At 40.3% G+C, this 144179-nt stretch overlaps 3 protein-coding genes across 11 annotated transcripts; 2 read left to right on the top strand and 1 right to left on the bottom strand.

Moving 5' to 3' along the window:
* Positions 1-38088: 38088 nt before the first annotated feature.
* On the bottom strand, positions 38089-45690 carry CMPK2 (cytidine/uridine monophosphate kinase 2). The gene is made up of 5 exons (XM_066314850.1): positions 45159-45690; positions 44722-44836; positions 43712-43913; positions 42362-42595; positions 38089-39415 (listed from the first exon to the last, which is right to left on the bottom strand). Exons 1-5 carry the CDS (start codon positions 45252-45254, stop codon positions 39295-39297), a joined length of 768 nt encoding a protein of 255 aa, XP_066170947.1. The 5' UTR covers positions 45255-45690; the 3' UTR covers positions 38089-39294.
* A 6536-nt stretch (positions 45691-52226) lies between these two features.
* RSAD2 (radical S-adenosyl methionine domain containing 2) lies at positions 52227-60325 on the top strand. The gene is made up of 7 exons (XM_066314849.1): positions 52227-52297; positions 52344-52754; positions 52943-53104; positions 53541-53770; positions 54590-54739; positions 56404-56436; positions 57013-60325. The coding sequence occupies exons 2-7, from the start codon at positions 52424-52426 to the stop codon at positions 57175-57177; spliced, it is 1071 nt and encodes a 356-aa protein (XP_066170946.1). The 5' UTR covers positions 52227-52297; positions 52344-52423; the 3' UTR covers positions 57178-60325.
* A 1695-nt stretch (positions 60326-62020) lies between these two features.
* On the top strand, positions 62021-124788 carry RNF144A (ring finger protein 144A). Of its 9 annotated transcripts, none has more exons than XM_066314840.1 (10): positions 62021-62173; positions 76855-76937; positions 88564-88667; positions 96798-96943; positions 111644-111748; positions 111950-112010; positions 113017-113224; positions 115005-115152; positions 116402-116491; positions 119983-124788. In XM_066314840.1, the coding sequence occupies exons 4-10, from the start codon at positions 96809-96811 to the stop codon at positions 120112-120114; spliced, it is 879 nt and encodes a 292-aa protein (XP_066170937.1). In that variant the 5' UTR covers positions 62021-62173; positions 76855-76937; positions 88564-88667; positions 96798-96808; the 3' UTR covers positions 120115-124788. The 9 variants fall into 9 exon arrangements, with proteins under 9 accessions (XP_066170937.1, XP_066170938.1, XP_066170936.1 ...); XM_066314841.1 differs by lacking the exon at positions 88564-88667 and adding an exon at positions 72207-72400; XM_066314839.1 differs by lacking the exon at positions 88564-88667.
* Positions 124789-144179: the final 19391 nt, after the last annotated feature.

The raw sequence follows: 144179 nt of genomic DNA, 5'->3' as shown, positions 1-144179 counted from the left end.
ATCATGAATTGTTCCTTCTAGTGAGTTTTTTTTTAAAGAAGATGAAAACTCAGTATTGGTTTTCTTTTCTACTGTATAGAGTGGAGTTCTTTTATGGGGAGCTCACAAGTATACACAAAACATTAAATGCTGGTCCTGAACAGGGACGTCTATTGTCAGGAGCTGTCTCTTATATCAATGGCATTAATTTATAGAAATATAAAGAATAAATTCGGCATGAAGAATCTATGACCATATAATTCTATCATGCATCAGTTCAAATGAAAAGCTGTTGAAAAGAACTGGACTGCCAGTATATTCATATAACTGCCTGTGACAGAGAAAGTTTACAAAAGAAAAAAGGAAATGTGAGCAATAAAAATGGAAAGGTGTCTTTCTTCCACCATATCCTTTTATCCTTGATATATGCCCTGCTTCTGCATTTTTCATATGAAAGCTTAAGAGAGTATTGAAATGCTTTTAAAAATAAAGGAAAAGGAGAAACAGTGCCTACCGCCTATCAGATATAGTCACGGAGGCAGTTGACTCAGATATACAGATTAGGGAATCTTTTATGCTTTGGCAGCATTGGCCCCTGCTTTGTTCTGTGTTGCCTGCAGCAAAATTATTTTCTTAATTTGTTATTTTATAAATATTTTGAGCACTGAAACCTTTTAAAACCCCCAGAACAACAACAACAACAACAACGAAAAAAAAAAAAAAAAAAAACCAAAACAAAAAAACCCACCAAACAGCATCACTCTTGTCAGTTTTGAAATGAAAAACTCAAATTCCTAGCAGGTTCCTTTGAAAAGGGAAATTGTGTATGAGGATCATGTACATAGGGACATGTTATCAATTCTGAAGGATTTTCAAGATGTAGTCTTGCCTGCTGCTAACACATTATACAGTGCTGCAAATCGCATGTACCCTTAAGAAAGGTCAAAAGAAAGAGATTTTAAATACCATGGGATTCTTTCCCTTTTAATACAAAAGGCCATGCTTTATTGAAGAGGTTAGGAAATCTGGTATTGTAAAATCCCCAGCGGAGATCAATTTTGTGGCACTGAAATAGGAGGTTATGTTTTTTACTACATATGTAAATTGAAAACCTGTTCTAACTTAACATTAAAACACATTTTTCAGAGATCTGGGCATGTATTTAATAATTTCACCATCTTATTCAGGACAACAAGGAGATAGAAGCAAGTATTAAACACCCATATGAAACCTGTCCAAAGAAATATTCACCAATTGTTTTCATTCCTTATTCCATTTCCACCCTAATTTCCTTTCTGCCTTCTCTTCCTTTTCTTGGCTATATAAATAGTTATTTTTCAGGGTCAGGAAGGATGTTTTGTGGCAAGAGGAGGAAAGCTTCCTTTTTAAAAAAATTTTTTTTTTGCTCCTGTTTGTTTCATTCATATATCAAGACAGAAGTAATTTAAAAATAATTTCTAAATGTGGAATTCAAAAGAATGAGAAAATTTCAATAATTTTGACCCAACTTAATCAACTGTCGTAGGAGCACCACCCAAGCATTCAACATTTCGTTCTGTCAAGCTATATGACTAAAAGATTGATGATGATATATTTGTTTTGCTACTTGACCATGTTCTAAAATCATTGTAAGATTAATAATTTCTTTGTGTTTATTTATTGGTCCTGACACAAATCCTATCTCTTATTGATACAATAGCTTTGTGACCATTACACATCTTCAAAAGGGAGAAGGGGAAAACCACAGAATTGCTTCTTCACAAATGTGCTTTCTGCCTTGACATTTCAAGAGTCAAATGCAGATGGTATCTATGTGCATGTGGCTCAACCACATCCTGTCAAATAAGACCAGGTAAATCAAAATGTACCAGGACCAGTCTTTGTAGCAGTAGTAGGAAAAAATAACTGTTATGGGAAAGTACACAGAAATGCTGCAATGTCACCATCCCCCACTCCCATCTGTCCAAGAGCACATCAGTCACCATTACCAGACATGCCTGGGTGTACTCTCTCTGTAGTCACACTAATTCGTAGAGCAAAACCTAATTATATATGAACCTCTGCTTGGAAAAGTTGCCCCTGTTGAAATATCTGATTGTCTCAGAAGTTATTAAATGACTTGCAATTATTTGTGCATAGTTGCTGCAATAGAATTTTTTTTATTTCAGATATTATTTAAATTAAAATTATCCATAAAAATGGACATTCTTCTTTCATTAGTGTTTTACACTCTCTAAATAAAGTTGAAGTCACAGCAAAGCAATAGAGTGTCCACTATAAATATTTCAGGTACAAGATTTCTGGTCCTGAGATAGCTTCCCTCCAGGATCTATGTCATCATTATTAGAGTGTGTTAGTCAGGTTGCATACATGCAGGCTGAATTCCTGGGCCAATCAAAGGAGACATTGGTAAGATAAGTTAATCCACCTTGTTCCATAGTTCCTTATCTCAAGAATGTAAAAAATTATTTTCTCTCCCAAAGGGGTCGAGAAAGTACAAATCAATAGATTTGTAATGGTTGTGTAAGCTTGGATACTACAGTGCTGAAGACCATAGCAGGAAACTTTGTAACTATGTTTTCTTCCAATATTTTAATGTTCCTTAGTCCCCATACTCTGGGGATTCCTACAAATATTCTTTCATCTTGTCTTGCCCCTTTGTTTGTATAGCATGTGTTGGTTCACCACCATGGAATCCAGCAGTGGCTAGGGTTAGGCTGTAAAGTGATGAAACTTGGAGGATAATCACATGGTTTTAATGTGAATCAACCACCTCCTGAACCCTTCCTGTAGGCTATCTTAAGATATGCATTAGTGAAAAAAATCAATTAAATTACCACCACTTAATGAACCATTGCTTGTTGGCCAGTCAGGGTACCTGACTATATTACCACAATTGAAAAAAATAGGCCATAAAGGACGTAAAGTAGATGCATTTCATATCTGAGTGAAGCACATATTCAGATAGCAATGAAAAGTATTGATTCATTTTGTTTGTATTGAGTCTTCTCCTGTGGTCAAACAACAAGTCACAAACTACAATTGATAACAAAATCCCTTCTTTGCCATCTCCCAGCAGCAGACAAGACCTAATCCTCTCCCACTGCTCTTCCCATCCCTGAACTATATGTCTTGCTTTGGACTATGCTTTAGTAAGAATTCTTGGCAGAATGTTTGATTCAAGGAACTGAATCACTGTATGAATACAGGTTCAGTCAAGTGCTAATTCATTTCAAGTCAAGCTACACAGTGTATTTCTCAGACCATTAAAGATGACCCTGTATTTGTACTGGTGCAAGGACTAGCATTTAGTTAGAAAACTTCTGGGGTTTTAACTTTACAGTTTCTAGTATATGCAAGGTTTCAAGCCCTAAGAAATTTGCAATCATGCAGTTACTTGTAGGTCACATTGCAATGTCAGCACTGAGTGTCTTTCTCAGCTTTACACAGGAAATGGCCATAAATGATCTGGACCAAATTTCCCCTTTTCCCTCAAGAGGACTTCCAGGGTCAGAGTTAAGGTCATTAACAGGATGGTGTGGGGAAACTCACACTGCAGCTATCTCTCGTGTTTGCAGCTCATGAATAAACAATGGACCTCACACTAAAATATTTCAGTCCATTAATCTTCAAAAATACAAATATTTATAATGCAGTAAGAATGTATTAGCCCAGTACACGGTATCTGCCCAATTTGCTTCCCTTTGTGCAGTTCATTAGCTGTCTTAATACAGGCTTCAGTTCTAAGGTGTGTTGTGCTCACTCTTCATCCATCTGTCCATGCACAGAGTATCTGGGAATGTAGGACTCATCTTCCTGCTCGTGGATTTTGTCATGGTGTTCAGGAGAACTTAATCTCTCCAACTCTACTCTCTCCATCTGAGGTTGACAAGGCCATGAGAAAGGAGGCATTTCCTCCAATTGCTTTGAAACTGGGAGCAACTTCACAAAACATTAAAAAAAGCAATCCCATTAAAGTGGTTTTTATACTTTGTTCCCAAATTGTGCCAAGCACTCTTCAAAAAAAGGTGCTGGTCCAGAAGAATAGTATTTTCAGAATAGGCTTTCTTTCTTTCTTTGGTTATTCTAATTTGATAAATTATTTAATTTGATAAATAAATGCTTCATTCTGCTCCATCAATGCAAATGGGTCTCAGTACAGCAATGTACTTCTTTGTAAAAAGATCTATATTTTGTGTCCCGCACTCACTTTTCGAAAACAGGTTCAGCACTTAGACCTGCAAAGGATGATTTTTCACAATACAGTGCAGTAATAACAAGACAGTTTCTCTTGTAGAGCTACTAGGACTGACATAATATCATATCTAATGGGCCACTGTCAACAATGAACGGTCCATAAAAGAGCACATTCAGTGCTGTCACTTTCTAGGTAATTAGTTTCACCATTTAAATTATTACACTTCCAGTAATATTATGGCAGTGACATATGCACATCAAGAAAAACTGTATTGTGGCCATTCTTCACCCACGCTAATTGCTTGCAGACCCATGGAAAAGGCAATAAAATGAAGGAAAAAAAAAAGGAAATAGAGGGAAGAAGAAGGCAAAACAACAACCCTGACAAGTTATGAGTCCATGATGAAAATTATCAACATTAGTTGTACACTGTATGTTGTCAATTCATAGATACATAGGCCTTTTTTGCTTTTATTTTCACAAATACTTGCTTAGTTTGATTCCTAGTTTCAAAACATGAGCTAACGGATCAAAATCACTTAGTACATGTTTTTCTTTCATATCTCAAACATGGCAAAATAGTTCTGCTTACTTGCTCAATTTACTAACAGAGAGAAGTGTCTCTTCTATACTGAGCTAAGTTTTGCATTTTGCTATGCACAGGCACCAGTGCAAATCAGCAGGACCATACACCTCACGCTTTAGTGAAGGCTTTTTCCAATAAACAGCTACTTTTTCTCTCCAGCCAGTTATATGAACTGGGTAGAGTGGGATTACGCTCTGGAACATCTAGCAAAAAAAAATGCAACTCAGTCTTCTTCTCCAAGTACAGACTAAAGTGGGAACATGAGATAACTAAACTGGAAAAGAATTCAAAATATTGGCACTACGTCTCTTTTGATACAGGTGAAAAACTGCTGTAACGATCATTTGTAAATATACACCCCTTTGTCAAATGGGGATTTGTGCTGTCATAGCAAAAGCTAATATCTTAAATTTCAAGGCAAATGGAATAGAATATATAATCTGCAGTGATGATTGATGCCTCTGCAGAAGTGGATTAAAAAACAAAGTAATTTCTTAAGTGTAGGCTTCTGCTTTAACCTTACTTGAAATCACCAACTGAGGCAAAAACCTCATGAAAACAAGGATGTTTTTAATAATGATTTATTTACTGGCCATGGAGAAGCTACCTCATCTTGGTTTTTAGTGTCTTCATATGTACAATGGGAAAAGATATTATTTTAAAGGATTGTAGAGAAAATAAATTATTGCACACTTACTGGTTGTTCTGAAAGCATGACCAAAGCTGAAGCAACTATTTTCCTTCTTATTAATAGTATAATAAGGCATCTTTCAGACAGAAGCTTAAACTTTTAAAGAGAAATGAAGAACCAAATCCTGTAGATAAGAAAAGAAAATGTTATTTTATTAATGAGAGCAGCTCTGCTGTTTTTGCTTTACCTTGGGTAAGAAGGTGAACTCCTCAGATGGTATAAATTACTACTTTCAGCTTCCTTCAAATGATGCCCTTTCACACTGGCTGTGTTTTCTAGCAGCTCTGACCTTGGAAATCTCTTTGCTTGAAGAAGTTTTATGGAAAGCTTGCTTTCAAAACATCTGTTTTTGAAAAACAGAGGCACTCAAAGAAGTTCTTCCATTAAATGACAAATAATTGCTAACTTTTCTAAGTAGCATTAGAAACACAGAATCACAGATTCAAAGAATAAACTGAGCTGGAAGGGATCCACAAGGATCAAGTCCAGCCCTGCACAGCACCATCCCCAAGAGTCACACCACATACCCAAGAGCATTGTCCAAGTGCTTCTTGCCCTCTGTCAGGCTGGTGCTGTGACCACTGCCCTGGGGAGCCTGTTCAGTGCCCAAACACCCTCTGGGGGAAGAACCTTTTACTAATATTCCACCTAAACCTCCCTGACACAACTGCAGGCCTTAACAAAATTAGCCTCACTTTATAAATCCTGTTGTCTGGGTTCACGTTTTGATTTTCGTCTCATCAAATGACTTGTTTTATAACTATTTTCATTTTTATCATCTCACCAGTGCAATCTTGCTTGCAGTTTCTGAAAGATTTTTGGGATGGTGTATAAGATTTCCTTAGTAATATGGTAATTTTTGGAGCAACTTTTAAGTGTCTGTAAACTTGGGGGTGGGGGGGGGAACAAGGAAAAAATTATAAGCAAGGAGTTTGAATCAAAAAATGTTAAAACTGTTATTTCACACATAATTCAGTAAATAAATTGCCCCAGTTGTAGTAAGCACAATGTTTATTTTTCAAGTGGACTTTTTCTTGATGTTCTCCATTTACCTGAGAGACAGAATTTCTTTAAATCTCTACTTAAGCCTCATACTATCTTCTCTTTTCCCCACAATTTTTCTTTCTTTTCATCATATCTTCTATAAAGAAGCTAAATTTTGGAATATCTACTCCGAAACCTGAATGCAATTAAATTCCCTCCAATACTTTACTAATTAATTCATATACCATTATATAATATCTGTGAAACACTGATAGAAGAGATCACATTTCTGATTTTCCCACCTCTCCAAAGACACACAGGCAGTTTCCAGGTCTGAGAGATTTTCTCCTCCTGGCTTCTCTTAGTCCCTATAATATTCAGGCTAAATGTTTCCATCTGCAGGGTGTAACCCCAAAATATAGAGCTCTCAGCTGATTCCTGGGCCAACACATAACTTGACAGAGACATATAGAACACACCAGGTTGTCGGTGAAGAATACACACCCATATGTTGCCTCCCACGGCAAACACAGGCACAGCAGTGGCACCCTGACACGGTGGCCTCAGCAGGGCTCCTTTCAGCACCAGGTTCTTCCCATGGCTGGAATGTCCCCACAGTCACTCCCTCCCCAGGGACTCTGAACCCAAGCACACCTGATGGAATTCTCATTCCAAGTCACACTAGGGAGACATGTGGACACCACAGAACATGACCACACTAACAAACCACAGCAGAGGGGGACCAGTATAACCCACAGGACAGGTCTGTGTTCCTGCCACCTTTGCATGGACTGATGGGAGGTCTTGACCTAGAACCCCATGGAGATCCACAGTTTCAGACAATTATAGGCACACTGTTTTACTCAAATGGATTTTTAAGAGCAATGTTTGGAAATCTTTTTATATCTGATTGCATGTTATTTAGCCACCTGCATTGGCTACTCCATACATAAAGACAAATTTCTCTTGGCTTCTGGACACAAGTTTAAAATATATTTGTGAACACAGCAATGTGGGAAACTATTTGAAACTGGGCCTTCTTCCATTCTGCTGGAGCAATCCCTATGGCTTCAGGGTAAACCAAATGGAAGGCATTTTATTTAGGATCTGGCAAGTGTCCACACTCCAATCTTTCAGTCGTGATGTGCTTATGCCGAAAAAGTTGACATATATGAAACCTTTGTGCAGCAACATGTCATACTAACAATGAAGCAAATGGACTATGGTTTAGGCCTAGGTTTTTTTGTATCATGCCAAATTCCCTCATAGGATGAACTGCAGAGAAATTATCTCTGGAAAAACAGACTGATTATTCCTGGTTTCATTAACAAGCTGTCAGTGTCTCTCTCTAAAAGACTCATATATGCAAATACTGGTCTTCTTACATTTAGATTTTTCTCTATCACCTTAAAACTATCCTATCTCACTGCAGCTGTGTCCTTTCCAAGCTGTCAGATTCGCATATTAACTGATATTTCATCAGTTTGGCCTGAGCTGCATTTGTAACTGAGTCCCAAGGGGGAAAGCTAATGCATTAAACAGAACATTAGCCTCATGGATGTCGTATTTCCTTCAGAAGCAAAGAAGCCTTCCTCAGCTGAGCTGTACAAACCAGAAGCACCAAGATGGCGTGGAGAAACTCATCTTGTTCCTTGTGAATTTTTCATGAGGGTTTCTGCCCATGCATCTCTAACATCCAGCTGTACATTACTGACCTTTACTTATCGTCATCCTCATAGTAAAGATGGGAAAGGTAAAAATGAGCCAGGCCTCCACATTTTTGGGAATATTTGATACAGAATTGAGGATATCAGGGAATATTTGGAGCTGGGGATGGGAATCATGTTGGATGTCATCTTGCTAGTCCATAGTCAAATGTCTACAGAATCATGCAGTGCCAGAGGTAGTTAGTTTGTAGCTGTACAGATGGTCATGGATGATAAGATTTGCCTCAGGCAGGAGAGCTGTTCTTGCTTATTCCACTGAAATGCAGCCTTAGATATTTGTAGCTAAATTGCTTTGATTTTTTTTTTATTGTAAACTCCTCAAGTTAAAAGGGTAAAGCTCAATTTATGAACAAGATATCAGGAGGCAAAGTTTAAAGTGCAAGCCTTCCTTAACCTAGCTAAATACAAATTTCAGAAACAATTTCATTTGAAATACATTAACTTGCAAGCTTACCAATCACATCATTTCCCATACAGTTCAAATCAAGACTCGGCAGAACTTTCTCATTAATGCATCAAATAATGCAGATGTCCTTTTCTTGCCCCCTTTGAAGTGACATATGCTTCAATTTATTTTTAATCTTCTTAGTGATGTTGTAAGTAAAGCTGCCCTGTGTGACATATGAAGTTACTATTTTCTTCATTGCTGTGAATCTGGAGAACTCAGGCAGTAGTGGCTAAATGCAGATTGAATCAGGCTGTTTAACCTAAACGCCAAGGAATGAAAGCCAGCATTTAATTGTGAGGACATACACAAAGGCAAATGCAATGAATTTGCCCCTTGCATTAAGACAGAGAATACACTAAACACTTAAAACCCCACATCTGCACTTCTCTTTTGCAAGGCACATTTCCACTGCCAGATGAAGTTTTTCTGCCGTAGCTGTGTGGAACAACAGTGGCATCCAGTGGTTACTTGGCTAACCACATGCTGCTCTTCCCTCCGGGCTGTCTGAAGCTTGCCACATTGCTTGAAGGACAACAGCCTGAAAATGAGCTGGCATGACCAGCCCTCTGCACCACACCTTTAAGGAATATTTATGGTAACAGAACTGCACTCTGCACCCTCCGTGCTGGGTAAGGATCGGGTGTCGTGAGGAGCCTGACTTTTGGGGACAATGCAGAACAAGCAACTGCTTTGGCCAAGGCTATTTCCATGAGTGTTTTTAGACTCTGAGATCCCTTTAAGAAGACTAGACAGCCAAAGGATGGCAAGATAAGGAGACACTTGGCTTGCCTCCCTTGGCTTCTGGCTTTCACAGTCCAGGAGTGTCCTGAACCAGAGGCAGCACCTCCATGCCCTGAGCCTGACATGTAGCTTGTCCAGTTGCTCGGTAAATGTTTGATCCTTCCATGTGTAAGGTTATGTGTACTTTGCAGAGAAAAAATATCTCTTGCCTACTTTGATTCCACCAACAGTCTTTCTTGTTCTTTCACTGGCAGAGGAAATGAATAATCTATTCTGATACACTTTTTCCAGGCCACCACAAAGCCAGATCTTCCTTCATTCCCTTTTCCAGCTGCCAGACTTGTATTTGATCACAACAGCCACTCCACATCTTTGTCTCAAAAAGGAAATTTTGGAGCTTGTAGCAACACAGAGAAGGTCAAAGAAGCTCAGAAAGACATGTCTGAAGATAATATTCAAGAGGATAGATGGCATTTTTGGCAAAGCTGAAACTTTCACCCGCAATAAAAGAAAGTCAAAATTGCTAATAGATTTTTTTTTCATTTAAATAACATAAAGATCTTTGCTGTATTAAAATAAATTGATTTGGCTTTATTGTTTTCATGTATTTTTCTCTCACCTAAGGATTAAATATTAATATTATTCTCTATATAACATATCTAGAGTATTTAATATTTTATACTATGATTTGCCATGGTCTAAATAAAATCCTCTAATATTACTGAACTGAAACTTTCTGACATTCTCAAAATAAAATGCAATAAGTACTCTGATGTTTCCAAACTGAGGGAAATAATTAAAAATAAAAGATTCAGTCTGTCAAAAATATTCTAGATTCCCATTTTAGGTTTGCATGAGATGTTTTAAAAGAAAATATAATGGGAAAACTATTCTATCTCCTCAAGTTTAGCTGCAAGAGTTTTCCAGATGGGAAATGATGCAGCTTCTCGTGGGAATATAATGCTTTCAGTATATTTTGTTAAAGAAGTGCACATGATCATTTTGGAAAAGATATATTAAACTTAGGATTTATGCTTTGTTTACAAGAAAAAGATGATGCCAGGGAATAACAAAACATAAAGTACATCTTAGAAGAGGTTAGCTTTATGACTATAGATGGTTTTTTTTTGATATTCTATTTTTTTTCAAAGCCTAATTTTTCTTTCTCTTGAACAATATATTGAAAAGAAATTGAACAGTCTGAGAGTCACAGACCCCTCTGCCTCCTTTTGTCCCTGCAGACTCATTACTTTACTGCAGGAGAGCACTGGAGATAAGGAATTTCATAAAAGAACATAAGTGATTTAGGCACAATTAGATATGTGCTCTTAAACCTGCTAGGTGCATTTAAAAGTCTCCCTAGACAGGTTATGACCATTTATATCTTCATTTATACGGCCTGCCAGGGCTACTTCTTTAAATTAGCTTGAAGCAGGCCAGATAAACCCAGAAGGAAGTCAGTTGTCTTTTTTTTAGCTTATAGATAGCCATTGCTCTGATTTCAAGGCTAACAACAAATAAGATGAGGGTAGAGATAAAGAGGACGAAGACTAAACCATCTTTTTCCTTAAGAGTTCACCATGCAAGCAGCAAAATGTCAAGATGAATTGGATGAAATAGTAAACCCCAATAGGAACAATACATCTTTTGAAAAGAAAGGCTGCCAGATAGCCTGAAACTGTTCCTTGGCTAGATTACCTCTTCTCCAGTGAAGCTCATGAAATCATCATGCTAAGCAATCACAGATAAAATGGTGGGGTAATTATGAAGGTTTAAGCAATATTACTTGAACTTGGCAGAAAAAGCAAGGCAAAAGCTCTCTGTTCATTAGTGTTATTAGGCTTCAGTTTGTGCTGAAAATCTGCGATATTTTAGGGAGCTTGGGTGCATAGCTCAGCTTCAAGAGTAGCTTCTGAAAGAGCCTACAATTAAAGAAGAAGAGAGCAAGCATGATAACATCTCTGCCAGTCTGAATGGAACGGGGTGCTGGGGACTAGGAAGAGGCCAGAGGAAGTATTATAATGCTCCTCAAAAGGTAGCATTGCTGAGAAAGTTTTGGGCTATATGTGTTGAGAATCTGAAGGGAGAAGGCAGGCTTTATATGAAAGTAACCTCCAGAAATCATAAGCAGAATATGATCACTGACCTCTGCCTACAGCCGGAAGAGAGAGCTGTATGTTCCTGAGGGGAGAATGGGGTCACATCTACAGATGCAGATGCAGCCCACATGTCTTTTTATTCTGATTTTAATAAAACTATGTAACACTGATTTTTTATTTTTTTTTAATTTAACATACTGTTTTGTTTGGGGTTTGCTGTTGTTATTACTGAGCTTGGGGTTTTTGTTTCTCTACATTTTTGGCAGGGCTTGCATAGGTGTGTATAGCTGCAGCTATCACATGCCAGAGTACATAGACACACATATGTTCAGGTTTCATCTGAAATAACCTTTTTAGCTTCCAAGGAGAAAGAAGCAGAAGAAGGACAGTAAAGTCTTTAGCTATCTGAACAGCAGTGCACAGAAAAATCCTACTATGGATGGAGAGAAAAAAATTAAGTTCATTCACAGCTAGTGAAAGGCTGAAACAAAGACCAACCTCAGCTGCAAAAAAACCTTGAAAAAATATTGCCAGTATGTACATAACAAATAGGGGTACATAGAGGGTTAAACCTAACATCTGAGGCAATGGAATGAATTTAATCTCCTGTTCCCAGTGCAAAGTTCCTGTAACCACGACTCTCTGCAATTGACTGGAAGCCAGTCCTTCACAACCAAACCACAGCTTGCCCAGGCTGCAGGCTGGTGAGTGAAAGTCCCCTAATTCTCTTGGATTTACAGAACCTGAGGAGACTTTACAGAACCTCCAGTGACTCTGAGGGGTAACAGATGCATCCCCTCCTCATCCCTTCACACTGCTCCAAACAGTCCAATAAGGCCATGCTTCAGAGAACAGCAGAGAGGCGTCTGAGTGATAACACTTCATTCCCATCTTGCAGCAAGTGAAATACTCCAGACCCCCACAATTGCAGCTGTAATTCCATTGAGGTTTTCTGGTGACATTAGCCAACTCCTCAAGTCTTTCTCTTGATGGAATTAGAGACCTTCTATGGTCTGTGGGATAGACATCAATGCTGATGTCATTAGCATCAGCACTGGTTCTGCCTGAAAAGGCTGAGGCACTGAAAAGCAGCTTCTGAGAGTAAGAGCCATTTGAAATATTGTTTTAATGGAAAGACAAAGAGCTCATGTAGCATAGCTCAATGTACCTTTCAAAACAACAATAAGTAAAAAGATACAACAATATACAGAGAAATCTAATGTGCTATTTACATTATATATTTTATCATGGTACCTCCTTGCTTTCCACCTTGCCTGCACCAATATAAACTAAAATAAGCATAACTGAAGGCACTGGAATCACATTGCATAAACCCATCTGATGTGAAGTCATGATCAAGCTCTAAATATAAATATATTACTAATTCTAGGGCGGCAACCAGACAATAGTGCAAATCCTCATTACCTAAGGGGCAGTTTTGTGCCTGGAGCTCTATTTGCACAGGGCTTCATCTTCTATAGAAGGCTGCCTAACTGGTTTCTGCACTTTGTCATCTAAGTGGCCTAAAAATATGCTGACAATAAAAGCTTTTTTTGACAGCTGTGTAGAGGCCTCTAGTGGGGAGATAAACAGAGAGTGGAGGTTATTCATCCTTGTCCCTCCCCCACCCAGCCTGACTCTCCACCCAAGTTAGCAGAGCCAAAAATGTGTCCACCGCAGAAGCTTTCTCTTATTTTTGAAAGTTAATCTCCTCCAGAACTGGATTACCACTGGCTAATCCCTTTAACCACAGGCACATAATGCTGGAAATGGATAACTTGCTTAGAAACCTGCTCAGAGTGCACACGTTTAAGACACATCCAGAGCCCTTGGCTGCTCGGCGTCACGGCTGTTGGAGCAGACACTGCCCGCTGCTCTCTGCTGGCTCCCGCCTTGCTGAAGAGCCCTTCTCTAAACATCACCTAGGGAGGGGGTTTTACTGAGCTGCTGTGCACTACCCTCCACATTATGCTGGAGCTCTGCTATTCCACCTCCTGCTTCCTCAGAATGTGTTTTATATTTTAGCCAGGGAGCTGTAGTAAAGATTTTAAATGGGTGGTTTCTGCTCATTGCACAAGCTTGCTGCCCTATTAAACAGATAGATGCTGTTCTTCTGATCCTGTTAGAGTGCATTTTGTGTACTGAGTCTCACACTACGCTGCTTTTTATTTACATTTCAAAACACCTGTCTAGAGATGTGCATGCAGCACAAAAATTAAAATTACGGCCTAGTGCTGGAAATATGCTAAATATTTCTGCCTGGTTGATACTGCACTGGATTGTGGGAGAGGGAAGATAGGAAAAAAAAAAAGCATTATTATCTCATTCTGAAAGTATATGAAGAACCAAGGCTTTTTTTGATCAGTGTTGTGAAGGTCGAAGGTGAGTTATGGTACAGAAATGATGACACACTGTACCACAGTACATGTACATGTTGACACACTGTGCCATAGTAGATGTTGATGTACAGCTGATGAGTCAGTGCTGTGATGTTTTTTACTGTGAGCACTGTGGTATCTGTCCCACAATCAGGCTGGGGTATTAAGTATAGATAGCAGTACTGGTTATAGTTTAATCATATAACTGGAAGGCAGCTTCTAAACATATAATTACTAATACAGAATTTCATCCATGCTCTGTGCTGAATTACCATACAAAAAATATTATTTTTATTATTATTCTGCACTGACACACCAGGGAAGATGATGGTACAGTCTATTCCAAGTCTCCCATTAAAGACTGATCCAATGCTATATTGTGAATGAGGGTGTGAAGTTACAGCACAAACACAGTCTTACCCACCTGATAACCTTCAGTGTTCATACCATCTTGATGTAAGATGGAAGGGACGTTTTACTCTTTCAGCATAAACAAAGCTCAGAGTTACAGATACAAAATGGTCATTGCGTTTTGCCTGTAGACTCCCTGCAGTACCAGTTTGTAATCAGATTGTGTACTTTCAGTATGTATAATTTCTAGAAATTCATTCTGAATTACCTATGACTAGAAAGTTTAAAGCTGGTCGAAGGAAAAACTGTCATAAAATTGAATTATTAGGCGCTGTCTAAATAAAACACCGATAATGAAGAGCAAAGGCATTATTTCTCATTGTCATTTTAATATTGACCAACATTGGCACGACCAAATAAGAAGAGTTGTCAGCTTCACAGATTCCTACTGCATTGGGAACAGAAATGACAGTATGTCAGGATGCTGTATGTGCATCACTTCTGTCTCCTAGGCATAACAGGGAAGAAATTTATAGTGAACCCAACATGTTCCCATGTATCAGATAGTCCCTTCATCATATGTTTGTGCCTCCATTTCAACAGCAGGTACAAAATGTCATGCTTGTATTTACTATTTCTGGGTTCTGCTGATGCAGCTCCTCAAAAGCCTTTGTACTACAAAAGCCAGACGTTCACCAAAGAATACATGAAAAAAATGCACAAAGACTGTGCCAAGGTATGTGTCTACACTGGATTGGCTGCTGTTGGCAGAAATCCAAGGTCTAGGTAAACTGTTTTGGAAGTGGTACAGATGCTCAGGCAAAGTCTAGACTACAACCAGCACACAAATTTCACCTGCTGTCAGGAGATTTCAAGGAGACAGCTGGCAAGTGAGGAAGCCTATCAGCCTGTGGAGGCTCAGACATGATGTTGCCTTTTTTTATGCTTCAGCCACAGCAGCCTGGGAATGGTCTTCATCTTTGGAAAGGCAACTACCTGTAACACTGAACTTGTTTCAGTTCTGTCAAACTGAAAAGGCTTTTCCATATGCCAAGTTTTGTTGTTTTATTCATGTTTTTGTGACAGCTGACTGTAATGAAAGTGTGCAATATTGGCAGTAATCTCACTGGAGCAAGAAACAGAAATTACCTTCCTTTGTTAAGACTTCAAATACTATTAATTTCTTAAAATAATTCACAGAATCACAGAACCACAGAATGTGTAGGTTGGAAGAGACCTTCAAGATCATCAAGTCCGATCCAGCCCTAACACTTCAACTAGATAATGGCACTGTGTGCCATATCCAGTCTTTCTTTAAACACATCCAGGGATGATGACTCCACCACCTCCCCAGGCAGACCAATATTTAGTCCAATATTTAATCACTCTTTCCATGAAAAACTTCTTCCTAATATCCAACCTGTATCCCTTGATGCAGCCTGAGACTGTGTCCTCTCGTTCTATCAGTTGCTGCCTGGAGAAAGAGACCAACCCCCAGCTGTCCACAGCCACCCTTCAGGAAGTTATAGAGAGTCATAAGGTCACCTCTGAGTCTCCTTTTCCCCAGGCTAAACAACCCCAGCTCCCTCAGTCATTCCTCATATGGCTTGTTTTCCAAGCCCCTCACCAATCTTGCTGCCTCCTCTAGACATGCTCAAGCGTCTCAACGTCCTTCCTGAACTGAGGGGCCAGAACTGGACACAGCACTCAGGGTGTGGCCTCACCAGTGCTCAGTACAGGGGAAGATTGACCTCCCTGCTCCTGCTGGCCACACCATTCCTGATCCAGGACAGGATGCCATTGGCCTTCTTGGCCACCTGGGCACACTGCTGGTTCATGTTCAGCTGTTGTCACCAGAACCCCCAGGTCCCTTTCTGCCTGGGCACTGTCCAGCCATGCCTTGCCCAGCCTATAACATTGCAGGGGGTTATTGTGGCCAAAGTGCAGAACTCAGCATTTGGACCTAATAAAGTTCATCTTATTGGACTCTGCCCATCCATCCAACCATTCCAGGTTTCTCTGCAGAGCCATCCTATCTTCCAACAGATTGACACACACTCCCAGATTAGTGTCATCCACAAATTTATTAATGAAAAACTCAATACCCTCATCCATGTCATCAATAAAGATATTGAACAGAACTGTCCCCAGCACAGGCCTCTGAGGGACACCACTGATGACTGTCCCCAGCTGGATGCAGCACTGTTCACCACCACTCTCTGGGCCCAGCCATCCAGGCAGTTCCCAACCCAGCAAAGAGTGCTCCTGTCCAAACCCCGGGCTGCCAGCTTATCCAGGAGTGTGCTGTGGGAAACAATGTCAGAAGCCTTGCTGAAGTATGAATAGACAACATCCACAGCTTTTACTGCACCCACCAGGTGGGTCATGTGGTCATAAAAGAAGATCAGGTTGGTCAAACATGACCAACCCCTCCTAAACCACTGCTGGCTGGGCCTGATACCCTGGCCATCCTGTAGATGCTGCATGATGACACTCAATATAAACCATTCCATTACCTTACCTGGTACTGAGGTCAGGCTGAATGGTCTATAATTGCCAGGATCCTCCTCCCCACCCTTTTTGTGAATGGGTGTCACACTGGCCATCTTCCAGTCATCTGGAACCTCACCAGTGAGCCAGCTGTTGGACTGTTGGTAAATGACAGAGAGTGGTTCACAAGCTCATCTGCCAGCTCCCTCATCACCCTGGGATGGATCCCATCTGGGCCCAAAGATTTATGAATGCCCAGGCATCTCAGCAGTTCTCTGACTGCCTCCTCTTGGATAATGGAGGGACCATTCTGTTCCCTGACACCATCAACCAACCCAAGAGAACAGTTGTCTTGAAGGCAATTTGTCTTTTCCCTGAAAACTGAGGCAAAGAAGGCATTAAGCACTTCTGCCTTCTCCTCATCTGCAGTTACTCAGTCCCCTCCCTTATCCAATAGGAACAAAGCTTGGCCCTACCTTTCCTTTTACCATGAATATATTTGTAGAAACATTTTTATTATCCTTTACAGAAGTTTTCATTTTAAGTTCAAACTGAGTTTTGGCCTCCCTAATTTTTTTCCTACGTGCTCTAGCAGCCCCCTTAAATACTTCCTGAGAGTATGTCTTCCAAAAATGATATGTCCTCTTTTGATTCCTAAGTTCCTCCTTGCCCATCCAGGCTGGATGTTTACCTTGTCAACTCATCTTTCAGTACACAGGGACTGTCCATTCCCATGCCCTCAAAATCTCTGCTTTGAAGCATGCCCAGATTTCCAGAACTCCTTTGTTTATAAGGGCTGCTTCCCAAGGAACTCTCTGAAGAAGTCTCCTAAACAGGCCAAAGTCTGACCTCTGGAATTCCAATGTAAGAGTCTTACTGATGTTCCTCCTGATTTTGCCAAATATCAAGAATTCTATAATTTCATGATCACTCTCCCCCAAGCAGCCACCACATCTCCCACCAGCCTGTCTCTATTTGCAAACAGCAGATCTAACATAGTGCCTCCCTTGGTGGGCTCACTCATCAGCTGCGACAAAATTTGTCCTCCACACACTCTAAAAATTTCCTGGACTGCCTCTTTTCTGCTGTATTAAGTTCCCAGCAGATATGTGGCAGTTGAAGTTGCCTACAAGAACAAGGGCTGATGATCCTGAAATATTCTCCAGCTGCTTATTAGAATAAGTTGTCCACCTCTTCCTCCTGGTTACGTAGATGATAACAGACTCCCAGTAGGATGTCAGCCTTGTTGGCGTTCCCCTTAGATCTTACTCGTAGGCATTCAACTCCATCTTCATTAATTTCAATACTTACGGCATCAAAAGCCTTCTTAATATAAAGGGCCACCCCTCCACCTCTTCTCCCTTTCCTGTCCCTCTTGAAGAGCTTGTAGCCATCGAGTGCAGTGCTCCAGCTCTGTGAGTCATCCCACCATGTTTCTGTGATGGCAACTGCATCATAGCTTTGCTGCTGTACCATGGCCTCCAGCTCTTCCTGTTTGTTACCCATGCTGCATGCACTGGTGTACATGCACCTCAGCTGGGCTACTGATTTCACCCTTAACTCAGGCTTACCACCCTTGGGCCTGCTTCCAGACAGTCCAGCTGCACCCTCTTCCCCCTTCAAACCTAATTTAAAGCCCTCTCAACAAGTTCTGCCAGTTCATGAGCTAAAACATTTCTGCCCTTAACAGAGAGATGTATCCCATCTGGTTCCAGCAGGCCAAGCGCTTTAAAAGTTGGCCCATGATCAAAGAATCCAAAATTTTGTCAGTGACACCAACCCTCAAGCCACTTGTTCATGATGCGAGTTCTCCTACTTCTTTCATCATTTTTCTCTGCCACCAAAGAGACTGAGCAGAACACTACCTGGGCCCCTGGGTTGATAAGTGTCTTATCAACCACTTGACCCACTGCCCTAAAGTCCCTTTTAATTGCCTCTTTTCAATCTCGTCACTGCCAGCCTGGAGTATCAGCAGTGGGTAATAATCAAAGGCCTGAATCAGCCCAGGAAGTCCTTCAGTGATATTTCATGCCCAGGCCCTAGGGAGGCAGCAGACTTCCCTGTGGGATGGGACTGGGCAACATATGGGGCCCTCTGTTCCCTTCAGAAGGGAGTCACCTACTACAATTACCTTTCTTTTCTTCTTGATGTTAGAGATGGTGATCCATCTTGCAGATGAATCAAAATTGGGAGGCTCACTGGGCAAACAATTTGCCTCTAAATCATCTAAATCATCTAAATCATCTGGCTAGCTCTCTAGATCCAGGGCCTCATACCTATTCTGAAGTGGCACCTGGCTAGGGGAAGGGAGGAGTTTTTGTTACCTCCTCAAGCAGAGACCCATTTCCACTCCTCTTCATCTACCAGGTGCCCTTCCATGGCCTGGGGATGGGAGGCATATGAGTCCTCTGAATCCTGATGGGGCTCATTTAAAGACAGAAGGGCTGAACTCCACCAGTCTATTTCCTTTTCACTTTCCCTGATATTATTTAATCTTTCAGCTTCCTCCCTTAAGTTCAGCCACCAGCAAAAGGAGGTCGTTCACCTGTTCACACCTCAGGCATGCCTCCTTCACAACACCCCCTGAAACAACCGATAAGCTCAAACACTAGGCAGGAACAGGTCTGTACAGACACATCCTTTTTGGAGGGCTCCACACGGTCACATAATTTGTACCAACCACAGTTTTTGACAATGTTGAAACCATTACTAACAGAAACCCCAAAACCAACCAGCCAGCAGAAACACCGCAATCAATCCACAGCACACCTCACCAGCAAGAGAACTTGCAACCGTGCCTGCTTGCCCTGCCTGCACAAACTGCCACGGTCACGCCCCAGAGATGAGCCACACTCCAGGTGGCCGTGCTCCCTGGAGACCTCTGATAATGGGCCACTCACAACTGAGGAAGCTGCACCCCTCTCTTCTGAATGACTCAATTCTTGAATGAGGAAGCTGAATGTACGCAAGACATTTGCTTCCTCTCTGTGGAATGAGGTTGGCTCTCAATGCTGCAGTGACTAAGAACTGCTCAAATATCTCTGATGACAGAAACTGACTACATAGATGTTTCAACTAACCATGTACAGAGAAATTTTGCAGCTTTTAATTGTAGTTTCCCTCCATTTCCTATAAAATCCAAAGGTCTTTTCATTGATAGAAAGACCTGATGGTGATGTAAGATTTATAAATCTGGATTTTAAATTAAGTAATTTATATTACTTGGGAAAATTCAAAGCATATTCTTAGTTTGACGAGCAGATGCTTTGTGTCCCAAAATGCTGAATTTAGATATTTTTCATGTATCTCTTGGGAAAGCAGAGACTGCTACCCCAGAATAGGGTATGGGTCTGAGCTACATCTGCATACTGAGCTGCTGTTAAATCCTTAACACAGTCCTGAGAAAGTTTAATGGACTAATACAAAATAATTCTCTTTCTAGTAGAAGAGCAGATGACTCAAGAAGCTGTAGACCCCTCAGAGACCCCTCCTCTGGCTGTTATCAGAGACCGTTTGCCACTCCAAGAGACAGTATTTGATGTTTTCAGCCTTCACCTCTGGGGCCTTGCGAGGGTTCCTAAGCTGTAACTGTTTGAATTGTACAAGCTATAGACAGATCTTTCAACCACTGGGACACCCAGATGAAGTCACTGCCTCACTTTCTCCAACAGCTATTGGAGAGTCCGTTCTCTGCAAGCTAGGCTGGATCAGCTCAGAATTCACAAATCTTTTTGTGCAGAGTTTGTCCCAGAGAAAAGTTTGTCCTGCTTATCAAAGCACAAAAAATTTCCTAGTTTGAATAAAAATCTTAGTGTTATATTACCCTGTAAGGGCTATTAAAATGTTGCTAATTTATGCATTGAACCCAAGCATTGTGGCATCTCATGCTTACCTTCAACAGACAAGACAAAATGAAGCAAAAGTTCCATTGCAAGCATGCAGTGCAAGGAGTTCATAATTTTGAATTAATGAATTGCAAATAAGCAGGCCTGTAATAGGTAATGAACCTGAACATGAGTGCCAAGCAGTTTTTTATGTCCATTATATTCTCACCTGAGCAAATCAAAATTATTTAAAATCGGTGACAAAAAAAGGACTTGTTTACTGTAGAAGAGAAGATACTACTACTTAAAAAGCATTTGTCTGACAGTAATGGGTGAAATTTGTCCAATTTACTCATTTCAGCCACCAGGGTTTTTTTGTAATGGAGCAATGGAAAATGTATAGTTGGGAAAAGAACTTTTATTTTTTAAATTTAAATCTTTTACACTGAACATTCGATATAATGCAGATGAGAATGCATTGAGAGAACATGCTCGTGAGTCACCTGGATGAAGTCAGCCTGGCCAAGATTTTATGAAACTAAGAAAAATAAAAGGATATAAAAATAAGTGCAATAGCAGAAAGATGACAAGGTGCACTTTTTCCATCTAGAATGTACACTCAGCAGAGAGTACCAGTTTCTGTATGACTAGTTGTGTGAAACACATCTGACGTGTGTTTCAATGAATTTGGAACAAAATTACAGGCTACTCCAGCAATATGTTTCTCAAAATATGTAAACTTTCTTGGGGTAAGTTGTGGTACACCTTCCAGAGCATTGTGAGCTATGTAAACCACAATATGATTGAGACACTCTATAAAAAAATTATACTGTGAGTGACTCAGCTTGTCTTGTAGCCTGCTGCTGGGGCATTGGAATATTATCCAGCCCTTTGCATGGGTTTCACAGAAAACCCACAGTCTGACCTCAAAAGAATAAATCTTCATGCTTATATGATGCCTAAATTGTCAGCATTGTCACTGCAGCATTAACATACCAATGGTTACGTTTGGAACTTGCACGGTGCTGCTGATTATTACAATGGACAAGTAAAGTGGGAATTCCGAATATTGCATCAGAATATTTATAATTTAAGTTTTTCAAGGCAACATTCAGTATTACTGTCGGTTTCAGAGCGGTGGCACAGTCTGTCTTGGGGCTGTGGGGAGGAAGTGAAAATGTGAAAGGGAGGTTTAAGGGGGCAAAAATTTCCATGAAGGGAGCTTAAGAAAATGGTAAGAAAGAGGATAAGAAATAAGAAAGAAAAAGCAGCAGAAGGCTACAGGTGGATATGCTTTCCTTTCTTGATGCTTCAGCGGTGGGAATAGAGGCAGAAGCTCCCTGCGGCTGGGCGCAGTGCATGCCGCCCAGCAGTAACTGTGCCGTACCCTGCAGTGGAGGCTGGAGCTGCGGAGTGCACCAGGTGGAGTGTTTTGTCTCCGGGCAGCTGCCCGAGGGGCTCTGACCCCTCTGACACCACCCTGAGCGATATGAGACGTATCCCACAGGCAGCCGGGGCTCCACGGCCTTCGCAGCGCCCTCGCCTTCCCGGCGGGGCAGGGGCGCACAGGGCACGGCGGCAGCGGCCCCTTGGCAGCTTTCCGACCGCTCCTTCCCTGCGGAACTCACACCCTGTGCTCCCCAGGCTCCCCGGCACGCCAGCCCGGGAGGCTGGGCAGCTCGGCAGGGCTGAGCCCGGGAGGCTGGGCAGCTCGGCAGGGCTGAGCCCGGCCGCAGCCTGCGCCCAGCCGCACGCCCAGACGGAGCCCGGCAGCCCCGGTGCCCGGCAGCGCTCATTGCCCACGGCACCCGGCACAGCCCTGCACACACACACGAGTGCCCCTCTGAGGAGGTTACAGTAACCAGCGGTTATAATTTTACTTAATCCTTTATGACGTTTTTAATTAAAAAAGGCTTTATTGCTTTTCTAGCGTGACATTTGATCGCACTCTAGATAATGCACCCTTGCCGATTCTGGCAGCGGTAAAGCTTTCAAAAAATATATGAAATATTTTTATAAGGAATTCTGTCTGATCTGTCTTTAATGGGAAATGCAATGATTTCAAACCATGTGTATTCTTTTCAATAAAATAACAATATATGCCAGAACAAGATAACTGACGAAAATCACCCTGTCCAAATTACTGTCCATTCTAAACTGTTTTCCTTCTTGCTGCTTAGATTTACTTTTTTTTTCATATAAGAATTAACTGAAATTTGTTGCACCATTTTGAAGTACTGACTGAAATGAAACCTGCTGCAAGCTGTTTCTAGCCTGCCTGAAAAAACCTGGGTCTGATTTTCTTGTCATCCATACCATTTTAATTTACTTGACTTAATCCTTATTTTCATCTAAAGCAGAATCATAGATCCTCATTCCTCAGCAACTGTCAGAATTATGCTGTATTTTTACTTCTATCACTATTATATATATACCCCTTTGATTTATTCGCATGTATTCCTTTATCCACTTTGGTCAGCAATAATCACAGTTTGCTTAAACATGGTACCTTGTTAATCTCTGACACTGAGCTGTAATGCTATGCTCTTTCCTGGATTTATGCAAATCTGAAAGCAGAAATGCTGTTACTAAGGACTTCACATACTCTGATGACAGGGATGCATTTACAAGATCAAAGAACAAAATTCTAGTCCTACTGTAGTTATCTGAAGCCATTGACAAAAAGAGCTCCTAGTTTTTTCTCAAAATAACAGATCTCTTAGAGAATTATTTGGCTGGTTGTTTTGGTGGGAGGGTTTTTCCAATTAAAAAAAGCTTTTGACCTTTCAAATTGTTTCTACTCAAATTGAAGGAAAAATATTTTTTATTAATTCTGAGGGGAAAAAAAACCTGTATAGAGCAAAGTTGCCTTTTTTAAAAAATAAAAAACTTTATTACAGTTTGTTGCAAAAAATATGTATGTTTTGTGCTGAAAATAAAAATTCAGTGGGATATTCCTGAAGAAAGCTTCAGTCATGGGAGACAAATTAGTCATTTCATGACAAATTTGTCTATAGGGCCATCACAGCAGTATATAAATGCTTCCCAAATGGATTTGTCCTCATAACATCCTTACGACATTAATAGTTCTTCCCCTTCTCTGCTACAGATGATGCAAAATGCACATCAAAACCTCCTCCTCATTTGTTAAATCCTGATTTTAAATGCCAACCCCCAGATTTTTCAAACTGTGTTGCTAAAATGTGCAACACAGTAAATTATTTATGGTAGAGCATGTCATTTACCCTGAGTACAATTCCCACTGACTCGAACTCTCCCTGAAAGCTCAGCCTTGCTGCCAGCCAGGCACCAAGTAGGCACTGCAGCAAGGAACACACACACACAGTTATCACCTGTGTAAAAAAAGTGACCTGTGCCACTTGCTCAGGGACACAGAGTGACCTGACCCTGCAAGGGCACTGTGCTCGACTGGACCTGCCCCAGCCTTGGCCCATCTGCCTGTACAAAGAGAAGGATGGAGGTGACTGGCAGGGGACAAAGCGTGTGTGTCAGAGGAAGGAGGTGGCTCCTCAGGGGACAGCTCTAGGGACTGTGTGTCATCTAGGCAGATTGCTTTGAATTTGATATATACTTGAAAAAATCAGTCCCACACTGGATCTGCTGTTAGACTGTTTTCTTAGAGGGGCTGGTGAGGAAATCGTTATGCCCCCACTGAGGATGGCAAAGGGCTTCACAGTCAGAGGACACACTACTTCAGTGATCCATCCTACCTTCCTACAGCTGCAAGACCTTCACTGCTTTCCATTTTTAAGGTGAGATGAAGGTCCTTTTTAACGAGGCATTGCTAAAACCCCCTCTTGAGCCATTTCCTGAATCCCATCCACCTCCTGTAGTATGTGGAGATAGAGGGCAAAACATTTCATCATACTGAATCTGGTGAATCCTGTCTCCTTCACCAGCACATGAGCCTCAAACAGTGTGATCTGCCCTTTGGCTGCATGTGGAGAGTGGTCCACTGTTGTGCACATTCAAGTGCTCCTTGCTTTCGGATCATCTCAAAACTTTTTGATCCTTAGGCTGATATAAAGGAGCTCTTCTTCCCAGTGAGCTGGAAGAGCTGGTGGAAGCAGCCCTGTGCTATGGTGCCTGATGCTGGATGTGGGTGATGAGGCTGCAGGGAGAGCTCTGCTCAGCTCTGCTGGACTGTGGTCACCAACAGGAACATCCGGTTTCTTTGACAGCCCTGATGTCACTGCAGTGCACAGACTTATGACTTGCCCGGAGATGCTGGTAGCTTTGGGTTGGGGTTTTTTTATGAGTGCTCCCCCCATGTTTCTGACACCCTGTCGGAAGTTACTCATAACTCAGGTTTCTGGCGCAAGTGCAAACCACAGAGATGAGAGTCCTTCAGTCAAATGGCCAAAACTTTCTAAAATGGATAAAGCAGCTTGTCTTTTCCTACATGCCATTCTGGGAAGTCAGTGTACTGGTTTGCAATGTTTCTCATGAATGTTTTGATAACACTTTTCCAAAAAGCATTAACTCTGGGGCAAGCACAATGCAGGCAATATTTCAACTCAGAAAAACTGGCCAAGTTATGAGACACTAAAAAGGGTGTCTTAAAAGAACACATTTCAAACAACATTCACCATAAATACCACTATTTATACGATTTAGAAAAGGCACAGAGTTACACAGTACCTGTAATTTTTTGAGGCACTAAAACTAAATTTTCAACAGTAAATGTTTTCCTTGCTTTGAAATCAAAATTCAATACAGCCTTACCTATGGAGCTTACATTTTATGTCTACAATGAAATGGAGCTGGCTGGGTGTCCAAGCTCAGAGGGTGGTGGTGCATAGTTACATCCAGCTGGTAGCCCATCACTAGTGGTGATCCCCAGGGCTCACTTTTGGGGACAGACCTGTTTAATATCTTTGTCAATGACCTGACAAGGAGATCCAGGGCACACTCAGCCAGTTAACAGATGACACCAAGTTGTGCAGGTGTGTTGATCTGCTGGAGAGTAGGAAAGCTGCACAGTGGTGATGGGCCAAGGCCAGTGGTAAGAAATTCAACTAGGCCAAGTGCTAGGTTAGAAATTCAACTAGGCTAAGTGCTTGGATCACAAGAACTGCAGACTTATGACAGAGCAGCTGGAAAGCTGGCTGGTGGAACAGGATCTGAGGGGCTGAGAACTGGCTTGAACAGGAGCCAGCCAGATGGCCAAGAAGGTCAATTCTGGATTGTATCAGAAACAGTGTGGCCAGCAGGACCAGGGCAGTGATTGTCCTGCTGTACTCAGCACTGACTGATGAGGCTGCACCTCGAGTCCTGTGTTCAGCTCTGGGGCCCTCACTACAGGAAGGACATTGAGAGGCTGAAGAGAGTCCAGAGAAGGGCAAAAGAACTGGTGAGGGGCCTGAAGAGTAAGTCATATTATGCACAGCTGAGGAAGCAGGGGGTGCTCAGACTGGACTTAAAGGAAGTTCAGGGGTGACCTCATTGCTCTCTACAACTACCTGAAAGGAGGTTGTAGCCAGGTGGAGGTTGGCCTTTTCTGACAGTTACCAAGTGACAGACAAGAGGAAAAGGATTCAAGTTGTGCCAGGAAAGGTTTAGATTGGATATTAGGAAAAATTGCTTCAGAGAAAGGGATTTTTCCAGCATTGGAACATTACATGTGATTTGAGTCACCACCCTGGAGGTATTTAAAAGATGTGCAGATGTGACACTTGGGGGCATGATCTAGTGGTGGACTTGCATGTTTTAGATTAAAGGTTGGGCTCAATGGTCTTAGAGGTCTTTTCCAACCTAAGTGATGCTATGATATTTAACACCAGTAATGCGTATTACTCCTACCATTATGGGTGGCCTTAGAGATATCAGGGGAAGGATGGGGATGAATTCATATTTTAGAACCAATTTTCTATGGAGTGCAGTCCCCTTTTCCTTAATAGCCCAATTTGGTTCAAAGAATGTTTCAAGGCATGCTTTAAAAACAGCAGGTTCTCAACTACATATGTCAGATTATAGCCAATAATGGAATTTTAGAACTCTTTGAAAAATAAGATCTGCAATGGAAAAATCTGACACACCTTTAATTATTGCATCCTGAATGAACCCAGTACAATAAAGGAAACTGATAAAACTTGGGAGACACAAAAGTTACATCTGTAACAGCAAGACAGACAATTGCTGTGTGTGCTATGCAGCAGAGTTCTGGAGATCTTGATTTTTTAATCAGAATGCCTGGCTTGTAGCCTCAGCAGCATGCCTTCAGCATGGCTGCATGGAAAACCAGCCCAAGATGTCCTTGAATAAAAAATAACGTTGTTAAAAGTCCCAGTTATCTTATGCTAGTTGTAACAATCAAAGTCCATGAGCCCCAGGTCCCTGAAACATAATCTTACAGTCTTTAGTGCACCCTTTAGAACGTGGTTTGTTTGTGAGGGAAAGAAGCTGCAGTTCACACACACAGAACAAACAGGGCATAGGGGAAAAAGGACTACGGTATTATTTAGGTACTTGAGTTCTGGTGTTTTTCAGAGTGTTAAGTTTCTTTATTATCAGTGAGGACCTGGGTTTGGGCGATTTGCACAGTCACACAAGGGAGAAGTGACAGAAAAGCAATCCTTCAGCAGTGCTGTTGTAAAGATACAGTACTGGGTTTAAATTCTGTGCAACTGAGGGTCGTTTTAATCACTTTGTTTAATATTCTACTTTTGCCTTTCTCTTAGAGGAATGGTATAAAATACTTGTAATAGCTACATCTTTATGCCATTTGGCAGGGGAAAAAAAATTAAAAAAGCCAAACAGCATTGATTACAAAAAGAAATCAAGAATTAGAAAAAAAAAATTAAAAAGCCAACAAAAAAAACCAAAACCAAAAAATCAACACCTCCTACATACATCAAAATGGACTTTAAAATTTCTGTGGGGTTTCTACATCTAAATGCAACCACATACCTTCTCAGCCACCCCTCCTCTCCCGGCTCTTTACGATTTCTGTGTTTCTAGCACTCTCCAGCCCACATCCCCAGCGGCCGTACCCAGTCCTCTCGCTCCCTCTGGTGGCCCTGTGCTCTCCACACACCGGCTCTGAAAATGGCTCCCGCACAAACGCTTCAGAGGAGACGGCGTTCATCGGATGTGCTGCAGATTTCCCTCTATGCACAGGCGTGCCTGATACACGGGATTAAAGAAGGAGCTAAAGAAAAGAAACTGAAAGAAGGGGACCTGGCATCCCAACTGGCCTAGGCACACAAATGGAGTGAGATAGGCGGGTCGCAGCCCACTGTCTGATCTGCACTTTCCCCATTTGGTGGAATTTATGGCACTGTGCATTTGGAAATCAAACTGCTCACATAGCTCGTGCCAGATCTGCTCCCTGGGTGGGGAAATCTGGGCAAGCATCAGGAAAGTCTGCAAGGTTCCCTCCACGAGCCTTCCAGCAGATTGTTTTGTCAGATGTTGGCCACCCTGCAGATAAAGCTCAGGCTCTGTAGATCTCTGAGGGCGCCTGCCAAAGCCCGGTCACCTCCTGCATGTCGCCGGGGCTCTGCCCTCCCTCTCCACCTCCTCACAGACTTTGTGGAGCAGAATCCAGTTCCCTGCATCTCCCTTTGGGCCCCCATGGTCCTGCAAGGAGAGGATTTCATACTACAGAGCCCGCCTCAGGCAAAATTCACTCTAAAATACTTTTTCCCAGAGGTCAAAACAGAGAATCCTTATGTCAAGAGGCACTGTTCCTTTCTGTGCAAGTCTCTGCACAGATCACCATGGACATCAATAGGTCAGGCAGGCAGGCAGAGAGCCAGTGATGGAAAAGGCATGCACTCTGAGATCTCTGCTTCTGTCTGTGATGGGCAGACATCCCTTACAAAGGACAATGTTTGACAAAATAAATAAGCTATTTGTCTAAACAAAATGCTGTTCTTTCCATGCCCTTTTATGCTATAGAACAGGTAGATTATGAGGAGGGGAAGTCCTCTGAAATTCTTTCCAGTATTTCCCATATGGCTTTGTTGCTTTATGTATTTGTTTCTTCTAAGTGTTTGAAAATAAATATATCTTGAGCCTCTACACTCCTTCCATTGTCTGAAACAGAGTGAGTCACTTTCTCACTGCTGACCAGCATGCAGGACCTGCTAGCCCAAGTCTCAGCATGTGCACAGTTCCTGTTAAAGATCGGGGCTTAGTGCCTAGGCCTCCCCACATCTGAATATTAGATTCCAAATCCACCATGTGGATCCTGTTAACTCCACACTGGGAAAGAATACCAGAGCTCAGAGTGATAATCTGTAATGAGCCTAACCCAAAATCCCCAGCCAAAGCAGCTGTGACCTCTGAAGGAGCCCAGACCCAGATCCAGACTCTGACTTACCCTAGCTCCCCAGGCTGTGCATGCAACATTAACACAACTCCAGTCCCAGGGGGCAAAAGCAAACCACAGACGTGCTGATGCCCCAGCTGTGCTTGATTTACTGAAACTGGATTACAGGCTTTCCCTATCACAACTGGCTGTACCACTGGCATGGCTGGAAGCAAAGGACAGGATTGTTTTCTCCTGCAGTGTGCTAGTATGTTCCTGCTTATTTTCGATACTGTAAACAAAAGGTTGGATATTTACGCAAAAGCTGTTTCTCTGCAGAGCAGCAACGAGAACAAAGAGCTTGATAACAGAAATCTTTCAACTCCTTCTTCACAGAATCACAGAATCACTAGGTTGGAAGAGACCTTCAAGATCACAGTCCAACCCATGCCCCAACACCTCAATCAAACCATGGCACTGAGTGACACATCCAGTCTTTCCTTAAACACATCCAGGGATGGTGACTCCACCACCTCCCCAGGCAGACAATTCTAGTACTTTATCACCCTTTCTGTAAAAAAACTTTTTCATGATATCCAACATATATTTTCCTTGGCACAGCTTATGACTGTGTCCTCTCGTTCTATCAGTTGCTGCCTGGAGAAAGAGACCAACCCCCAGCTGTCTACAACCACCCTTCAGGAAGTTATAGAGAGTGATAAGTTATAGAGAGTTCCAAGCCCTTCACCAACCTTGCTGCCTCCTCTAGACATGCTCAAGCATCTCAACATCCTTCCTGAACTGAGGGGCCAGAACTGGACACAGCACTCAGGGTGTGGCCTCACCAGTGCTCAGTACAGGGGAAGATTGACCTCCCTGCTCCTGCTGGCCACACCATTCCTGATCCAGGCCAGGATGCCATTGGCCTTCTTGGCCACCTGGGCACACTGCTGGTTCATGTTCAGCTGTTGTCACCAGAACCCCCAGGTCCCTTTCTGCCTGGGCACTGTCCAGCCACACCATGCCCAGCCTATAACATTGCAGGGGGTTATTGTGGCCAAAGTGCAGAACTCGGCATTTGGACTTAATAAACTTCATCTTATTGGACTCTGCCCATCCATCCAACCATTCCAGGTTTCTCTGCAGAGACATCCTATCTTCCAACAGATTGACACACACTCCCAGCTTAGTGTCATCCACAAATTTACTAATGAAAGACTCAATACCCTCATCCATATCATCAAAAAAGATATTGAAAAGAACTGGCCCCAGCACAGATCCCTGAGGGACACCACTGGTGACTGTCCCCAGCTGGATGCAGCACTGGTCACCACCACTGTCTGGGCCCTGCCATCCAGGCAGTTCCTATCCCAGCAAAGAGTGCTCCTGTCCAAACCCCGGGCTGCCAGCTTATTCAGCTTCTCACTGGTCATCTCCTCACCCCTTCTTATGTCAATACCTCCAATTCTGCAGCTGTTTTCTGATCCTTAACCTGGCAATGGGAAATGCTAAAATCACTTACCTCTTCAATTTTTCCTGCAGGATATGAATCAACACTATCTACAATATATTCATGTCTCTCTCAGTAAATACAGCTGTGAGGGAAAAAATAAAACAAAAACAAACCCTCATAGAGGTGAAACAATGCATAACTTTCAAGCCTGCTGTGTTTTTATTGATACATACCCTCTGTGAGCAGGATATCTTACTGCTTCAGCATTTATAGTCTTGGGTGAAGGCAAGGAGAGACATGAGAGAAGTTTAGCCTCAGAAGCATCTTGATCAGTTTCTTGGGCTACAATTTTGGTTTAATACTTTAAATTTTGTCCAGAATACATCTCCCATGACTATTGCTGATGTTTTTTAAAATCAAATCAACTTTTTTTTTTTTCTGTCGTCCAAAGATGAAGTCAGAAATTGGAATAAGTATCTGCATTTTACATGAAGAGTGTAGACTTTGATCAAGGAACTCATTACAGGACTTATACACACCTTGAAGGTCTCCAAAAATATCAAAGTGGAAAGACTGAGAAGAAGGCCCATATTAGATCCTCCTCACTGTCAGATAGACCACTCATGTCGCTCAGGAGCACAACCCTACTTTGGTAAGGCTCACCCTTCCAGTGAAAAGCCTGTCCAGCGCTCAGCCACCTATCTTGAAGGAAGAGGGACAGAAATGTTTTCTCTGTATACACTCCAAGAAGACATAAACCACAAGTTAAGTGCCTTCAAAGGATAAATCCCTTGTCTCTTTTCTCTGGTAAGAGTCAGGCTGAAATTACTTTGCGAATAGGAGAGTTTTTGCTCTTGTAACCTTGTGGGGAAAAGATTAGGAAATCACAAGCCTCATCGTCCGTAAGTGAAAGAAGTCATGCCTTACTAATGGGTCACCATGCTTTCTGAGGAAGGTATGCAGTGGTCTTAGAAGTGTGCTAGATGGCATTGCACTCACTGCAGCATCCCTTGCATGAATCAGGTTATGCATGGATCATCTCTCCCCACTGGTGACCTATACAGAGGGAGGCAGCCCAGGGAAACTTCTGGGATCCACTGACCTACAGTTGCCATTTCTTAGGGATGTAAATTAAACTTCCAGGCAGGAGACACTTGAAACAGAATACCCACCATATAACAAATCCATGTATTAGAGACAGATGTAATTCCCTATGCCTTCCCCCAGCACGTGTGTGCACACATACCCTCACACAGGTACACGTGCACAGTTCAGGATGGTGTGCATTCAGTACAGCCTTGCACCTTTGCATCCTTTCAATTTTGCATCTGTGTGAGTCTATCCTAAATGATAAGGTTTTGAAACATATATCCCTCTACTTTTGCAATTTCTTAATTTTTTTTCCCATTACTGATTTCGTATGGGATATTTACAGTGATTTGTTTGGCATGGCCTTTCAGGAGGACATGTATGTTCCTTTGAGCCTGCCTTTTGTTAGAATACTACTCATTTTTCCTGTCCCTTTCTTATCCTCTCTCATTCTTCATAACAGCATGGGCTGAGCACAGTGCTTGCTGGTTCCCCTGTAATGCAGATCTCCCCTCTGCCTGGTGGGCTGCAAACTTGGAGCAGGTACCAGGTTGTTTTGTTTCTGTTGGGAGACTTTTCCTGTTTGCCTTTGTCTTACTCGAGGGGCTTTCTGCAGCCTCCTGCAATCTTGTTTGATTTGGTTTCTAAGGCAGTGCCCCAGGGTTCTGTGGGTAGGCTGGTGAATTTGTGTGTACAAGTGGCTGCAGAGCATTCTGCTCCATTCTCTGGGACAGCTACATTCTACAGCTGCTCTTTTGTTTTGCCCTGAAAAAATGAGGGTAACAACATCTGTCTCTTCTGATAATTGTGAAATTGCCCTGAAAATCCACCCTGTAGATCCAGTGCTTCTGGAGACTTACGTGAACAATGTGTTTTCTCCCCACAGAATTAGATTTATATGAAAATCTTTGTAAAAACCAAGAAATTTCCTCCTAAGGTCAAACACATTGAGAAAGTGAATCTATTTTGGGGGATTGCTGGCAAAGCTTCATATAGGTACTTCCTTTAAATTGCAGCTGCAGGTAACTGAGTCCTAATTTCCTACAAAGAGCCCACATTTAGATAATTTCTGAGCTGTCTATTCAATGAAACTCCCACACAGAAAAAGCAGAGGCTTTTCATGCTACCTTGAGAGTAGTTGTTGCACAGATGATGCATCCTCCAAGGAGGCAGCTGTAATTGTAGAGTAGATGAACTCTGGAGCTGAACTCTTTGCTGTGTTACCAGAGTCATACGGGAATGATGCTTGGAGCTGAGCTGCGCTCCCACGGGAAAGCAGGGTCACATCCACTTCAAGGCTTCTGTTCTTAAATATCACAGTTAAACCTAACAGCAGTTCAGAAGCTGTGAACTGCTAAATAGAAGCTAACTGTAAGTACTCTCCCTTTACTAAAATAACCTATGTTCCACTTACTAAATAAATCTCATGTGGAAATTGGAAAAGCAGAGCAAAACCCATATTGTTTGGGCAATACACATACATAGTGCACAGACAAGATACATGAACTACATTACCTAGGAATGTCTATATGGTTCATTTGACATTTAGGTAATCAACTCTAGTAAAATGTTGTAGAGTGAATTAATTTTTCAAATTAAAATAGGAGTGCAGATATTTTTGCCAATCTGACACAGAAGCATTGCATCCCATTTTGGAAGAAAACAATAGTCTTAAGATGTTTGAGGATTTCTGTTTTGAAGGGACAAGATTGGTATCAGGAATGTCTGAAGCTTGGCACCACTTTGGAATACAGGAGAAAAAGGCAAGTTTCTGGTGGCTGCAGTCATGAACTGGAGTATTCACCCCAGAAGTGTGCTAGCTGGGAACAAGGAATACATGGAGCTGGATACAGACCAAACTTCAGATACAGCAGCAGCACAATATTGTCTGTGTGTCAATATTATGAAATCTGCTTCCATCAGCTGATGAGAACTCCTTAGCTTGGTGCATTGTTACCACTCCAAACTCCTCCAAGTCTGACCAATACCAGAGTCAAGGAAGACTTACTTGGAAATGGTCAAAGAATCACAGAATCATAGGATTGTTTAAGTTAGAAAAGATCTCAAAGATCATCGCGTCCAACTGTTAACCCAGCACTGCCAAGCCCACCACCAAAAGCCACATCACATTTTTTAAATTCCCCCAGGGATGCTCACCACTTACCTGAGCAGCCTGTTACAATGCTGGAGAAATCTTTCCATAATAATTTTTTCTAATGTCAAATTTAAACCTTTCCTGGCACAGCTTGAAACCATTTTCTCTTGTCCTATTGCTTTATTATCTGGAAGAAAAGACCAACCTCCATTTTACTACAACCTCCTCTCAGGCAGTTGTAGAGAGTGCTAAGATCTCACCAAGCCTCCTTTTCTCCAGGCTAAACGCCCCTAGCTCCCTCAGCCACTCCTCATAAGATTTGTGATCTAGACCTTTCACCAGCTTTGTTACTCTTCTTTGGACACACTCTGGCACCTCAATGCCTTTCTTGTAGTGGGCGTCTCTCAAGCACAGTACCCAAAGTGTGGCATTTGTATCACCAGCAAAAGCCTCAGCACTAGCTCAGGAGACTTAAAGACGTGGGATGTGGTCTGAAACATCTGCAAAATTAGTGTCTTCTGTCTTCTCAAGGAAAGCTGTGCCTACTTGGTTACAACATCTTTCCTGAAATAAAACTGAAAGCCTGAGCAATTCTGCAGCCTGCACTAAGCTTTCACCAGTGTAGCTGGCTCCAGGGAGGAGAGAGCAGCAGAAAAATAAATTACCCTACTGGAATTCATTCTGTACTTGCCACATGCTTAAAGTGCAGCTTTTCTGTCTGGGTATTTTCATAAGCAATAAGGTTGCAGACATAGCATTTTTCATGCAATTTCCCCTGCTTTGGAGTACACAACATGCACTGTCTTTATGGCTGAATAAAAGGTCATGACTGGCCAGCTGGTAACACAAAATTCATTTTTACACTAATGGCAAGGTATTCTAGCTTTTGTTTCATATTGCACTGACTGCACATCTACATAAACCTTATGTCTGTTTGGTTAAGTTAAGCCAGAGGGTGCTGATCTTTGTCTTTACAAAAGAGCTGATTTAAATTTATTGAACAAAGCTTTTTATTTTAAAAGATCAAAGTCAGTGCAGCCCCCTGCAGCAACAACTTAAAAGTTTCTTCAACTACTCAGATTAATAAAATACGGTAACTGGGACTGAACAAGCAGGAAAAAAAAAAAAAAAAAAAAAAAAAGGAAAAATAAAAATAAAAACTCCTTGGGGGCTTTGTTTATCCTGAACTTTGAGAGGCACATTTTTCTTTTCATCAGTCGCATTGAGTGTCCTGACTTTCCTGCCTCTGAAAAGGCAGGAATTGATAGCAGAAGCAGCATGCACAGTTTTAGAAAAATTTCTAGAAGCTGTTAATGCTGTGGGTAAAAGATACAATACAGTGAAGAAAACCTGTGAAGAACTTGCCTCTCTAACTTCCATGTGCTAGTTCCAGGTACTAGTGAACTCCTACTTGATAAAAATATCAGTTTGCATATGAAATTTCTTGGTATTTCTACAGAAAATAATGGTAAAAAACATGAGTTGGAAACTGTTGCTGTAGTGGAGATAGACATTTCATGTCTTCTGAGAGAGCCTGTATGTCACCTCCTAGCATCTGACTTCGGGGAAATTGACTTGCATACCCATTTTTGGGAGGCCAATGGCTAAACGCCTGCCTTACATTTCACTGCTGAAGTTTGGTTGCAAGTATCTTCCTCACCTCCCAGACTGACAGCAGCACTCACTACTGCTACACTGGGTGAGCCCCATGGCTACACCTCGTGCTATGGCAGAATGGGGTCAAACACGCACCAAAATTCACTCTTTGCACCTGTCCAGAGGTTATATCTGGCAGGCAGCCCAGGAACATGGACCAAAAGAAGCTGTAGCATGTTCCAACTTCACCCTCAAATAAGAGACTGACGAAACTGCACCCAAAGTCTGTTTTGACTCCAAGGAAACATTTCCAAGAGGTCTATGTTGCTTCTACATCTCTTCTACACAATAAATCCCCATTAGCACTTCAGCCTGGATCAGGAGAGTGCTGTGGCAGCTTTTCTCCTGATCACCCATCCTTGCCATGCTTTGCTTCACGTTCTGAAGCACTTGTGGCATCTATCAACTGGATTCCATCCAGACAAAGCTAAACAAAATAAAGATCTGGTGTACTTACTTAAGGAGTGCACTTACTGCACTACAGCTGCTAACATGAAGCCATTCAATGTGACCAGATTAGAGCTGCTCTAAAATAAATCTCTGAAATACATGGAGGGCACACACTAGGTCCCCTGTGCCAGCTCCTCTGTGCTACGGATCACCCCTACTTGTTCCAGGCCACCTGCTAATGTAGACACAACCCAAAGAGGCTGCACTGCTGCTCTGTAAGCCTCTCACTGTTTAAATGGGTGAATAGTGCCATTTTAGGCACCATATGGTATCCCTGCAGGCCTCCAGCTGCCACTCTGCAGATCAACAGCTCAACCAAATGTCTCGTGTCATATCTGGCAGCCCCATGCAGACATCTCAGATACCTTAGGGAGACTAACTGCTGTGGATGTCTATGTTTAGACAACTGAATACCATTTTATTTTAGCATCTATTCCCCTCTAGACCAGAAAAACTGAAGCAAATGAGATTAAAAATGAGACAGGAGGTGCTTGAAATACTATGGTGTGTTCTATGAAATAAAATACACAATATAGAATAAATAAAATAATAAAATGGAATTTCTGGAAAGCTTAATTTAAAACTCTTTTTTAAAATAAACTAAAAAGTGTACAAAGCTTAATCTGACAACAACAGAAGTATTGTTTTGTCCTTCAAGAAACAGCTGAATTTTATAAATTGCACTTATTTTTCAGTAAGGGCTGAATTCACTGGCTTTAATAGAATAATTGCAAAGCTTTAGATTCAGTTTCTGTTTGTGTAATTTACTATCCTAATGCCCCATATGCTCTGAGGACTGCATCATCAGAGTGTTTGCAGGACCATATCCTAAAGCTAGTAAATCAATAAATTATCAAATTACTAATTTTGCTGGGATAGTAATAAATGAATCAGGCTTTGGCATGTGTTCTGTTCTGGAGGTGACTGACAGAGAGCAGCCCCTCTGTGTTACTGGCAGACTCCTGGTGTCCAGCATGGGCTGGCTGTAGGTAAACAGGGATGCTCTCTGGGCTGGCCACACTCAGGACTGCTTGGCAGAGGCTGGTGGCCTCCCTCACACAGGAGGTCTTACACAGCGAACACCCTCCAAAGCTGCAGAAAAAACATTTTTTTCTGCCCAGGATCAGCCTAAGTTTCTGAATCTGCATGGAAATTCTTGGAGATTACAGGCCTTTCAAACACTTAAACAAAAATCCTGACCTCTTGTGGCCAGCAAACCATCCAGCCAAATTTCTGTCTGTTTCTAACCCAGGTGATGCTCTTGCTGGGTGCAGGATGGCCATTTGTGTATTCTTGCTGCTCCTCTCCCAGACCTGCCTGTGTACCAGGAGTCATTGGCAAACCTCACATTTGAACATCTCTGAGGGCCCAGAGGAGGCCACAAATGTGACAGAGGGCTGGAGCACCTTTCCTACAAAGGCAGGCTGACAGAGCTGGGGCTGTTCAGCCTGGTAGAGAAAATGCTTTGAGGAGACCTTAAAACAGCCTTCCAATACCTTAAAGGATCTTATAAACAAGATGGGGAGTGACTTTTCACATGGGCAGATAGTGACAGGACAAGGTGAAATAGTTTTGAACTAAAATAAGAAAGATTTAGATTAGATGACTGGAAGAAATGCTTTACTGTGAGGCTGTCGAGGCACCAAAACAGGTTGCCCAGAGAACTTGAGAATGCCTCATCCCTGGGTGTGTTCAAGTCCAGATTTAATGGGCCTCTGAGAAACCTGATTTAGTGGGTGGTATCTCAGCCCACGGCAGGGGATTTGGTTTGGAACTAGATGATCCTAAAAGTCCCTTCTAACCTAAGCCATTTTCTTGATTCTGTGATTTGTCCTAAATGTAAGTGAAGCGAAGAAGAAGTGAAGTCTTCTTAGACACAGTGGACAAAAATCTGGCAGTTATGCCATAGAAATGGGAAGTATGGGAGTGGTTCTGCACATCAACATTCTTCATGTGGCACACAGCTTCCTGCAGACCTTTAATTCTAACAAAGATATGAGAAAGGGAATAATTGTTTTGTCTACCTTGTTTTGCTGTTCTCCTAGTCTGCATCAGTAGCTTTGGGTTATAGAAAAATTTAAACCATGAATATCTTCTGTATGTGTGTAATAATAATGTCTGATGTCATTTTTTGCAGATATATATTATCAGCAGCATTTCAAAAACGAACCTACCTTTATAAGAACTCAGCATCAAAACCCAGAATCTGACTTCATGGGCAAGTTTGAGTAAGGAGAAAGGGCAAGTGGAGTTTCTCAGGCTGAGTGATCTTTTACCTGGATAAGCTAAGGCTACACAATATTCAGGAAAAGCCCATATTTGCATCCTGATCATTCATATGAAGTAGTGTCTTCTATACAAGAATTTCCTCTATCCAGGACTGAATACCTGAATGCTTTATCTAAAATAATTGGAGCATGAACAAGCATGCATTTTCAGTCTGCATGTATGGCAAATCCAAAGGCTGCTGAAACACAAATAACATACGAAACAAAACAGCATCTATTTCTAAAATTTATAAATTTATAAAATGCATAAATTATATATTAATAACATACTCAAAATAATTAAACAGTATTTTTAGAAGCTTTTCTTTGTATCACCTTGTATACACAGGCTGGATATAGAAACTACTATACTGAGTATATTTTTATTTAGAGGACAGATTAATTGATAATTGCACTTGCTTAAAACAGAAAAGTAAGTGGAAGTGTTTTAAATCAAATTTACAATTTAAGATTTTTTTTTTCTGGAACTGCGGTTTTATTTCTGACCTCACAAAGGCTTATGTGTATGTTTAGTTTTACACTTAGGAGTAACAATAATTAAACTAATGTACACAAAAATAAGCCTTTGCAGACCTGAAGTCTTGATGTAGCTTGCTTTCACATTCAATCTGTTCAAACACCTACACAAGAAAGGAAAGATGAACTGAAAAGGTGCAACCATTCCCATTCTCAGAATCTCTGCAGTTTTTCATTTCACATTCTCTCAAAAGAATACTTGTTCTCATTAACAAATATTAATAGGATAGAGAAAAAGTTTTGTAAAAAATATTTTAGTGATCATTTATAAGTTTTTTGATTTTGGATTCCCCTCAGGTTTCTGTTTCCCATTTGCTGGCATTGTCTGGTTTCCCTCTGGAAATAATTGGTATTTCAGTTGCATATATAAACAAGCTTGGACTTCATTACTTAGAGCCCTTGGTGTTTACTGGCACTCATTTACAACACTTTTTTTTCCAGGATGCCCATCACAGCAACAGCTGCTCTTCTTCTATTCAAAATAAAAACAACAATGGGCACTGGATTTTCTGTTCCTAAATGTTATGATCATTTTATTGTTTTAGTGTTGATGATATTTCAGGCCCTCCTTGGGCATCTAACGCTCCTGATGCACTGCAGCAAATTTTGGTACACAATGGATTGGGGAACAGCTTCTCCTGGTGATGAAGATACAACATGTCAGCATCTCAAAATGTCCTGGTGTGAAAGAGCGCTCTAAGGTACTTCATGTATGACTGTAGTGTGTTTGTTTCTTTACTAAGAATGTTGAATGATGTGAGTAGCATTTTGCCTTATGCAATGCAGAAAAATACAGCAGCAGTCACAAAATAGATAACCCGTACTGATTTCTGTTGACAGAATAAAACCATATTCAGTATTTCTGTGAGACAAAACACATCACTGTGCATTTTCAGGTACCAAAACCATCTGGGCAATAAAAAGTATCTTTTAAGTGCAACTTAAAAAACTTTTGTGCAGTAGCACAAAAGTGGCTTTCAAAAACCACAGTGTTTCTTAATTATTTGCAGAACAGTCGTGAGAACCTCTTCCTTGGAGGGGCTGGCATCAACCTCTTGGCATGCAGGATTCACCATCCTTCTGTATGACTCTTCAACTCTAAAATACAAAACAAAAGAAATTAAACTTCAAAATGCAGTGATATGAAATGAAATTAGTCATCAGTCTCAAAAGAGTGCTTGCGTTGAAGAGACAGAGGATAGAAAATCTAATATGAAGCTAAGAATGAAATCTACTGCAAAGAGCAATAAACCATTAGTACTATTACAATGTAAATCACAAAGCGCATAGTTTCCTTGATATTGATTCCCAGAGCTCCAGCCATATTAAGATGGCATGGCATAAAGTATTTCTTTCATTATGGCTTATCACTGGATACAGTCTGGCATACAGTAGAGTGGACAGTCTGCTTCTAGCACCTCAATTAATTTTTTTTTCAGTTTCTACTAAGGTATCTCTGAATTATATGGTGTTGCATTGTGTATTTGTGCTCATTGACTGATCTCAGCTTTGTCTCACTGGATAACAGAGTTGATATATCATTCAGTACCTTCTTCTGATCAGTTAACCAGAAGAATAACAGCATAAAATACAGGATGAAAACCTCTTCACTTAGGCTATAAGCACAATGTAGAACTCTTCCACGTTTAGCCTTTGGGGGTGTGAATGACGATTTTCTATGTTCTCATACAGAACATTCAGGACAGAAGTCACAAGACAAATCAAGGAAGATTCTGGATGTTCTCATATTCATATTGACGTAATTAACAGGTACAAATACCTAAAGGCTTTCTGACACATATATGAAGTAACAGAATTAAAATTCAAAGGATTCTTAAATGGCAGTATGTTCCCTAGCCAACTCATTCTTCTGCAGGTCCCACTATATGAGCTGTGTTTCCACACAGAGTTTCTGCCATAATTAAGCAACCAGAGAATCACAGAATCATAGAATATTAAGGGTCTGGAACGAACTTTAAAGACCATCTAGTCCCAATCCCCCTACCATGGGCAGGGACACCTCCCACCAGGCCAGGGTGTTTAAGGCCTTATCCAACCTGACTTTGAACACTGCCGGAGTTGGGGCATCCACAGCATCTCTGGGCAACCTGTTTCAGTATCTCACCACCCTCACAATTAAAAATTTCTTCCTAATAGCTAAGCTAAATTTTCCCTCTTTCTATCTGTATCCACATCTACAGTTCCTGATGAAGAGTCCCCCTCTGGCTTCCTTGAAGGCCCCTTCAGATACTGGAAGGTTGCTATGAGCTGTCCACTCAGCCTTTTATTTTCCAGGCTGAACAGTCCCAATTTCTCGGTCTGTCTTCATAGAGGAGGTACTCCAGGTTCTCTTATCAACTTTGTAACCTTCCTCTGAGTTTGCTCCAACAGTTCCATGTCCTTCATATATCAGGACACCAAAATTTGACTCAGCACTCCAGGTGGAGTCTCACAAGAGCAATATATAGGAGGAGAATCTCCTTCAACCTGCTTGCATGGTGCTTTTGATGCAGCCCAGGGCACAGTTGGCATTCTGGGCTGTGACTGCACATTGCCAGCTCATAATGAGTTTTTCATCAACCTTCAAGTCTTTCTGTGCAGGGCACTCTCAATCACATCTCCATCCAACCCGTAGATGTGCTTGGGATTGCCAAGACCCAGAACACTGTACTTCCCTTTGTTGAATTTCATGAGGTTTGCACAGGCCCACCTCTCAAGGCTTTCCAGGTTCCTCTGAATGGTGTCCCTTCCCTCCAGTATGGCCACTGCCCCACACAGCTTGGTCTTGTCAGCAAATCTGCTGAGGGTGCACTCACTTATTCACTGTCCATGTCACCAGAAAGATGCCGAAGAGTATCAGCCCCAGTAGTGACCCCAGGGGACACTAAACTTGTCACTGGTTCCTACATGGACAATAAGCTGCTCAACACAACCCTTTGTGTGCTGCCTTTCAGCCAATTCCTCATTCACTGAATGGCCCATTGATCAAATCCATGTCTCTCCAATCTGAAGATGAGGATGTCACGTGGGACATTGTCAAACACTTTGCAGAAGTCCAGACAGATGTTCAGTTGCTCTGCCCCATCCACCAATGGTAAATTTGTCAGGCAAAATCTTCCCTTTGTAAAGCCACTTTTGGCTGTTGCCAGTGACTATTTTTAAGATATATCATCACCAGAAATTTAAAAGCCTAAAGGTAGATTTCAGCTTAGCCTGTAGATATGGAAACCAATATCCAGGTATCTCTGCTGAGGTATCTACACAAACACTAGGTATTTGAGTTTCCACCTTAGACAAAGATGATCTAACCAATCTTTGGCAGAGCCTAGACAACAATTCAGCACACCCTGAAGCAGGATACCTAGGGTGCCATTCAGTTGCTTAAGTTAATCTACCTAGTACTGCTTGAGATGCTCTAAATATCTCATTTAACTTCCAGTTCCTAGGCCAGAAAGTGTCCACAGGTTCTGCATCACATGTCATACCAAAAGGCTTAACTTTGGATCACTTAAGTTTAGATCACTGAGCTCCAAAGAAGTGGTGAGATACATCACTTTAAAGTCTCCATTGAATGTGTTGACTCTACTAGTACCTGAGACACTTTGCACAACTAAAGACATCTACAAGAGGACGTTTAAATTTTATTCTCCTAATCTGGAGCTCAAGTCCAGAATTTCCTGGGAAGCTGTGTGTTTCAACTTCTCGATCCCCAGTCCTGGAACTCTTAAGTCCATCTCCTTCATGATCTCACTAAGAAAGATGCTAAAATAAAAGCAGCAAAGCAAAATAGGAGTATTTTAACTCAAAGCTCCTTTACAAGACAATTAAATTATACATCTGCATATTTTCAACACTTTTAATTAGAAGTGACAGAATTTACCCTCCCTGACAGCCATGCATTCTTTATTAAAAAAAAAAAAAAAAAAAAAAAAAAAAAAGCTTATACAAAGGAAACTCCCGTCCCAATAATGTGAGAGGCACATTTTTATTGATCCCACAGGAGCCAGGATTGCCTCCAATCTCTTATTCCCCATTAAAGGGTACCTTTGGCGAAACAAGCTGTTAGCTTCTAACTCCGCTTCCTCCTTTGTTTTCTGCAGCCCCCGATGCTGAAGTCTCCGGACTCGTTCTTCAGGGTCAACAGTCAGGAGAAGAACAAGATCAGGTTTAAGCAGATCTTCAGGCCACTGGTAGACCTCATCTTGAGCTGGTGGAAGATCCTGGACTTTCCCGCTTGTTTCAGTGGCAATTGTGTAGGCAGCTGTGCTGTGCCAGTATCTGTCAGGAGAATACAAAATGGAGGGAGAGAAATTTTAAAGACAACATTAATTCTTCAGTAATATAGGAGACAGTTGGCATTATAAAAACAAGTCAGTAATGATGAGATAGGTGACACCATGGCTTTGAAAAGAAATCCAAATAACAGTTCTGTGCTATCCATTATTTCCTAACAATGCTAATAGTGCACTATTCAGAGTTGATGTGAACTATTAATTAAAACATTATGTAAAGACTTTCAGATACTCCTATCAAAATAAAGTCTCTCCATATATTAAGATAGGTCAAAGAACAGCTACAATGTATCTCAAAATCCTTTTCTCTGAGTCCCCTTTTCTGTGGTCCCCATCATACTTAATGCAATAGATTTGGTAGAGAACATGTAGTTTTCACAAATACCTGAATGAACACAGGCATTACTGATGTTACTAACTTCACTTGCATTTAACATTCTCCCCACTACAAGGCAATGTGTTTGATAGATTGCAGTGGGTTTGAGGATGGTTGAAAATAACACTCACAGGCACACAACATATGTGTGTGTGTGTGTTGTAGCAGGAGGTTACAGTACACGTACTGAAATAAGCCAGAGGGTTCAAAGTACATCTAGACTTTTTTATTAACAGTAATACTGTAAGCTGCCTACACAGTTAGTGAAAACCAGGAATAACGCAAAGAACCCCAAAAAAGTGAGAAGCGTATATCTGGTTTCAAAATCACAAAGAAAAAGTCTGACTAAAACTCTGTCATTCCCATCCACCCATATCTCAGGCACGTCTTAGAGACAGCCATGACCAGCAGCCCACAGTCTCCTCTGGTTTGTCACAAAACACTGATTTAGCTCAGGATGCACCATCTGGGCCTCCACTTTCCTGACTGAAAATGTAACAATTTTAATGTCTCTTAAGTTCCCTATTTTACTGTTATCATAAATGTTACTCTTTAGAAAACATATTATTTATCTGACTCCCTGCAGAGTGCTTCCAAAAAAAACCCCAAACAAACTACAAAAAACCTCAAAGTCCCTTAGAAACACAGAGACAATCACTGACTGCTTATAACACTGAGCAACTGTATGATGGCACTGATATAGGAGGGCTTCTTAAATACACAAACCTGTCTATGATCACAGGTGCCTGGGTGGATGCTTTTGCTATCTCTGAAGCCAGAATGTAGTTACCCGCAGCATAAAATGCTCTTTTAATGGGTGTTGGCTCATCATCAAATACAGTCCTCCACTGGCTGATGCAAGCTGGTGGGGACCGCAGCAGAATGCCGTTCAGGGTGTCCTTAACAGCCTGGGTCACCGTGGTTTTGCCTACATTTCATTTACAGAGAGAAACATTCATTGTATTATTTACCAGACACACTTGAGTTTTAAAAACTGAAAAACCCTCCTGTCTGTTCATGTGGAGCACAGGTTCTGACATCTGAATATGTAACCTGAGCATCTTGTCATAAGGTTTTCAGCAGAAAATGATTCTGAATCTGGTTGCAGGAATTACTACTCTGCTTCCTGCTCTCTGGGCCTTCCAGCACTTCCTTTAGCCAGCTTTCAATTCTTCACTCCCTAAAATGCATTAGGTGCATGGCAGTTTCTCTATACATTCATGGCAATTTCCCTATATATTAATTTATGATATTTTTCTAGGTTGTAATTTATGTGAATATTGCCATGCTGGTCATTCAGTTCTTTCTTCTTATGGGGATTTTCAGTTCCCTTTAACTGACAAGTCAGAAAACAAAGCTAGTCAGAGGCAAGTAAGATTTCTCTTTTAGACAAACTGCTGGCAGTTTCCCAGACTATCACTACTTTAGTTCATTAATTTGAAAACTTCCCAGTGAAAATATGTCTCATCATCTGCACAAGAAGTTTCATTTTCAGTACTCCACTCTGTATTCTTCCATTTGTAATTAAACCACTGGAAGTAAGTTAGCATACACTAATCTTTTACGAGTAAGAGAAGACAGATTGGCATTTGTAATAATTAATTTCTTATCTGTCACAGGTTTCCAAGATTTTTTAATTTATTTTATTTTAAAGCCTTATGCCTGATAAAAAACATAGCAGTTTCTCCTTTTAACAATTTCTCATTTGTGGTTCTTCAACCACACATTGCTCTTACCCGTGGCATCCAGCCCCTCAAAAACTATGACGGGATAATCTCCTTTTTTTTGGTGCTCTGGACATTTCTCCAGCAGGTCGAGTACTGCTTCAGCCTCTGGGATCTGTGCTGCACACTGCAAGGAGAGATCATCGAATCACAGAGTGTGTTGGGTCGGAAGGGACTTTTAAAGACCGTCTACCAACCGCCATGCAGTGCTCCAGACCATCCTAAACTAGATCAGGTGTCTTAGAGCCCTGTCCAACCTGACCCGGAATGCTTCAAGAGATGGGCCACCCATCATCTCTGGGCAACCTATGCCAGCTTTTCACCACCCTCATCGTAAAAAACTTCTTCCTTGCATCTGGTCAGAATCTGCCCTCCCTTCGTTTAAAATGATGACCCCTCTGCACCCGCCCGCCCCACGGCGCGAAGAGCCGCACGCCCGCGGTGCTGACCTGGCGCAGGCGCTGGCGGAGGGCAGCGGCCGAGGGCGGCAGGGCGCGGACGGCGGCCCGGGGGCGCGGGGAGCCCGGGGCACAGCGCCGCAGCATCGCCGGGCCCGGCGCCGGGAGCAGAGAGCCGGGAGACGAGAACCGAGAGCCCGGGAGTCGGGAGTCGAGAGCCAGGAGCGCAGAACCGAGAGCCAGGAGCGCAGAACCGAGAGCCGGGAGCCGAGAGCCCGAGAGCAGAGAACCGAGAGCCGGGAGCTGAGAGCCCGGGAGCAGAGAACCGAGAGCCGGGAGCTGAGAGCCCGAGAGCCAGGAGCCGAGAGCCCGGGAGCAGAGAACCGAGAGCCGGGAGCCGCGAGCAGAGAGCCGGGCCAGCGGCAGAGCGGACGGGGGCGGGCGGAGGAGGAGCCAGCGGGAAACGAAACTGGCCCGGCCGGCCGGGAAAGCGCCGGTCCGCGGGGACCGGCCCGGAGCGAGGGGCAGCTCCTCCGAGCTTCTGCCTTCCCCGCCCCGCGTCAGTGGCAGCGGGTGAACGGGTTCGGTCCCGCGGGGAATGGCTCTGTGCGCGGATGGGCGCCAGCAATCACGGGATGTAAGGTCCCAGCCTCGGGATCCGGTCTGCCCGCCCGCCAGCAACAAAGGGTCACATTCCCACGGGCTCTCGTGGCCGAACACCGATGATCGTCTAAAAACGAAAAAATAAAGGGAAAAAAATAGAAGTCTAAATATGCTGCGCTGCTTAGGACTGGCCCAAAATGCCAAGTCCTAACCCAAACTGGGCTACTTTGTTGAGCTGCAGTGCCCAAGAAGCGCTGGGCTGCCAGGCATATCAATAACTTGACCCATTTATTTGGTTATTCAGTGCCTTGATAACAAGACCAACTGACAGAAGTAATTTTGGAGTAAGGTGGACTTTTACAAGGCCGTTTTCATAATTTTGCAATGGCCAATTTCAGCTTTCATCAGCTCAGAGGTAGGAACCAGAAGCACTGCAAATAGCAATGGCACTGACTTAGTCTCATGACAGCTGCTGTGAGCAACATTGGCCAAAATGTAGCTTTTGAGTTTTCAGAGGATGTAACCTAAAATGTTAGAGAACCTGCACCTTGGCAGAAAATTCTCTTTTTAAATAGTTGGAGAATTGTCAATTAGAGGTATCTATAGTTAAACTTGTGATGTGTTTTCTGAGCTAATATACTCAACAAAAAATTATTTGGAAACTTGTCTTCCTCTGGTCTTCTCAAACACCTGCACAAATAACTTTTACTTAGTGTAACTGCAGGGAGAGGGGAGCAACTGATAGGCAGTACCAGCTGCACATCATCTGTACTAGTTTGAAGCTGCCCATCCCGAAGAAGCTGATGGAAGGCTGGACCAGAGCCAAAACTGGGAACATAGTCTTGGAAGCTCCTCTATACAGTCCCAGCATCATGAACCAAAATTAATTTGGTTTTTATTAAGGCTGTTTTGTACCTAAGAACTCCAGCACGATTCTACATTACTCAAACATATGGCTATGGCATCTGGGTATGGATGCCAGAAGACACAGGGTAAAACATGGTTCATTATACAGGAAGCCAATAAATAGTTTTAAGACCATAACAATATGCACTGATTAAGAGTAGGGGCTCTTCTCAACCCTTCTTGTCTGGCAGAATGACATGCTGTACACATGCCTGAATTATCCATGATCCATTCTCTTAGTCCTTGTGCTCTTCCAGCCTCCACAGTCACTGAATTAGGAATGTTAAACAGTACATCCTCATCTTTCCCTTTCAGCACCTATTGTGGACCCTTGCTCATGGAGTTGCCTAAATCTCTTGACTCTGATACAACTACCTCCACAAAGCCCTGTGGTCTCGAATTACAGCAATGCTACTGTTGCAAAAAAATTTTGTAAGTTTTGAACTCACATGCTACTTATTTCAACAAGTGCCGCTTCTAACAATACTACTGATTTTGGTGAATAACAGTTCAAAATTCAGCTTATTTATTGCTTACAGGATTTTTTAAGGGTCACTGAAGTTTCCCCTTCATCTTTTTCATGTCAGATATGACAGCTTCCATCCTTTGGTAGAGGTAACCCTTAATCATCTAGAAACAAGGATAACTTCTTTCACTCTAAGGTTCTGCCGAGATGTGGAGACTTGAACTGGACCACTAGTCAGGGTTTGCCAAAGTTCCTTTGACCAGCAGAGCAATGCAATCTACCTTGTTTTTGGGTGATACTAAGTTTTAAGCTGACATTTTTCTCTACTGCCTCCCACAGGGCCATTGATTTCAGATGAGAAGCAACAGTGACTGAGATCTCCTTTCTGAGCATAAGCGTCACTGCTGAGCTCAGTGTCACGTACACAAGGTGTCAATGACTTTTGGATCTGCACTGCCTCACCTTTATCTAGAATGAAACTTACCTGCCACTTTTCTGTTCATTTGTTTGCTTGAGGTCCAGCTGACTTTTAGCCAAGTTTCGTTTCAGAAGCTCTTGTAAAGCTGACCATTTCCCTCACTGACCTCTTGGCTTCTTTCTCTTCTGGCTGTTTTTGCTGCTGTGGGGGTTTTTTTTGTGCATGTTTTTTTTTTGTTGTTGTTGTTTTGTTTTTGTTTTTTTGTTTTTTGGGGGGTTTTTTGTTTCTTTTTTGTTTGGTTTTTTGTTATTGTTGTTGTTGTTGTTGTTTTCCCAATGCTACTCTTGCCTTTCCCTTCTCTGCTGAACAAATTGAAAGCAGTTACTTTCATTACTTTCATTTTCCCTTTTCCCATCTCACTGCCTTGATATAACCTTGCTACAAGCATTCCTGAGCCAAGCTGGTGCTGATTCATTTCATTTATAATAAGCTTATGAGATCATTCATAATAGGCATGTGATGACTGTTCTCCTGCCTAATTACTTAAAAGTAGCCTTTTGCAGGATTCAAGTAAAAAATACTGATTGTCTTTTTGCCCAAGTTGTCTTTTCTGCCCAAGATGTTTTGTTGCATTTAAAATCAGTGGAAACAGTATCACTCAGTTTTGAAATTAACCTATGTTAAGCATTTTTCAGCCTCTTTACAAATCTCTTTATAACTTTGTCTTCTGTATAATATGAAGGTTTGTTAAAGAACAAATGTCCTAATTATGTACAAAACACTCTTCAGGACCATTTTTACATCTTTGAGTGTTCACTGTGCTTACACAGAACTATAGGGATGAGATACAGAGACAACGAGAGGCCATATGAATATTCAAAAAAATTTGATCCACACAAAGTGGAAAAAGAGAAAAAAAAAAACCCCAACAACTTGGAAATCTATTAGTCTGTAGCTTGAAAATATATCTAAATGTCCAGTCCTGTAAACAGCTGTCAAATAAATAGGCAGGAAAAACTTAAGTCTAAGGCCTATAAAATGTATAGGTATATCGAATACATGCAAATAAAACTCCTCTTTTACTGTAGAATAAATTTTAACCAATATCAGTAAAGGGACCTCCAGTAAATAAAATATTTGGGGATAAGGCCATAAGAACATAGAAGTCAGTATAGTGTCAAGCCAAGAGAGATTCCTGTTCTGCTCATGACAATGGCCACTGCTAAATATTTGGGGAAGGCTATAGAAAAGATACAGAAGGATTCTTTTCTTAACATATTTTTGTCAAGAAAGGATCTGATGATCCTTGAGGTCTCTCCCAACCTGGTATTCTATCATTACACAATTCTATTATCTTTTCCTAGATCATAGAAACCGTCTTTTAAACACTTCCTGAATGAGAAATCACTATAAGGGCCCATGGTGGACTTCTTTAAAATGTACCTAATCTGTATCTATATATATATTACATGTTTCATATGTCTTTCATAACTTAATTGCATGTGAGTTTAAGTATTCTGTTTGGTAATTTCCCCTCAGATTTCTGCATCCCAAGGAGAGCTGAGCCGTTCTAAGTACAAGGTCCTTGACAGATTTGCATTTACAGTGGCATAGAGGCAACGAAAAAGAGACAGTTTTCAGGTGAGACTAGAGCAAGAAGTAATAGATTTATTAAATGCTAAAATGGCACCTGCCATTGCATGATTTGCCTGGTTTTCCTTGGACCATTTCTGGTCCTCCCAGGTGATGTGACTCCTTCTTTAACTTTTTATGTTACTCGTTTGTATCAGTAGTTTAGTTTGCCTAGCAAGATACTGTCTGACTGGAACTGCCAAATAGCTGCTCTGGAGAAAGCAATAGATTTAGTTAAAATATAAAATTGCATTAATTAAATAAATACAATATAGTTGTTCTAAAAATTTTGCTTTCCTAGCAACTAGGTACAAGAGAATTATCTATGTTTATCCATTTGGATTCTTTCATGCTAGTTGTGTACTTATTTATTATCTTGTGCACCATTAATAGTATTATTCAATAATTTTTTGAAAAAATTTAATAATCTTTAAACAGTTTTTAGATGTGGATTTGGAGAACAGAAACTTTTTTTTTTTATTATTACTGGGACTCCATCTTGCCACTGTGAAATGGCTTCTGTAGGAAGATAGAGGAAGGAGTCCTACTTCCTACTATTTTCAAAGAGCATTTATGCTTGCTTTTCTGAGATTCTTCCAGAAGGAATCAGGACAGAAAATTTCATTAAAGATTTGATTGCAATATTTCTTGTACATTCAAAATTTGTATATAAAAATGCACATTTGTGCTTTCTTGAAGGTCTCACCATAGAGACTGTGAGCTAAGACAGTTTGGGATGTCTTTGTTGATGCTGCTGGGACTTGTACATATGTAGGGGGCACATCCTGGCCTGGGTTTACTTTGTGAGGCTTTACAGTAATGCACAGAGTGTCATCGGAGAACATACTTAGTTGAGGCAAAAAGTAAAAAGAACTATAATTGCAATTTTCTAAGAAAGCACTGATAGAATGACAAGAACAGGAAGACTTGGGTACAAAGTTCTCTGCATGTTTTGTTCCTTGAAACAGATCTGTGTTTAATAAAAAAAAAAAAAAAAAAAAAAAAAAGAGCCCAAAAATTCTAATGTTTTCATTTTCTTATTAATTGAGCAATATTTTTCTGACATGTTTTTGGAATGTTTGGATATCAGATGTAAGTCTTGTGTTGAGAGAAATTTATAATCATCAAGAATTCTTTACTGACTTTGGAAATTAAGCATTTGGAACCTAATATTTCTAGGCAGCTGAGGTACTAGGCAACAAGCTCAGGGCTAGTAATGAGCCTCATTCTCAAAGAAGAGAGAAAGGCTGAAGTTCCTACACCTGCATTGGCTTAACTTGACATGAACAAGGGATGCTAATGAGGACAGAAAGGGATTTAAATTTGGGCCAGAGAAGATAAGAAATGCAATAGGTTTCCTACCATGCCACAGAAGGGATCTATGGAGTGAGGAGATAACAGGGCATATCAGAATTCTCCAAATTAATTGAAACATTAAAGCTACCACTTAGAAACTCCAGTGTCAGATTTCAGTTTAAATTTGCACTGTCATATCCACCTCCCTTTCCAATTATATTTTCTAGTCTGTGATCAACAAATTCTTTATTTTTTAGAATACTCTGCTTTTATCCTTGAGCTTGTGTCTTACATAAACCTCAAGGAACTAGAAGAGCACACGGTTAACTCCTGCTGGAATAATCTCTGCTGACAGCGTCTGAGACCGTTTTGGAAAGCCCCAGAAGTGAGATGTTTCCCATCATGCTGCAGCAATACCTTTGTGAGGTGGCATTACCAGAGTCAGACACAGCAAGAAGCCTCCCATGCTGCCCTATAAGCATAAACCTGCTCCAGCAAGAAACAGCTGATAGAAACAGCAATAAAAACCATTTGAACAATAAAAACTGTTCAAACTGTTTTTTGCTGATCCAGACATTGTTCAGCCAGCAGATGACCTCCAGGGAAGTGAAGGAAGGATGACTGGAATTTGATGATAGCTAATAACAGGCCTAATTAACACTTCTTATTGACAAGCAGGGTTTGTTTCCCATGAAAATTGCACAGCATGAAGATAGTTCTACCCCTTTTTCAAAGGGAAAAAAGGGAAATAAGAAGAAGGGAATATGACAGCAAGGCTGCTTGGCTACATCAGCAGTTCTGACTGGTCAATGGAAGTGAGTGAAGCTCCATTTTAGGCCACTGACAACAGGCAGTTGGAAGGTGTTAAGATTTGAGTATGACCCCGTAGCTTGGCAGTAATGGCAACATTAAGCAGCCTATGCAAGAGTGAGGACAAGCTGACTGAAGGCATAGTGAGGCTGAAAATTCATGACAAACCTGTTGGTGTGTCTGGACACATTGGAAGACTGAAGATAGAAAACAGTGTTATGATGGAGGAGCTCCTTCTCCATCAATACCTGTTGTACTACCAAGGAATTGAGGAATATGGAAACTGGCAGCTTGGTCCTGGTCTTTCCTGCTGTTACCATGAGTGAACATTCACCAGTGTCTCGTCTCAGGCTGCCAGCTGTTCCTGCTGTTAAGGCTAACCATGTGCTCAGCTTGGTGCAGCAGCTTTGCTACTGCAGATCAAGAATTGGTCTCCATTATTGGAGACCAAGAATTAAAGAACCTGCAATTACTTTCTTTTCATGTATCTGGAGTCATCAGGTTGTTAACTGGGGTTGCTCTTCTATGCAAAACTGCTTAAGCTTATAGGAGTTCCTGATTGCCTGACAAAGGTGCAGTGCAGTTACCCAGGCTCAGTTTTCCCCCTGCTTCACGAGTTTAACGACAAGAGCCAAAGTCAGTGAGATGTCACACATCAAAAGGAGTCCTCGGCGCTAGACCCGCTCAAACCCAGAGGTGCTCAAAGCTGCTCCTGGGCAGTCGGCGGGCTCTGCGGCGGCCGTAGCCGAGAAGCGGCTCTGGGGCGTGGGGACACTGAGGGAGGGCAGAGCGACACACCCGTGGGGAAACGGGTGGGGCAGGGCGAGAGAAGGAAAACACCGCGTCCGAGTCTCCGTGCCAAGTTTCGCTTCTGGAAAAGGGAAAACGAAACCGAGCGGTTCCCCGCGGTCAGGCGGGGCGGGCGGGGAGGGGAGGCCGTCACCGCTTATTTAAGTGCGGAGCGCCGGGCACCCCTCTGCAGCCTGCCAGCCGAGCCGAGCCGAGCCGAGCCGAGCCGAGCCGAGCCGAGCCGAGCCGAGCCGAGCCGAGCCGAGCCGAGTCAGTTCGTATTGAACTGAACCGAGACCAGCCGAACCGACCCCAGCCGAACTAAGTCCAGGCGAACCGTGCCCAGTCGGGTCCAAAACCGCAGCGCATCCCGCCGGGTCCGAGCCGAGCCAAGCCATGCAACTGGCCCTGCTGGCCCAGCTGCTGTCCGTCGGGCGGGGGGTGCTGGCGGCGCTGCGAGGGCGCCTGGGCGCGCTGTGCTGGAGCCTGGCTCCCCTGCCCCTGCCCCTGTCCCTGTCCCTGTCCCTGCCCGGCTGGCGGGACTCGGCCCCGCGGCCGCAGCGGGAGCAGGAATGGGACGACGCGCCCCCGACACCCACCAGCGTCAACTACCACTTCACCCGGCAATGCAACTACAAGTGCGGCTTCTGCTTCCACACGGCCAAGACCTCCTTCGTGCTGCCCCTGGAGGAGGCCAAGCGGGGGCTGGCGATGCTCAAGGAAGCAGGTGAGTCCAGGGAAGGTGGGGCCGGGGAGGGAAACGGGGAGGGGGGACCCCGCAGGACCAAATGTCGTGAAAAAAGTTATCCCGGTGATGTCCCTTGTCCCGTTGTGTGGGGTATTGATAGCATTGAACAGGAGGAGCAGGCGATGGGGAGCAGAGGTTCATAGCATCTTTCTTTGGTCCTTCTCTAGGAATGGAGAAAATCAATTTCTCGGGAGGAGAACCGTTTATTCAGGACAGAGGTGAATTTGTAGGCGAACTGGTCCAGTTTTGCAAACAGGAGTTGGAGCTGCCAAGTGTCAGCATCGTCAGCAATGGCAGCCTTATCAGAAAGCAGTGGTTCCAGAAGTACGGTAAGGAGGGGCTACTGGGCACAGCTGCACTGGGGAGCCCCTGTGGTGCAGCTTCACCCATAGATGGGCTTGGGGGCAACTGGGAGAGGGTTTCATAGTGATTCACTTATAGTAACTGCAAACCAAATGTAAATATGAGGGAAACAATGTTGATTACCTGTTGTAAACATAGGCATTATACCACAAAAACATTTTGGTATAATGGTGTAATAAAAAAATAGTTTTGCCTGTCTCCATAATGCTGGGGACACACAGACACAAAATACGTAGTTTGATGCTGCTGTTGATGTGGCTTTTGTGGTTGAGTGGATGACTTCACAGAACTGCATTTACATGGCATTTTGTGATGGATGACAAGGAAATGAAAGTGAGTAGAGTTCTAACAGCTTTTAGCTGATGGACTGGATATTAATCAAATTTTAAAACTTGTTTTCAGGTGAATATTTAGATATTCTGGCAATTTCATGTGACAGTTTTGATGAGGATGTCAATGTTTTAATTGGCCGTCGTCAAGGAAAGAAGAACCATGTGGAAAATCTGCATAAACTGAGACAGTGGTGCCGAGAGTATGCTGTTGCTTTTAAAATAAATTCAGTCATCAACAGATTTAATGTTGAGGAAGATATGAATGAGCAGATCAATGCACTTAACCCTGTGCGCTGGAAGGTAAGAAAGTAGCATATACCACGTTTCCTGTTCAAAGAAAAGCGAAGATGAAGTGAAGTTCTGGAGTTGTCTGAACCTCTATTGACCTACATCTTAACCTCCATATCCAGCTTGGGCTAGTGTTAGGAGCCTACTTGTCAATGTTGCATAGTGCTGGGACAGGTTCCGTCCCGTTCTGCACTTAAATGGAGCCCAGTAGGTCAAGAATCTTTTTCTGGTTGTGTTATGTACAGAAAATACTATTTCAGATCTAGGTTGGTTTAGTGTATTCAAATTAACACAGAAAGCCTGTAACATATGAAAATGTATTATGGTGTAGAGAAAATTAGGAAAAATTACTGGGGAATGATACATTAAAGTCAACATATTGTTAGCAAGATATAAGTGTATATTAATTTTCTCTTATAGAGCATTAGAATTGGTGTACACATTATAATTTTTACTAGAAATAATTTTGAAAATGGGTAGAGATAATTTGACATAATTATGGGGGAACTTGTGGAGTAATTTGTCATTATTTGCCCCATGGATATTATACACATGGAATTACTCAGAAAAAAAACCCAAACCCTGAAAAACACTGTAAGTGAAATCTCAGATAATAAGGAAAATCATAATTTATAACATTTAGAACCCATAATGTTAGGTTACAAAAAATAAATCTGCACCATGTCTTTTGGGGAGTATTCAGTTATCACAAGTTGTGTCATTTTGGCTCCACTGACAAAAAAATTAAAGACATTTTTACTGAGACTGAACTCTCTTATCCTCAAGGCAAGTGAAAACATAAAGTCTTAACCAGGTGCTTTCTTTGTTCAGGTATTCCAGTGCCTGCTTATTGAAGGGGAGAACAGTGGTGAGGATGCTCTAAGAGAGGCAGAAAAATTTGTTATTAGTGATGAAGACTTTGATAGATTCCTGGATCGCCACAAAGATGTTTCCTGTTTGGTACCTGAATCTAATCAGAAGGTAAAAAATAAACTGTCCCTTTGTAATTTATTTTAAATAATGCTAGAATATTTGAAAGGAACAAGAAACTCTCATGGCAACTAATAATTTCCCTATTAATAGTGGCTTAGAACAGGTGCAGTACAACTTTACCAGCAACTGGTACTGTTATGGTGGAAGCCAAGATTTTTAATTTTCTTTAAGCCTTTCCATTGACAACAAAGTTATTAGCAGAAGAGTAAAAACCCATTGCTCCCAGTCTTGTGGACACTACTGGGAGTACTCTTCCTGGCTTGGGCACAAGATCTTGAAAATGTTCAAAATTAATGTAAACACACTTTATAAATAGAGATTGACTGTGATGTCACATTATGCCAGTATCATCAACCTAAATCAATAAAACAACATCCCAACCAGCACTGTGTTGGGTACTGAGGAACAGCACCGAACTAGTATTTTTGGGTAATCCCTCTCACAATAAAATTGCATTTTTAACATTTTCTATCTGGACTCTTTTGGATTGCACACTCAGGCTCTTTATTCAGGAGAAGACTCCTTGTGCTCTGGAGAGCCTGCCAGTTAACTTGATCAGCTGCCATCCAGCTTACATTAACCACACCAAAGGACTTCGGTGCCTAAGGGTGGAGCTCAGGCCATTTTGTAAATACTTACAGATCCTAAACAAGGGATGGGGAGAGTTAGAAGACTCACTGTTAGGAAAATTTATTAACTAAAAGAAGAAATAGCAAGTTGAACCAAGTTCAGGAACGCCTTAAATCTCCCATCTTGTGTTCCTTTTCCTCTCCAGATTAAGACTCCATTTACAGTTCACTTCTTAATTATGTAGAGGTGAAGTGAGCAGACTGGGTTGGCTTTGATATGTAAGACATAAAAGTGGGGCTCTGCAGTTAGCATTTAAGGCATTTGGTGAGAGGGAGTACTCATCAGAGAAAGGGTGAAGATGAGAACCCAGAACTGTTTCTATTTTTTGTTTTTTTTTTTTCAAAAATGGAAGTCCTACAAAAAAGGCTTCCCATGGTAGGCTTGGTTCCAGAAGACTGTGACTACTGGTAAACCTGTGTGAAAGGCAGACACCAAACTGATCAGATTTCCTGTTCTACATAGCAGCAAGCTCCACATACCCAGAGAATTTTAAGGAAGGTTTAGGACACGACTATCTAGCTAAGAGAACCTGTCTTATTTCAGCTGTTGACATATTTTTTTGTCTAGACCTGAGAACTTTTTTACCTAGGAGCGAGAACACCTTTGTTTGGTGGGGTAATAATTAAGCACTCCAGTTTAAATGGTCATGTCATTTGTTTGGAAAATGGCATGATCATTTCAGCATGCAAAATTCTAAGTTCTTCTGATGTAGAAGTTAATAGAAAGTGTGGCTATTATTTAAAACACCTTTATCCAATTGGGACCCACATTTCAATTAGACACTGGAAAGATCATATTCCAGGAATTACTAGCTTATTCATTCATGGAGTTATTCTAGTAACTCTGTCATCTATTTCTGTAAATTTCATCCAAGATCCCTGAAATAGTGGTAATACAGCAACTGTTTCAAAGATTTGTATCAGACTTTGAATGAATAATTGCTTGTTTTGTCCCTTATTTTTCTGTAGAATGGATTCTTGATTTGTATATTAACTTAGTTTTTTTGGTTTGATCTATTACAGATGAGGGATTCATACCTCATTCTGGATGAATATGTAAGTCTTTTTTTGATATATGGTATTTGTATGCTAGTATATGTATGTATGTATATAACAGCAATAACCAGTTAAATTTACTCTGCATCATATAAAACAATTTTACCATGTAGTACAAGGAGCAGATGATATTAATTTCCATGAGACATACTGTGAGCTGTAATCTAGTATGACCTAAGGAGAAATTGCCATCAGCCTACATGCATAATCCTTGCATCACAAATCTTAAAGTGTAGATGTATATTTTTGCAGGAAATCTTTTGGGTTTTCTTTCTTTAATATAAAAATACAGAACTTGCCCTGAGAGTTAAGTTTCAGAGTGCCCACTTGGTTTACATGCAACTGAAGAGCCAATGTTTAATCTTCAAAAATTATAATATTGCTTTGTTCCTGCTAAGATATATCACAGGTCCAACCATGAGTTTCTGAGCCTTCTAAGGACTAGAGTGAACCTCTTCACGCACTTACAGAGGCTTTTGTGGAATTGCAGTTTAACTTGCTTAGGTCTGTAGAAAAATTAAGCTTTTGCAGATTGACTTTCTAGCGTCTTATCATCTTATCTATCTTACGTTCCAGATGCGTTTTCTAAACTGTAGAAATGGACGGAAAGAACCTTCCAAGTCTATTCTGGATGTTGGTGTAGAAGCAGCTATAAAATTCAGTGGATTTGATGAGAAGATGTTCCTAAAAAGAGGAGGAAAGTATGTGTGGAGTAAAGCTGATATGAAACTGGACTGGTGACTCAATATAATGAGTTAGGGCAGTGCATTCTGTAAAAATAGGTGTATATTTATAGGTGAGTGTATACTTGTATCTAATTTTTTAACCACACTTGGTATTTTACACAGACTGATGTTCAGTATAACTCTATATGTGAATATTTTACATGTTTTTAAAATGCAGGTTACATTGTCTATTATTTTCTAGAGCATGACCAAATATTTTCAGAGCTTTCACATGAACAGATCTCTGAAATAAACTTTCTAGTCCATTGCACCAAGGACTTAAAGGAAAAATGTTTTTTATAAAATGCTATGAGTAAAATGAGTGTGCATGCCAGATAAGAAACCAAAAAACCCACACCAATCTCTAATTAATTCTAAACAGCTGCAATGACGCAGAAGTCAAAATTCTTATCAGGAAATGCATTCTGCCTGTTTCTCAGGGAAAGAGGGATTGCAGTTCCTGGGTAGATCAATAGAGGGCCAGCTGGCAGGCCTCTAGAAGCAGCCTCTGCTTTTTCCAGGGGTAATAGAGGATCAAAATCTGGGTATCATTAAGTAATAAGTATTTAAAAGGAAATCAAGGCGAAAATTTTGGCAATTTTTATTCTTTAAGACTTAATTGTACCAGCAACTTCTCCATTTCCTCAGTATGTACACATGATATTTGCAAAAATGTTGTGGGATGTAATTTTCTGTGAAAACATATTTTTAATAATGAAAATATATTGTATTCATCCATCCTATAACCTAGAAGTACCTTTTACCTAATGATAAACACCTTCATATTTCACATTGGCAATGTCCTTAGTTCTAACAAATATCTATGGTGAAACATGGTTTACATTGAAATGTTTCAATGTTCAACCTGTTACATTGAAATTTTGTTAATATCTCCATTTTCCTTTTGTCTGCAAATATTGATTTATTATTTTAAACTGTTTTTGAACTGTGGGCATACAGTTCTGATGAAGGTTACTTCTCAAATTAATTAATACCATGTAGAGCAACCTGACATATGTCTTCTGTTGCATAGTAGCTTTTTATTTTGCTAAGCCATGGAACTACAAAGAACAAAGTTCATATATCAAGCAACCTTGTTTTAAACTTTGTTTTAACTTGCAGATGTTAAATGAAACTAATTTGGCTTTGTGAGAGCTGCCTTTAAGAGCAGGTAGCATCAATAAGAAATACAAAAAAAAAATTCCTCAAAACCTGAAAAAGAATCTAATATACTGCCCTCATTCTTGGTTTTCTGGCAATTGTTATGGCTTCATAATTGCAGGTTTTCAATTTTAACTAATCTCATACTCCCTCTGTCTGGGCACAGGGATAGGCATTGCACAGAGCAGAAGTGAGACAGCACTACTCATTCATCCTGTCCACTGAACTCAATGTCTGCACTGTCTCACACATTTAAATATTTGCAGCAGTTGGGAGCCAGCATGCATTAAATGTACCACACAGAGAAAATGACACCTTCTTTCATTTTTTTTGGAAATGCTAGTTGATTTTTTAAGAAGTTTTTGAAAGAAATGTTTTGCATTCACCTAATGCATCTTCAGAATTGAAGGGGGAAAATAGTTAAGTAGGAGCTGTTATTTCTGTGTAAGGGCAAGTGCTCCTCTGAATACGCTGTGAAAATATTTCCATTTATAATTCCTTCAGTTTCTATTTTTACTGTCCTAACTGTAAATATACTCAGTGGTGCTCTTTTGTCCCTTTGTATTTTGCATTTTGCAGTCACAACACTTCTTAGATACAGACATTTCAGGTTTTTTTTTTTTTTTTTTTTTTTTTTTTTTTTTTTTTTTTTTTTTTTTTTCCTTGTATCAACACTAAGTGACATTTAAAATGTGGCCCACACACAGTAACCCCACAGTCCTTTGGCAGCTATTTCACTGACCTTGGCTGGAGTTCTCCCTGGCTCTATGGGCAAGGCAGATTTATGTAACTGGGGTTTGATTTCCCCTGCTCAGATATTATATCTAGTCTCTTCCTCAGTACCTACACCATATAGATAGAAAAGAAGCATTTTCCTTTGCTGCTGGCTCAGTCCCAGCATGGGAAAAGATTCAGTGCATCAATGTACCAAAAAATCTACCACCCTGCAGCTTCTGCAGAAGATGCCAGCTGTAGCACAGCACACAGATATGACGTGCACTAACTCCTGTTTAGATCCAGAAATCCCGCCATTCTTGCTTTGCATTTTACCTTGTAAATGGCTATTCTTTTGCTTCCTCTGTGCCTACAGAGGAAGCTGCAGGAGAAATAAGAAGGAGCTGTAAATGTCAAAATCCAGTAAATAATGCACAGACATTTGAGATGGCTTTTGTTAGAAGGCCCCATGTTCTTACCTTCTTAAAATGTTAGAGATTTCACATCACCTCTTGTTACCATACATAATTAGTAAAAAAGTTTCTGCTCTGTGTGATACTCTTTTTCAAAGGAAATATGAGTTGTGTACATTGGAAATGAAGAATCTCACATTACAGTTTGAGAGTAGATTAAGTTATTTAACAGCTATTGGCATTTTTATATGCAAAATTTGTTTTTGTGTATGACAGCAAAAAAAAAATTGCTACAGTTGATTATCTAGTTTATTTAAAAAAATAATTACAAATACAGTTCATATTGAACCAAAAGTGGACTTTAGGCTTTCATTGTATAGTAGGGGCTTCCTTTCAGTATGGGACTAGAAAAATAAAATTGAATTCAATTGGGTTACTCCCAGGCTTAGTGATTGCAGTTATGTTGTGATCCTGAGAAGTCAAGATTAAATTTAAGTCTTACAAGCACAGATATGCTTAATTGCATGTTTGTGTATAGTATCATGTTATTGCAGCTACACACTTGCTAAAAATGCTGTATTGGGAAGGAACTGACACTGAGTTCTACTAAAATTATACAATTCTTTCTATTTGTAAAATATTTAGAGAATGAGTGTTTGGGAGGATGACTTCTGATAAAATTGTGGCTATACCTTGGGTAATGAATAAAATGTCACTTAAAATGCACTTTAAGATGTCCTCTTTTTCAGTGTGAAGGATGCTGATATATTTGAATGTTACAAACGATGAATTTGGGAGTAACAGTGTCAAATAATTAGTGCTAAGTATATTTCATGAGTGTGTTGCACCTTTCAATAAATATTTCCATTTTCCTAAGTTTGTCTGTATTTTCTTTTTCTGTAATATAAGCCATAGTAGCAGGATGTGTGGCTGCATTCACAAGAGATCTGTAATTCTGGATGCATTTAGTCTGTATTGAGGGGGGGAGGGGCGGGGGGTCCTTGCACGGTGCCAAGGGCAGCATCCAGGCCGAAATGGAGAACAATGGTGGTGATTCTCCTCCTGATGAAAGGCACTTGTTACAAGCCTGAGTGGACTGGTCTGTGCTGGGAGAAGACAGTTCAAATACCTTGTGCTGTTCAGATGACAGCCGACACGAAAGGCGCAGCTATCCATAAACATCCGAGGACAAAAATAAGATTATCTTCTGTTACGGTAAATAAGAGAGAAAAGCCAGTCTATTTAGAAGACTGAAGACAAGCAGCTTCTCAAGCTCATCTTCCATCTTCAGGCTCGGTGTAAATTCTTCTACTAGACAACCTCAAATTGAGCTTTTCACAATATTTGGCTGCGTGTGAGAGGATGCTTAGCTTTTTTACCCCCCTTTGCCATCCCTCCCGCACATTGCGATGGTGTGCCCCGTGCCCAGCAGCAGTGCTGCAGTGAGACACTCTGTGCCCCGTACCCGGGGCTGCTGCGCTGTGTGTGTGTCTGTCCGTGTGTGTCTGTGTCACCCCAGGCTGGATGCTATGCCCTGTCTATGTGTGTGTGTGTGTCACCCCGGGCTGGGTGCTGTGCCCTGTGTGTGTCTGTCTGTGTGTGTGTCACCCCGGGCTGGGTGCTGTGCCCTGTGTGTGTGTCTTTGTGTCACCCCGGGCTGGGTGCTGTGCCCTGTGTGTGTCTGTCTGTGTGTGTGTCACCCCGGGCTGGGTGCTGTGCCCTGTGTGTGTGTCACCCCGGGCTGGGTGCTGTGCCCTGTGTGTGTGTGTGTGTCACCCCGGGCTGGGTGCTGTGCTCTATGTATGTGTGTGTGTGTCACCCCGGGCTGGGTGCTGTGCCCTGTGTGTGTCTGTCTGTGTGTGTGTCACCCCGGGCTGGGTGCTGTGCCCTGTGTGTGTGTCTTTGTGTCACCCTGGGCTGGGTGCTGTGCCCTGTGTGTGTGTCTTTGTGTCACCCTGGGCTGGGTGCTGTGCCCGTGTCACGCCCGCAGCGGCGCGGGCTGAGCAGCGCCGCATGGATCCGCCGGGCAGCTCCCATCGCCTCCCCGCTCGCTGCGGCTCCTGCCGCAGGAGGACCGGCCATGCTCCGCACAGACACCAACAGCAGGGAAAGCTCGAACAGCTCCCGCAGAACAACCGTGCCTGTCATGGTTGCCGTGCCTTGTCCTCCTTCCTTCCCTGGCAGGCGGGACAAACCCCCCGCCTCCTCTGCACAACCAGCCCCGTTGTTCTCCCTGGCGCTGACGGACCTGCTGGGCCCGGCCCATCACGCTCAGGCAACCCGAGGTGCTATCGCTTCAGGCAGATGAAAAGCCCCACGGTAAAGCCGGCGGCTCGGCGTGGCTCGGCTGGGCTCGGCACGCCCGGGCCGGCGGCGCTGCCAAGCGGGAAATCCCGGGATCCCCGCGCCCGGGGCCGGCCGGCGCCTCCCGCCGCCGCCAGGGGGCGCCGCTGGGCCTGGCGCGGCCGCTTTAAAGTGGGCGGCAGCGCGAGCGCGGCCGTTAATGGCGCCCGCCCGCTGCCGGCGCGCCCGCCCCCGCCCGCCCTCACCCCGCCCGCCGCCTCTCCGCCCGAGAAAACACCGGGAGCGGCGCCCGGCGCGCACACTCCGGCTCCGCGGGGGGTGGAGACCATGGCTGAGGCGGCGGCGTCCTGCCGCGGCTCCGCGGGATAGCGCGGGACAGCGCCGCGCACCGCCCGCGCCGGCAGGGGCTGCGGCGGCACGGTAAGGCGGCGGCGGCAGCCGGGGAGCCTCGGGGGCGGTGGGGCCGCGGGAGGGGGCGCGGGGCACCCACGACCCCTTTAAGCCTCGGGCTGTGCCGGGCGTCCCCCGGCGGCGGAGTCCCTGTGGCTGCTGCCCGCCGGGAGCCCCCGGCCGGCAGGGCGCTGTGTCGGGAGCGGTGCCGCCGGCGGAGCGCCGCGCTGGGGGCGGAATGACAGCGGCTCCCCAGCCCCGCGGGTGCTCCGTCCCGGGGTTTCCGTGTACGAGCGAGAACGTCTCCAAGAGCCCAGTGCCCTGGAGTGCAGTAGCCATTCTTCGGAGAGGGCGGAATACTGAGTGTAGGGGTCTGTGGAGTGCCACCCCCAGCCAGCGTTCTCAGTACAAGCGGAGTGTGCAGCCTGGCGAGAAACCAGATCGCTTGGGTTGCAGGGGTGGAAGTAAGACTCGCGTTTTCCTTCCCTGAGCTGGGGTGATGTTACCGTGGACTTTTTTTGAGCTGTTGGAAGAACCCACAGGCACGATAATGAGGTTGTCCCCCCACCCGCTGGATCAAGGTTATCTTGTTCCTAAACAGATCAGGCCCTGCATCATGTGTTTACTGCTTCTATAGAACTGGAACAGAGAGTGTCAGCGGGGTAGGCTGATGGAAGAAGATACCAGCTGCTTGAATTTTTGCTATATTCTTGGAAATACTGTCACTTCTGCCCTGGAACATAACATTCCTGTTCTACAACAAGCATAAATGATGATGTATAAATAGATCCATTTGTTTATATTGCTCCCTGCGTAGCCAAACAACTGTTTACTTTGGGAGATGGATTGCTTCATTTCACATTAGCTTATCAGTGCTGGCCCAGGAGTGGCTAAACTGAAGTTACATGTTCTTGGGCAGAGTGCTACTGGAGAGATTACATCAGTAGTTTAAACTTCTGGAGACTGGTCTGTCTGCTTGTGTGTGCTTCTCTCACAGGCATCGGAGGCTAATGATGGGTTACTGGGGGATAAAACAGTGTGTGGGATTGTAGTATGGTGAGGGGAAGATTCATGCCTTTAATAAAAATCCTTGGTTTATACTTCAATGGGATTTCCCACATAAGTGTGGGAAAACTTAAGATTTTTTTTTTTTTTCCCCTCTGGCAGTGAGGTACGTGAGTGAAAAAATATGATTTTTTTTTCTTGGTTGTGAACATGTCAAGGTGTCCTGACATGAAGTTTGTTAAATACCTAAGAGAGGCAAGATCAAGCAAGAAGGGTGGTGGTAGGAGGGAAAAATAGTTCCTTTTGTTTTGGAGTGTCTTGAAAAAGACAGGATTTCTCCCACCACCATCCTTGCCCCTTGGGATGAAGTGTTATTTCTTTACTCCCCACCTTCCCTGGCAATCATGTCTCATTGTCATTATCCTCTTGTGCAGTCTGTGTCTTATGAGAGGGAGAAACCATCTGTGATTGAAATAATACTACAATGATGGATGTTCCAATTTAACTATTTGCAATAAGCCATCCTTTATGTAAAAGAGAGGGTTGATTTCCCCTTATATCTAAATCACCATGATTCATGCCCTAGGAGCTGCTAGTTCAAATTGTGTGTTTGTTGTCTGTAGTTATTGTAGATTTTTTTCCCTTGAAGCACAATATTAAAAATTACACTTTTACACTATTAAAAGTAACACAGACTGTTGGGGGTTTTTCCCCCTAATTCAGTATTTTAATGTGAGAATATGTAGGGGAAAAAGACTATATAACTGCTTAACTTTTTGGTTTTAAGTGTGGGATTTTTTTTTCCCCCAGTCCTACATTTCAAGTATTTGTTGGATATCATGTGGGGTATTTTATAACTTCTGACAACTTTTCTTTCAGTTAAGCTAAAGGACAAAGCTGCTGTCTTAAACATGAGTTTTGGCTGCAGTGTCATACAGTGGGTATGAATGGCTTCAGTGTATCTGCTGTGTTTTCAAGAATGCTCACATAGGCTGGCAGAAAACTCTTATTTGCCCTCCCAGTGCTGAATCAGGGAAAAATAATGGCTCTGATCATCCTGCAGCCTGGTCGGTGAGCACAGATGCAGCAGGAACTGGAACTTGTTATACTTGCCACTATATATCCTGTGGATTAGTATCAATAATTATGCAGTTGAGTTGTAGTCTGTGGTTTGATTAGAAGACTTGCTTTTCATTGTGTCCCTTTTTAAATCTTGAGTTACAAAAAGGAAATGCAATACAATTACAAACCAACCTACCACTCATTTTGAATGGTATAGTGATTCTGCTGCATCTAACTTAGGCTGTGATCAGCTGTTCTTTTTATAAGGCAATATCCTTTTCTGGATTGCTTTGCAGAAACAAGCTCATAAAATTCATCTTTCCCTGACCTTTCAAAGGAGATCAGACAAAAAGATCATAATGGTAATATCTGTTTTTCAGTTCTGGTGGCTGGCAGGAATTGTTGAAAATATACTTGCTCTTTTGGCTGCTTGCTGCAAAGTGATAGGAATGTTTTTTGTGTTTCCTAATCAGCTGGGATCAAAAATGCTTGCAGTTTCTCTGCATAAGCAGTCAGCAAATTCTGGAGCTGGCAGTGGTAGTATAATACGGATTTTTAAATGGCTTGGATGTTTGCTGATGGTTCCATTTATAGTGGTAACTCCATTAAGTGTCCTTTCTCAAAAAGGCTGAAGAAAATGAGGAACAGAGAAAGTGAATCAGTATGTCTGGTAACTTTTTATTTACTGTGAAGACAGAATAACTTGTCAGATGGTTCCAGACTTGGCATGACTATGTTATTTCCTTATTACAGCAGCATTTTCGCCATTTTATTCGAAGAATATCAAGTGAGTGGTAGCTTTTTGCATTGAAACACCTTGCTGTTATCCTCCAGGTACCAGTATGACAGTTTAATACTACTTCATCCTGATTATATTGAATGGAAATCACTTGTGATTGAAAAAATGCACTAAAGCTTATTAAATACAAACTTTTTCTTCTTCATGATGTCCAATAGATCATCCAAAATACTTCACTTCAGAATGTGGATGGATCTTGCAGGTTGTCTGGAAAATAAAGTTCTAACTTACCAGGTTCAAGCACAGTTTTTTTATTACATACAAATGTTCAGCTTTGTTTGCACTGATCACTGCTTTGCTTGTGACCAGTTTTGGCTCCATAGTTTTGGAGTCTTTATTTTTGAATTTCACTTGGAAATTTTACTGGCTGTTCTGTTTCCAGAGTATTTGGGTTATTTCCTGTAACCATAAAACTCCAGTATGAACCATGAGCTATGAAAGCTGTCACTGGTTCTTGGAGACAGTTTCAGCTGACCAGCCTTTGTCTCAACTCCACTCTCTAATAAGTAGATCATATATAGGATAAGAATTGTATACTGTTCTACACATCCAGTCCTTGCAGAGGACTCATATTTAGCCAGGAATATGAAACACAAGGAATATGAAAATTAATTAGGAAAATATATTGAGGCAAAAATCCATTATTAGCCCTTGATAATCTGGTACATGATCAGCTTCTTCCTGTGCTTATTATTTCTGTCATTGCTGTTCAGCAGTTGATTTGCTTCATGTCTGATTGCTGATGAAGATCTGTGTGCAGATTTTATAATCTCACAGATATTAATTTCTCTATATACATTTTTATGTGTATGTATATAAAACATATTCTATATACAACACTTTATGCAACGTAGGTATATAAATATATCTTTTTACTTTTCATTACTCTAAATGGCATCTTGATGGGGCCAGGTCTGACAGATGCATCAGAAGTGGTTGCATTCTGTCCTCCTGTACAATGCTTTCAGTCAAGGCTGCCTCCCTGCAGTGAGCACACAGGGTGGTTGTGGTGATATGGGTGAGCAGAGTCTGTTCCTTGCCCAAGTGCCCCCTCCCTGGGAGCGGTGTTGCTGCATTCTGTAAAGCAACTGTATTTTTCTGGGCCTGATACTTCAAACAGGGTTTGTCCTTTTAGGAGGAAAATGAATGTTTTATTTAAGTCTGGTTTCCTTCTATTACTACTTAAGGGAAACAGTTTTCCCTTCGTCTCTCTATTCCCGTATTAAGAAATACATCCATCCAGACAGAATGAGAGCAATGCTCTGTGACTTGTGTGGTCATGCTCATGCAGTCTTGTAACAGAAACTGCAAGTTCAAGACAAAGCTATGTGCAGTCAGTGTGTGTGTGTATATATATATATGTGTATTTTAGCCTGGTTTTCTGAGAAAATAGAGATTGTGTGCAACTCTCTGTGAATGTCTGACTTTCATTCTTGCTCTTAATTTCTAAACCTTTTGAGCAATTCCAGTTGCATTTGTGCGACAGTAGTGTCTTATCTTCAATAAACCTACACCTTTTCTGGCAGTAGGCAGCCATGGAAGATGGAAAGATGCCTGCTGAAGGACATATTGAAGTCTGAACTCTTCCTGAAACTTTGATACACATTCCTAAGAAACTGGGTTTTACTGGCTCAGTTGCTTACAAATCAACTTACATTGTGCTCCTATTTTTGACACTGTTTCAAATGGTACTGTTCCTTAATTTTTGAATATTTTTACAACAGTTATGAATGTGAAGAAGAGCAAGTGTTTAATTTTTAGCCCCAAGCAGCTGTATAATCTAGTAAAACGTGCATGATAAGAAAAAGATTCATTGATTTTTATAAAGATTTTATTTTATTATTGCTCTTCATATGTTCTGCTTATGTGAATTCCTGTTTGTTAAAATAACTATTTTAACTCTTGTCTTTTAAATCATTTTGCTATATTAGAGCAATTATTTTGACACCCAGGAACATATTTTTTGTAATTGTATAGCGATTGTTCCCCAAATGGAACAAGACTTGAGAGGATGCAAACGGGAACCATTCAGTCTTATTTCTGTATTTCTCCTCAGTATTTGTTTTCTGTAAACAGACTCTGTGTGAACCTTTCAGTTAGCTGATCACTTTTGCACACTGCTATCTGTTGAATACATCTTCTGGTCTTTGTTTGTCTTGTCATGCTGACTTGATTAATGTTGTACCATCATCTTGCTTCATGAATAATGTATTTCCTGTCATGCAGTTGGAGCCTAGAGGAGAAAACACCTACACACACCTACTTTCTTAAATTAATTATGCATTACTTTTACCTTTGATGTGTACTGTCTGTTCTTACTTTTGTGGAAAAAGTGCTGACCAAAAGATACATGTTGAGGATGTATAAGGTGTGTTAGATTTGTGGAAAGGCATACGATATTTAAATTAAAAAAAAAAAATCAAAATAGCCGAACCAAGTCCCAACTTTTATTAGATTTTTCTGGGTTGTTTTTTGGTTTTTTTTTTTTTTTTTTTTTTTTACTTCTGATATTTATTGACATCTTGTATTTTGAAAGGCTTGCTGGTGCTTTCTCTCTACTCTAAATCACCAGGTTTTGCTGGTGTCAATTACTGTTTCTCAGGTGTATGTGTGTGTCTAACTTCCTAGCAAAGTTGTGACAGTGTTCACTAGGTCTCACTGTCGCTGGAAAGCTGTGAGAGGTCAGATAACCGCAGTCACAGCTGTAGGATGCATGTGCCAGCTCAGGAGGGCTGTTGATGGCTATTCCATTTTGTTGTTTGCTCTCGTTGATCTCAGGATCAAGCTTGGAGCCTGCTAAGCTCTGGCTTGCTCCAGGGACTGAGCTGAGGTCGTAAGCTTTGTGCCTCAGGCAGAACAGAGCAGTTGTCTCTTCCTCATCGTCACTGAGGAGTGAAACCGATACAGGTTAAGCACAATATGGTGGTGAATTTGTAGCTGCTACAAGAGCTGAAGGCAACTGCTTCTAGCTAAGGGTGCAGTATGTATTAGCTGTAGTTCTGATGGTAAGCACTTAAAAACTTTGGAAGTTTTTGGATGCTCATCCATTCATACTCATCTGCAGAGTGTAAGTTTGTCTCAAGGGTACAAGCTTGTTTGTTTCTCTTTACAATGTGATGTGACAGTCCCTGGCCCTGGGGAAGGTTGTGCTGGAAGAATTTGTGCTGTGTGAAGCTTGCTCAAAGCAGTGCTGCTGACCCTGGCACCTCTCCATGCTGTTGTTGGCTCTGCTCTGTGTATTTAGTTGTGCCCTGTACTTTGGATCCTCGTGGCTCTGAGGGAGCCATTCTTTGCAGTGTGAGTTCATCCTTCTCTCCTCTGTAGTTTTTCACCTCTGCTGCTTGTTGAGGCAAACAGCTTGGCTCCATCAAACTGCTGTCACTGGGCATCAGCTGTAGTGGTGTTCAGAATATGTAACCTCATGTCACCTATCTCCTTTCTTGCATGATGTGATGTCCCACTGGAGCAGCAGCACTGACTGTTACCATAGATTTATGTCTGAAAAATATATTCTTAAAGGTTTTACCACTGGCTTTTATTGAGAGCAGAACATAATAGTTCTTAGTGGGTTTACTGTCTTAACCCCTTTGCATCTGTAGAGTCACTAGGAGTGTGATAAGCCACTTGTCTGTCTTCTCTTTTGTTCTAGCTTGTCATTGTATTAAAATTAAAATCTCACTTCAGAGGGAGCAACAGGGTAGTTATAACTTCAGTTCATTTTACATATTTAGTCAAAAATCAAGGTATGACAAATTCATAGACAACTCTTGAATCCAAAGAATGTGATAGTCTTTTTAGCAAACTGTCAGTTACTGCTAAATATTTGCATCAGTCACTTCACATTTCCATTAGCTCCTTAGAAAGCTGAAGTTCACAGATTTGAATGAAATAGAATGTTTGACTGTGTTCCCTGTTTTTCAATTTAGACTACTGCTGTGAAGCAGTCTTATAGTTACTGATAAATGTGTTTTCAGGAGCTGTTCTTTTTTGGAAAGTTCACTGTTTTGCTCTGTTTTCTCTGAAAGGTCTGCATAGGTTTTTAGGGGTGTTTCTTTGGTTTGATTTTGTTTCCTGTCCTCCATGATTCTACTGTATTGAACTTAAGATCAACACAGGCATATCCTTGTAACTTTTATTAGTAGGAATCATTGCTTTTGGATGGAATGATTCAGCACAGCTGCCAATATAAGGAAAAGTCAAACTGTCATGCCCCTTCATTGTGCTAATAATAGTAATGTACCATTCTGCTGGCTGGCAACACTGCTGTTAGTGGCAACTTCAGGAGGGATTGCTGCAAGGGCAGTGAGGAGCTCTGCTTTTTGCCTTTCACCTTAGTATCTTTTCTCATACAGCTTAATTTCTCACCCCATGAGACTGAATCCATCCTTTTCATTGAAATAACAGTGTATTTGCACTGTGCTATCAACCAGTTCTGATCTTGAACTGTGGAAGGACAAAGATGGTGCTAATTTTGGAGGGGAAAAAGACCCACAAAAACCTTGCAGAACAAAACGGTTTCTGTGCTGTGCTGGACAGGATGTTACTAAAACTAAAACCTGGAGAGTTCCAGGGTGAAACAATATGTGCACGTAAGGATGTCCTATCAAAATTACCTCAACTAATGTGAAAATCATTGTTTTCTCAATAACAAGGGAGTTTCTATGTGATTGCCTTAATGTGGGACTTATCCAGCCCTGTTGGTTATGAAGAATTCACAGTATCTGGACCTTTACAGGAAAGAGTGGAAATCATTCTCTTAAAAAATTCTTTACAGTCAAAGAAACTTAAAACAAGCAGGCCTAAATGAAAGACAGTCTGAGGTCTTGGAAAGACAGTCTGAGGTCTTGGAAAGACAGTCTGAGGTCTTGGAAAGACAGTCTGAGGTCTTGGAAAGACAGTCTGAGGTCTTGGAAATTGCCAAAAGGCTGCAGAAAGGTATTATCTGACCATCAGCAAGTAGGTGTTCCTAGAAATATATAGGAAATGCATTTTGTGGGAGCTGTAGACCTGAGTTTATGTATTTCATATTAGCTAAAGTCTTTGTGTTTGATGTCCGACTGTTTCAGTGCTTGAGTGGGAGAAAATCAGAGGTTACTCAGGGAGATTGTTCACAGACATCAATCAGGCTTTGATTTTTTCATCCAATGAAAATATGTACAACTCCACTACCTGAAAACAGTAAGTGCTGTAACAAGAAAATGAAGAATAGTTTTGAAGACTTGTGTTCTTATTTTATACGGGCACTTCATTTTTGAATATGTGCATCAGATAAAGCACATCATGTTTTAATGCATTTATTAAATGCTCAAAAGGGCTTTGTAACATAACCTTCTGTGATTGCATCATTATGTTCTTAGGGAGTTTAAGTGCCAAATTGACTTTCTGCTTAATTGAGGTGGCTCCTGACATTTAAAACTATTACATACCAGCAGTGATGGGAAGTCTGCAGGGGTCAGAAAAGATTCCCTCATTTAGCAGAGAACTTTTTTCCTGAATATACTGTTTTCATATTTCTTTGAAACAAATTAACTTTTCATAATAATAATAATACAAAAAGCCTCCTCCAGTTTCTTCTTTTCCATATTTTTCTTCCTACTTGGCAGCCATTCAGTACAGGGAAATAAGGAAATGAGAATATTTTGAATTAGAAATACTTTGCATAAATTATTTCCAAAAATATTTGCTGGATTTGAATGTTGACATTTTCTGTGGATGTTAACAGTTAATGAGTATAATGAGACTGTAAAAAAAAAAAAGATATTAACTCCTTAGAAAACAATAATGTAAATACAGTGGTTTTCCACTCAATGCAGTATACTTTTGTAGATGCCATCTGTTTCAGGGAAGTACCACATATGCAAGGTATGCAGATGTAAAGAGTGGCTTTGGGGCAGTCTGTCACAAAATAAACAAATGTTTGGCATCTGATGGTACATTTTAAACTGTGAACTCTTAATGTGTGAAGGCTTGATGTGCCCACCATTGAATGAGGAATGCTGTGTGATGGGAAAGATGTGAATTATTTGAGAACCCTCTCAGAGGATTGTCTGGTGTTAGCCATGAAGGCAGCCAGGTTGAATGGGCCTTTGGCTACTGTGGTGTTATGAATTGCAGCATTGTATGCCTTGTCACAAATGAGCATAGGGAAGGGGCTGTGTCCTCTGTACATGGAGCTGTATTTTCCTTCATGACAATTCCTATTTGGATCTTTTCCCTCTTTTCACACACTGTCCCTGTGTTCTCCTGTGTGTGTTAGGAGGAGAGGATGTTGGTTGGTTTAGTTTTGAGACTCCGTGGGAAACTTGAGGCAGAAAACTAAAGATAATTTGAATGTAATTCCCTTTTCCATCTGAGAACCATAGTCTTCTCTTAACTGATAGAGTATCTTTGGGAAATGTCTGATATGGCGCAAGATGTAGAAGAGTAATGACAGTCACTTTAAGACAGCTCTCCTCAACAGGCATAGGGAGACTATCCCCAAAAGTTCCAGGGTTACAGGGAGCTTTGAGATAATGCCATTATATCAATTTCTTCTTGCCTCCTGTTTTACCTTTATTTTGGCTGTGTCAAGTCAGTCCATCTGGCTTAGCCTATGCTAAATGCAGCCGTACCTCAGCGCACATCTGTGCCTCTTGGTGTGTTGTGTGGCCACTTTGTAGCCTGAAAGGAGTTCCCCGGTGTGTTTCTTTTCGAGCAGTCCATCTCCTGTGTGGTCAAGTTTCAAGAGGGAAGGAATGTGAATCTGGGGTCTTCAACATGAAAGAGAATGTTTCCTTTTTTTCTTTCAGTCAATTATCTTGTATGTTTCAATGTATCTGAGGTTATAGACAACTAGTTTGGTCCCTTTATGATTGACTAACAAAAGGAGGTCAGGTTAAGTTTGTGTCGATTTCTCGATCAGACTGAACATTAGACCCTTTTTTATTTTAATTTATCTCTAGAACTTTTAAGTGAACACTAGCTTTAAACGTATTTGCGAATGAATGAATTAAAAATGGGTTTATGTTCTCATACAATTATGAGAAAGTTGCAAAATCTAGACTGTTTTTACACCACGCTCAGATCCAAATTATGGTCACATTATTTTAGTATTTTTCCCTTGGAAATTATACTAGCCATGTGGGAAAAACATTTTTTCCCTACACAATTATATTATTTTTTTAATGGTGTGATATACCTACCTCTATGTTTTTACAGGAATACATACAATATTATTCAACTTTACTGTATTTGGGGATCTTCTGGAAGGCTCGTAAAAGCTCATCCAGTAAAATGAATATGAAATCATTATTTTATTATTTTAACTGAAAGGCTTGATTGTTTGCTCTTCATTGGAGGGGAAAAAATAAATACAGGGAAGACATTTTCCATTCCAGCTTTTTAATAAGCAGGTGTGTATGTGATGGGGAATTGTCTTCTCACGAAGGCTTAATTCTGTGTGCTTTTCTATTATATATATTATAATAAACCTGATCGTTAAATCCAACTGTCTCTTCTTAAAAATCTAAAATGACAAAGCTGCTTTAGAAGTGCATCCAAGAGTTAGTAGAGTAGTAATAGCTGTCAGGTTCAAAGCAAAGCTAGCAATTAAATCTTCTGGCCTATCATACTAGAAATGTATTATATTTCCCTGTTTTCAGCACACAGTATCTCCTGTATTAGCATGAATGGATCTATTAAAATGCCTTTTATCACTGTGCTTTGAGCTTTTCTGTCTTTATGAAATCATGTAGCTGCTTTCTCTAAAAAGCCTTTAAAGAGCTTCCCACATCTGATCTGATGAAAAGCACCTCAGTTGGGAACCAGCCAGTCACATATCTGTTCAGCCATGGTAACCTGAATAGCACTTTTCAAGAGAAAATGGTGTGGGATATGGAAACCAGAGGGAAGGAGGGGAAGGACTGTGGCAGGTGGGTAGCTTCTTACTCTGCTTCAGGGAATCCACGGGAATTTCATCTCCTGGCTTGAGCAACAGCATACTTAAGCTGGCACTGTGCAGCAAGGAGCTTTACCCAGAGTTCATAAGTGCTTCTAAGTGCTTCTCTGTGCTCTAAGCTGTACACTTACATTTTGCCTAAGTTTCCAGGAGGTAACTCTGTGTCTCCTTGGCACAGGGCTTCAATTTGTTTGTGGCCTGTAAGTACCTGGCACGGCAGAATTTCCCTCTGACCAATGTGTTGTGCCCCTGGCTGCTGTGGGAGCTGGCACTGCTGAGGGATCTCATCTTTCACCCCGTGTCCCTTCTCCCGAGAGTAGGGCTGACAGTGTAGGACTGTATGAAATGCTGTCTCCTGACAAAGCTAAGGAGGCTGGTTACGGACATGTTTTGCATAATCACAAGTTGTCACCACTATAAGTAAAGTGAGAATACAAAGCTGAAATTCCTTCTTGTGCATATAACCTGTCAAACCTCATTCTCTTTCCTATTTGCCCTTCAGCATTTGTCCTTGGACCCTGTGGCTGCCGGGCTGTGAGCTGCATCATGAGCTCTGACAGGATGAAGTGGAGAGAGATGAGTTCACAGCCATTTGTGCCTCCTGGCTACTCTTGGCTGACACAAAAAACAGATGATGGACTGTCACACAATTATAGAGTAGATCCCACAGCCTTTCTTTCCACATCTGCCACTGGTCCTGTGCTGAGACTGACACAGGTTTCTTAATTCTTCTGCCTGTCAGATTGTCGCTCTGTACAATGCAGCTTTCTTGCTGGGAAAACCATTACAGCACATCAGCAAAAGCCTGCTAGGTGAATGGGGCAGCAGCCAACTGTAAAATATAAACAAGTAGATAGGTATCTGTGGGAAATAAACTGAGAATCAAGATATTCCAGGACTGGCCCTAGGCAAGACACCATTTAACATTTTCATTTCTAAGACAGAAGCTTAAAAAAAATCCAATTATGCTGTTTACCAGATTGTAATAATAAGTAAAGAATGATTGATTTTTTTTTTGATGAGTAAAACCAAAGGTATGTATACAGGATGTAGCTGTTCAGGTTTCTTGGTGAAAAGTTTTCCAGACATGAAGCATGAGGTATTGCATCCTGGAAAACATCACCTCTGCTAAAGTGTAGGGATCAAGCTGGACACAGAACTCTTAAGGTATCAGTGCACCATTATAGGAAGAGAGGGCTAATTTAATCCTTGGTTGATGGGATTTATAAAACAAGCATTTTTCTCCTGGCATAGTAGAGGTATTATTAATGCCAGTAGCACTCAAATTCTGTTTCAGATCCTAGTTTTTACATCTTTAAAAGGTCTTTTGAAAGCCTTTGCGTCGTACAGAAAGAGCCACGATAATTATTAGTAGTGAAAAAAATTCCTGGAAGTGATGTAATATGCAAAGGGTGGAGTGTGAGCAGCTGCTTTTTTTTCCACCTGCATTTTTATTAGTTACTGGATTCCTGTCCAGATATTTTTAATATAGACTTCATGTCATCCAAAGACAAATGTCTAAAACTGTTAAATGGATTGATTAGTCAGACAACATTTGTGAGATAAATTGTTTTGTTGCTGATGGATGATAAAACACTAGTAAAAAATGATTAAGAGAAAAGGTTGAGAAGACTGAGAAGGTTATTAAAGTTATGGGAAAAGCATTTGGGGAGGGAGTTTACATTAGTTAAATAGCAATGAAAGAGTTAAAATAGCCCAGTGGCATGTGCAGGAGATGACCATTGCTTATGTCCTTCCAGATATTCTTGAAGTTGGATTCACTTGGTTGAAGCCTGAGAAAAGGAGGAAGATCTTTCAGGATAAAAGGATATAATTTTATAAATCAGGATAACCATTTTAGTTGTCTAAGAGACCAGAAAAAAGACTGGATTTGATGTACATTATATGCATGTTATTTCTACAGGATTCAGACATAAACTTCTTGTTGAATATAATGATCAGTGTGCAAGCTGGGGGACTGGCAGAATGCTGCCTATTCAGTAAGATCCTCTTGGGAAAGTTTGTATGGGAGGAGAGATAAGTGGTTTGTCCATCTGTGTAGAGCTAAACCTAATAGCTGGATAACTCCAATGAAATGGCAGAGAGAAGGGTTGAAACTTCCACTTTGGATGAGGAGAGAGGGAGAGAGATTTGGAGTAGGAGTTAAATTTGTGAGATCCTTCTCTAGAGAGGATAAACTGAATTTTTGTGGTTGGAAGAGATTGCCCAGGAGCAAACAGGAGGAGTGACAAACACTGCCGATAAAGAACTATTTGTTTCCTCAGGATACCTCCTGCCTTTTCCAAGACAGAACTGGGAGAGGGACCCAGGAAGGCAGCGCTGGTTGAGCGGTTAGTGAAGTGCTGAGCAAGGTGCTGGCAAGGGAAAGGTTTTAAGAGGAAGAAAGAGATTAGAAGATTAGGAGATGCATAAATCAGATCAAGCTGATGCAATGACTAAGAGTGCTGGCCCAGGACAAGTTGTGTGCTGACAAGAAGGAAAGATGGCAGAGGAGATGAAGAACATCTGTGGTAGAGCTTTTAGGAAATGAGTTTGAAAGCAGCTTAAACACTACCCATACCCTAACTGTACAAGAGACTGAACATCTTAACTACCTTGACAAGAAAGTGTGTTGTACTCAATTCTTTTACTTTCATTTTAAAGTTTTTTTTTTCCTCCTCCCATTTAGAGAGTGATAAGCACGACTAGAAACACTGTCAGAAGAGTTAAATGGAAAGGTGATCAGTTACAGCTCTTCAAACCAGTAAATTGCCCTTCCTGCCATTAGAGAAACTGGAGAATCTCTGGAGGTTTCCAGTCCAAGCCAGGTTGTATGCCCAGGCAGTACTTGTTGTGCATGTGAAAGCTATTTATCTTGCTGTCCAGGTACTTGGAAAATGTGTAATAATTTGTGGAGTTCAGGTTAACAATCTGATACATCCCATGGACCTTCTGACCCCAAGGTACAGGAAACAGTTTTCTTATTTTACAAGTAGATATACCATAATGAAAATAGATTTTGATTTTTCTCCTGAAAGGTCAAGATAATTTAGGAAGAGGACAATAACAATTTTTGTCAGTTTTCCTAATTTTCAAGCAAGATTGAAGTCAGGAGGATGTGGAAGAAGTGATGGGGGGGAACCTTGTTTTGGTGACACAGCTGTTGGTTGAATAACTGATCAGTAGCCTAGAATTTTGGAGTACATATATCTGAGCTTTTCTTGAATGTTGGTTGCCTGAGTAACAGTAATTACTGTTTGTTTTTTCTAGAAGTATGGTAGATATTTTTTCCTATATCACATCTCCCTCTAAATGGGAATCAGTGGAGGATGCGAATGCAGGAATTAAATGCTTGCTTTTTGGAATTTTAAATGTTAAGGCATACTTCAATAATTACAAATATTTTTAAATAGCATGTTGTTTAAAACTTAAGATGAATAAGGAAGATGAGAATTTGGTGTATTTGGCTATAAACCTATTCCTAGCTGCATTTTTTTAATATATATTTGGAAGCAAAAGTCAGGTTTTATGTTTAAAATCTGCATGCTCAGTTTGAGTAAATACATTTTATGAGTATTCATTGGAAAGAAACTCAGCTGATGCTTTATTTCTGAGAAGAAACACTATTGGATAAATCTGAAAAAAGAGAAATAGCTTGCAGTGAAAGTAGGACTCTGCCAATTGCTGTTTTCTGAATTCATAGAATCATAAAATTGTTTAGTTGAAAAAGACCTCTTAAGATCATCAAGTCCAGCTGTTAACCTTGCACTGCCAAGTTCACTATGAAATTTGTCTGCCAAGACTATGCTATCACACAGTTCTTAAAACTGCTTGGCGAAATGAAACTCTTAGTTCTGGTTTTATACAGTCAGTTGAAATAAAGTGTGACCCTTATCTTTTGTCTTTCAGACTTGTCTAACACTACCAAAATCATAAACTGGTTGGTGCTTTCTCATGAGATCCCTGTGACTGACAAAGGAGAGATTGTTGTGGTAGGTGTTTGCCTTGATAACACTTGGCTGGGGCACAGACAGATGCAATTCTCAATGCTGCCACGCTTTCATAGGACTCTGATGCCAACAGAAGCCGTGGGAGGGGAAAAATATGCCTGCAAGATGGGTTTTACAGTCTTTGGAATTGCACTTGTGGTTCCTCATAAAAGAGAAAGCCACATAGCCTGGGGTAGTATAAGAGGAGGGAATTTGTCAAAGTTTGCTTTTAATTATGGAGCTCTAACATGAAAAGGATTGGTTCATTTACCTGAGAAATTTCCTGTAGGAGAACAACCAAATCTACATTCTAATTAGCTTCCTAGCAAAATCCAAGTCACAGATTTGTTTGATAGCAATCCTCAAAGCACAGTTTAATGGTACCACCTAAAATGGGCTCACAAGGCTTTCATTTTTAAATCTCTACATAACATAACATATATATCTGTGTATATATACACACATGTATAAAACACATATAAACATACATCTTCATCTCTGTAACAGAGCCTGTTGTGTTTTTGTATATGGTGTTTGATTTAATAATTCTATTTCCTGTGTACTCCATATGCTTCCACTCCAAATAAGGGAGTGAAATAATAAAACAATTTCCTTTCTGAGATAGTTGCAGTTCTGTAAGTACTCCATAGCAAATTATTGATATAGTTGGTAAATGTATCTCCAGTCAAATAAAAAACATAGAACATACTTATCTTCAGATCTTTTAGAAGGCAGCAGAACTTGTGTTTAAATAATGAAAACCTATCTATTTCTCTGTGATTTGGAAAAGGTCATCCTGCAAATATCACTAGAGCTGCAAGTTCTGCATTATGCTTGCTCTAATATATGGCTACATGCAGAAATAATGACATTTCTAGATTTTTTTATTTGCCTGATCTTGTGACATGCTGTTGGTAGCTTTCCATTTTTCCAAGCAATGCTGCTTTTGCACTCATTCATTTTCTGGAAATTGTACTAAGTTGTCATATACTTACTGACTAGACTACAATTTTTTTCCCTCTTTTTCTTTGAAAGTCCTGTTCTTGGCTTGGTTATTGAAGTGTAGTGGTGTTCTTACTTGACTCCTTTTGATTACAGGAAAAACCTCTCATGAAAACAATCATACCCTCATTGGCTTATATTTAAGTATTGAAGATTTAATGTAACAAATATGTATGTTCTGCTGGAGTAATGTATCTTCATATAAAGAAGTACTTCTTAATTATATAGCAGGTTGATTTATTTTTATCTGGGCTTCTTTTTCTGCTCCATTTTTTTGTGCTAAATGGGAAAGTCTATATTTTCACATTTTTTACAAGCAGAAAATCTAAATGGGAGGGGGGATGAAGAGAGAACATTTATTTTAAAGCCAAAATGTCTGATACTGTCTTTCATATCCCTGGCTTTAAAAAAAAGTTGAAGTTAAAAAAAAAATAAATCTACAGTTTTGTTTTCTTCTTTAATTTAACTGTTTGAGTTAAAATTTAAACACAAAGAAGCAGATTTTATTTTTTTTTTGTCTCTCACAGTGCTATGGTTACTTTCTTTTGTAAACTTTTAGCTTAAAATCAGCATTTTCCCTGCTTTTAGAAAGCTATGCTGGAAACATATAATTCATTTCTGATACTTAGAAACTTGAAGAAAATCCTTATAAGATGTGGGAAATACCAAGTTTATACATGTCTGTCCTTGGGGGTCCATGGTTTCTTGAAATAATTCATTTCCCCTTAAGTGATGTACTTTACCCTGCATCATGGGTATTGAGGGAGTGACCATATCTCTTCTTTATTTCCACGTGGGAAGCTAAATGAGTCAAGGTCCCTCAGCCTCTCTCTCCCTTCCTTCAGCTCTCCTGGAGTCCCATGCCTTCAGGCACAGTAGTCTGCTTCTGCACCCATTCACCACTGGGTTCTTTCAGCAGTGCAGCTTGGTCTGTTCTCACCTCGCTGTTTTAGTTTTCTGCTGAGGTGCCTCTAAAGATCCTCAAACTTCTCCAAGCACCATATATCCCGTTTTCTGAAACATGAGGGGAAAAACGTGTGTAATGTACTCTCGGGAGCTGTTGTCCATTGTTTTGGAAAAGTATGCATAACTGGTCACCCCTTTTTCTTCCACTTTCTCTGACAAGTGGAAACCTAAGCTGAGTTATGAGATATGTTCTGGCAAAAGTCAAACAACTGTGAACTTCTATGCTCTTTCTGGGCCTTCAATCAGTGTGAGGGCAGCTCTGACATCTTGTGAACATAACACATTTAAAATGTGCCTTGAGGTCTTGAATCTTTCTCCTGTCTTTTAACCGTGTTTCACTGAAATGGCTCTAAGGGATTGCTGAAATGGAGCATGTCCTGGCAGAGATCTGTATTGGAAAATATTTGTGGCATACAGATGATCATGAGGTATTTGTGTAAAGAACAAGAACATACCATTCATAGCTCAGATGATTAATATAAAGCAGAGAAGCATTGCCCTCTGATTTTCCTCGTTTGGCAGGCAAGACCCTGCCACTCTTGTCTGTGTGGTACTGAACGTAGGGGGACAGCTCATTGATCTTTCCTAAGCATCTAGAGAGGCCTGTGCTCTTGTCATCTTTAGACAAGCTTTCATAGCTTGCTCCTGCTCATTAGTAGGGAGAGAAGACAGCAGATGGGGAAAGTCAGAGTTTGCCAGTAAAATGCAGAATTCATCTCTAATGATCTAATGTTGGCTTGAAATTGTCAGATTTTCTATTAGAGTTGATAATTTGTCTCATTGTTTATAACCTAAAAATAGGTCTAATATTTCATTTCACTGTGGAAGGAAACAATCACAATATTTTGGCTTTACTTCATATAAAGATGTTTTCTAAGTAACTGTCTGCAACCTTAATGGCAGTTGAGACCTATATAAACTGAATCATTGTACTATAATTTAGTGACAAGTGAGTGATCAAGTTCTAGTGATACAGTAATAATTTGAATTATTATCATAATCATCATTACCATGTTATGTCTTATAGCAGCAGGCAAAGGCACCACTTGGCTCAGTCCAACACAAGAAACTGGTATCTAAAATAAAATTTAATGAAGATGTAAATATCTGTCCACAAAAGTTGAAATGACAAACTCATTCTGTGATGTCAGCAACAAAGTAAAATATATTTTTATTATAGTTCCTGAAACAATATGAAAACCTAAATGTATTTATTTGCTTTAGTCACAAAAAATCTTTCCCTCTAATAAAGAAGGGTTTGAAGATGGAAATATTCATCAGTATGCAAAGTTTTTAAAAGTAAATTATATCTGCTCATTCTAGAACCATTTCTTTGTTTACTTGGTTGTTTATATGTTTGGTTCTGGGGCTAGCTCAGATCAGCATGGAAGGGGTTCTGACCAGGCACAGTCTTCTCAGCCTTCATGTTTTTTAATTCTTAGTTTTGAGTGCCCCTCTGGTGCTGCAGAAGAACTTGGCATCCTATTGAAATAAATAGCTGTAGATTGCATTTCTGAGGCTTTGTTTCAAATGTTAAAGGTCTTTTGGTTATTCTGTATTTTTGTTGTTTTGCTGTTGCAGGCTGTTTTTTTAAAAAAAAAAAAAAAAACAAAAAAACACAACCAAAAAAAAAAACCAAACAGTATTAGCTTCTAACATAGCAATGTTTTGGGGTTGTATCATATACCAAAACCTGATTAGGAATTATTTCTCAGCTCTTTTGAAGTTTGTAGAATTAAGTCTGACTGTGAATGTTTGCTTTTTATATGGTTGCAATGTATATGTAGCTTTGGCTTTTTGTAGTTTGTTGCAGGTTCTGTAAAATTAATCAACTTTCTGTTAAAAGAGGATTGCAAGAGTTAGTGGCATTAGGATGGTTCATTTTCTCCTGCTCAGTGTGTGAGAAAGGAAATAGAGGGCACTGACTACAGTGAATTTACAAAGTATTAAATGTGCTGGAATGTACTGGCAATGTATGAAGCAGGGAAGGAGGCACAAGTCAACACTTGTCTGCTCTGTGTATTTTGACCTTTATAAAGTTAGGCAACCACTGCACACCATGCAGCAATTTTTTGTCTTGTGCAAAAGAATCTCATTCCTGCATAACAGTCAGTTCTTAGCTTTCACAAGCTTTCTTCCACTTTTTCTATTTTTTTAATGCAATGTACACAACTCTATTACTGCAGTCCTTGAGAAATTTTCTTGTCCCTAGATTCAGACATTAAAGTGGAGCCTCTGATTTTCTCTGATCAGTTTTCCATTCTCCTTTTCATTATTGAGCCTAACAAGGATTGATAGCTTTTTCTGTGTTTCCTGTCATGTTAGTATTACTAAATCTTCCTCCTATCCCCAGCAGTTACAAATTCAGCTCTCCCTGCTTTCTTCTGGCTTGCATTTTGCGTATGTCAATCCAGTTCCACTTTTTTATAAAATTTGCAGGTTGGCTTGAAGTAATGCTGCAGAAGACCTGCTAATGGGAATGAAGCTGCTAGAGAGATCTGGATCCTAGGGAGGGAAACTGCCCCCTTCATCCCTTTCCTTTACAGCTTGCCATATTATTTAGCAGTCTTTTTAATGTCTCTGTTATGAATTGAAGTGCTGGTTCCCATTTCTATCAAGCCTTGAGTTTGGGACTGGGGAGGAAGCGAGCTGGTGGCTGGTCTGTCAGGCATAAGCTGAGCTGCACAGGCAAGCTGGGTTTCTCAGGGCCTGTGGAAAGAACTTCTCCAAGCACTTGGGAGCCCTCTCAAACCTCAGTGCTTGCTGTTCCAAGCCCAACAGCTACTTTTCAACACTGCTTTCTTTAACCAAACAGCAAAACCAGTCTCCACAGAAGAAAATGTTCCATTTTGAGTATTAGTTGGGAAGGCAAGAGAGAGCACAAACTGTCTGTGTCACAGGATAATTATATTGTCTTATGCACTACATACCACTTTGCCTGCTTTTTTCCATCTGCTAACTCTCTGACCACTGCTGGCTTTGCAAGAACCTAGACCTGCTGGTTATTTCAGGTCACTTGCAGGTATTGTACATCCTCTTCCTACTCTAGTGCTGTTTTTCTGTGTCCATAACTGGTTCCTTTTGTAGGGCTTCAATTATTTTAAAATACTTTTTAAATCTTTATTAGCTATTTTCACAAATGGTTGATTACTTTTATTAATTTATAACAACCACATGGTTAGAAGCCCCATGTCATCAGATTTTGCTTTATATGTTTTTAAATATAATATTTGGATGATTCCTGCATATCCTTCTCATTTTCACTGTTTCCCATGGGCCTTCTTCAGTGGGGTGTGGGTTTTTTTGTTCTTTTCAAGTACAGACAGATTATGAACATGCTGGTAGTTACTGGTCTAGTTGTTTTGTCATGTCATATTCCCAAACTCCTCATTAACTCAACTGCATGACTTCAGCTATTAGACTGCACATGTTTAGAGTTTATATAGCACTGCCTTGGCTTACAGCTGGCCCACTATGTCTGATGCTAAATCCTCCCTATTCTCCATCTAGAACAGAATTTGGTGTGGCTGAAAAAAAAACCACACGAATTTATTCTGTTGCTTTATGGGGTCTTCCTACACTGCTCTGCTCTACCCTTTCCCAGCTAAGTGAGTTCTGAAGCCCACCAAGTACCTTGCTTCAAGTTGTGATGCTCTTGCTCCCATCTGTTCTCACCAGTGTAAAGGAGATGTGCTGCTGTGTGTCTCCAGTTTTTAAGGAATGCCTTGTTCCAACACTCTTGGAGAAGCAGCCACCTCCTGTGCTCCTCCCTCTTGTTTGTTTTTTAAAGTAGCACTGTTTTGCTCTTGAATCTGTTTAATTGGTTTCCTGCTGGAAAGAAACTCAAGAGCTGCCTTTGCCAATTAACTAGGACAAAATACTCTGTTAGTAGACAATGTAGGTTGCTCAAGGATTTCAGAAAAGAAATGTTGGATGCCTTTGAGTTAACTAGCTGTTCTTTGGTGGTGGGTTCTTGTCATTAAACATGCAATAGGAATTCAAAGACGTTCCAGGTTTAGTTCCTTCCTGAAAGCTTTTTTTCCGCATAGTTTTAATATTGACAAACTATTTAATTCCAGTAACATGTCAAACTTTTAAGCCCTAGTCAAGCATTTACTGTCCTTTGATTAAAAATAAAAAGGGCAAACAAAAAACCTGGAGAATGACTTAATGCCTGTGACTCAGCTCAGTCATATAGTAGACTATATTTAAGAACATTAATAGCCATATTTAAAATGAAATTTCTATTATTGGCCTTCTTGATTACTAGGTGCAATAACTTCAGCCAAGAAAGGGCAATCAGATTGAGTTTTTTCCTAGGAATATCTAAAAACCAACCACAAAACCTAATTTTAAACAGTGGAATGTAATCCATGCTGTTTGGTTTAGAACCCCTGCAAGAATTTCTTTTCAAAGGTCTATTTTAAACTGGTATGTCAGACTGCTGGTGGTTTTTTTTTTTTTTCCCCACAACATCCCAAACATAAAACACTATGATGACCATCAAAGTAAATAGGAAAAACTAACAACTACAGAACTTAAAAGAAAAAAAAATTAGTACAATGGATTCCCTTTAAATAGAGAGGTATGTTTGAAGAGGTGGGTGGTGGTGTGTGTACCATGGTACACATGGTTGGGACCATAATGAGCAACCTCATCTGTGATCTTCCCAGCAGCTGGAAGAATGGCAGGCTTCTGTGGTTTGTGTCTTGTTTGGTTTGGGAAAGCATGAGTTGAACTTGGAAAGTTTCCTACTATCTGAAATGTACACTCGACCTCTGGGAAGTGTAGAGTATCTTTGACTACCATTTTTTTGATTCAGCCTTTTAGTCATAACTTTTTCAAGAATAAAGGCTTTTTCTTTTATTGCTTATTTCAGTGTTGACTTGACTTGACTGGTCTGCTTTTTTTGGGCTGCATGCAAAGGAATCAGAACTGCTCAAATAATGTTATCAGGATAATTCCTGACACCCAAACAGCTCTGCAGAAAATGGTTGCTCACTAAATTTAGCTACTTATGTTTTCTGATGCAGAGAATTTAGCACCAAGGCTACTGAAATTAGTTGAATTGTCTTACAGCTTGTTTGTATTGATGCAGCCTTCTGTAACCTCTGGCCCACTGCATTGTGCACCTTGCAAACATAAGAGAATCTTTTTCCTGCAGAGGAATTTGCAGTTGATTTCTGTTAATAAACTCTTTGGGGCTTCTCTGAGTACCCATATATGTCAAGCTCCTGAAAAGGTTTTTTTCAGATGTAACTGATGTCCAAGGTAAAAGGCTTGGCATAGATATTTTACGTATTAGAAGCATGTTTTCAAAGAACTATTAGCCTTTTCCTGGATCTTGTTTTTGTGGGACAAGCTTTAGTTACCCTTTTAGTTACCTTTTAGGTAATGGACATAGGCTTATCATTTGTACCTGTGGAAGGAGCTCATTTTATGAGGTGGCTTAGAGAATATGTTATATATGTAAATTCTTTAAATGTAAGTATAATTGCTGTATTTTATTTCTTTCTTCAGGAAATAAAATTGCTTAATTCTGATATTTTTCACTTCTAAAAACCATCAGGACTCACTGAAAAAGCTCTTAGTTTGTTTTTTTTGTTTTTAAAACTTTTCTTTATAAACCCGTAGAGTAACAGCCACAAGCTTAAGCTGCTCTAAAAATGCTTTTCTCCTTGCCAGAATAAGTCTATGCAAATTTCAGTTGCTTTATGCAGCAAACCAGATCTTTCTGCTGGGAAACTGAAGAGTAAGTAGGTGTTTTCTATCCCATGCCCAGTGTGCTTTCTGCTAGTAAGCAGGTCAGCACTATGAACCACGAGATGTGCAGTGAGGGCTGTTGTTGCAGCATCTTTCATGCCCATGTGCATGGGCACATGAAAGTTACAGATTGGGCAGGATGCAGGTGGTTTGTACAGGTAAAAAAACCCAAAAATGCTCCAATAGATGTTCAGCATGGGGTGTATCCTGAACACCAGGACCAGTTGCAGCATCTATGTTAATTTGGGGAAGGGGTTAATAATAGTCTAGGTGTGCTAGGAGATGATACAAAATGGTAGCAGGCAGTTCCTCTCTTGAGTGGGCTGTTATATTCACTGCATGCCAAATCTACAGCACTTTTATTTAAAGCATTTATGTAAACAATGTATTTCCTAAGCCATTTCATAAAATGAGCTCCTTCCACAGGTACAAATGATCAGCCTATGTCCATTACCTAAAAGGTAACTAAAAAGGTAACTAAAGCTTGTCCCGCAAAAACAAGATCCAGGAAAAGGTTAATAGTTCTTTGAAAACATGCTCCCCCTATGTAAAATATCTATGTCAAGCCTTTTACCTTGGACATCTGTCTGAAAAAAAATTTCTTCAGTGAGGGAGACTCTACAACCGCTCTAGGAAACCTATTCCTGTGCAGTTACCTCCACAATAAAGAAGTTCTTCCTCATATTCAGGTGGAACCTTTTGTGCATCACTTTCTGCTTTCTGGCTCTTGTTCTTACTAAATGAATTAATTGGTAGGGAAATTGATTTGCCACTGTAGAACTTCCAGTAGCTTGTTCCTTACATTTTGTTGTAAATGAGGAAGGAAGCTATAGGTCAAGTGCCAAAATTTAATTTTTAATTGTAATTTACTACAATTATTCATGAGTGAAAGGAGAAAACTAAATGTAAACTAGAAGTAATAAAGCAGAGACCAACACCTACTGATTTTTGAGCTGTCCTCAAGTGTACAAGGTGGTACGGAGGAAATGCCAATAGCATTTCTCTCCATGAGTTCCCAAAATGAAGTGGTCTGTAACTTACTCTATTTGTTACCTAGCCAAGGGGGGTCCTGAAAGGAGCTTTTCCATCACTGTGGTGATTCTGTGCTCTTTGTTCCTTCCCTGGTACACTTTCAGTTACCTCTACGTGCCCTCTGTACTTCAGTTTTGATATCTCTGCCTGTGTGGTTGTGTTAGGCACGGTCTGTGCCATGTGCTGCTGCTTTCTGCAGTAAACAAGGGTTACATATGTGTGTTGTACTGCAAATGTTTTAAGATGGGAAGGGAGGAATGAACAGCAACAAAGCTGGAAGCATTACTGTGCAACAGTAATATTACTGGGAAGGATGTAAGAGCTGCGGCTGGTGTTGAGGCTAATATAATATACCTCTGAGAATACTGTTACATGCTGATTCTCTGCAGGGGGAAAAGTGCAGGAAAAAATGTACTCAGGCAGCTAATACACTACTCATCCCCCGCTCCTCTGCTCAGCCATGTGGTGTGGTAGGTACCAGCTGATGTGTCTGTCTGACTAAGCTGCGTGAGCTGTTCAGTTATGTAGTAAGTTTGGGACAGAAGAGATTATCAGTTGTTCCTTATAACTCAGGTGATGTTCTAATTAGCAGGTTTTTGTGGGTATTTTGTTCGTTTGTTTGTTTGGGGTTTTTTTTGGTTTTTTTTGGGGGGGGTTTTTTTTGGTTTTTTTTTGGGGGGGGGGTTTTTTTGGTTTTTTTTTTTTTTTTTTGGGTAGGGGGGTTTTGTTTTTTTTTTTTTTTTTGTTTTTTGTTTTTTTGTTTTTGTTTTTTTTGGTGCATGCAATCTTAGTGGTTCACACTGGCATAAGAACTTTCCCTTGACTGTGTTCATTGAAGGTCTTGCAAGCCCTGTGCTAAATGACTTAACAGACCATCACTTAGAAGAGGGAGAGAAAATAAGCATCTTTCCCTAATCCAAGCACTGTTGTGTATTAAACATCTGTCTTCAAGTTCCCTGGCCCGAGTGAGTGACCTACTCGTGCACATGCATGGGCCGAGTGTCACACAAAGATATGGAAATCCTAGATGGGAACATGGGATTTTTGATTTGTGGGATGAAACTTGGAAATAAACTCCACCTATATTCATTAATCTAGCATGGCTGAGATATTATCATAGACCAAAATATAATTAAGTTTTGTAATGCCATGATTAGAGGCAAAATGCCCCTTTCCCAGAGAGGAAAGGAGCAGATGGTTGCCTAGTAGAAAAGTGAGATTGAAGAACTGGATTGTGCTATAGAAGATATGATGGGAAGAGGGCAGGCTGCTTCAAGCAGGAGGAAATTAGAATAGGAGATAAAAAGACAAAACTTCTAGGGGAACGATGGGGAATAATCAATTGGATCTGAACCATGCAAAAAGAGAGATTTGAATCCAGAATCATCAAGTTTGTCAGGCCAGAGATTTGTTGTAAAATGTCCTAGCTTATAGTTGTAATTTTTATCATGTAAAGCATCAGATGATACGAATAATAATAAAAATATTTTGTTCTCTTTTTTTCAAAATTTAGGACTACTAGTATGAAAAAGAGTAGCAGCTCATGTTGATCAGACTAGATCCTGTCTGCAGGATGTACTGAGCAGGCTATGTCAGTTTTTTCTGACATAGGGAGAGGCGGGGAAATGTACTGATACGTAATTCAGCCCACTGCATAACTCAAGCCATTTGGTTTATTATTAGGGGACAGACAGAATTCTTACAGCATGTGTAGTGGTTTGGGGTTTTTTTCCTGTTTGGGTAGGTTTTTTCCCTTCGGCTGAGGTGCCTGGTTTTAGAAACAGTCTTCCTCTGAAGGTCTTCATAATCACTTTCCTTCCTCTCTCTGAATAAACAGTGTAGGCAGTTATCTGAAAATCTTCTTTAGGCACCAGCAGTAGCATAACTATCTTGGGTGATCTAAATCCTATTCTAAGTTTTTCCTTATGTTTAGTCCTGTGTGTCACACCAGCATGGTGAATGAGTGTGTATACCATGTCATCTAATTCACAGCGTGAAATGGTATAACAGAAGCTGGTGGTTTGGGAGAGAAGCTGTCTGACTTTTTGCTAGAGTTCCTGGTTTTAGGCATAGTTTTGGAAAAAGTAAAAGTAACTTTCCATGTGATTGTAATGATTACACAAAACACATCTAATAAAGATTTACTCCATGAAGAATCTTTCTCTTTTCCTGTCGTTTGGCAATACATTCTTTCTACTCTTATTGTTTAAATGTGCTCTCTTGGTTCTTCTTCCTCTTAATACTGTTTGTGCAAGATAACCCTTCAGAAGAAGGGAAGCCTTTGCCCTAATCTCTGAGGGGTAGATCTGGGACATGAGACCTGGAACTTGGCCACACTGAGAGCTGTGAAAGATGCTGGCTCTAATATATACCCGGAATTTTGTAATTGTTACTGAGTCAAAAGAACAAAGAGCTACAGGGAAGTTAACCAGACTTCACCCCACTCTGAATGCTGGTTTCAGCCAGCAGCATATCTGCTTTGCATTTCAGATCTAGCGTAGGAATGGATGATGCTTAGATATGTTGTCTTGCAACTAACCTGGGAGCTGTTGTTCAAACCTGAGCTCCACTGTTAGTATGCAAGTGACACCTCGAGAGGGTTTGTGGTGGGTTTTTCAATCCCATGTACTTTGTTTCTCATCTGAGACTTGCAAAGCGCAATGGAAACACAGCATACCCTAAGCATGCGCTTTGTCATAGTTGCAAGTAAAAGAACGGGTTTGATTTCCTTTTGAGATGTAGTGCAGGTGTCTCAGAAATAGGGTTCCATTCCCCTTGCTCATATTTTCAGTTTCACAATAACTTTGCATAACTTTAAATGTGGTTTCTAGCTTTAAGTTTCTAAGGCTTTTCTCTTCCTCCCCAGAAAGAAAGCTCTTACAGAGCTCAAACTTGGTGTTATTTGGACTTTGTGTAAACACAGCTCTTACTTTTCTGAGAGAGTCACTGTGGAGAAGGAAAAAGCTTGTGGTATGTCAAAGCTTCAAAATGCTCCTTACTGATTTACTGCTAGTGTGGAGACAGCACAGAGTGCATTAATTCATCAATTCTTGTAAGCAGAGAAGAGGGAAAGAATAGGAGGAAGCAAGAAAGGGGGTGGAGAGGAAAAGAGATGGGGAAGAGAAAATAAAAACATGGAGCAATATAAGGGACGGGAGGAAAGGCATATTTTTTCCAGAAATTCCTAGACCAACTACTCAAAAACAAAGTAGTTGTTTTTGAGTGGGTGGTCTAGGAATTTCTGGAAAATAATAAGGTGCTTCCCTGGAGAGCAAAGGAATTGTCTGTGACCTTATTACTGTGGTCTTTACAAGCTAGGACACTTCAGTCTTGAGTGATTTCTGACTGCCAGATAGTGTTGAGGCATTTTTGTGGTTGTGCTTAGGTTACAACTGACTTTAAGATCAGTCTCTTTTAGATTGGCTTAATCTTGGCTCACTTTAAGACCTCTTCTATGTGCAGCTGATATTCCCTTCTCTAAAATACTCAGCACTTAAACATTTTGACTGTTAGTAATTCAACATGTGGCTGCCTACAGTTTTGTATAGGTTTAATTGTTGCTGCAGTAATTCACAGATGGTGCCTTGGTGTTGGTCTCAGTATTCAAAGGCAGTAGTTGACTGCAGTGAAGTTTATGGAAGTTTTTAATAAGGATCCAATAGGTTCATGACTCTTAAAGTGAGAAAATGAGACGGGCAGGCTCATTCTCTCTAGACCAAAATGTGTTGCATTCCTGCCAGTTTCAGGTCCAGTTGATAAACCAGGTCTACAGTGTCCTGACTTTCCTCATATGTTATGTGGGATGGAGTTTTCCTATCCAGCAGAGATGAGAGTGCTTTTAAAAGGCATATCATCTTGACCTTGCTGTTTGAAATTATCTTAAGCCTTGTGCCTGTGGCTGCTGAGAGTGCTCTGAGGTGTGCAGAGGATCTAGGACTCCAGTACTGGGAAATGGCACGGTGCAAGGACTTCCCAGCTTTTGCCTGAGGTCATCTGCTGCTCCAATGCTTTTATAATCTCTTGGATTGCAAACATTGATTAGACACATGAATTCTCAGCAATGTTCTTTAGTAGTTTCACACCTGTTCTTTTGTTCATGTTGTCTTTAGGGATTACTGAGTGGTTGAGTCATATTGCAATGGGATTCCACTTCAATTGTTATTTTACTCTGTATAACAAAGTACGCTACTTCTGGGAAGAGCTGGGAAGTTGATCTATTTCAGCTATTTTCTCCAGATTTCTCCCATCTTTCCTATGTTTTTTATTGTCTTACTTATTACATCATTTCTCTTTTTATTAAATCCTTTTTCTTACCTTTGACTCTTCCAGTTCTTTCCCTTCTGCCTGTTTGCCTTTCCCATCTGCAGAGCTTTCAGATGAAATTGAGTGATTTTCTTAGTTTCTTTGAAATGTTTTCACCCTTGCCTACAGGATCTGAATAACAGCCTCACCCAGTTTATTTCAGGTTGCTGCTGTTTGGCAGTGCTACAAGAAGCCACAGTGGCACCAGTGCTGGTGACAAACATAGGAAAATGCAAGGTCAGGAAAGTCTTTGGCTCTGTCACATTCAGTGGCTATATTTTTTTGGACTATACGCAAGGATCTAGCTCTCTGGGGCACTTTGCATGGACAGTTTACGGCATGTCTATTTGTAGTATTCTTTTGAAGAAGGAATTTTAACAACTTCTTGTTGTGTGTTTGTTGCCGTAAAATCTTTATCTCTCTACCCACCCATGTATTTGATGGGCAGTGTTCTCATAATCCATAATCTAGAAGCTGTCAATTGCTTTTTTATCTTCAAAATCTTTCATGGTCTGTGCAGTAATCAAACTACATTGTCTAAGGTTTTGGCAGGGGTGGTTGCTGTGTATAATACACTGATTTCTCTAGAAAAGAAACAAATAAAATTACCCAGGTATTTAGCAAAGAAGTTGGTATGTGGTTTGGTTGTTTTTTTTGTTTTTTTTTTTACTTTTAAATGCCCTAATGGTGTTATTTCCCTGGAGCAATCCACTTGATTTATTTTGTTTTGCATTCAATGTTACTGTTTAGATACCTTTTATTAGTGAAGATTCACATTTTCTCTTTTTTTTTCTTGGCATTGGAATGTTTCGATGCAATCTTTATACATGCACATATTTATACAGCTATATCTATACACATATTCATGTGTGTGTATATATAGGTTTTATATATATATATTTAAAATATAGGATTTTATCAGTCAGGGAGGTAAAGCAAAGAAACATAGTGGTTATTTATGAGTGGACTGAAGTCCCTGGAATAATTGTTTCAACTCAAAGATCTTGTTTCCCGTGTGCTTTATTGTCCAGGAGACTGAAGTTGCTGGCAGTGCTCTAAAACTTATAGGTGGTCTTTTATCTCTTCTGAGCTTGGGCCCTGGAATAGCTTGAAGATAAGAACCTGGAGAGGTTGAAGTTGGTGATTAGTCTGTGTAGGGACTTAAAGGCTAGGTCTGAAGAGTTTATAATAGATAATGTGTTGACATGACTTTCTTCACTACTCTTTAGTGTAAGTTGAAGTTTCCTACATGTTGAAAAGAGTTATGCCTATAAACAGTAACCTGTTATACTGCTGGAATAAAGAATGTGGCTTTAGTGGTTGGGATTGTCTGGAATTCAAAGGATGATACTGATCTGCTGGACTTGTACAGTTAATTGTGGATCAGGTTTATGATTGAGCCTGGAGACCTGGTAGGCATTTGACAGGTTGACAGGATTTAAGAACCTGAGGAAGGCAGGGATCAAAACTCTGAATTTAGTCATCTCTAAACATCCAGTCTTGTGTTAGTTTGACTGACACTTATCAGAGAGAGATTCTGCTTTACCAGGCAGTTAGTTCTGTGAAGATGAAGACATGGAGAGACAGTTCCTGCAGTGATAGATGCCAGTAACTGTGCTTGGTAAGTGAGAGATACTAAGTCTGTCTGCCAGCTTGTTTTACTGCAAAATCTACCTGTTGGGTGGATGTAATAATTAATTTGTTCTATAAGGCGACTTTAAAATGACCTTATCTGTGATATACTTGCATAATTAAAACCGGTGCTACAAACACAGAGGAGTTGCAAAGTGGTCAGTTATATTGTGTAGGCTTCTTTCACATCATCCTTCTGAGGATCTTTGGAAAAGCCTAGGAACAATGAAAAATGGCATCAAGTTCCAGTCTGACAGAGGAATAGCAAATGATGCAAGCTTCAGGACTGTTGCTGAATGCCCCTTGCCCCCAGCCTGGATCATGGAGGGTAGTCCCTGCTGCCATGAGGATACAGCTCATAGCTGTGGGATCACATGCCATGAACCATAGCTGTGGCTGCAGAGGAAGGCTCAAAGTTGAAAATATTGACTTAAAAGATGTGGCAGGCAGTGCCAGTTCCAGGGTGCACTGTGTAGTAGCCTTTCTGCAGATGTCTGCACTTAAGACATCTCTGGGCTTCTTTCTTGTAAGTAAAAATCTGTAGTTTTTTGTATTTATTTATATTTTTTATAAATGTTAATTGTATAAACATCTAGTATAGAAACATATTTCATATATTAAATACATACAATTGTATAGACAGATGTTTGACTTTATATGGGAGAAAATGTCTGTATTATATATTTTTAACCTGTAAATACATCTACACAATACTAAAACTGTACTATAGCAGATGTCTGATTTCATCTAGTAGCCTGTATTACTTTAATTAGAGTTGTTTTGATAAAGGACAAGAAGATTGAGAGAATTTTAAATCCCATTTAAGTCCCTTCCTTTGATTTCTAAAAGAGCTGCTTTTCATCATGTCAATAAATTTAGATTAAGTTAACTCCTTAAGGCAGATGACTTAAGTGTACATGATTAACTGTCTCTCTGGTAGGAGAGGGGACTGAAGTCCTTAATTTAGAAATTAAACTCATCCCTGACATAAAGCTGAAATTGAGATTCTGCTGAAATCTCTATTTTGAATCTTCCTTGGTGGAAAAGAGCCACCAGCTAGTGTGCTGCATGTGACTTATATTCAACCCTATTTTCTAGTCACTCTTCTCACATAGGCAGTCATGTATCCTAAGTGTTGATGATGCAATTGCTGTTTAAGTGTACAATGCTGTGAAATACTTGACTAGTGTGCAAAAGAAAAAATCATATTGTTTTATGATTTCTTGAATGACTTGTATTCAAGAAGGTTACATTATTTCCTGCATTCATAGAAGTTTTCACAGTATTTCTGTTTCACTGTTTTCTGCAACTCTGAGGCATAAAAAGAATTGTTCTATTCTTGACTTACTAGAGGTCATCAGCCACGTGTTCTCACTAGAAAATGTAGTCTGTGTAGGTGGACCAAAAACTGAGGGATTACTGTTCAGAAATACAGTTCATGCTCACTTAATTCATTAGTTGTTCTTCAGAAATAATGAGTTTCCTTTTCATTCCATGCACGTCTCTGGGAATGCCTAAGAGTCACGTTCATCTATATTAATGTGTTATTACAGTAAGAAGACTTCAGTCACTTCTCTTTATGCAGAGGTTCCCTTTCTGTGTGGACATGCACATGATTGAAGAATTAAACAGTCATTAGTCAGGTTAATTATTTATGACAAGACTGCTTTGAACAAACTCTTACTACGGCTATTTCCTAAGCTTCTGACTTCCAGTTTGCTTTGGGATGCTGTCCCAGAAAATCATGTGCTATCTTACAAATTCAGTATTACCAGATACGGACCACAGTCAGCAAAAATATGTAAGTGAGACTGACCTTGATTGCAGTAGAATTGGGAGTCTGAACTGATGACCAACTTCTCTTCTGATTTTCTGTGCCTCTGATTTGGTGTATCTGCTGTCAATATTGATGTTTGGACTGAGTTTGGTAAACAACACAATCTCCAGGGAGCTATGTATTTGGTGTGCTAAAGTCTATTGAACTGTAGTTCTGCACCTTCACTAGCTGTATTTCTTGGGACTTCTTAGTAAATAGCCAAACCACTGGGCAAAATTTTCTACCGTCTGTTTGTGCAACTAGTGCTGTCATTCTACACAATGACACACCAAGATGCTTTTCAATCTCTTGTTCTATATTGTATCTAGAAATCTTTTTAGCTACCTTGTCTTTCTTGCCGTTACCATTCTCCCTGAACTATTTCACATAGAAAGCATGAGAATACAATCTGAAGCCGTAAGAGGCCACAGTTGTGGAACAGTAGGAGTTTTAATCTGGTTTTGACAGAAGGTATTTGTTTTTTTTTTCTCTTACAAGTTTGTTTGGTTTTATGCTTTTTAAAAAAAGCTTTCTTAAGCATTGGGATATAAACATAGAAGTTTATTATTTAGGTGCAGCATCGTGCTGGGTAATCATGAAACAAGGCCTAGTCCATGCTTTGAAAAGCTTCATTCTCTGTTCCTTTACAAGGGTACTCAGGAGAGATGATCCAGTGGGGTGTGGAGGCTTTTTGTACAAGCTTTTTTAGGCTTGGTGGCAAATTTCTTGGTCCTTGCTTTAATGGCATAGTGATATTGTGTCCTCCCCTTTCCCCATAATGAATGTAAAGCTTCTTTATTAAAAGGTGTTTGGCAAGGAGGGGAGAACAGGAATGGCTCTGCTACCATTTGAGGCTGAATTCAGCTTTTGCTCAGTTATCACCATGGCTGAATTCAGCATGGATTACATGCCAGCTGTATGGGGCAGCTAATTCCTGCTGGTCTGTTGAAAGCCAACTTGAAAGGCATTATAATTTGATTCATTCTTACTTTGCAGAAGGAAAAGAAGAGAAATATTTCCCAGTGAGGTGTTATTGCAGTATAGTTGTTCTGCAAAAGTGGAGTTGCCACAGTGATACCAGTAAGCCTCTGTCAAATATCCTAGAAAACAAGGGCAAGCCTTGTGTAAGCCTTGGGGCTGAAAGCTTGATTATTTTCTCTTTGTTGTCACTTATTGTGCCACACTGAGTATATATATATATATATATGTGTATATATATATATCTAAATTTACTTTTTTTTCCCTGAATTGACCCATGTCATATATTTGGTGAACTTTAGTCTGAATTGTGTCAGATTCTACATATTAGCCATAAAGTGTGCTAAGATTTTGGTCTGCCTGACGTATGCAAGTGCATTCTTAACATAAATCTGTCCTTTGCTGTTAATTCCTCAGTTTCATCTACCTTCAACCATAAGTATCAGATATGCAATAAACTAGTTAGGGTAATCAAATAACTAATAGCACACAGTTCAGAAGTGTTTGGTCACTACTTCTCTAACACCTCATTAGTCTCTCTGTAAATGTCAGGCAAACGAAAGTTTGGAAGAAGAAAGTTGGTTTTGCTAGTAATTTGTGTGAACTGAAAAAGTAGTGGTGAAGTAAAGAAGCAGTCTAGCAGCCTTAGAAATCATGGGGTTTGTTCATATCACCATGTCAGACTTTCACGTTGAGGTCTCTGAAAAGACTGCACAGCACAAGTTGTATTTGGTGAGGTGGAGCCATTATTCATGTGCTGCTCTGTGGGGCTGTTCCATTTGTTTCCTTTGAAACAGTGTGAAGTTTGTGTGCGGGCTTTCAGAGGATGTGCTCTAGAGCAGCTCTGGAAATGGGGTCTCTTAACCTTAATTCTCTCCCCCCTTCTTTTCCCTGTTGACTGCACTAAAAAAATCTCTTGGTGGTACATATGTACATCATAAAAAGCATCTTCTAATGAGTTGGACTGAATGGGAGAGCTGACAAAATCTTTGTTTCAGAAATGTTAGGGCCCTTGGTGGAGTCACGCCCACAATCAATTGAATATCAAAGACTTGGGACTTCAAAGAAATATTTGTGAAGTCTGCATGTGATTTCTTGGGGGATAAAAAGCCCGTTTTTCTTGAACATATGCCTAAATCTAGTCTAGTGAGCATTAATTTGTTGCAGTTCTGGAGGTCTTGCGAAGTTCACAGATATGATTTAAAATTAGCAGTTCCTGCATGGGGTAGTGGAGGCAGAAGGGAAAAGAACCAAACAAAAACCAACCCGAATAAACCGTAACCATGATTTGAATAATGTAACTACTGGTGTGATGATGGTAAGGACCCACCTAATTTTGGGAAAGAGAGAAAGGCATAATAATGTGAACTTCTCAGCACCTTGGAATGTAAATTTTCTATGCTTGGAAAGTCATTGTCCCAGTGATAAAACATTACTAGTAAACATGTTAAGATTTGATATTTTCCATAAGTTACCCTAGATGTTTTGGGGGAGTGTGTGGGTTTTTGTTTTGTTTTTCTTCATGTAAAATTCATAAATTAACTTTCCTCTTTGTGGGAATTCATTTCTTATGTTCAAGGTTTTCTTTCTGCTTAGTCAGTTGACAGCATACCATCTGGGCCCCAGTGCCTAGGATAAAGATGCTCTGCACGATCCTATCATATCACTGTCTTGAGGGTGATATATAGGTTATTATAGCCTCTTCTTATAGCTCACTTTGTGCTCTTATTTGCCCCAGCTGGTTGTTGCTGCAACAAAGCTAACAAAGCTGTGCTCTCAGCATATCGAGAGGGTTGGAGGAAAATGCAGGCTAAAACTTGCAGTGTACTCAAAATATTTATTGTTCTTTCTAAAATTAACAGCAAACTGATTGATCTGTCATGCTCCTGGGAACAAAAATATCTGGCTCTGTGAGTTGAAATATCATACTGGAAAAGGGCATAGTAAATGCCTGGCTTATGAAAGACCTTTTGAGTCTTGCCTGGGTAGCTGAGGTCATGAGTAAAATTTAATGTTAGTGAGAGAGCTTGTAATTAGTGATGAAAATCACAGGAACTGGAAACTTTTGCATTTGTAATGTGCAACAAAAGCCTGTGACCTAGGGGTATTCCTGCTTGCCTTCATATGTTTAGTGTGTTATGTGTGGGGTCATTTTTCCTTCTGCTTTCTTATATGCAAATTCTGTCAGGCAGAGGATATAAAAGGGAATGCAAATACTGGCACTGTCATGTTAACTACTGTTGGTTAGTTAGGTGTTTGGAAAAAAATACCAACAGGCAGTAGCTGACAATGTGATTTCCAATGGCAGAAATGTACTGAGTATCAATATAAGGAAATAATGAAGTATCTTTACTTTTTGTGATGTTCTTCAGACTGCTCTGCAATGACTACAGCAAGATACAGGCCTACCTGGGACTTGGTACTTGACCCATTAGTGTCCTGTAAGCTCTGCCTTGGCGAATACCCCGTGGAGCAGATGACAACAATAGCACAATGCCAATGCATCTTCTGTACCCTGGTGAGTTTGTGTTCTTGATCAGACATAAAAATACAAGACATAGGTATAGCTGCAGAAATAGTGTGTTTCTGCTGGGTGTGACTCACCCTGAAGTACTGATCTTGAAGTGGAAATAAATACTGTTACTGTGTACTTGACACAAAACCTAGGAAGTAAACCTTTGTTTTCCTGTAATAAAAAGAAAATAAATTACCCAGCACTTCAGTATACTGTATAGTTATCCCCTTACCAAGGTTATTCACACTTTCTCCTTTATCTGTCAGTGGCTTGGATCTGGCGGTAGTTTTGGTGCCCCTTATAAAAAATATCTTCTAATGAGCTGGACTGAGTGGGAGGGCTGACAAAATCATCACTTTCTTTCAGAAATGTTAGGGACCTTGGTGGAGTCATGCCCACAACTAATTGAATATCAAAGACTATTTGGGTTAGTTTCATGATTGATTGGGTTTTTGTTGGGTGCTGAGGTGTTTGTGGTTTGGTTGGTTTTTTCCTGTTGTGGTTTTTTGTTTGGTTGGTTGTTTTTTTTGTTTATTTGTTCGTTTTTTAACTTTAGAAGAGATTAGAGTCTTTCAGTGTAAAGGGATCACTTCAACCATGATCTGGTCCAGCTGCATGGTCACTTCATGGCTCATCAAAAGCTAAGGCATTGTCCAAATACCTCATAAACACTGCTCTAGGAAGCTGCTTGCAATGTTTGGTCACTCTCTGTAAAGAAATGCTTCTTTATGTCCAGTGTGAACCTCTCCTGGTGCAGCTTCGAATCATTCCCACGTGTCCTGTCAGTGGATACTGGGGGGAAGAGCTCAGCAGCTCCCTTTCTACTTTCCTTCCTCAAGAAGCTTTACAGAGCAGTGAGGTCACCCCTCAGTCTCATTCTCTCCAAACTAGACAAACTTAAGATTCTCAGCCACTCCTCACAGGACACTCCTTCCAGCTCTTTCACCAGCTTTGTTCTCCTCTGGAGATGCATCCAAGGACCTTCACATCCTTCCTAACTGGTGAGGCCCAGAACTCCACCCAGTGCTGAGAGTGAGGCTGCACCAGCTCTGAACACAGCAGGACAATCACCTCTTTTGACCAGCTGATGGGTTTGGTGATCCTGGGATGGGCTTTGCCCTCCTGGCTGCTGGGCACTGCTGACTCACCCAGCACCCCAGCTCCCTTTCTGCAGGGCTGTCCTCCAGCCACTCCTCTACTAATTCATACTTGTGCTTGGTATTACTCCATCTCTGGTGCAGAATCTTGCAATTCAACTTGTTAAATTTCATGCAGTCATTTCCCTGCTCCAGTTTATCTAGATCCCTCTGCAAGGTATCTTTCCCCTCAACAGAATCAGTAGAAATTCTCAGTTTTGTATCATCATCACATGTGCTAATGGTACTTCTGATTCCTGGGTCCAAACAGTTGATAAACATATTGAACACAACTGACACTAGGGCTGAGCTCTGAGGAACAGTGCACGTGACTCACTGGTTGCCAAACAAATGCAGTCCCTTTCACTGCAACCCTTGGAGCCCAGTTTTTCTCTCAGAGCACATCTCACAGCTGGACAGCTTGTGCAAAAGGGTGCTGAGAGAGACAGTATCAAAAGCCTTATTTAAATCCAGAGAAACTACATCCACTCCCTAATCCTTAATTCCAGGTGGATGACCTTGTCATAGAAGGTTATCAAATTAGTTAAGCAGTCTTCCTCTTTTTGATTCCCTGTTGATGGTGCCTGATGATTGCATTGTTCTTTAAATGCCTTTCAGTAGTACCCAGCATAGCCATGCACACACTTGTGACTAGAAAAGTATTTAATGTATTGCAGGTTTTAATTTCATGGATTCATAACAGGTTTCTATTACCATACTGTACAAATGCTTACCTGGAATAATCTTATCAGTTAAATACAAAACACTGGGGAACATGTATTATTTCACAAAGAACATCATCATCACAGTTAATGGATGTTGCTAGTTCAGAAACAGAGGAAGCTATTAGTCAGTTTTCATCTCTAATACTGAATTTAAATTAAAATTTTAGTTTATTAAATTTTGCAGTGGATGCAATTGCACCAAAAATCTTGTAATGATGGTTCAGCAGAGGAAAAATTGCAGTATTATTAGTAAGAATAGAACTTGTTGGATACACAATGTTCAGAATTTAACTTCCCAAGACTTTATGATATGGTATTATAGACTCAGACATGGGATTGGGTGACGTTTTTTTTTTATTAAATTTGAAAGTCCTTTTCAGCAAAGCTTTTTTGGTGTGTGTTTTTAATATTAAAGATCAAGGATTTTATTTAGTTTTTTTGGGTTTTTTTTCATGGAAATACTACTTTTTTTTTTAATAGTAGATTTCTGTTTCCTGCTGATTATTGAAAATATAGGAGGCAGCCAGTGGAACAGGTAGGTCTTCTGTGAAAGAAATGTTTACTCAAGCTTGCAAAAGCACATAAAATAATAGGTTTCATGAAGAAGAGAGTAATAGGCTTCATGAAAACTGTTCTCTTCTGTTCTAGTACTTACAGCTCAGTGTTGTGTTTCTCCCTGGTGCTTGAATGCAGAAAATATTTAAATGTCATTTTCAATAACATTTCCATGGCAGCAGAAAGACTGGGTTACCAAATATCCTTTTTCATCTTCACCTTGTTCCTGCTGATGTTTACTGCCATCTCTGATCTTCTTATTTTTTTGTTAGAATGTGGTTGCTGACTCTTAGTGCTATTTTGAAAGATATAACCAGTTAGAGGCATCAGATATATAACCTTTACTGATAACCTGTTCTTAGCAGCTGATACAGTAATCTCACTAGTGACATGGAATTTGTATTTTGAACTCTGTTCAGGTGGAATCATCAGCCAGTTTTTACTACTTGCATTTGATTGTCTTGAATAGTTCGTTCAGCTTTCTTCTGTTTAAAGAAATTTTTGTAGTTTGTCTGCCTCTTGTTTGCCACTTATAAGCTTTGTACAGTGACATTTGAGTGCCCTGAAAAAATTATTTATCCTAAAGCTTTCCCATGAATTAACAGGTAGTACTACCCTTGCTTTCCTTGATGATGGTGAGAGAAGTATTAAGAATCAATCCAAATAAATGCAAGAGGCAAAAGCTATAAACCTGTTACAGCCCAGATCTTCATCTGAAACCCAAGGCCTTCATCTCTACCTTTGGGCCAGGCCGAAAGCTGTTAAATTGCTAAAGAAAATACTCCCATGAGTCTGGCAAGATTGTTTGGCCTATTGATAGTCATTAGGGAAGTGTGTGATAGATGTACGCAGAATCTTCCACTGGTGTTCCTTCAGCAGTGATTTTCAGAAACACCAGGGACACTGCATATGAATTGTGCTTTGTAAATGGCCAAGCAATCAAAACGAGTAGCCTTTTTTACTCAAGATTTTGTATGGAGTCTGTGTACAGTAGATGCAGTTCATCTCTGCTTTGTTCTTGTTTGAGTAATGTATAGATTTGTTCAGACTTCTTTTTTATAAATGAACAGAGATAACTGATTGTCTTTCCAGAAATATGAGCAAAAAAGAGAAAGGGAAATCCGTGTAAGTGTGAGGGCTACTTTTGCCACAGCTTTTACCACTAGCTCTAGCCTTTCTGTCTAAATCACAGCAAGCTGAAACAACATGAGTGTATATTACAAAGAGATCTTTCAAGTGCAGTACTACTGGTATGTTGACAGCATTTGGATCAGTGTACAGGTCTCTGAATCCAATATTTCTGTCTGCAAGTCTTGACTCTTTATAATCATAGAAGTGCTGTAGTAAAGATTGTCTCTTCCTGACACTTGTACAGTGGCACAGCATTTCTATTCAGAGAGATAGAATGGGGACAGTGTTTCCATTTGCTTTCTGGCAGAGCTGTGCATGGATTAAATAGAGCAGACTGCCACTCCTCTGCTGATAAGGCATAGGCGCTACAATTTCCCATAGTATTATTTTGCCAGTTAGTACAATACTCCATTATTGTTTTTATCATTGTGATCATTAATGCCCAGACAATGGTGTGAGCTCTCAAGTTTTGCATATCTCATCCATTAGGAGTGTTACAAGAATGTATTTTCTCTGGTACCTCAAGCAAATCTGTTGTTGGATTGCTTGAGGTACCAGAGGAACAAAAGTCTAAAGGATAGAGAAAAAAAACAAGATACCTGCTGTTAGCTTTTTGTTTGTTTTTCTCTGTATTATCAAGGAGCAAGCCAGCATCTCTCTTCTTAGAATCATGTTAACAATAGGACCAGTCTTAATTGTGCTTGTGTAATTTTGGACCAAAACACATAAATATATTTTTATTAAAATTTTCCCCATTTAATAGCACACAGTACATAGCTAACAACCTTAAATTTTAAGATAGTCACTTAGCAGTTGCTTGCCTCAGAAGAAGTAATTGATTCTGCATGTTTTCTTCAGAAAGCTTTATATTTAGAGAAGGAAAAAGTGAGTAAAGCCGAGAACACCACTTCTTTTTCCTTTAATTTTTTTGATAACATTTGCTGCACTAAATTTTTTCATTTACTAGTTAGCCTCTGCCTTTTTAAGGGGATTATGCAAGACAAGCAGAAAGCAATTTTATCCAATTTGTGTCTGAAATTCTGATTGTCTTGTAATCTGTCATGAAATTCATGTGTCTTAATGGACAGGATGTTTCTTTGATGTGTTACCAGTTGTATGTGTGGAAGTCACAACAGGTTTTTTGCAGTTGATATTCTTGCATGGAATTCAAGCAGTTAGTTACTTGAATGTTTTCTGGTTCAGGCTTTACATATAGATCTCTGTAGATAAATACTGTATAATTAATATATATATATATATAAAAACACACATAGATGTGTGTTCCAAGTGCAGTGATGCCTCTATTACTCAAGACAGGCTAAGCTCCTTTTAACCTCGCATTAGATTATTCAGTTCCCTTCAAGATATTAGGCACTACTGATCATTCTGGTACCAATGGATTCATTGCTTACTTTTCTCAAGTTTAAAACAAAAGTCTGTCACATAGGCAGTCCAAGCAAGCAAATGTGTAGAAGAAATATGAAACATGACAGAAAACTTGTCTTTGATGAAAAAATTCGATTACTCCTCTGTAGTGTACCTTGTTACTGATAGAAGGGGAAACCATAGTCAGGTACATGAAAGAGAAGACCACCAGCAGTTAGAAAATAACAAAACCAAGGTTAAGACTTGTCTTCCGTTTCATATTTGTACTTTCTTTTTGGTCAGATATACGCGTGTGGATCAACTTATTGTTTGAAACTAACACTGCTTCGTAGATACTCATACTATGATTCCTGCCCCTAAGCTCTACCTTAAGCACTTGAGCCAGCTGATTAATCTTACACCTTTAGGTGTCCCTCTATCCCAAGTAGCTTGACAGTAGGATAGTGGCAAACTTCTGTTATCACTAGCCCTTTTTAAACAGGCTTACTGGATTTACCTAATCATGATTAGTTATATGGGTCTGTTTAATTCAAATCATTCTGCTATTTGAGCTACCTTATAGGCTGATGATCAGCCAGGCAAGTATTATCCTGCCTATAACTGGTATCTGGCACCCTTTTTTTTTTTTTTTTTTTTTTTTTCCTTGTTGTCATGCTTTACTGGAAGCACATGGAGCTTCACTGAGTTGAAGGACAGAAACACAAGTGATTTGCTTAGTGTTAACCCTCACTCCAAATGAGTCAGAGGCAGCGTCAGCCACTCCTTCCTCCAGGGCATGGCAGACGCCAAGAGCAGAGTGGATGGGAGCAGGGGGGCTTGGCTGCTTTCCTGGTCCTGTGTCATTTGTCTCTGCTTGCCAAAAGAAGCCTACCTTAGCAGGGCAGAACTGTGCTGACACCAGGCTGCTCTTCACCTCTACCAAAGGGGATGCCATACTTGCTTGGAGACAGGAGGAAAAGGGAAACCTAGCGGCTTGTGAGGTTTTATAGAGTTCAAGGTCCTTCTTAGCAGCTGTAATGTTTCCCTGTTTCCCACCACCAAAGCGTAGAGCTTGCTGCTTGAGCTCACATACCCCAGCCTTAGCAGAGAACTGAAACTAATCTTGACACCTGATGTGTCAATAGAGGCTTCACTGTGTGTTTGCATAGCAGTTCACATGGCTGCAAGCCTTGACCTTACAGGTGGTGGGATGACAGAACTCCCTGCTTTAATAAGCAGGAACCGTGGAACCCTGGGTGAAAACTCAACTTGATCCACAGCCTACAGGTCTCTCCTCTCCTGTGTGATGTCACTAAATGAGGTTAATGTTATCTGTCTTCATCAGGGTGTTGGGAAAACTAGCTGATTTTGATTTGCATAGGGTTTTGCATGTGAAAAGGGAAGGCCCTTTGTTTGCTGCAGGTGTATTTTCCTCCCACTCAGAATTGCTATTTCTGTTCTGTAATAGAATAAACTTCTCTCAAACTGAATTTTTGTGGTGTTTTTGCCTTCTGAATATTTGATTTTCATCCCACATATGTTGGCATTTGAAAATAAATTTATTTTTGTAAAGTTTACTCTGTTGTTTTTACCAATTGCAGCCCTAAATAGATGAGAACAAAAAGTTTATGCAAGGTAATAGAGGGATAAAAATCCATAATGAAAAAAGTTTACACATACATCCACTTTAAATACCGATTCAAAGATGAAGAGGTATCACAAGGTATTATCCTTGTCCCATTTGGCCATTTTCTGCTGTCTACTGCTGTGCTTGATACTTCTGAAGAAAAAATGTTCAAATTCTATAAATTTTATAGTACACAGCCATAAATTAGTGTGTATATAAAAAAACAAGCCCATCACTTCAAAGGCTAGGCAGCTGTAAGTCTGTGTTGCCTTTTCTTCTTTTTTCAAGATACTCAGCTGGAAAAAGGCACTTGTTTTTCCTCTGCTTTTAGTTCTGATGCTTGGTCTTGCTTGTGGCTTCTGCAGCCATTGATTGCTGTGTCTCAAAGGCTGTTTGCCATGTCCTGACATTTCTCAAGCTGAAGTAGTCGTCAGGGTTGTGATATTTGGGTGTACTTGTCAGAAGGGATTTGGACAGAGCTAGAACCAATACAGCAAATTCTGCCCAGCTGTCCACAGGATGAATCAACAGCCATCACTGCACTAACTACAGCAGCATTTGCAAAGGGTGAGTGCTTGCTCCTGCTAGGATAAGGCCAGTTCCCATAGTAAGATTACCCTGGCTGCTGGGAGCACAAGGACTCTTGGACAGCAATAATTTTTACAGCTCAGGAAAAAAATGCTCAGATGGTTTGTCCTCAAACATGGCAACACATGTGTTGTGTTTATCTTTCCCAGCCCTCATCCTGTTTGGCCGTCATCCACAGGCAAGATTATGTGATCGCATTTATACTGACAATACAGTCTATAACAGGATTACAGAACAGCTGATGGAGTCTTTAAGCATTGATAGTGTGATGGGGAAAAAGACATTTACCCTTGGCAATTTCCAACAAAAAGTATCTTAAAAATAGGCCAAGTTTTGGGAAGATAGAGGCAGAAAACCTGTCAAACAGAGAGAGAGTTTGCTTGCCAAATTGCTTGCCACTTTGGGTAAAACATGTATGAGCTGTGATGTTACCTATCTCTGGTCCTGGTCAAAATATCTCTCTCTGTGTATCTTGTTCTCAGCATAAAGCTTTAGATATTTCCCTGTTGTGGAGCTCTGGAGTGCCTTGCAGGTGCTTGTCTTGGAGTCAAGGCTTGGTATCCTTCTGTAGCAGAACTTTTGTCCCTGTAACAAAACAAAAGATTTAAAGGCTAAATATGCAAGACAGTTCTCTGTTGCTGCTTGAAATATCTGAAATACTGCGTGTCAAGATAAGTGAATTTTTTCTTCCTGTGATTTATTCTTAAGATGATAAATTAGGGTCAATAAAATTTGAGTTGAAACAGTGAAGATTTCTTTGCAAGTAGATATTTTTTTTCTGAGAAGATATCTATAGAAGTGGAAATTATTTAATTTCAAAGTATTATCACAAACATTAAACACTTCTGATGTACGTCTGTCTCAGATCTAGGTGGTTTGTGAAGTTGAGTATAGCTCATGCTTGTGGATTTGGTCAGTATAGCTGACAGTTTATCTAATAAAGAAAAAAAATTCACACCCACAGTCATGCATATGCCTCAAACAGATCTCTGTGAATTAAGTGTGCATAAATATTTTCCAATTTGTCGCTCGTCAACTAAGTAGGATTAGGGTGATATTAAAAAGCTAGATTGTGGATCTACTGTAGTGAATTGGGCACATGGGAGCAGCAGTGCAAGGATGGTTCCAAGTTGAGCCTGTTATTAAACAACAATAGATTTGAGGCAGGATTATAACTACTTTACACAAAAAGCCATGTAGTAAATTTGAAAGAAGCTTAAAACCTCTCTGACTAACCTACCATTCTTTTTCTTTTCTTGCACATGTTTTGTGTGCTGTAAGTACACCATGGAAATTTTTCAGAAAGTAATTTTCTTTTTCCATAAAACACTAAGTTTAAAATTATATTGCTCTTATGACTGGAGTGTTGGAATGGAAGGATACAGGCTCTTTGGGAAGGACAGGCAGAAGAAATGAAGTGGAGGTGTCACCCTGTATGTCAGTAACCAGCTGGAGGATGTGGAGCTATGCTTGGGGATGGGTAAGGAGATGATCAAAAGCTTATGGGTCAGGATGAAAGGGAGGGCAGGGACAGGTAACTTTATGATGGGGTTTGTTGCTACAGGGAGTCCAACCAGGAGGCCATACAAGAAAATTGGAGGAACTTTATAAATAAAGGCATGTAGTGATTGGGCAAGTGGTAATAGCTTCAAACTGAAAAAGAGCTGGTTTCAATACTAGGATGGAATTCTTTACTATGTTGGTGGTGAGGCACTGGACAGGTTACCCAGAGAAGTTGTGAATGCTGCATCGCTGGAAGTGTTCAAGGCCACTTTGGATAAAGCTCTGAGCAACCTGGTGTAGTGGAAAGTGTCCCTGCCTATGGCAAAAGGGTTGGAACTAGATCTTTGAGATCTGTCCTAACCTAAGCTATGCAATGATTCTGTAATTTGTCCTATTACTGGATGAGCGTTACTGTTTCTTTAAGAAGTATGCACCAAAATATTTTAAAGGGGTAGTATATGATAGTTATATATGACCCCTCTTTCAGGAATAGGGAAGGCTCTAGCCTTGTTGTGTCATTCTTCTTTCTTCTTCAGAGTACACCCCAGATGCAGGCTGCTTGTTTTAGGGGAGTTTTTCTTCTTGAAATTGTTCAGGTTTGTCTAAATGGAAAGTATTTTTAGAAAATCATATTCAGGTAAAAGCTCCCTACCAGAGTGAATTTGCTATTTGAACAAAAGGAAGGGGAGCTATTATTCCAAGAGTATTAGTCTTCACCTGAGACATAGACACTGAGATTTTTTTGTAGGAAAGAAATTCACTCAGTCTCAACACATGCTGTCTCCCCCTGCCCCAGTGAGTGTTTGCACACTGCATCACTGTAATCTGAAGCTAAAATAGGACATTACATCACGTTACCTGAAAGATTTACAGGCAGTTTGTCTGTGAGTATAAATTCTACGTATTCACCAGACTGACTGCAGAATTGCCTTAGGGGAATTAGCACAGAGCACTAGAATAATCTTGGTATTGCACTGTCTTATGGAAGGAAAAGCTATTACCTTATTAGAATTCATTTTAAAGCAATGTAAAGAAAAAAATCCCAATATGCAGAGCATAAAAATACTACAAATGTAGCTGATGCTGTAGTGGTTCTGGTCATCTGTGTAGTCCTATAACATGAATTTTGAGCTTTGGCTTAGTATCCTGTTAACATAAAAGCAACCCATAGACCAAACTGTAAATTTTTAGCTACAAGACATGAAATGAGTGCTTCTCACTCAATCTCTTTCATGTTCTTCATCCAGAAGAATCTTCTTATCCCATAATGCAATGCCCAAAGGGATCTCTGCATGTACCTACCCTGTTGTCACTTGTAACATGGATCACAAAATACCAACAAGCTTCTTCTGAGTCTTCATGTGCTTGAATGCAAGTTTATGTAATTATATATGCGTGTGTGTATTTATGTATATATATTTTTAGATGTTTGTCTAATCCTGGTTTGCAGATGGTATAGAATTTGAGACTTGCAATTTAGTCTGCATGTTAATAATTATCCTATTTGAAAGCATTTTCAGCTTAAGCTTTAAAAAATCTCCCTTGTTGAAAAGCATGTCAGCTCTTCCTTGTGTTTCTGAAGTGCAGTGTAAACTCCTAGTGATTGTCTGCCCAAACTGCAGGGTTATCTCCAGGGTTAATATTTGTGCACAATAGCAACTGCCTTTGCCCACCTTTAATATTTATTACTACTAAATACCTTGTAAAGAAAAAATTCCCTTTCTTTCTTAGAACTTGGTAAATGCTAAAAAGAATTCTTCTTTTTATTATCCCCCTCTTTCAATTTTATCAGTGCATGTGTTTTGGTTTTTTAAAAATTGTTTTCCAGTACCAGCATGTGATGATTCTGCATGTAGTGCACACTTCATTTGGTGATGGCTCTGGTCTAGTGCCAGCACTAAAATACATTTGAAGTTGTAAGAAATAAATCAAGTGATGTAGTGATGATATATGTGGCTCTTGTCATGTGTTTTTGGCCTTTCCAAATCCATGGACTTATTTAAAAATTTCCCGTATGATTTGGCACTTGTATCTGCAGCATTAGTGTAGTCAGAAGTCTACATTTTAACAAATTCCACTTATCAGCTGCTGAGAAAATAATGCAGGATAATATTTTTGTCTGCCTAACTCAGAAGGTGACATCTTGAAAAACCATTCCTTGTTTGCTGCAACAGTAGCAATGACATGTTCTTAAAAATAAATTATTTATAACTTTCCCAAACCATCCCCAAGTGTTTTTAATTATGTGCTTTTTGTATCCTAAAATGACGTCAGGCACCAAGTGAACACATTTTTTCTGTCAAAATAGATGGTAGATAAGTGTTGACCCCCATGTAAACAGTGGAAGTCAAGATTCCTTTTTTGGAATTATGATGGGGTTTATTTGGGGTTTGATGTCAGGAGAAATAAATCAAAGTACTAACATCAGAAGCAAGCATGATTACTCCTGGAATTCTTTTAAAAGAACAAACCAAAAATTTTGCTGTGGCCTGTGCAGGTTTGTTAGAGCTAAATGCAGCAGAGCAAGATTATGTATTATGGTTTTGAAATTAGGCAAAAAAATAAGCATTTTTGATTCTTCCATAGGGTATGCTGATCTTTGTAACATTAAACAAAAAGATATGCAGCTCTAAAACCATGGCACATCAGTGGTCGCTGTACATACCTTGCTGTGTGGCACAGTCCTTGATGTATTGAGGCTAGAACTACGACACATCTTGCTGAGCTTTAAATACTGCACTGTGTTTGGCAGCTTCAGAAAGGAAGTCATCCCTTTATTAGTCATCTGTCTCTGAGGCAACAGAAAAAAAAGCATTCCCAATTTATATAGGCTTATAGTAAAACTGCTGCTGAATTGGGCTCTCAGTTGATCTCTGTGAGGGAACGGATCTGGGCCAAAACTCCTCAAAATGGATGTGCTCTGCCTTTTGTCATGGGGACAGCAAATGCCTGTAGGATTCATGGATTACCAGGTGACAGAAAAAGTTATGCACACATCTGAAAGGACAACAGCCATGGAAAGAGGGCAGAGCAGGGATGCACAAGGAGAATGCATGCAGAGGGAACAATACAGGAGTAGTGCTCAGGGGAGCTAACTGGTCTCTTTTGACATGCATCCATTAGAGGAATAATAAAGATGTTCCTCAGCATATTTGTTTTAAGTGGATCAGTGTACTCTTGTGACCTTACTTCAATCTCAGCCCTTAGGTATCTAATTTCAGCTCCTGTTTTCTCCGAGAAAAGTTAGGTAATACATTTCATTTTGAAGGTTCTTTGGGGTCACCTACACTCCCACATTTTTTGTTCATGCTATAGAGGACTTTATTGCCTTAATGGAAAGACTACGAAGATACTTTCTTTCAGCATTTGATCAAGTTGCATAGAAAATTTGCAAAAAGTTGTCATCTTTTGGTAATTGTTTTTCAATTAATTTTTCATAGTATATGATTGAATATCTAATCCTGCTTTATTTTGTTGGTTGCGTGCTGCTGCATTTCTGGTATTGCAGCCAGTCTTATAGAAGTTGCACATCTTGTGTCTGCTCTCAGGAGAAGCCATGGGTAGCCTGTGCATCAAATTCTCTTGCAACCACTTTGGGTTCCTCTTTCTCCACCTGAGGAGTCTTGGGAGTCTTGAGTGGATAGCGTGTCTTATCCTCAGCCTATTTTCCAGCAATAGTTTGTAGCCGTGAGGCGTTTCTCAGAAGGTGAAGCATGATAAGTGCACTTGGCTGTGCTGATTTTGAGAAGGCAGCAGCCAGTGCCCCTTCAGGGGAAGGGAAGGGCCATGGACACTGCTCATGACAGGAATGAGCTGTGTCATTTCTTGGAAAATGAGAGGAAAGGGAAGCAAATGGAATAGGCTTTGGCAATAGTCCTAAACAGATTTAGGAGGAGAATTAGCCACATTAATGATTAATGATAGCAAAGCTCATTCAGCTTGAAAAGTACTTTCTTTAAGTGCTAAGTGCTGGCATTAAAAATGTATGCTATTTTATTTTAATCCACACTTGGTGTCTGCAAATGGAGAGGAAAGGGAAGAGCCAGCAGTGTCATTATAGTAGCACTAATACCTCACTACAGCTGAAATCACAGCTTGCCAAGGCACACAGCCTAGGGTCTGGGTCTTGCAGAGCTCAGCCTGTCATAGTTAGTGATACAGGTTCTCTTGAAGTGTTCCACAACCTGTCCTGCAGAGCTCCAAGGGAAGGCCTGGAAACCTTCTGCAAGTCAAACATGCACTAAATGAACAGTTGTCCTCATTAAATCCCTGCTCAGGAAGACAAAGACTATGTGTAGTCTGTCACACATGGATTTCTTTGCACTATTAAAGATTTTATAAATATCAATTATCTGTTCTCTGGGGTTTTCTTCCAAAAAATTGACCTGCTTTCTGTAATGCTAGGGAGACACTGAGAAAGGGAGCTCTAAGAGAAATGATTTGTTGTGCAATCAAGGTGGTGGCAATGTGCCACCAGAAATGTGGTGGACCAGAGCAGCAGAGATTGTGTGGGAAGGAAGTACAGTCTTTGCTGCAATCAGGCTATGAGAGGTAAAATCTAGAATAATTTGTTAATAGAGGTGTCTGAAAGGAGCTGAATAGACAAATTGAGAGGGAGAAGAGAAAGAGAACTTTAACAGTTTGAACTTCAGCAGTTACAAACCACATGCCTGAGGGTTAGGCTAGAAAGTGCTTGTTGATGGGCTATTTGATTTCACAGAGTGAAGGGAGAAGCAGTTTTAATGCTCTGACCTGAAGTTAGGCCACCAGCCTTGGCATAGTCAATGCACCCTTTGCCTTCCCAGGCTGGTGGTGAGTCAGCAGCTGCATACCTTTTGCAAATGTCTGGAAATGGTTACTGAAATCCTTGTTTTGCCAGTTTGCTGCAGAGTGTATAATCCTTCTTGCCTCCCACACAGCTGGGTGCTGAGCTGGTTTGGTATCTTCATTTCACTCTGCTGTTGGTCTAGCTTCACTCTTTATTCACACACCTGCAAACAGAGGGTTAGGGATGTCATTCTGTACTTGTCTCCAGTTTGCTTATGCCAGCTGAGCACACAGGCCGGGTGAGAACATGACAGGGTCTCCCATCCACTGGGAAGCAGACCCTCATCTGCTCTTTCTGTCTAGTGTTGAGCAGGTAGAAGCTGCATGGTAGCAGCAGAGAGCAAGGTTTCTTCATCACTCCCTTGTCTTCTCAACAGACACCTATGCATTAGCTCTCAGCTTGATGTAGGAAGGATGGGGGTGGAGGAGAGTTGTTGCTCATCAAGAATAACAAGGTTAAACTTAATTTGCCTTTGGTCAAAAATATCTATTTTTCTTCTCTGCCTTGTTAATAGCAGTGCTGTGCACTGTTGTATTAGAGGCTACATGTGCAGTTATGAGTTGGGTAAAATGCTGTGGTTGCTAGGAAAGAAAAGTATTAGTATTACCAATATTTACTGTTTGGTCCCCATGGAAACTATAATTCTTCAGGGAGTCCTAATTGTCACATTTTTTCTTTTTATGGAGAAGTTACTTCTTTAACCATGAAGTTCAGATAGTTGTTTTCCAAGAATAGATGGCAAGATGCACAACTCTCTTTGTATTCTAGTAAGCTTGACATATGTCTGTCTATGAGGAATTACTGCTTGCTCAGCTATGTTGTTGTGGCTTCCAGTCATACAAAGATCTTTATAGCGGGGTTAATTGAATTGTATCATGGAGGTGTTTTATTATTTTTTCTGCCTCTGCTTCCTCTTTGATTTGTTCTTTCCACCATTGTTATTTTTTAATTTGCTGCATATTTTAAATTGATGAAGAGCTACTTGGTTAATTTTGATTTAAGTGATCTTAGATTTTTTTTTCAACCTAAATGGTCCTGTGATTTGATGCAGAAGTGAGCTTGCTGTTTTCTACTTAGAGGTATAACTGTGGCAAAAGCTATGAATGTGGCTCATGGCTGTAAAAAGGACACTGCTACCTGTTCTTTCGAAGTTTGAGTTCTTCAAATTTTCAGATGAAAGTTGTTAAAATACTGAGTGATTTATCCTTGGCAGAATAGTTAACTCAGTGTTTGGCTCTCTTTCAGTGCCTAAAACAGTATGTGGAACTTCTGATCAAAGAAGGTCTAGAAACAGCAATTAGCTGCCCTGATGCTGCCTGCCCAAAGCGAGGTCATCTGCAAGAAAATGAGGTACACTCTCCCTGCTCAGAGGATGTTTTCCTTTTCTTTCTTTTTCTTAAATGTGTCTTGTTTTTTATGTTGCAGCTTCCATTTTTGACAACATATGTTTTTATTAATTCTTCAGATGTCAAATTCTCTGTCTTTGTTTAAAATTGCTTAGATTATTACTGTTCCTAACTGAAATTTTTATTCTTTTCCTTCTTTTAACAGATTGAGTGCATGGTTGCATCAGAAATCATGCAAAGGTATAAGAAGCTACAGTTTGAAAGAGGTAACATGTGAAATACTACCCATTGAAGGCTGTGAGAATGGGTTTGTTCCAGAGCAATCCTATAAATCAGAATCTCTGTATATGTTCTTGCTGTAGCATTGTGTGTTAATTGCATGGTCATCAGATAGGAAAACCCCAAAACCTAAAAAATAATTGTTTCCCTTTTTGCCTGCATGATTCCCAGAACTGCAGCACTCGGGGAATAAACTAAGGAAAGAAAATTGCTATGTATTATATTCCTAAGTAAATAAGGGAGGGAGTGATTTCTATTTTGAGCTTTGCTGTTTAAGTTGACTACTAGTATTGTAGGGGCTGGAGGGAAATACTGACATCTTTCGCAGAGCTAGGATTGTCTCCTGGGTTAGCATTTTGTACAGAATTAATGGGAGGTTCTGTGTGTAATGATACAAACACATTAAGAATATAAGCTGACTGTGTTCCTGTGGAGATGTGGAATGGTGTGGCCAGAGAGAACTTACAGTAAAGTTTTGCTGAGGGCAGGACCCAGCCTAGAAACCACTGCAATCATTGGTGATTCAATGGGCTTTGAAACATGAAATGACTTATCTGTAAGGAGTCTTCAGAAAAGGGATGAAACTATTTTATGCTGTTGTTAGGCATGTGGTTACATTAGGGTGGAGGTCAACTTGAAATATGTTCTTACTGGGCAAAGCATTGTAAAAACACCTTCTGGTGGGTTTTAGTGCATAGTATACACTGTATTTAACTTCAAGTATGACTGAAAAAATACATCTCATTCTCAGAACAAGTTCAGTTCAGTGAATGAAAGTGGGCAATCAATTGAGACTCATAAAACTCACTTTGGTTTGGTGCCTGTTTGCAAAGCAGGCCAGATTTATGTCAATGTGGGTCGCATAAATAAAAAAGCTCCTTTTTAAAATGTGTCTTCAAATGCCCTACCAGTCAACCTCAGCTGAAGTGCATTGTTATGGAAGGCTGATCTTGTACCCACCTTTGAATTTGATTCTTTTATGTCCCTTTGCAGAAGTGCTTTTGGATCCGTGCCGGACTTGGTGTCCATCCTCCACTTGCCAGGCAGTTTGCCAGCTCCAGGAATCAAGCCCACAGGACCCTCAGCTGGTCCAGTGCAAAGTGTGCGACATTGAGTTCTGCTCTGCTTGCAAATCTAACTGGCATCCAGGTCAAGGCTGCCAAGAGAACATGCCAATCTCTTTTCTTCCAGGAGAAACAAGGTAAGATACTGCAAAAGATTAAGTATTTAGAAGCTAAATACTCAAAGAGGCATTTTCCTGATGTTTTGCTCTAAAGCTGTTTCCTTCACTTAGTCATTCCTGTTCTTTTAATGCTGTATTCTAAAACTGAACAGCTCTTAGCAGCCTCACTCTTTGCCAGCATTCCCAGCAAAGCACAAAGAAGCTGCTTGAGTCTGGCCTTTTGCCCCAGTGGGAAAAATATGACATCCAGGCAGCTCATCAGCTTCCCTTGAGAGATGATCTTGTTACTGCTGCTCTCCTGGACAATGTGAGAGTTGGTAACATCATGCCAGACAGTGATTTTTAGGATACCCTGTCAATCATGCCCTCTGCTGCTCATTTGGCCTATGATCTTAAGTTCTGTTTCAAGTGGTCTCTGGTGGCAAACTGCAGCCACTGAATAAGAAAGGCCATTGTGCATGTGTTCCGCTTCATGTCTGGGGAATCTTTTTCAAAGATTGTGTTGCACTCCAAGGAATCATTAAAGCCCTGCCCAGCCCTGGACTTAGTTACTCATACCTTGTCTTCTTTCAAGCTTTGCTGTAACAGATGACTAGCTAGGAAGCTGTCATGATGAATTCCTGATCAAATACACTGACTTTTGCACATGCTTTTGTGTGTGCTTGACAAGAACTGAAGGTTGCTTGGCAAAAATTTCATGGCAAGGTAACAAACTTTATCTGTTTTTGCTTAGTGTTTTGGTTGCTTCTAGGGTTTTTTGCCATGCCTAATTTTTTTACCTCACTGAGTAAAAGTAAAAATTGTTTTTTCATTATTCGGAAGCATAATGTACCTGTTAGCAGCATGTGGAGTTTCATATACATTTTATGTATACAAAGCATTTTTTTTCTAGTACAGTCACCCCTACTGTTAGTAATTAGTGTGTGTCCTTTTATCCTGCTATTTGGCAAATCAATCAATCGATCATGAGTCCTGTTTTCCAGCAAATTGTTCATTCCCCATCAGTCATTCTTGTATCACACACTGGCAGTAGCTGCAGGAATCCTCATTTAAAGTATATTTTAGTTGTTAGTGAGCATAAAACCTGCATACAGGAGAAAGTTATAAAAGGGAAATGAAAGTTGCCCCATTGTTTCAACATTCCTCTGTGTTGTGCCCATTATATGAGTGGACACCTGTGGTTTTGAGCACTTGTGCAAGAACTTGTTAGGACTCTGTCAACAGAGACAAAGTTTTCCTGAAAGAATGACATGCAGCAAAACCTCATTGTTCTTGATTTTGAGGTAAACTCCTAGGGAGGATCCTCAAGGAGGGCACAGACAAGTAATCTATCCCTGATGCCCCAGTCCAGAGGAATGTGGTCTGGGATTATTGTGCAAACAAGGGATTGTTTCGTATCTGAGAAAAAAAGGAGAGACAAGGAAATCTAGATGTACAAAATATTTAGGTGTGAGCTACCTGCTGCTCAGTTGGTACATTACAGGAGAAAACTGTTTAATACCTATAAGTATCTCTAGATAACAGAAACAGCTAGTTTTTACATGGTAAAGAAAATACCCTAACTATTATGTAAATATTGTGGTCATTAAGCATCTTTTTGTAGAGAGATGTTTGTAAAGTAGTGTACAGGCATCATATCTGAATAATGAAATCACCTGAATGCCTGAATCTCTAGTAATTTCTCTTATTTTTATTAAGCAAAAAAAAAGCAGGCTTGTTTTCACAGCACAGTTCTTAGACATCCTTCTCTAAACTGACATGGTCACACATTTTACTAATGTCTCACTCTTTTCCACAGTTCAGTTTTCAAAATGGAAGATGATGATGCCCCGATCAAACGCTGTCCAAAGTGTAAAGTTTACATTGAACGAGATGAAGGCTGTGCCCAAATGATGTGTAAGAATTGCAAACATGCCTTTTGCTGGTACTGTCTGGAATCTCTTGATGTGAGTACCTGCCATACACTCTGGCTCTCAGAAGGTCAGAAATTCATTGCTCTGCCATCCAGCTGTCTCTTTAATCAATTAAATAAATAGCTCACTAGCTTCTGGCCACAACTCACCAGAGCTGGTGCTGAAAATTTGATAGGATTTGTATCCTCTGTTTTACTTGTCTGACCTCTGTGAGTTTAGCATTTGGTCTGAGTCAGTAAATATTAAAAAGTAAAATTTTATGACAATAATCTGTTTACAATCTTTACAGGGCACCTAACATGGGGAAGGGTGTTGCTTTTATTTTCCAGTGCTGATTTTTTAATGTTGCCTTTCTTGAAGGCATTACAGTATGAGACTAGCAATGCTCACAGTCTGAGGATGTTTAACAAACTAGATGTGGTATGTCACTAGCAGTCAAATTTGTTTACCATTCATTGTATTCTGTAGGACAATAAATAGATCTGACATAGGAGAAAGAATACAATGTTCTCCCAAACAGCAGGAATTTACTGGTCTATAAGCTGCTGCTGTCATATGTTTATATTTTTTTAAAATCAGCTTGTTATCATGCCCACGGATCAGAGTATATACAATACACAGCATCTGTTTTCCTGTCATCAGTTTTACTTTATAACGTTGTTAACAATAGCAAAGGAAATTAAGTTCCTGAAAGCTACTCCAACTATTCAAATCCTGTGGTGGCCCAATTTGAATACTTTACTAACAATCTTGAAGTTATAGACTTCTCAAATGCCCACATGCTCTGACAGATAAAAAAAACCAGTGTTGCCTTAGAACTAGACCTGCTATCTTGTCTGGTTTATAAGAGGCTGACAGGATTGATAGGGACATAATATCTCAAAAATCTGTTTCGTCTTTCTGTTCTTCAGCTAGACAAAGGAACCAACTTTGGGAAGTTTGCAGCACAAGTGCTGATTTTCCTTTGCTCTTTCTATGTGGGTGTAAAACAGCAGTTGTCAGTTTATCTTCTTGAATTCTCTTGCTGAACTTCATGCTAGCATTTAAATACACAGCTTGAGACTCTCTGGGAGAAGAATTTGCTATATATCTATGACACACGCCAAACAAACCTGTTTGTGAATACACCTAACTGTAAACAAAGCACTTTGGAAAGGTTGGACATGGCCATATCTGCTTGCTTTTGTCTTCCTGTGTGATTCCTGGGTTTAAGTTGTCAGAATATGGTGTTTGGTAACTTGAAGAACTGTTTATTACCTACCTTCTCATTTCATATTTGTAGGATGATTTTCTCCTTATACATTACGACAAAGGACCTTGTCGAAACAAGCTGGGGCACTCCAGGGCATCTGTTATCTGGCACAGGACACAGGTAAAGTTCAGATCTTTGAAAGCTCTCTACAGATCTACTACTGTCATAGTGCCTCATTTTAACACCTTAGGGTAAAATTCTGTGCCAAATGGTAACTGATTTTTCTAGCAGCTAAAAAAAAGGCAGTTAGCTTGGAGTGGAACAATTAGCTCTCCTAGAGAAGACCCTCCTTGGCAAAATGCCACTGAAAGCCAAAAAAGGTATGTTTGCAGAGCCAGGTCAGTGCCAGTCCAGATGTGTTCTCACTGAACTTGGGAGGATGAACTAGGTTGCCACCCTCAGTATTACTTACAAGGAAGCTCTTCCCTGCAAGGCATTTTTAGCTCTGGATCCAGAACTGGAAAGGAATTAACCTGAACACAGACATTATTTTGCTATGGACTCTATCTGACTCCTTCCTCTTGATTGGATAGAAAGTAACCCTGAAGGTTTATCAGTAGTTATCAAACAAAGATTCAAATTGACAGCTGCAGAGAGTGTGGGAATACCTCTTGTAGTCTAGATTCAGTGTTGCTAGACTCAGCAAGAATGCTGGTAATAAAAAGAGCTCTCTGCAGCACTTTGATGCAGTATAAATGCTAATGTATGACTTGGTCCAATCTACTGCCTTTACAGTCGCATCAAAGACATGGGGACATCTGCATATCTGAGTCATCTCTTCCTAAATAACCCCTGTGCCTGGAAAAAGCTACTTTAGCTTGACATGAGGCACTTTACTTGAAGCACGGATTTCTTTCCATGTGAACATAAACCCCAAGTCTATAGAATAATCATCAAGTCTGGATAAACAGCTAAACTGAAATAAAAGGAGAAGGATCTCACCCCTCTCCTTCCACCCATACCACTGAGTGTCTGAGCTACAGACTGGGTTTTGCTTGGATTAGCCAGTGGTATCTCAGGAAGTGTGTAGGTACATTAAGTTTACTTGATAAACCTGTAGTATGAGGTGATTAATCTGATATTTGGAATCTGTTCTAAGCCACTGCAGTTTGTGCAAATATGTTTCAAATGAAGAATGTTTGATGATCTGGTCATTGTTGAGAAAGAAGGTGATAATTCTCTACTAGTCAGGATATAATTCTTCTAAACCCACTGAAGCCAAATCAACACTGCAATTGTTTCCTTATGTTGACGTTGAGTAAGTTGTTAAGGTTCTTCTTAGATTTATCCAAAGCAAATTGAGGTGGGTCTTTGGTTTGTTTTTTGTGAGTTTAAAAAAATATTTGTTTTGGCCAGAGAAAATGGCTTGGCATGATGCCTAGTAGGGCAGCAATTTCTTCAGAAGAAAAAGAACTAAGGAGAAAGTAGACAAATAATACTCAGCGGGTAGTTTCACTCAAAAATAAACAACACTACCCCCCCCTCCCCCAACACACACACAAAACCACACCGAAAAACAAAACCAGCAAAAACAAAAAAACCTGAAACTTTGTGATTTCTTTGATGGCATATTGAGGCTGAAAGGAAGGTGTAAATAGATGTTTTATGTTAATTACCAGTAATCAGTCTGGTCCCCTAAATTGCCAGCTTTTAGCTTGGCTCTGTCTGACCAGTGCACTCAGCCTGGGCTGCAGAGAGCAGCGTGGCAATCGTTGCAGCTCATGTGTTTTAAAAATGAGAATTTAACTTTGGCTTCTGGAAAATAAATGCAAAGATTAGTAGAAGTTGCATCAGATTTTCAGCAGCACCAAAAAAAAAAAAAAAAAGAGAAAAAGTCATGAAACGTGCCCATCTCTGAAGCTGAAAAGAAATTGCTGCTGAGAAGAAATGCAGTGTGTGGGGCGAGGCAGGTGTGGCTGCTGTGGGCGGTCCCGCAGGGCGGGCGTGGGTCTTTGTGTGTCTCTGTGCCCGTGTGTCTGTCTGTGTGTGTCTCTGCCCGTGTGTGTCTGTGTGTGTGTTTGTGTGTGTGTCTGTGTGTCTCTGTGCCCGTGTGTGTGTCTGTGTGTGTGTGTCTGTGTGTGTCTCTGCCCGTGTGTCTGTGTGTGTGTGTGCCCGTGTGTGTGTCTCTGCCCGTTTGTGTGTCTGTGTCCGTGTGTCTGTGTATGTCTCTGCCCGTGTGTGTGCCCGTGTGTGTGTCTGTGTCCGTGTGTCCGTGTGTCCGTGTGTCCGTGTGTGTCCGTGTGTGTCCGTGTGTGTCTCTGCCGTGTGTGTGTCTGTGTCCGTGTGTCCGTGTGTGTCCGTGTGTCCGTGTGTGTGTGTCTGTGTCCGTGTGTCCGTGTGTGTCTGTGTGTCTCTGTGCCCGTGTGTGTGTCTGTGCCCGTGTGTGTGTCTGTGTCCGTGTGTGTGTGTGTGTCCGTGTGTCTGTGTGTGTCCGTGTGTCCGTGCCCGCCCGCAGCGCTGTCCCACAGCGCCCCCTCCCGCGCTGCCCGGCGCTCACGCCGCCTGCACGGCCCCGGGGCCGTCTGCCCGATCGTCAGCGCCAAATTATCCCTGGCCACCAACAGTGCTACTGCATCGTCCCATCTATACCATGGATAATTTAATATTTGCCAGCTAATTGAAGTGGCACATCTAGCCCTGACTAGAAAAATCCTTAATGAGTGCTGCGCTCCAATTTCATTTTGCCTTCTGCTCTGAGGTTTTGCTATTGCATTAGCATTCCACTGTTACTCAAAGTTGTTCACAGACACTCTCATGTGAAAAAATCTGAATTATTCTCTCAAATAATTTGCAGTCATATTGTTGCAGCATCACTCTTACAGTTGCCTATGGCAAATGAGAAATTTTCTCAGGCAATGAAGCTCAACTTGAATGTTTTTAAAATAATTTTCCAAATTTAAGCTCTGTAGAAATTCCTACTTTGTCACACTGACCAGGTAGTGCTTATGCCAGGAAGGAGGTGCTCAATTAACGTCAATGAACAAGATGCAGTTAGAGTTAGGTCTTGTCCCCTGAAGCAGCAGCATGAGCTCAGGTCTGACTGCAAAAAGCCATTGCATATGCAAAGACCTCCTATAGTCCATGGTGTTAGTAATCTGTGATTGAAATTCCCAAGCTTGAGTGCATGCTGATGGGACATTGTGAGATACTTCCCTGATTCTCTGAACACCCCCAACACCTTGACTAATTCTTGAAGCTTTCTCCAGAAAAAAGGGGAGCACCTGAAAGTGGAAGTTTTTCTTGTAGCCTTGATTTCAATCTTTAGTATTTAACTTTGATCAAGAAAAAAAGTAGTGATTTGCTTCATTAGTTGTTTGGGATACAAGAAACCTCAAAAAGGGAAATATCCATCTGCATTACTTTGTGTGATAAAACAGAGTTCTGTGACACAGTTCTGGCTGGAGCCATAAAATATGAACATACACACTACTTTCACTTACATTTACTGGACACAGGAGCTGACTGTAGTATACACATGGGGGAGTCCTGGCTCTGTAGGTCAGTGGCATTTGGTGAGGTCTCTCTGATGGACAGAGATGATGCGATGGTGTAGCAGACACAGAATCTAGGCAATGCTATCCTTGACACAATGCTATCTCTTTCTCTTCCAGGTGGTAGGCATTTTTGCAGGATTTGGTCTTCTACTTTTGGTGGCCTCTCCTTTCCTTCTACTTGCTACACCATTTGTTCTGTGCTGCAAGTGCAAATGTAATAAAGGAGATGATGACCCTCTGCCTACCTAGACTGAGAGAAGATTGGACTCCTCACAACGTGTTTTGATTTTACTGTTGCTGTTATGTTTCCCTCTTGCACTTACATTGCTGTAGCCTTACTTGCCCCATTCTGCTTTTCGTTGACACAGTCTTGATTCCAGGAACTGTTGTTACTACTGTTGTACAGATCACTTGGTAACAGACAAGGAGGGTAATAGAAGGCAAGTTTGGTGCTAAAGGGAGACCACAGACCTGGGTAGCTATCTGAAATTAAGAAGTGATACTGCTAAAAATAATGCAAAAGGTCGGTGCTGCCCTGCTGGTGGACTGGGAACTATACTGAATGACGTCAGCAAACCAAGCTGAAAATGCCTACAAACTTTTACATATCTGTTTGCTTCCAAATTTGGTGTCTTATTCCTGCATATGTTTAAGTTGCCTATCATTTAAATCAGATAGTCAACTTTGTGTGACTTTATTACACATCTGTTTTTGTTAAAGCTATGACAATGTCCTTTTTAGTACCAGTTTTTTCCAAGTGTAACAAAATTAGTAAGGTGCATATAGGCCATCCTATGCCTTTTTTGAAAATTGGAGAGGATCAGAGAGACAAAGTTGATCCTGCTGCCTTCCACGAATTTTATAAAGTCTTATAAGAAATCTGTTTGATTAAAAGCTACATTTTAAAATTAATTGAAGGCGTAAGATTGAGTGGTGACACAAACCTGCTATTTAATCAAGTTTCTTTTAAAAGATCATTGATGGTATTGATTACCCCTGGACCACTGGTGTTTCTCTGAATTGTTTTTTTTTTTTTTTTTGCTATTGTTTAGGGTTCTGCTACACTTATAGGGCTATGTAACTTCTAATCCAGGTATCTTAAACTTTTTATAGATACATATATATATATATATATATAAAATCCTATTTAAACCAAATGTGTAAATAGCTGTGCTATTGAAATATTTTGGAAATTCAAGATAGCTTGCTTCTTTCTGTCTCTAGGACAATTATTTAAAAAATACAGGACTAACTTTACTGTTTAGCAGACTCTTGGGTTATCAATGAGTCTTTCCTTTTAAATACAAAAGTACATCATGGTTATCCCTGTAGTTAATATGAAAATGCCTGGGATATTTGTGGAAGTTGTGCTTTGCATTTTAGCTACTTGGCCCATTTTCAGAGATAATATTGTATGATATGTGGTGTATTATGTTAATAACAGTACTGTGACAAGATAATTTTTTATTTGATAACTAATCACTTGATAGTTTTGCAGAATTCAGTGCTGTGTTTTCAGGGTAGTTAAGTGTGCTATTCAACATACTACATAATTGAGGTTTCTCTTTAGAAATATTTTTTTGAAAACCATTTTGCTCTGATTTTAAAGCCAACAAGAATTTGACTAATAACTTCTTGTCATGACATATGAAGCACTAGAAACAATATGTATGTATGTAATATGAAGGTAAACATTCTTTTAAATGGTTTGTGGACTGAAGTTTTACTGCATTTTTTCTTCATCACTTATTTCTGTCATCAGCAATGTACTGAAATGGATTAATATCTTGAAAACAGGATAACTTTACACTGAAAATGTCTTAAGATCCTTAAATGCATCTGCTTCTGGCTGCTGTCACAGTCTGGGAATATGTTTTCATAGCTCAACCATAAAAAATTACTCTTTCTTGGCTTTTGGTTGGTTTACACTGTCTGTTAAATAAAAATACTGTAGGACACAGTTTTGAAACGGGCCAATTTCTTTTTAAAAAACTATTCTCCTCCCTTATCTACCAAGCTTAGTGCTATCCAAATTCAAACTGTATCTAACCAGAGATTTTTGCTCTGGGAGCTGGAGATTATCTGCAATTCACTTTCTTGGCTTGATTTTAATGAGTTCAGCCTCTGTAATGTGAATAAAAAGAATAGCTGGTTTCCAGCAAATCTGAATTTGTGATATCTTTAGATTGTTTACGGCAATGCACAATTCAAAACGTTTTTTATCTGAGTATCTTTAGTATTTTAGCTACCTTTGTTATTAAAAATGGCATAGTTGTTCAAAAGCATCTGTAGGGAAGTGTGGGTAGTGCATTTGATCCCTGTTTGCCATCTCCCAGGGGTGTGTGAAGCCCTGCTGGGTTCAGTGGGCAGGGAAGTGCTTCTCTCCCTCTGCCTTTGGCATCAGCTCAGTCCCTCTCCCAGAGGGATCCCAAGCCACACACCTGGGTTGTCCTGAGTCATAGCTTCATGGTCTGGAGTTAGTGGAAGCCCTTCTGCAAAGGACAGCTTCCTGAAGGTTAGCTTGAACTGTGGCCTTTCCTCCTTGGCCCTGTAATTCTGTTTAACTGGGGAAAAAAAACCCTGGACAATAGGATGTAAAGACTTCATGGGTTATTAATTTTCTAGCTGGGGCACTCAGGGGTTTAGCTGTATCGTGACTGTGACTGATGACCAGTTCTCCTGCTGGGATTGTAGTAAACAGGAGACATTCACTAGCTTATGAACAGTATTAAGTGTCCTGGTATGAGGAGTTTTATTTTCTCTGTGCCTTTCTTAGAGAATTTATGCCAAAATACAGCAAAACTTGACTTTTCAAAGTGCTGTACAGCCACTAATAATCAAAGTCAGAATAAATGCATTTCCAGATTTAAAAGAAAAAAGAGAAATAAGTTATTTGGAAATACAGACATTTTAAAATTATAATTTAGAATTGATACTCACAAGTAACATTATATATAATCAGAAAACTCTGTCAGTTTATCTCTGAGCTCAACATACTTGAATTGCTACTGGTGATTTTTTTGACACAACTCTTGTTTCCCATCCCAGCTGTTGGAATGGACTATATGCCTACATATATTTACCAAATACCTACCCAGTCTTTTCAGGTTTGCTAAATGTCATTCCATTTGTATTCTCGGGGAATTTTTTTTGTTTGTTTTTATTGTTGTTAATATTATTATTATTTTTAATATTGCTATTATTATTTTTAATGTTGATTTGGTTCCAAAGTAGCAACTTTTTGGTGGTGATGTATTAAGTTCAGGGTGCTTTTATGTTACAGCTTATGTTGATACTGTGACATTTAATACCCCAAAACTGAATTGTAAATACATCATTTTAAACTCTGACATTTAAACCCCCTGCCATGGGAAAGGGAACGTTTGTTTCTTTGTCTTTTCAAATGAAAATCTGTTACAACAGCTACAGCTTTTTGGATTTGCACCAGAAAAATACTTCACAATATGATTTCTGCTGCATTTTTATGGTTATGCTATTATTTAGGGGGTTTATATTCACGCAGAATCATAGAATATTCTGATTTGAAGGAACCCAGAAGGATCAAGTCCAGCGCTTGAGTGAGTGGTCTGTTTGTAAATGCTGTTTAATGGAGTTGGTGACAGTACATTATCTGCATGTTCTTCTGGGGTGTCACGTGGTGTCATGTCCAGTGAGTGTGGAGTCCCAGCTCCAGAGGCTGTGCATCTCCCCAGGCTGGCCATTAGCTGGGCTGAAGCCAGTCCTGAGAGATATCAGGAGCACAGCCCACTTCATCTTCAGTGGCGGCAGCATTGGGTTTTCCCCTGTGACATTGGACAAGTCACTTACCACCTTTTATCTCAATTTAACCATCTTTTAAGTGAATGGACCAGTGTTTACCTCAAGAGGGCTGTGAGGGCAAATTCATTGGTTTTGAGGCTCTTTAAAATTTGTGATGAACAATTATGTATAAAAGATTACTGTAGTTTTGTGTTAATATTTTAGTTTTATTCATGTTGGCGTTCATCCTGAAGCCTGCTACTACTGACTTTAGCATGTCAAAAATTTAGGATACTTGCCCCCATGTACTAAGAAGCATGATTTTTCCCTCAGATACTCTGGTGCATAAATCAGGCAAAATCCCAAATAATAGCAGACTGGGTCAACTCTCAGTTTACAGCTGAGTTCTTGACACGTAGAAAACAATGAAAATTAGTGAATAGCTCTCATTCATGGAGCTGACAGGATAAAATATCCATAGGTCAGAAAAACATGAAGTGGGTTTTTTTAAAGATTGTTATGGGCAGGAAGATTAGAATGAAGTTCTGTGCATTTCATCTGTAGGCCTTTTAAAGTGTAGGAATATTTTTAATGCAGGTCATTATCATTCCAGTGAGGTGCAGCATGCATAAACCTTTGTGCAGGTTTGCTTTTCTAAAACCGAAGTTGTACATTTCATGTACGTAATCTAAAAGCCTGAGGAAAACAAGTAAATTACTGTGGTTGATGACAGTGATACTAAGGACATCAAAAAAGCCTGCATTAGCCCTTAATTGCTAATGCACTTGTACTAAGTAAGGCATGCTGTTTGTGTTTAGAGCCCTGTGGTCTTCATTATTGCTTTGATTTGTATGTATCTTATAAGAATTCCAGGAACGTTAGGTACAGGTACATGGTACAGAACTGAACCTTTCTTCATCATTTTATTATGATGTGTTTTAAACTTGTATAGGGATATGCATGAAGGAGTCATGCGTATGTATAAATAATGTATTTGACCAGTGTAAAAATAGTTCCGTTGATGTATTTGAAATGTAAGTGCATTTTGTGCCACTAACACTGTGATGTATAAAGGAGCTGTTGAATGCCTTTTAATGTGGTGTTTTGTACTTTGAATCATATTGGAGAGTTTAATTTGTAATTTCAATAGATATTTTAAATCAATGTGTTTCCTGTGATTCTTCATAGTTACTTTCCCCTTTTAGTTACTGTGTTTCTCTGCCTCTCAGTCCTTTGGAGGAAACACAGACTGCAGCCTGGAGACCTCCTGCCTCAATTCTAGACATAATTGTGGTTTCTGACTCACCATCTCCCAGCTTAGCTAAAAGGGGGAATCTGGATATCTCTAGAACTAATTTGATGTACAGATGCTGAATCCTTGATCCAGCTCCTGTTGTAGTCCATGGATGGATGCTCTAGGCAGGTGAACGTGTTGCCCCAAGAATCACTCTTGAGCTGTGTGTTTGTTCTTGCACCATGGGTTTAGGTGTGGTGCAGGTGGCTGCAAGCAGCTTATACTGCCCTCAGGTCGGTATGGAAGACAAAAGCACAGCCCAATCTCTGGAATAACAGCATATTTAACAGGTGTGAGTGTATTTAAGTGGTAATGGTCATGTTCTTTACATTTTGCCTAAACTGCAATTGAGAATATAGACTTTCCTTTAGTTCCCACAGTTTATTTCTCACTTGTTAAGATACAATCCATAAAAAAAAGCACAGGCACAATTTCTTCAAAAAAATGGTGTACATAAACTATGCCTCTATGTGCGTTCTACCTAACTACTTTAGAAAAGCTGCTACTAACTCATTTCTTCATTCATTTTCATGGAGCATAATGATTTTACTTCATAAGGGTAAGAGCAAGTTCAATATTTTTGTTCAATTAATTGGTCAGAAAATAGTCTCTAAAAGCCACAAGGGGTTTTGACATTTTCTAGGAGTAGGTATTGTTAACAAAGTGATCATTCTTCTTGCTTCTGCTACTCCTACACTGTGTTGCTTCCAATTAATGGATGTTTGGTGTTGCAGTTTTCTCTTGGAGAGTAGGATTATTTCTCAGTCATGTGCAGTAACCATGTAGTTTAGTGACCTTTAGCTTCTGGGCAGTCCCCTCTGTTTCTCTACCAGGTTCAGCTTCTCCTTGCCATAGAGGGATTTTCTAACCTGTGTCTTTCAGGTGTGTCACTGAGTTTCTGCACAACAACTGTTGTCAGAGAATCAAGCACTGCAGAAATAAAGTGGAGTAACAGTCATCTGCATAAAATTAGAAAATTTAAGTTGAATTCTTAAGTGCCAAACTTATACCATGTGTATGTTCTAATAAACAGTGTCCAGGATCATTCAGTTACCAGAGCTGAACAACATCCGTAGTAGTAAGTTCTGTTAGGAGGGACTGCAGCCCCAGAATAACTCCTGAAGTGTACCTGGGCATTGGATGGAAGAGTTCTGCTCAAAATTATGTCAGTAAGTGTCCTTTAAGAGCTGAAAAACTGAGAGACAAGAGAGTTGTACAGCACAAATTCCTTGTGCTGGTTTTGGCATTCTGCTAGTTACAGTGGTACTAATGGAACTGGTATTGATTTTGCACAGAGATATGGGGGATAGTGCTAGAAATTGTCACTACCAACTTGTGAGCACAGGGCATCCACAGCATCCACAAAACACCTTTCTTTTTTCTTTTTTGTTTGTTTGTTTGTTTTTAATTTTCATTGAAGATCAGCTTAGAAGTTCCTCGCAGGAGATTTTGTGCCATGAGTACTTGACCTGTCAGCACTGCATCTATACCAACAGTTATTTTACACAGGATATATTGAAACCAATGAAACTTTCATTGATTTTGAGAATGACAGGTAAGACTGTTTTGTACAAGGAAGCCTTTGCCACCCAGATTCTGTGCTCTGGGAAACAAGATTCAGCCTAAGTAGTATCTGACATCACTTAAGTATGAAGTGTGTTATGTATGTCTGGCCTCAGCTGGTGGTAGTTGATGCAAAGATACATCTCCTGAGTTTTTGGGACATCTCCCTTCCCATCTTATGTTGCTTTTACTAAGGTTGTTGTCTAGAAAAATTAGCTTTTTTAGCCTCTCAAGCCTTCTGAGGTGTGTTTTTCCCCCCCCCCATATGCTTTGATGACGGAAGTCTAAACTATACTTGTCCAGGCATGTAACTTCTACATGGCTAAAACTGAGGACAGCAGTCGTAGAGTGCCTTATCACAAAGACTGTGTTCAGATGCCAGGGCAGAACTTGATGGTGCAAATAAGAACCAGGTTACTCTGTGTTTCCAGATGGCTCTGTGTGTGATGACTGTAACTTAACACATGTGCCACATGTACAGAAATGTTTAGATGCTGTTAATCATACAAACCAACTCACATATACAAGTAATAGAAATGCACCTAAAAGAGTAGAGTCCTGTTCTTTGGTGGTGTGTGACAGAGAGAACAATGTCAAGTTGTATGTGCTTCTGTGAATTTATTCCATTGTTCCTTATTTTAATTTTTTTTTGTTTGGGTTTTAAAGCCAAAAATGAAATTAACACTGTCAGCCAAATAAAGAGAGTCTCTTAATAAAGGGAGTAAATTATATTTAAATTAATATAATTAATATAAACCTATTTAATTTACTCCCGTAATAAAGGGAGTAAATTAAATAGGTAGGTGTCCTAACTCAGTGCAGTATTCTAAAATCTGGATCTACATATGTGTATGTAGCTGACGTGTACTTTATTTTTATACACTGCAACTTTTTAAATGTCAAATGTGTCTTCTAGTCTGTGTACTCATATATGACTACAGGAGGAAGAAATTCTGTTCCATAATTTTGTAGAAAATGCAATAATTTAGCAGATTCTGTAGGGCTGACCTTCTCATATCAGTCTAAATTAAAGATGTTGGCTCAGCCATTCCTGACATCTCACTGCTGTATGTTATTCTTGAGAACAATTCCAAACAAGCACACATTTTAGTTTTCCTCTTTGATCTCTCAAAACTCTGCTTTGGTGGGTGGCAGAAATCGTTGGGCTGCTGCAAAATCCTAAGGTCTTACTGTATTTTGAGAATGCCACTGTCATTTTAGGGGTTATCCACAGGAGAAATGCATGACCTTGTACAAAATTGCATTTAAGATCGCCTCGGCAGATGAGCAGAGCGCAGCGTTTCTTTGTTTTCGTGCCTTAGTGATTATTAGTGGACTCATTTTGTTGAAGTCCCATGTAACTGCTACAAGGGGTACAGGTCGAGTGAGGGATTCCTGAGTTGGAATAGGGATGGACTCTTCCAGGTGCCTTCGCAGAAGTCCCCTGGCAGGGGTTCGGGCAGCGAGCGCTGCTGCCGTGAGCCAGCAGGGAGCAGCCGCCGATCGCCGCGGCTCCGCTGGGCTGCCTTGCCGGAGAAATCCCTGGGAACCAGATTCCTGCCTCCAGCTCGTAAAGTCTGTGCTTCAAAGCCTCCGCAGAGCTAATTGTAAAGATAGGGCTAAAAATAACCATGTTATGATGGGCCTGCTCGCACTGCTGGGGCTGCTCTAGTCTCTGATATTAACATACATTATTGCTCCTGTTCTCTGAGGGTGTATAAAGCTTTTCTGACAGGGAAAAAAACCAAGTGTTGAACTTCCAGAAGCTGATATAGAGACGTAAAATAAAAGGTGCAAACCAGGCATCTCTTTCAAAAAGGCAAGTTCAAAAAACACTGATTTCACTGTGAGAAGAGGAGGGGAACACTAAAATCAGTTGGTTACAAACAGTAGGATTTAACTAATAACACTGCATCTTCTCTATGTTTTATAATGGACAGATATTGTAGCTCAGCCAAATTATTCCTTTGTCTCTTCCTACCCATGCCTGTTGTTGTATCTGTGTTCTTTAATACAGATGTTCAGCAGAAACAATGCAACTGCCCAAAGAATAACTCCAGCCATCCATTCAGCAATCAACATGTTTGGCAGGGGAGATGCAATGGGGAAGTTGCTGTGAGTCTTTCTGCCTTTACTACTCTTATTTACATACATTCCAAAGTAGTTTGTGTATCTTCCTGCTCAGCCACCAAGTACATCTGCGTAAAGCAAAGTGAAAAGCTGGTTTCTTATATTTTTTGTGGACTAGAGGTTTGTTTCAAGATCCTGCCAATACTAACACAAACTTTAACTTTTTTAAAAGAAGATAAAATGTACAGTCCTGGCTGCCCCCATCTCCCTGACGAAATTCCAGGGACTCCTGGGAAACTTCTAGTCCATGCCAATTGCAGCCTGTTAAAAATGTGTTTGGAGCATGTTTTTGAGCTGAATCCGTTTTTCCTTTTCAGAACCTTGAAATTTTCTCAGGTGAAATGGAGCAATTAGAGGATTGGGGTAGTGCAGTGTTTCTTACCAGACCATTAACACTTTGCTCCCACCATATCCATGCATTTTGCTCAGCAAATTTTCCCAGCCTTCAACATCAATCAGGGAGCTGCAGACTGAAAATCTTCCCAGTGCAGGGTGCCTCCAGCTTTTCAGTGTTCCTTGCAGCTTTTCTTGGCTTCCCAGGAGCAGAGTAGTGTTTCTAGGTACAGGGTATTGAAGAACAGTCCTTGAAATATGCAAATCAGGGAGGAGGGGGTGTGTGTGTGCTGTCTTGCTGTTTGCCACAACTGGAATCAGAAAGCAGAGACATCCAGAGCAGCAGAAGGGAGAGTCCCTGAGAAACTGCGCCTCTCTGTCACCTCTACCTAGGCTGTGACTAAAATGTATTTTGGTGCTCAGTGCCATCATCCTTACCTGTAATTTTCATCCTTGCACTCATGATCTCAGGATGTGCTGCATTGCAGGTTCTGCAGTCAATTACTACCATTTCCTTACAACTAAGACTTGGTATAAGGGAGGCAGAGCAAAGTTGTGACTGGGTTAAAATATGAGTGCCTTATATGAGAGCTGACCCTCTGACTTAGCTTCTCCTGTGCCCTAAGACTGAGAGAATCAACCCAGAAATTTTCTCTGCCATTGTGCTGTGGAAATAAACTGAATGCAAAACGATACAGCTCCTCTAAGCAACATCATTTGTCCTTCTAGAGACATCCCAACCTAAAGAGTTCTGTTGGTGCAACCATCTCTCTTTCATAGCTTTTAACATTAAGCCTGAGAAAATGCCTTCTGAGCCACAGGGTCTGGCCAGAAGCTGCAGGCAAGAGCTGTGGCTGTAACGGAAAGGAAACTGAGAAGTGCTTGAGGCTGCAGCAACCTTTGTTTTAAATCACAGGATACCTTAATGACCCTTCAGGACACTCAGTAATTAAAGTCTTTGATAGCAATCTCAGATGTGCAGCCTGTCAGCACAGCTCAGTAAGGTTATAATGCTGCTCTCAGCTGGACCCAGTATGACTTTCCTTACTCCAACTCAAATATGAAGCTTGCAGAGGAGCTCTAGCTGCTATCCAGTGCCAGCAAAGCAGCTGAGAGCTGCCTGCCCGCCCTTTTCATGCACCTCACAGCACCATGGAGCGTTCCCTAGCACTGGCCATGATTGCCTCTGCTCAGATGGCCGTCTCCCAAGAGGTGTGGGCAGCAGCCCCACAGAAACAACTGTGGTGTTTCTTCAAGCAACAGTTACTGGTCTTGCTCAGGAGGCTGTCAGGTGGGATTTGCCAGTAAAACACCTAATTGGAAGGGTTTTATAGAGCTTTATGCATGTGAGTGTTCAACAACCACATGTGAAGCACTACAAAGCAAGCTCCTGGATACAAGGAGCACTCAACATGTCAGTAATGAGAAGAAAACCTTTTTTTATTAACAAGAAAGTATCATAATCTCTTTAAAAGCCATAGAAGTAGTTAGAACACGAGGTTCAGAAAAGATTTCATTCCTCTCTAGGGTATCCTCTATGTCTTTTGTGTACAATAGGTTTTTCCACCTGAAGAGCACATTCTCTCCTGGCTTCTCTGAAGAGCTACTGAAGGCTCAGCATAAGGTTTGTGTGAAGAGTGTGTGGGTTGTGTGCAGTGCTCAGGCTAATTGCTGCCCCTGAAGCAGCTGGGAGGGGGTGGTCACAGAGGAATATTAAATGAACGTAGTCCACAAAGATTAGAAAATGTGATAATCACTTGATTTGTCAGGAGTAGAATCAGGAAATTTAAATAAACATATCCAATTAATTATTATTTCCTTCAACATGCAAAATTTCAAAAGATATCTAGCATGTACCCCTCTCCCACCTCACAGAGAAGAAAACATCTCTTGTGTTACTGCTAGCTTTTGTTTCACTATTTCCTTCCTATTTTAAACATCAGAAGAAACCCCAAAATTTCAACACGCTCTTGAGTACTGCACAATGCCTGGCTTCTTTCTTTTCATGCATGGTGTCATGGCAACAGGAGGAATTCAAAATTAATTATAATCCAGGCAAGATGGGCTCTACTTAAATTATGTTTGATTTAGCCTGGCCTCCTGATTTATTTTTGATAAAGCAATAATATCAGAGGTGCTCTTTGCTACTAAGGATTTTTCTTTGTCTGGTAAAGATCTTGTGGTCAATAATTTGAATATATTGCAAGCTGCTAATGAAAATTGAATCAATACAGAAATATGAGACAAAAGAATATTCAAAGGGAAAAACAGGAAGAGGTAGTAAGTAACTGAAAGATATCTTGTTAAACTTATGTAAACTCTATGAGTAAAACAAAGAATGCTCTTTTTAACAGGAACAGCTCAGCAACTATTACTGTTAACGATTTCCCTGAAAAGATTTGATTTATGACTTATTAATCAGATACGAGAATGTGTTTTATCTAAGAAATGCTCAGTACCTGCTTTGATATGGTGATGCCTTAGCCTGAAAATACCTTGATGGTACACAAAGGGAACTCAATTCAGTTAGACTTCCCAGCCTAACAGGTATTTCACTTCTTCATTCAAAGTACTGAAATAATTTTTCTCTTCTGCTGTGCATTGCTAAAGAGTTGTATATTGTATAGTTTTTATGTAAAGAGGACCAAACTCAATTTTTAACCATTAGATAGAATTCTTATGCCTGGAAAGCCAGCTCTGGTTTGCCAGAGATGTTCTGCAAATCTGTGCCAGCAAGTCTGTTTTGCACTTCCACCTGCAGGCACACTGTGCATCCTGTGAAGGACCAAGTGCAGATTGAGAGACCTGCAGCCTCTGCTCTGCATGCTGCAGAAACAGTCCCCATGGGATGTGTGAGTGACCATTTATGAGGCAGCTCATGGGAAATAATGGGAGATGTAAAGGCATTAATATTAAGGAAAATGGATGTTCTAGATTATCTATGTCCATCTTTTTGGCTTTTGAATCATAAATGTCCATGTCTGCAAGTTTACATTAATTATGATAACCAGAACCAGTATGTTTTAAAAAATCCCCAAACATATCAAATCTGAGATACAGCAAAAGCTCTAAAAGCAGGATTTTTAAATAAATAATAGATATAGCAAGGTGTTGCATTTTATTCTTTGTTTCGTGCAAAATATTTTGTATGCAGCTTAGTTCCTTTATGCCAAACCCATCTGAATTATATGTTCCAGGTATAAGATACCCAGAAAAAACCTACCATTGACTTAACAGAATATTTTCTGTGGTTTGGGTGTTTTGCTTTGTTTTTAATAAGAAAGAGAAATGCTTTTTTATTGGCATGAAAAACTGTATCTATCTGAGGGGAAAAAAACCCCCAACAATATATATTCAGATGTCACAATGCATTTAATTCTTGACTTAGTGAAGAGTGAAAGAAATCTTTAACTAGGCTGATAATCTCCCAGAAATTAGGCATTAGGCAGTCCTGCATCTTGTGAACATCACTGCTATTCAAGGATTCACATGCAGTGAGAGATACTTGGAAGGCACTTTCTAAGTTTCTCCACAGTAATTTACCTGTGGAGTCCCAACACAATTTCTAGAGATACTGCACACTATGTGCTGACAACTGGAAATTCTGGAAGCTAATGCCCTCTCAGAGTTTGGCATCAAGGATCAGTGGTATTGCATAAATAAATAACCTTTGAATATTGTGACTAATTTCTGTCAGAATAACAGCTAACTCACTGCAAAAACAGAGAAAGAACATGTGGAAAAAGTAGCAACAAGCACTAAACATCCATGCAGAGTACTGAGGAACTGATCCACTTACCAGATACAAGATAAAAATCAAGGCACCTTTCCTGATACCTCAGGCCCATGTATGGAGCATCAGAGAGGTGAACTCTGCTATAGCCATATTTTTCAAAACCAGAAAATTACTCAGTTCAACAGAAATATTTGGGGGTGTAGATGCTTCCCCAGGATGCAGGATGAAGATATTCTGATATGTCATATCCCTTTGGTATCAGCTTTCTGAAGAAACTTGTGAGGCTAAAGGAGAGTGGATAAGAGGCAAGGAAATAACCAGATTTACTAGTCCACAGTTACTCGAAGGAGTAGTGCTTTCATTGGGGCTCTCTTACTGGGGCTCTCTTTCAGTGCTTTGAACTTGTGCTGCCTGCTGCCAGCATAGTTTATAGGTTACACTGGAGGATTTCTAGCATCTGAATTGCTCTAGCATGTTTCCAGATAGTTCCACAAATTACTATTGCCCTTTATTTTGGATGTTGTTTTAAATTACTCTGTTTCTTTTATGCATGGTGATAATGAGACCCAGGTTTTGCTCCATATACACTGGCAAGCAGGCAGCAATCAAGAGTCCTGATGTGTAGCAGTAAACCCTTTCTCCCAAAATGCTCCCAAAACTGTCACTTCTGAAAAATGTGGTCCCAGCTAGAAAAACAGCAAAATCTCGCAGGCAGCTGAAGAGAATTTGTCTGTTTAATCCATAGTTAAACAGAAGTGGGAAAGCAGCAGGACCTCAGTAACTTCCTGGATATGAACAATGTTATGTCAGCTGAAAACTTGGCAAAGCAGATTCATGTGGGGGCAAGGACAAAAGCATGAAGAGCAAGGGGAGAATTGTCCAGTAGAGTAAAAGAGGATGCTTTATTTAATTAAACAAAAAAAAAGGCAACACAGAGCAGTGTAATTAAAAGCAAAACCAAGCCACTGCACAAGCCCATCATGCAAATACAAAAGAAAGGAGAAAAAAACACCATCTACAAATCAAGCAAGTTTAAAACATTTATATGAAAAAACATTCATACTTTATTTCATATAATACTTGTATAAAAACTATTTCTACAGTATTTAATAAACTGTCTGTGTAGAAAAGTGCACGTCAGGCTTAGTTTACTCCTGCTATGCAAATTGCTCAAGCCAAGACTGCTGGCAGGACATTTCCCCTGATGGCAGCAGCATTCCCACCTGGCTGCGCACAAACTGCCCTGCCTTCATTCAGCACTCCAACCAGGGTCACTGAAGAGAGTCACTTACCATCTTCATACAGGGCAAGTTCAAGGGCCAAACCTTGTAACACTGTAATTTTAGCATCTCATAGCATAACATTTAATGAGTTAGATCAGTATAAAGAATGATGAAGCAGTTCCAAAGGTGTCCATGGGAAATTCTTCTCAACCACAGGGAATAATACTAAACGAAAAGAGTTTGAAAATTGAGAGGAATTTGACCTTGGCAGAAGGCGGACTGAATTAGGGACAGGCACCCTTTCAAGGGTATTTTTCCAGTCAGTATTTTTCCTGCCCAAGTTAGAGATTAGGCATCCTAGTAGGAAGCTGATGGGAGCCAGAGACACCATTCTCAACCAAACAATGTGCCACTGATGAAAGGTTCAAACCCCTCAGGAGACAGGTCTGGAAACTGTTGCCTTTTGTAGAGTAGATGTTTAGGTGGCAGCCTTTGCTGGCCTTGCTGATAGAACCTGACATCTTTCCAAAGAAATGCACTTGTATTCCACTTTTGCAAAGATTCTGACCTTGATTTTCTCATCCTTTCTTTCTAAGAACATTTTGTTGTATTCAGTGTTGCAAGCAAATGCTGTGACCAGTTGAGAAATCAACCCAAAAGGTAATCACAAAAGTGATTTGTTTTATGTTATTCAGCATCTTCTCTTCCTTTTATTTTTTTTTCAATTAAACAACCAAATCATTAAGTATCTTAGAGAAACTTCTGATTTTTAAAAGCAGTAAAGGAATCTGCATCCAACAGCAGTGATGGCTCTAGCAGTGGTGGCAAAACACGTAACAAAACCTTGCAGTAACAGAGCAAGTTTCCATCCAGCTTTAGTCTGAGGACTAAGATATAAATAGTGAAGTGAAAATGTGCCCAAAAGAAATAGAGATTTACAAGACAGCCTTATTTCTTCAAAATCTTTTACTCTCATCCTTATACATGCATACATGCAAATTTCTAGCATTTACATTTGGTGGGCTTAATTACTATAATCTGCAAAATTATTCATTCATTCCTTTCACAGAGCTGTAATAAGGAGCCCAAAACTGATTTTCTCACACTGATTCTCACATTTTTTATCTCACCCAAACTGGATGTCTATGAATTAGAGCTACGCAGCAAAGCCTCCCATTACATCCAACAGAAAGAAGCAGTTCTCTCCAGAAGAGGCTTATCTCACAAGTTATGCAAGTTTTAGACATGTCTCGAGATTGATACCAAAGAAGAGTGAGATGAGTTTAAACACTCCCTCTTTCAGTCCACTGATGTTGAAGAACCATAGGGTTGGTTTGCCATAGCCCAGGCAAGCCAGACAGGTTTTTCTCTTCCCAAGAACCAACACTGGAGCTTGTGGGATACTTTTGCACATTTTCCACTGCTGTATTTAGCAGCCTCTTGGAAGTATCACTGTAGTCACTGTACAATTGCAGTCTGAGATGAATAAGTTTTAGCTGCTTAAACTTTCTGAGATAAATTTATTTCTGAGGAGTTCTGTATGTTTGTTTCTGTGGAACTGGATAGATGGTTATGTTCCTGACTGCCTGCTGCAGAGGTTAGTTCTCATTTTAGTTTCTGAGCTGACAGGATAGACTTGCTGTTTTCAAGTGTTATTTTTGTGAGGAAAAAAAGTCTAGAAATCTTTTAGGGATATGCAGCATGTTTGCAATGCACTTGCATGTTGCACGTGCAAATGTTGCACATGCTCTGTATTTCAGCAATTGAATTCCTGAGGGAAGTACCCGATAGAGGAGAAATTAAAATAGTGATCTTGATACAGACATACATGGGAAACTCAAAGTGGTTTTGATTAAGAGTAAAAATGGCAAATAGTTAAGCTTTTGTGGCTGTTCTGAATTGTGATTAGAAATAGTCATCTGAGTTATCTGTGGGGGACATTTGCCTAAACTCACCTAGAATACATGGGGCCATCTTGGTGACTCTTCTGTTTGTAGTTGTTCATGTCCATCAGGGTTGCAGTTGTGCCTTTTCCAGATAGCAGTTCACAATTTCATGTGTCCAGGTGTAGCCCATATATAAGCAGTTCCATATCAGGACATTCACATTTTAAATCAAAATAATTTTGAGTAATATACCTTCTTTCTATTCTTTTCTCTCTTCCAGCATAACTGCAGCACACTGGTGCCAGAAGCCATATGTCTTCACTTTGAATATTTATATGTAGTCTATAGTCCTCTCTGGTTTATTGTTTCTGACTGATCTTTGTTTTTAGAGCAATTCATCAGTTTAAAAATAGAAGGTTGTGTTACATTCAAAAATCCCAATGAAGGATGTGTTCTTTGATGTTTTCTTATTGAAAAATGTTAAATAATAATTCTTTGTATGGTGTGACTCTATGAGACTTGCTTAACACGAGTATTTACGTTTGATATTGATGGGCAGTTTGATATTGCAAAATAATATTTTATAATGAAAATGAAGTTAAAAAAATGCAGGTCAAACTAAATTCCCTTACTGTTGCCATTATTATATTTTTGGCATTATCTCTTAATATATTTTGGCTGAAATCTAGTCTTGCTTGTGTCTTATATCCATTTTTGTTTGAAGGCATAATCTCCTAAATCTGAAGGCTATGAACAATGATATTATTTCTGGAGTAGTAAGACGTAGGATGAAACATCTATTCCTTTTTTTTTTTTTTTTAATCTTCTATTTTGTGCTCCAAGTCCCTTCCTTACTTGAAGTGACAAAGTTCTGGGGATCAGTATGAAAAATAAAATAGTTTATACTTTAGTCACTAGGTCTGGGGATTCTACAATTAGTGGCCTATAAGGCTACTGAAATATATGCGGCATTTGAGAAAGATGCTGCAACCTCACCACAATCTGAGTTGAGCAAATGAGATGTCTGGAGAATATGCCCCAGGTCCTGGCTGCACAGGGAAAATATGTGCCTGTATGAAAAATGGAAAGGATTTCTTCAGCTCTCTTCTATTTGGGCATTTCATTTAAAATCCAGATAGATGTTGAGTTTCTACCTGAAGACTGGTCACTCCTCAGCCAATTATTTTCATTTGCAGGTAGGCAACTGTTGAAAACCTAAACAGTAATATTAGGAACACAGAGTCATAGAGTGGTTTGGGTGGAAAGGACCTCAAAGATCATCCAGTTCCACTCCCCCTGCCATGGGCAGGGACATAGTCCACTAGACCAGGTTGCTCAGAACCCCATCCACCCTGGCCTGGAACATTTTCAGGGATGAGGCATCCACAGCTTCTCTGTGCAACCTGTTCCAGTGTCTCACCACTATTACAGTAAGGAATTTCTTCCTAACACCTAATCTAACACCTAATCTTCTTGGGTTGAAGCCACTACCCTGTCCTGGCACTACATGCCCTTGTAAAAAGTGCCTCTCCAGCTCTCTCCTAGGCCCTCTTCATGTACAGAAAGTCAACTATAACTTTTCCAAGTTATGACCCACTAGTTTTGGAGTAATTTTACAATAGGTACTTTCCATGGCTAAATCAACGATTGTCTCAAAGTTCTTCTGCCAGGGGTTTGTTATAATTTCCTATCATCTTTTCCCACTGTATCAGGCTATCCTGCAACACCTGAGCTGCTTTGCTTTCCTCAGAGCAAGATGTTGAATTGTTGAAGCATGTTCTATCTATAGTGGATGAGTAAATAGCGGCTTTAGCCTTCAAGAAAGGACAATTAAGTGAAACCAAGGTTTACTAATCGAAGAGCCAGTGAAGCCCAAGAACAGGCTAAAGATTTTCAGATTTCTCTGTGGCAAAAGTTTTAATAAGAGACTGAACAGATATTTCATAGGGAGAAAGTTGTTCTGCTGATGGATTGAGATCTCACAAAACACCTGAACTCTGCTGTTCAATGATTTTAAATCCACGATGAGACGTTGTGTTACCTGTAAGGATTCAAGGAGTGCCTACTCCAAATTTTCAGGAAAGTTCAGACCTATGCTCAGACACTTGGGCAAGTTACTATGGCCACTAAGGTATTTTATAACATAGAAATGCTACTAAAACCTCACTCCCTCGAAGCAAATACCCACGACAGCACATGGAGAAGGTGGCCTGAGTTTTTCCCAGCTGCTGCTTCACATGATTACCAGGTTGTAGGTATCCATGTCACCATTTAGTTGCTGTTTGTCAACAAAGGAGAAGTCTTGCTTAACAAATGCAAGAGGCTTTTGCTTGCCCTTCCAACAGCCTAAAATGAAAGAACAGACCACTCTGCACAATGAGCTCAGTTTTATAAATGCTTTAAGAAAAGGCAGTAAGGTGAAAAAATATCTGACTGAAATAGTTTCAACAAGTGTGTGAGTGAAGAGAGCTCAAGAAACAAAAGACAGAGATAGGGTATTTAGTTAGGAAAGTACGTTGGGAAAGGAAAGCCTTGTTTCAAAGGCCTATGTCAAACCAACTTTGCTTGTTCAGAAGGTAAGAGATGATGCAGACATATTCAATAAACTTTTTTTTTTTTTTTTTTTTTTTTTTTTTTTTTTTTTTTTTTTTTTTGATAATCACACAGTGGGACAGTTTGGCATACCAGCTCTGTCAGGTTGACTAGATTTAAAATAGAATGAAATACTACTTTGGTTGGAGACAAGACTTACTGTTTTTGCAGGTATCAGCTGCAGTGCTTAAAAAATCTTTTTATGAGGGGAAATAAATAGCAGGCAGTGAGGTTTGCCAAATCAGACTTATTTGGGGAGTCAGGAGCCTAAATCTCTACTCTCTTTGTTTTCTTATTGTTTTACTGAAGTGAAGTCATCTTAAACAGCTGCCATATCACAGTGTTTGTATAATCTAGAGACTCTTTCTAGACCTACACATCCTCGGTATACAAACCCAAGTTACTCCTGCTCCCAGTTTGTGTAGCTCAAAATGCAAATAGCATCCCCACATATTGGCAGCATACTGTTTTCCAGGTGTGTAGTATATTTTCCTAGCCCTTTGGGCTAGCTATGAGCTGGACAAATGAATGGCAGAACATTGCATGCACTGAGGAGCAGTAGTCCAGCTCAGTAGCACTCATGCAAGCCTTACACAAGTTGAACTCACACAACTCTGCACACATTTAGGAGACCTAAACTCTCCCCTACTCCAAAGCAATGGAACAAAATCATATCAATGTGTTTTCCTGTGAAATAGAAAGCAAGGAAATAACTGCACTTTCATTTTTCCTGCATATTTCTGATGTAAGATGACATCAGAACTTACATATGGAAAAGTGGCAGTAAAACATGTGCCGTAATTTCATCTCACATGGGAAAGGACTGATGGTGTTATTCCTCAGGTAGTCACAAATGTAATACTGTACTTCATTTCCACACTTACTTGTATTGTATTGTATTTATGGAAGAAAAAAAGCAGAAAACAAATACTATAGAGTAAAACTGAAAGTATAGAGTGTGACTTGTCATATTCCAGAATGATGTTTTACATCCCATTGTATATGTTATTACTTAAAAAAAAAAAAAAAAAAAAAAAAAAAAAAAAAAAAGTGGAGGGAGAGAATTAAGCCAAAGAAGGAAACAGAAAAGAGCCATGGGAAACAGATGAATGATGACATCCAAAGAATGGCATGAAAAACCGAAGAAATGCTACACAAAGCCAGGAAATTGTCATTTTGCAGCAGTGGCATCTCTCTGTGATCATCTCCAGCGCTGTTTCACCACATCCACCAATGAAGGATGCACAGATGTCACCATGAGAAATTCACAATGTGAATAAAGTTCCACAGCAAGCAATGGAAAGATTTTGATTAACTCCAGAGGGCTTTGGATGTGGCTCTTTCCATATCCTGGCTCATTTTGGCTCAGGACGTGAAATCACTGTTTTTCTTTTTAATAACAACACTTTCCATTTCTGTAGTGACTTACATCCACAAAGCCCAGTGAAAGCTTTTAGTATTTCCTTTTATGGGTTCTATCAATATCAAGCAAGATAAAAACTGCTTTCTCTTGAAACACAGGTCTTCTGACCTTCTCACAGTTCAGAGGCAGCTCAGAATTGTAATTAATTTTGATAAGAAATTGTAACTTGTTGAAGATTGTTCTCATTCTGATTTATAAAAATACAATGTCGTGAAGGTGAGTCAGGGGAAATTTAGGTTGGATATTAGAAAAAGGTTCATCTCCCGGAGGGTGTTTGGGCACTGAACAGGCTCCCCAGGGCAGTGGTCACAGCACCAGCCTGACAGAGCTCAAGAAGCTTTCAGACAATGCTCTGAGGCACATGGTGTGATTCTTGGGGATGGTGCTGTGCATGAACTTGACTTGATGATCCTTGTGAGTTCCTTCCAACTCAGCACATTCTATAATGTTTTGATTCCTTATGACACAAATATTATAAAATATAATAACCTTAGAAGTTATTCATATTTGGAAATATCAAGTCAGAGATCATTCTTCAGTTTTATGTTTTACTTATGAAAATAGATTTTCTTCTTTTATACATATGACAGCCCAAATCTATCATTAATTACAGTCTGAAATAAAAATTATCACTGCCTGTAACACATTATAATGTCATAGAAATATGTTTGAAAAATCCAGTTTGATTTGGTTTTCTTTTTTAGACTGAGGAGGAGACTGCTCTCTAGTAGCATAGCAACAAATGAAATGTCTCAAATTTCCCTCTTTTATTCCTTTTTTAATCAGTATCTCCTGTTAATGTTATTACAAAATTTCTTAATTATTTAAGGCAGGACAACGCACTGTGAAAAATAATGGAAATAAAGCTAAAAAATTTCCCTTAAGCACAAAAAGTTGTACATAAGTTGTTCTGCTACATGTTTAAGAAATGGAAAAAATGCTTGTGTATAGCAATATGATAAAGGATTATTCTGGGAAATCTGTCCTGGGTTATACATAAGGAAAAAAAAATATTTTGAATAGATAACCAGTGAATTTTAGACAACAAATTTAAAATACCTCTGCAGAAATACAGGCAGCAATGAGCACACATGACTGGTGTGTGCCTGTGTGGGTGGTGGGGTTGGGGGCGTGTGAGCGTGCAAGTTGCCTGCCCTAGAAGTGATTGCAAATCCCCAAAGATGAGACCAGTAAAACAAACAATATCACTGCTATTCTAGCAACAAAAAACAAGAAAAGAGCAGCTCCAGCAGGAGCAGCTTGATGCAAGAAAAGGGCTTTTATCTCTCCTTCCACCCTGATATCATAGCCAAGCATCATGATGAGATCTTCAGTTCCAGGGCAACAGTACACTCAATTTTTAAAGGCCAAAACGGATTCCAATGAGGCTGTCTTGATTAATTAAAAATAGCCTTGTGCTGAAGTGGAAGAGGGTTTGTTCCAAAGACTGCTGAAGTCAATAGAGTTGACTTCAATTGCTTTTGGATCTAGGCCAAGATAGAGGCACCATGAGGTCATAGTTTAACAACTTTGTTCTAAAGGACAAAGCCTAAAATGTTCCAACACTTGTGAGTTTCTTACTTGACTCCAGGAGGCTTCAGTAGATGGTTTGCATTATGAATTGAATTGACTTTCCTTTTAGTTGAGAGGATGTTACTGAGTGCTCAAGTCAAAAAAACTTGTGGTTGCAGTGGTTGGGGTTGCCACTAGAACAGGGAGGGGTCTCAGGGAGCTCTGAAGCTTTCTCTGTGAATTCCAACTGTGCATCTCAACTCCCCGCTTCAGCTGCCACCACAGATGGCCTGGACCAGCTCAGTAACTGCGTGTCACTATAGCTGTGATTACAGGGATTGTCCTGAGGGCTTACGTCACTAGTTCAGCATCCAGCCCTCTGCAGCAACTTGTTCACAGATTTTTTTTTTTTTTTTTCCAATAAATTAGTGAAAAGACCCATAAATCTATTGAACACTATTTCCTGCACTCTCTCACACGTAGAAGCTTTTCTCTTTTACCTCTCCTAGCTCCCAGCACCATCCCAGTCCTTTGCTCCACAGGCAGGTCTAGCAGAGCACAGGTGTTCTTCCTTCCTGCCTTTGCACATCTCCTCTGGTCATGAGGGGAGCTCATACTGGTTCGTGGGGTGATCCTGGGCTCATAAAATGTTGTTTTTGCATTTGTCCCACAGCCATGAGGTGGGTTGTGTGTACCCCAAGACTGCCCTCACAGGACAGCTTTCCCCAGCCCAGGGATGGCGTTTGTCACTGTGCTCTGCAGTAGCACTGCTGAGCTGGTGTGGGCACTGAGGGGTAAGGTGTTCTCTGGGGAATATCCCAGAGGGGCAGATGTGTGGGAAGGTGGTGACAGCTTCAGGATGAAGCAGGTGAAGCATATGAATGGGGTCCTGCTTGAAATTAAGTCTGATTTTGAGCCAGTCTAGACCAACACACAGTCTTGCATGCAAAACATAAAATACTTGTATCTTGTCCCTGAACATTTTTGTGAAAATTCGTTTAAATCAAGTAAGAGCCTCAAAACATAAGCTCAAATATAAGAAACATATGAAAAATTTATTACAAATGACACTGTGACAAGAGAATGGGTCCCACCTGCCTCTCTAAAGGAAATATTATGACAGACTCTCTTTTTCTTTTCTCTTTTTCTTTTCTTTTTCTTTTTCTTTTTTCTTTTTCTTTTTCTTTTTCTTTTTCTTTTTCTTTTTCTTTTTCTTTTTCTTTTTCTTTTTCTTTTTTCTTTTTCTTTTTCTTTCTTTTTCTTTTTCTTTTTTTTTTTTTCTTTTTCCTTTTTTTCCTTTTTTCTTCTTTTTCTTTTACTCTCTCTCTCTCTCTTTTTTTTTTTTTTTAATTTTATTTTTTTTCCCCCCTTCCCCTGTAACAGTTGCAAAATCAAAAGAAACAAAACAGGACAGAAGAAAGTGCTGTGACTTTGGACTTTGGACCCTCAAACCATTAACAGCCTACACCTGTGTAACTGTCTCAGATGATTTGGCTGACATGCCATCCTCGTAAGAAATAGCTTAAATAAATATTTCTGAAACCATCAGGTTCAGACAAATATTTAGCATCATATAAAAAAAGTTGTAAAATCAAGACAAGCTTACTCCCAAGAAAGGGTAACATGAGCCTTTGTTATGATTAGAAATTTATTGATTCAATATTCCAACAACACAACACTCACCCCACTCCCCACCCCTCATCTATCTTAGGCTTCTGTATTTGCCAGTGTAATTATTTGCTGTTATACGTGATAGATACAGTCCCCTGTCTCATTCCAGTAGTTTGAGCTCTAGTCTGATGAGTTCTGCCACTAAGGATGTTTGCTGGTTCTTATCCTTGATCAAAGCTTATGTCAGGAAGTATTTTGCACCAGTACTGTTAAAAAGGTAGCTTAAATAAATAACACAATTTTTATTTTCTGTACATGAAGTGATTCTTTCATGGACAGTAAAGTTTTTGTCTCTTCTTACTGAATAAACAGTATTTTTAGTCTATTATCTCCCATCATTATTGTAATGTTACTCAATAAACTAAATGCTTTATTTGTTCAGCAGGGTGACAGTGTATTTCCTTAACAACACAACATCATTGTGTGCTTTAGGAAACAGCTGCACAAACCAGTAAAGTGATGACACATACTTGGAATTTTCTCCATCTCTCAACCACATTTTGATGAATATCCCATGAAATGAATAAAAGCTATCTGCTGTAAATGTCAGGCAGGTGCTATGCAGCTGCACACCAAACACGGAAGGACTATTTCATGAGAATCTATCTGCTGTATCTATCTCTTCATCTCTCCATCTCTGCACTGTGTCTGCCCATCTACATTTTTTCTGTCCACTCTGACTAAATCTCATCTCTAAATCTCTTTCAATCTAAACATCAGCTTGCTTCTCTCTAAATCCAGGTTTTACTTCCTGCTGGGGCTATGACATCCAAAGCCTCTTGTTAAAGGACATTAAATGCAGCTTGTTTTCTAGATTTGGCTTGAGTTGGAATGTCCTATTAAAGGACATTCAACAATTTCAGCTCTCCTTTAGGCACCATTTAATTAAGTTGTTTAAAATGTTCATCAAAATGCAACTAGCTTCTGAATTTTGAATATGATATTTTGCACAGTTCTTGCAGCACAGAGAATTTTTAAAAGGAGTTTTGTCTCCATACTGCACTGGATGGAGACAAAGGGGCATTTTAGTGCCATCTTTCTCCATGATTTGCTGCCAAGGTAGGCACATTTCATTCAGCTGGGTGACAGACAGTATGTTTTTGCTTCAATGAACCCTGATATTATGTACGTGCAACAATCTCCACGCTTCTGAAGAGCTGACAGATCCAGGAAAAAGTTGGTATGTGCCATC

The sequence above is a fragment of the Sylvia atricapilla genome, chromosome 3, assembly GCF_009819655.1.
Source record: "Sylvia atricapilla isolate bSylAtr1 chromosome 3, bSylAtr1.pri, whole genome shotgun sequence".
Taxonomy (NCBI): Eukaryota; Metazoa; Chordata; class Aves; order Passeriformes; family Sylviidae; genus Sylvia; species Sylvia atricapilla.
Note: the sequence above shows the minus strand (reverse complement) of the source record. Positions and strands in the feature narration are given on the sequence as shown.

Coding starts and splice junctions, on each gene's coding strand:
- CMPK2 (XM_066314850.1), bottom strand. CDS start 45,254: ATGCTGCGGCGCTGTGCCCCGGGCTCCCCGCGCCCCCGGGCCGCCGTC. Junction 43,914..44,721: donor TGAGGGGCTGGATGCCACGG/GTAAGAGCAATG, acceptor AATGAAATGTAG/GCAAAACCACGGTGACCCAG. Junction 42,596..43,711: donor GCACCTGTGATCATAGACAG/GTTTGTGTATTT, acceptor TTCTCCTGACAG/ATACTGGCACAGCACAGCTG.
- RSAD2 (XM_066314849.1), top strand. CDS start 52,424: ATGCAACTGGCCCTGCTGGCCCAGCTGCTGTCCGTCGGGCGGGGGGTG. Junction 52,755..52,942: donor GGCGATGCTCAAGGAAGCAG/GTGAGTCCAGGG, acceptor GTCCTTCTCTAG/GAATGGAGAAAATCAATTTC. Junction 54,740..56,403: donor TACCTGAATCTAATCAGAAG/GTAAAAAATAAA, acceptor GATCTATTACAG/ATGAGGGATTCATACCTCAT.
- RNF144A (XM_066314844.1), top strand. CDS start 96,809: ATGACTACAGCAAGATACAGGCCTACCTGGGACTTGGTACTTGACCCA. Junction 113,225..115,004: donor TTTCTTCCAGGAGAAACAAG/GTAAGATACTGC, acceptor TCTTTTCCACAG/TTCAGTTTTCAAAATGGAAG. Junction 116,492..119,982: donor TTATCTGGCACAGGACACAG/GTAAAGTTCAGA, acceptor TTTCTCTTCCAG/GTGGTAGGCATTTTTGCAGG.